General features: G+C 36.7%; 4 protein-coding genes across 13 annotated transcripts in view; 1 reads left to right on the top strand and 3 right to left on the bottom strand.

Annotated features, from left to right (window-relative positions):
• The window catches only part of WASHC3 (WASH complex subunit 3), a 16,211-nt gene extending 7,902 nt beyond the window's left edge, over nt 1–8,309 (bottom strand). The window contains exons 1-5 of one of the 6 annotated variants that reach the window (XM_055808079.1): nt 8,123–8,301; nt 6,403–6,501; nt 4,045–4,110; nt 2,527–2,655; nt 917–1,024 (exon numbers count right to left, since the gene is read on the bottom strand). In XM_055808079.1, the coding sequence (XP_055664054.1) occupies nt 917–1,024; nt 2,527–2,655; nt 4,045–4,110; nt 6,403–6,501; nt 8,123–8,173 (453 nt within the window). In that variant the 5' untranslated portion in view covers nt 8,174–8,301. Of the gene's footprint in view, nt 1–916; nt 1,028–2,526; nt 2,656–4,044; nt 4,111–6,402; nt 6,502–8,122 lie in introns of all 6 variants that reach the window. The other 5 variants (XM_055808078.1, XM_055808082.1, XM_055808081.1 and 2 more) reach the window with 5 other exon arrangements.
• A 3,890-nt stretch (nt 8,310–12,199) lies between these two features.
• Nucleotides 12,200–37,032, bottom strand: NUP37 (nucleoporin 37). 2 transcript variants are annotated; one of them, XM_055807510.1, is made up of 10 exons: nt 36,928–37,032; nt 35,347–35,566; nt 33,014–33,138; nt 31,964–32,036; nt 25,915–26,009; nt 16,357–16,447; nt 14,411–14,592; nt 13,827–13,877; nt 13,353–13,446; nt 12,200–12,539 (listed from the first exon to the last, which is right to left on the bottom strand). In XM_055807510.1, the coding sequence occupies exons 2-10, from the start codon at nt 35,500–35,502 to the stop codon at nt 12,426–12,428; spliced, it is 981 nt and encodes a 326-aa protein (XP_055663485.1). In that variant the 5' UTR covers nt 35,503–35,566; nt 36,928–37,032; the 3' UTR covers nt 12,200–12,425. The 2 variants fall into 2 exon arrangements, with proteins under 2 accessions (XP_055663485.1, XP_013153222.1); XM_013297768.3 differs by lacking the exons at nt 35,347–35,566; nt 36,928–37,032 and adding an exon at nt 33,637–33,899.
• A 3-nt stretch (nt 37,033–37,035) lies between these two features.
• PARPBP (PARP1 binding protein) lies at nt 37,036–98,635 on the top strand. 4 transcript variants are annotated; one of them, XM_055807507.1, is made up of 11 exons: nt 37,036–37,142; nt 38,795–38,947; nt 48,651–48,881; nt 50,603–50,713; nt 52,091–52,261; nt 56,343–56,497; nt 71,686–71,869; nt 77,150–77,328; nt 81,696–81,777; nt 92,917–93,067; nt 93,722–98,635. In XM_055807507.1, exons 2-11 carry the CDS (start codon nt 38,798–38,800, stop codon nt 94,051–94,053), a joined length of 1,746 nt encoding a protein of 581 aa, XP_055663482.1. In that variant the 5' UTR covers nt 37,036–37,142; nt 38,795–38,797; the 3' UTR covers nt 94,054–98,635. The 4 variants fall into 4 exon arrangements, with proteins under 4 accessions (XP_055663482.1, XP_055663481.1, XP_055663483.1 ...); XM_055807506.1 differs by having other exon boundaries at nt 93,719–98,635; XM_055807508.1 differs by lacking the exon at nt 93,722–98,635 and adding an exon at nt 93,600–93,710.
• On the bottom strand, nt 94,652–95,647 carry PMCH (pro-melanin concentrating hormone). Its single transcript, XM_027784032.2, has 2 exons — nt 95,408–95,647; nt 94,652–94,879 (listed from the first exon to the last, which is right to left on the bottom strand). The coding sequence occupies exons 1-2, from the start codon at nt 95,645–95,647 to the stop codon at nt 94,652–94,654; spliced, it is 468 nt and encodes a 155-aa protein (XP_027639833.2).
• Nucleotides 98,636–130,263: the final 31,628 nt, after the last annotated feature.

The following is a 130,263-nucleotide window of genomic DNA, read 5'->3' as shown; positions in this document are numbered from 1 at the left end:
ATAAGCTACCCATAAAGTGACAATTTGTGATTCAAATGAAAAATAAGGTCTGGAGTGTCATCCAAAGTACCAAGCACACCAATTGTAATAATTTGTTTGAAGAGGGAATAAAACTATGAAGTTAGTTTTAACATAGGCAACATTTTACTCATACTATGACATAGTCACATTTTCCAGAATTATAATATTTATTTTAGAGGAAAATTTCCACTGACAGCTTGAAAATAAAGCCAGGTTTTTTCTGTTTCCAATCTCATTTTTAATTTTGTGGACATGAAAAAAAGAGCTCTTAAAAAATGTCACCGAGTCTCCCATTCACCTTTTCACTCCTTCATTAGTTTTCACACATGTAAATATTGAGATTACATTCATTTATTTCCTACTTATCTGTAGAACAGCCCACATATAAAGAGGTAAGCAAAACCTGCATCATGAATAACAGGAAACTGATGTGGAACCAAGTAGTGAAGCAATTCTTGTATCTCTATTTTGAACCCTACAGAAATACCAAATACTCATGCTCTTGAGTACATGGGCAAAGCTGTATTTTGTACCCTACAGCAAAATCAAACTGTAATCATGTCTGTGTGTAGGGAATGATACCAATTCTACCAGAATAACTACACTTTCAGTGGCAACTTCTGTCTGCATTTACACATCTTCACACCTTCAGTTCAGAAGTATATTGGCAAAATTTTGTAGAAAGACCTTGCCTGAAGCTGGCTGAGGGAATGTATTACATCAATTCATTTATTAGAGATGTGCTAGAAATATTATGATCTTATCCTAGCTTAAAGATTATTGTTGCAATAGATGTCTTCAGACATCTAATGTTCACTTACATTCACTTTGATGTGTGTGACATTCCACCTAAAAATAACTAAGTACATAAAGAATGATAAGACAACTGACTTACCACTTGTACCATTTTGAGATATCTGGCATATTGAGGATCCTTGGCCACAGTTCTGACATTTTCTGTTACTACCTCTGTTTTCTGTAACCCTTCTTCATGTATATTGTTCTTCTGTGTACAAAGAGAACACTTTAATGGTTAGGTATGCAGAAGCACGGAGACTTCAAACCATAAAATCTGTAATTTAAGGGTAAAGTGCAACTCTTCTTCATCTAGATTATTCTCACTCGTAGTATTAAATATTTCCAAGATGAATGAATACACAAAACTCAGCTCTTACTATCTGCAGTTACAAGTGTGACTTTCTACTTTTAGTCACAATTTTAAGCAAAATACATGAGAAAAACCCACCTATAATAGCACTCTGAAGTTTGTTGTATTTAATGAATAAAACAGAACTAAATCTAAATGTTCACTTTATACATATATATATTTTTAAGGATTATTTCTACATATCTCTTCTAGTGGTCTAATGCATTTTTTACTCAAAATATTTACTTGATTCCATAAGAAAGGTTTCGTACAGATCATATAATTTTTAAACTATAGTTTTCAGTATAAAGCATTAATCTCAAGGATATCATAATGAAATCAAAAGAATCCTTGAGAGTAAAGAATTAGAAAAAAAAGAAGAAAATGACAAGAGAATGTTTGCTATTAAACTAACCATCTGAAAGCAGCACTGGAAACCTCATTTCAGGAGTATTTGTTCCTACTTCAGTATCTAAGAGGAGGAACATTTTAAAGAAAACAAAATAACCAGGAGTCATTCTCTAACATGGCTGAAACATGGAATGCTAACTGTCTATTCTGTCTCCCACGCTGCTGGCTGAAGAGTTACAACCTTTAACAGGCTGCTCCACGACAACTTCCACCAAATAAGAGAACAAGCAGAGACTGGACTTGGAGATTCCAAGAAAAGAAACTATTGTAGGAAACTGGGGAAAGAACCCCATGTACAAATGAGCCAGAAAGTCTCCCCTAGTGAAGTGGTGATCACAGGATTTAAATCTGGGTTAAAAAAACAACCAAACACACACATACATAAAAAACCCCCCAATAACCCAACAAAAAATTAATTGCAGGGATAGGATCTTAATATCGATCACTTTATTATAAGCTGGCATTTTCTGTACATAGATGGTAATATACAGAAAATATTCATGTAGCAACCTCTTTAAAATAAAGTATGCTAGAAACTCTGATTTCAGCTGAAAGCTCACATTCTAAAGAAGGCAGAGAAGAGCTGGAGTCATGTGATTCAAACTTACTTTCATTCATGACCTTCCCAGAACCCTCATGTAATTCACATTCATATTTTAGTGTGATTGAAGAAGAGGAAGTAGACATTTACCACTAGATTTGAGTTAGTTCTAATTATTTAAGCCACAAATTCAAGAAAGGAGATACTTTTTTAACAAGTGACTTTTTTGTTTTAAATCACTCGTTAGAACAGTTTCATTAGTGAAAAACGCAGTTTTAGATCTTTACAGTTGATTTCTCTCTTCCAATAGGCTTGCTTCTAACTATTTCAAATAAGACTAGAAAGAGAGACACTGGACACAGAGAGGTATATTCCTTCAATCTGTTAGTTATGCTTCATTACTCACTCCAGACTGAGGTGATACAGCTGTCTGTTGATCCACAGTAGTCTGTGCCATAGGACCATTTGTAACGCTATTCATATTTGCACTGGACACTTCAAATCTGACATCTTCTAGGCCAGGAATAGAGGATAACTAAATGTACAAAACATTATCAAATAAGCAATGAACATTAAGTCTATGTGTACAATAAAATCTGCAGCATGCTGCTTACCACATATTCCCCAGGTAGTTTTCACATTAGTATAATCATAACTTTTTATCACTAGTTTTCATATTTTGATTGGGAGGGGAAAAAAATAATTTTATTCAGGTGGCTTCTACAACAAAAAACCCAAAACACTGCATTGGAGCTTTCGCTGTTAACAGCACTGCAGCGCAGGAAAGGCTTCAACACCTTTCCAGCTGCGCTTTATCAACCCCACAAGAGCCAGGCCATCTTCTCTGCTACTTCCCCTACAGTGAAAGAAATCGTTAACAAGAAAAGCTCTGTTATCTAACAGATGGGTGACTGGTTACAGATTTTGCAATCTTCTACATCTTTCACACATTTTTAAGGAAATGCTGAGAGTGGATATTAAATACGTTACATATCTACTTGAAGGAAATTCTGTTTACCATGATTATGAAGAATTCTATAAAAATGATCAATACTGATTATTCCTAAATACTTTGAAATAAATAAGAGTTAGTAAGCACTGTTTGTACTACTACAGTATTTTCTTCACAAAGATCTTAATGAATGGTTTCAAAATGTCCTATCCCTGCTCCCAGAAAAGACAACCAAAACTGCTTCCATCATTATTTAAAGAAGGACTGGTTAAACCTTTACAGTGGGTGTTTGGGCTTTGGTATTTGTTTCCAGTTTGTTTGTTTGTTTTCTTCTAGCAACTTAAATGATCATATCTGAGTATAGATTATATCCTTTTGTCATTTTAGCTAAAGATACATCAGACACATTGTATTACCTTAGATCCAATTCAGGTCACATTTCAATACCAGAAGATTTACAAAGGCTCTGTCTAGCTACTTATACCAGTTGAGAACCTTATAGTCTGGTAACACAAAGATATTTCGCTTGTACAAAGAGAGTAGCATTTCTTACTAGAGTTTGCATGGCAAATGCAATTTCATACCACAACCCTGCAACATAACTTTAATATTGGAAAACTTCTCTCCATTTTCTTAAAACCAAACATAAAATCAACCATAAAATTGCCATAGAGTTCAGCTGCCCTCTCAAGATCCAAGTGCTCCTTTCCTGTTCAGTATGTTTGAGACCGAACCAACATTTCCACTATGTGCTGTTGGTTCCTTTTTTCCATATCAACTACATGTTTAAATGTTACACAATATAAGTGGCAAGACATGCAAAGAGAGAAATTGCCATGTAAGCATTTTATATTAGCTCCTTCGAATCATTATGAAAACTTATTTGATCAATTTAGACTATGATCAGGAAGCTAGTTCATGTAACTCAGGAGGCTGTCACCGTTAGAAGACAAAGTCTGTACACATACAAACCTTTGCATCCAAAATATTGAGTGTTGTTTCAATTTGTTGGATACGGAGAGAGAGTGCTGATAATTTCTAGAATAGAAAAAAAAATTGAACACATAAACACTCCCCTAGGCACTTGTACATATAAAATGGTTCACATCTAGCTAAAAAAAATCACTTTTGTCTTCTACCTGGTGAAGGCAGAATAGAGTATAAGTGAAATGATAACATTTCAAAATAAATGAAGCAACGATATCCCTTTTTAGTACAGTAGCTACAATGGTTCAAATTTTAAGTAATCTTACTAGGCAGTTAGTTTTCCCAAATAATGAATAACAGAAATGAAGACAGACTATGCACAAAGGAAAGCCAAAGTAAATAGGGTATTACTTTGGGCAACTGGAGAATAATGGTAGACATACTGTACCCTCACAGTTTACAAACCAACTTTCTCCAAAGCTTTTTCCAAATGTGGAAGGTGAAAAGATATGAAGTGTATGTATGTAACTGAGCAAATACAAAGTAAAAAAATCTGATAAAGAATACAGCAGGTGACTGAAAGTCAAAATGCATAGTGAACCAGAACTCACCAACTTTACATGCTCCAGGTGTACCTCGATCAAATTTTAACACTTTTTTTTTTTTAAAAAAAGACAACTTAACTTTTTCTACATTACTCTATAAGAACTGTCACTCTTTTAACTAATCACTACCATACTCCACCAGACCTGTCCAAGTGAAGTTGGCTAGCATGCTGGCTGGCAGATATGTACCACTCTGACAGCTTTCTGGCACACTGGCAAGATTCTGCCTGGCTCTGAAGCAGAACTTTAACACCCCAAGAAAATGGCAGTTCTGCCAATATGCTAGAAAAAGTAAAAAGAGACTGACAGGAATTAGTCTTTTTGGATAGTGCACCAACTTATTTACAGATGGCTTTTTGTTCATGAGGAGTTTGTTCCTATTGAAAAGAACTATGTGCCCTACATGTTGCTGGGGAAAGGGGAGGAAAGATGTACAAGACAGTTACATAACTTTATGGGTGAGTTTGACTAGAGAAAGAAATCTAGAGTTAAGGACAGTGTCAGCCCTAATTTTGAATTTCTTGGCTTCTGTTGATTTACACTGGGACCTTTCACATTAAAAACAATTCTGCACTTTCTAAATACAAAAAAATTTTTCAAGGAATTTAGAAAGCAACCATTTAGTTTCTGGGGTAACAACACATTTAGGTTAACCAGTGATGTTTTATTAAGTAGACTTCACAGAGTTGCTGCATGCTCAAGATGGTTTTAAATATATGTGTTCTGACTTCCACAGTGCCTATATAATAGGTAATATTGCGATCATGTGACAACCACGTTTTGGACAACTGACAACAGCATCACCAGGCAGTTACACCATCCCACATATCAAATTACAGTAAGTTTAAAAATCTAGGAAAAAAAAGTAATTATTTTTTTCCTCTGAAGCTCTATACGTTGATGTGGTAGTCAAATTTTATACTTGTCACGGGTCTGGCTCTAAACTTCACTAACAACAGAATTTCTCAGATTACACGGCTTAGTCTAATTGTATTTGACTGCTGCCCCAGCCCTGCTGGCCAGGGCTGTATAGTAGTCTTTGTTGAATAAACTAGTGAACAGTTACAAAGAAACCACTAATGACAAAAAGGTTAAGCTCAAAGCCGCATTAGAAAACACTCTTCCTACGAGGAAGCACTCTTGTCCTGTTCAGTAGGCAAATCTAGTCCTGTCGGTCTGGTATGTTTCCATTGATGCTGAAGACACCACAAAAAACTTATTAACACTAAATATTTTTATTTTTCTTTTGTTTACAAGACACTAAAATTAACTGCTTCATGTTCCATACTAATCACTTGCCAAAAATGTCTTTTCTTCCACATCAAAATTATTTACATTCAGAGCTTAGTGTAACACCCTTTTAAATTACAGGGGGTAAAATCTGAAAGCAAGTTCTGATGCTATATCCAAAGACACAGATGAGGGGGATACTGACTGTCAAAATGGATGCAGCACCATAGGAATATGGCATCCTTCTTCCAAAACAAGATGATCTCCACAGACAGAGCTGCTCAGAACAAATTCCATGTATCAAAAAGTTCAAAGGCAGTGCCAAATGCAAAAGTTTGAGGAAACAGGATTAGGTGTGGTATAATCAGCAGTTCACTTGGGCATCTTGGGGAAAAAAACCCAACTGTCTTAAGCACTTTCTCAAGAGAAACCTGAACAGAAAGCAGATTAAATTTTCCAGTTTAAGCTACCACTATTACTGCATCAAAAATATTTAAGTGAATGGCTCTTATTTCTAGAATTTTTTTTCCATTGTATAAATTGACATCTGGGAAAATAATAAACATACCTCTTCACAAACAGTAGAAAAGCGGTTGAGAAACTGCACTGTGTGAACCACAAACTGGTTTAGAAATGCTACAGTTCTTTTCTGCTGAATAGCAGGAACCTGCATTAAATAATATAAGAAAATTAGATTATACATAGATGTCAATTGCCACATTTGGATTCAAAGACCTGTTAAAAAAATGTAAAAGTTTTAGAAGAAATTATTTTAGAAATCTGCCTTAAGTGCACTTGCTACAAATGCATATATATATATACAAACCATTTTTTGATATATATACATATACAGTATACAAATCCTTTTTCACTAAAAGTCTACTAACATGACTGTTGAAAAGTTGCAGGATACACAGAAAAGACAAGATCCCCATATATTAAGGTCTGTTATCTTATTTAAGAAAACATTTTCAGATGAAATTAACAACATTCCTGAAATTAAGTGCTAACATTTTTAAAAAACAGAGGAAATCAGAATTTTTCCTTCTGAAGCTTAAGAAGGAAAAGCAGACTTATCCAGACAAATAGTTACAACCAACATTAAAATAAAAAAAAACGGAGAGTAGTGAAATTGCTGTCTCAATTTTTAGTGGCCACCTATACTACTTATTTGCAAGTCCAGACTACCCTAAAATTACACTTTAGTGTCACTCCGCCAAGTGAGATCTGATGCACACAAACTTCTCAGACTAAAAGGTAGAATGATACATTTGTCAAAAAAAAAAGGCTGGTGCTCATAATGTAACAGTCAGTTGGCATTTTTATTTACACCATTACACAAGACTGGAATCAGGAACATTCACACAAATGTTTACGTATAAAATTACAGCACCTCAGGGTTAATCACCTTGGACAATTGTTTGTCTTAAACTTCACATAGGAAATCACTGTATTGAATTGCAGTTGGTTACAGTGAAGGATTTACAAGCAAAACCACTTGCAGCCAAGCTTCAGCTGCCCTGAACAACAGTGTGTGATTACGGTGAGTCTCTGGTCTTCACCTCTTTGGTCTTTCATCTGTCAGCGCAGTCATTTGCTACACTTCACCAGTCTTAAGATGTCCTTATTCTTTGTGTGACTTTGTTGCTACTATCTCAAGTTTTCAGCCTGTGCCCCTGTATGGCAAGGTTTGCTGAAGCTCAATACCGTAGTTCTGAACCTGTCAAACGGTGCTTAAGACCTCAGAAATTTATGGGGTAGCACAAAAGATGGAACGGCCACCGTGGCAGCTGGAAGCAAACCGTCTTTATGCTCTATAGTCGAGAAACAAAGCTAAAAAAGTGTTTCTGCATCACTGAAAGCCATGAACAAGCAGCTTCGCACGGCATTTGCCTCACAGTTTTAAGAGTGAAACGGCTTAGCCGTTACCTGTAAGGCCAGCGGAAGAGGCGCAGCGAAGCGCCCTTGGAGCAGCCCGCGGCGCCCTGGGGCACGGCTGGCGGCGAGGCCCCGCGGCGGGACCTGCGCGGCTGCTGCGGAGGCAGCGGGTGCTGGCGGCACCGCCTCGGCAGCCCCGGCGCGACACCCGCAGCTCGCCCTGCCGCCCTCCCGCCCGCAGCGGCGCGCCCCGGCCGGCCCCGGGCGCCCGGCCGTGCTCAGGGGTGGCCCCGCTGGGCAGCGGAGCGTGGCGGGGGCGGCCTGGGCTCGCCCAGCACCAGGGCCAGCGCAGCCGCGGCCGGGCCAGGCAACGGGACAGCTCCGGGCCCGCAGGCGAGCGCCGCCCGTACCTTGGTGAGGTCAATGCCGGAGCCCACAATGGGCAGCCCGTCCTCGTCCATCCCCGCGGCGCCGCCGGCCGCAGCGCAGCCCCGCGCCCGGCAGCACGCAGCCGGGCCGCGGCGCCTCCCGCCGCACTCCGGAAGCGCCGCCGCGCCGCTCGCGGCCTCTCCGCCTCGGCCCGGAAGCAAAACCCCGCCGCGAGCGGCAGCGGGGCCGTGCCCGGGGCTTGCGCGCGCGCAGCCGCCTCTCCCGCGCGGTGCAGCATGGGAGGCGCAATCCGGGGGAGGGCGGGCGTTCGCCCCCTCGCCGCCGCCACCCCTGCCTGCGGCCGGGCAGCGTGCGGGCCGGGTGATCCCGGAGGAGAAACGCACGGGCTTTGCCAGGGATTGCGTGGTTTGTTCTGCAAAGCGTCCGTGCCGCTGAGGGGGCCCGCATTGACTCGCGCCGGTATGGGCACCAGCACGGCTTCAGGACAAGGCCTTGGTCGTGCAGGTTGTGAAGATAAAGAGTCTTCCCCCACAGTCAAGCATCCAAGAAATAGTGAGAAATGACAGTGAAGACACGGTTTCTGTGCCCACATGCATGCTTGGAGTGGTGAAGGGCCACACTTGGAATATATGTAAAAATAACAAGCACTGAATGACCCTGGATCTTCTGAAAAATACAAAAGCATCATTGAAATCACGTTACAAAACATTCCTGTACCTTAATGCTTACACAACAGGAAAAAAGGGGGTATGGTAAACTTAGCTGTGGGCTACCTGTAACGGTTTTGTTTTGTTCAGCAGTACCTATCACTGCTTTCACTTGATTCTCAAGCATAGGGCGTAAGTAGGACTATTCCGTTTCAGCCAAGGAACCTCCGATGTACCATGCTCCAGAGCGACGGGGGCATTTCTCACACCTCCAAAGGAAGGGCAGGGGGTTCACCTACAGAGTTCAGTAGGTTTAATCTGGTTTATAGGAATTGGGCAAATTTTTGTTGGGCAGAGGAGCTCTCTGTTTAAATTATCTAAGTGAGTCATCTTCCCATCTTTATTACCTCAAAAAAAACCACCAAACCTTCAAAAAACTCCCAAGTTCTATTCAAGAAAAATTAATCCCATTTACCGTAACATTTCCATAATACAAGTTTTCTAGGCAATGCCACAGAAACTTTTGTTTCTGTGTATGTAAATGCTTAGTCAAGTTTTATCTGAATCTCTTGGTCTGTAAAGCTGGGAAAGAAATCTCAGAATATGCTCTTTGGTGAACTTTCTGGTACTTCCTGCTTTTAATTTGGCCAAAAACATTGCATAGAAAAGTGCAACACAGCACTTCTTCTCCCAGCTGGAATTAGGAAATGCAAGGTATGAAAAGTGAGAAACAGAGAGTAGAGGAAAATGATCCAATTTTTTCCAAAACCTCTTAAAAAAATGTTTCAATTAAACTGGTTTGTTACACTGGAACTATTAATGACTGAACCCCACCATGGGAGGATTTATAAAAAAATAATTGAGTGGTAATATGCAGATTTACAGTGTGTGATTTGAAAATGTATTTTGTACCAGCATCCGCACTGGATGATAAATGTCAAATTAAGGAATAAAAATGGTACAGTACATAAACTGCTGGCCATTTATATACTATGTATGTGTACACATATATACACAGGCATTTAAAGACACAGTCATATAGCTCCACCTTTTAGTGAAGGAAAGATTAAAGACCGTTTAAGAGTTACTGAAACGCAGTTCAGCTGAACATAGTATTTTGAAGACGTTCACCTTAGAGATGCTGAGGCTAACTTGGAGTGCCAAAGCTGTGTGTACAGAACACTGATCAAAGCTTTGTCTTCATCATTAGTAAATATTTTGTCTTGTGATTAGCACACACTAAAAAGTTTAGCATGGGTTTTAAAGTACTGAAACTGATCTGCTACATAGATTTTTATATTGCACAAAATCAGAACCTCTAGTCAATTGCAAAACAAAATTACACAGGGTGAAAAAAACTGGCAAGCGCTACTGCAACTTACCATGTTCATATGCACTTTGTATGCTTAATATACTGTCTTACAGGTCCCAAGAAATCATATTCTGTCAGAATCAGCACAGAACTCAAGTAGCTATACAACTGAGAAGCAAGTTAAACAGAAACAAAAAGCTGATCCAAAAAAATTTCCAGACATGGTGTCACCTGATCCTCCACAGGGGCAACAGTTGTTTTTATTAAGGTGGTCCAATGAACAGCTGAAACAGCCAGAGTGTGGATTAACATTTTTTTTGTTTTCCCATGAAGTCTTCTAAATCCACGCTTGCAAAGGGTATTTTGGTAAAGTTTTGTATATGAAACTGATATTGCCTTGATGATTTTCCCCTCTGAATTAATCCCAACTGAGTTTTTTTAAAAAAGTCTATAAATCTAGGTGTGTCAGAATGTACAAATTTAGCAAACAGAAGGTTCAGAGAATTATCATCAACCTTTGACAGTTAAATAGACTAAGAAATACAAATGTCAGGTGTTATGTAGGTTCATTTGAAAAAATAAATGAAATGATAAATGCTTTGCAGTTCTCTGAAAATGGCTCTTCAAGTTTCAGTTTTCCACGCACTGCTAAGACAGCATCAAAGCCTTAACTCATAATTTTGTTCTGTACAGAAGAACATAGGGAACATACTAAAAACATTAGCTGCTTTTTATTTTTTTTTCTACATACCCATTTTATACCAGAAATAAGTAATACGAAGAGCCTTGAACTTAACATGATCATTCCAATCCTATGTAAATTGTTTTTAAGGACTACTTAAAACTTATTAAAAGCATAAAAGAAGAAGCATAAAAAAAGAAGCATCCTGGCTTCTGAATTAACTACAGAACAAAAGAATTTCTGCCTTCTGCCCCCTTGAGTTTTAAGCAATTCTAAATAAAAAATGTCTCAGTCAGATGCACCTGCACATACCTAACACACGCTGCCTTTGTCAATATGGGTACCGAGTATGATATTCTGCATAACTAGGTGCTATGTAAAGCTTTGCTCTGAATGCACAGGAAAACAACCAAACAACAATCTGTTTCAGTTTCACTATACACCCAGAACTACAGCAGCATCCTAGTCCAATCCTTCCTTTCAGACCCACAGAGAATTTTAGCTACGTCTATGAGCCAATTAAATCTCCCATTCAGCCAGTGCTCTCTGGTCAGACTATGGATACAAGACACACGAAGTGCTGTGTATCTTGAAACATCCTCCAGTCTGCTTTTTTTTACAGTTTAAGCCAACACCAGTCAAGACTGGAACATATGAGGAACTTTATATTCATCTTTTAAGTAAATTTTGGTGGCAGTTGGAAGCAAAATTTCTCAAGGGTAAGAAACGATAAGAAATAACGAGAAATAACATATGGTCTTACTTTTTAAAAGGTGACTATAATCTCACTTTTTGCTGTCCTAATTCTGAATTGTTTTTATGTGTCCAGCATAAATAGGGACAAATAAAAAATATTTAAAAATCTAACTAATGCTAATAGGGATGGCTAGATGGCTACAATGCTGTAAGGAGGTGTTATGCTAGCTAAACATCTTGGTATCACTTCAGTTGCAAAACCATGCAAAAAGGATACCGAAGACAGAAGTTGCCTCTGTCCTCTTCCTCTTTTACTTCATTTCTGAGTCTTGTATGGGAGGGACAAGCAAAATACACTTCTAGAAAGCAGAATGTGTTTGATTTTCCTGTAAAAAGTCTGTAAACAGCCACATGTTCTTTGGCATATTTGAAGTAAATCCCTTGGTCATCTTAAGAGAAATACTTCTTAAAATTATCATTCTGATAATACCATTAGCTTCCTACCACTGTTAGTGGTAACTAGCTTATTCAGCAAACAGATTCACAGACAACATTTTATGACAGTACAATATTGCATTTGTTTCTTATAGCGATAGTCAGGAAAGTTAATACAGACACAGGTGTTCCTTCTGTAGGTACTCTGGACAATTTCAAAGTATTTGAGCCGTGTTAACTGCACAACATTGCCAGGCTGAGATTGATAGACACAAAATCTCTTAAAAAAAAATTAAAAAATTAATTTCACACCAAATACCATGTTAAAAAAAGTATTTTATTTTAAGTAACCAAGTATCAGATGCATAGCTGATTTTACAAAAGTTCTTGTATTTGCAAGCTAAAAATCAAACACAAATGTTTCATATTTTACTTGTTCCTTTCTTACGTTCTCCAAGTGAATAAATACCAGTACAAAGAGTAAATTCCTTCGTTTTACCACAAAAGAGACGTTGTGTTGTAAAATTTCATATTGAAGGCAAATGCTTATTTTACATTTCAGTTACCCAGAAGAAAATTTTATGATCTCCTCCAACTGCACATAATGGAAGAGTTCTATGCCATGTCAAACCAGATCCTACAGCTGCAGTGCCAGTAAGAATGGGCTTTGAAAAAAAAAAATAGAAAGAGAGAGGGAGGGAGAAATATCAATACCATTTACCATATAGATTATTTTTATACCAGATATACCAAGTTGCACAAATAAAACACCACAGATTTAGTACTCCTTAACAAATACAGTTAAAATACAACAGAAATCCAATTGAAAAATCTTGATTATCTGCTTAGTTCCAGTAGCTACTTACTGCATTTAAGTAAGATACAGCAAAATATTCCGTAACAAATAGTTTTAACTATTTTCATTAACATTATTATTATTTTAAAGGCATATTTTCAAACTTAGAAACCTTTTTTAATGAAATTACTTCCTGTTATTTAAGTGTACTCACAACTTGTATGTTTGGAGGTAGTATTTTTACTGTAAGCATTACAAATGTATACTAACTCCAGCAAAACAAAAATATTTTGTATGCTTTGTATTCATATATTTTCATTAATGATTTAAAATATAATTAGTTCAAACCTGTAAAATACACAACCAGCTGCTTCTAGTCTCTTTAGAACTAGAAATACTGAAAAATTTATTAAATAATGGGTTAATGTGTTATTCTTCTCCTTAGCACCAGTAAGACAAAGTAAAATAAAACAAAGATGAAGCAGCTTTTAAAATAGCAGGTTAAGTGTGGTGTGGTTTTTTTTTTTTTTCTTAGCAGGGATAACACAAAATAAAATAGGTATACCAAGCAGCATTTCTGGACAGTTTGGGCTAGCTTTTAATTGTAGCTTTTAAGTATCTATGAGCCTGATTTGAAGGGAACAAATGCAATTCCAGCCAAAAGCCAATCTCGAAAACTTACCTGGGGATGTCCTAAATGATGAACAAGCAGTTGACTAGTTGTCTTTCCTGGATATCCAGTGGTTGCAAACAGATTTTCATTTACTCGGGACCACCTATTAATAAAATTAATGTACTTTTCAAATATCGCTATCAGACTATCAGAAGTGCACAGAAAGTGGAGTTCTGTCCCTTGCGGTTAACTGTGTGAAGCTGTCAAATATTCCACCAACACCAGAGAAATTCAGAGAAATGGCTTGTAAATGATTCACCACCCACAGCCCCATATGCCCATCATTGTAAAACAGAAAAAAATCATGAGAATTTTAGACATATATACTAAATTTAGCTCATTCACAAATTTTGCAAAGTTTATAGACCAGGTCCCCTTAAAAATTACTTAAGTGAGACACAAGCAGTTCCCTAAACTCACAACTCCTTGTGTATACTTAGGTTTATATAGACAAAATCCACAGAATAGAAACAACGCTAATACCTGAATAATCTGGCTCGATCAAGATGGACAGGTCTTTTATCCTGTGGATAACTAAAACAGACATTCAGGGTAAAAAAACTGTTCTGCAAACAGTGACAGCTCATACTGTAAGTACCAAAAGCATGTATCTATTAAACAGTGAAGAAAATCTACTCTCTGTGAAGAAGCTGAGGGAAGACCTGAGCATTCCTGCAGCTTACATCTCAATTTGGGGTAGGAAAACTCAAGTAGTTTTCCAGTTTATTACGGTTCAGTTACGGTTCAGTAATTATCTATTTATGACTTAGAATGAAATTTTAACTAACACATAAACATTACAGTGAGTGGTAAACAGTAGTGAGATGCTGTCTCAAATGGGCAAAAAGACAATGTTATTTTTACCAGATAAATATCGATAAAGATGAAACAAACAATACCAAGGAATGATCTGCACTGATATTGTAATTCCTGATGAATGTTCATTTATTTACTGAACAGGTGATATAAATATATAGTGCATTTGAGTGCTATAATAGCAAAGTAGCTACATCTCTTCATGGCTGCCTAAGAATAGAATAAAGAAACATATTCATGTATGAAAATACCTGGAGCAAGTGATATCCCAGATTAGCCAATCACTTCCAGCAACTGCTCCAATTTTAAGAGTATTTTTTAAACACCAGTCTGCTGACATCAGCGGCGTCTGTTCACACTCTAGGGAGAGGATGGCTTGCTGTGTAATTAGATCATAGAATCGGATTGTTCCATTCTTCTCTGCTACCATCAGCTGTTAAGAGAAATTAATATAACGTTGTAAACTCAGCGTGTAATGAATCTTAGTATGTTTTCTACTCTATAGCAAACCTAGCAGAGTTTCAAGCAAATATTAGTAATATTAAAATAGGTATCATTTTCACTTTGTTTCAGAAAGCATTCTTCTGAACACTCTTCCACCAATAAATAAAAAGCACTTTAATCTGTATTACTGTCACATTGTTTTAACGATTACATTATCTATATATCTTGTTAGAAATCTATGCATATAATTTTGGTGCTTAGAAGCACCAGTTCTTAACCACCAATGCACTGTGCTTTTAGAATTGTAAAGCAAAAAGTTATTCTTTTAAAATTAAAGAGTCCTTGTTCCGAGTACAAGGAACTGACGGATATAGTGCTGTATAAGGAAATAACAGTATTAATCAGCGTAACTGTAGAATTTGAATTCACACTTAATGGTTTTATGTAACATCACAAATTTTGCAACAGATTTTATCTAAACTGTTTTCATTATAGTAATATTTTCAAGCAGTTTATTATGTATTGTAGAAAGAGCTTCCTGATTAAATGATGAAAGAGGTTTTCTCCATGAGGAAATTATGTGCTCAGACAGTCATGAACAACAATTAAGGAAGGGAAAGAACCATTAAAAACAATACTCCAAGTTTGTTTGGAAAAAGAGAGCTGTCAGCAAAACATGCTCTTCTGCAAACTAAAGGACATGGTACAGTAAGCATTTTGAACTGCAGTAAGCTTTTCAGCAACCATCAAGTCTGTCAAGTTTTACAAGATTTTTGAAGGCGGTTTCTCTTTAAAAAAAATTAAAAATCCTGTGCTTACTCTTTCATAAGGGTCCAAGAAAAGACAAGCTAATGTGTAAGATCAGTGTAATACCGCAATTTTTGGGCATATCTAGTACTTTTGTTGTGCTACTGGGCAACTTTGCTAGCAAACAGTAGCAAGCACATTCGTGATACCACTTGAATCAACAGTTTTCCTAGTTTTCTTAGTAAGGACTGGATATTGATATTGGTGGAAAGTATGATGAAATTACTGATATTTCTTCCCTATCGCTATGTAAATATTTTGATACCTTATTTGACTGCTTTTCTATTTTAAGTGTGTGTTTTTGTGGTAATCTGAAAAACTATCTGTAGCTACTTAAGGCAGTTATTGAGTAACATAACAGGAATAATAAATCCAAGACTACAAGGACTAGACGATTAAAGAAGCTGAACATTTTGGTACACATCAGATGGTTAGTCCTCCCCAGTGCAATAAACAGGTAGGTATAAAATCACAGTTTATTGATTTATTTTTATTTTTCAGCACGTATTTCATATGTTCCAAGCAAAAAAAAAATAAAAAAAAATCTCTTGCTAACTTCAAACGGGTACTTTTCAAAACTTGGCATGCTTTATAAGAATCTATGTTGTTGGTGAACAGTGTTACCATAACTGAGAAAAAATTCAACTTTTCTACAATAGCAGTAAGTTAACATGCAATTGGCAGAACAGTTATCAACAACAGTTGATATATGTGATCAAATGTGATCAAGAAGGAATAATTCTGATGAGAGCAGTGAGGAACTGAGGGTAAAATGACAAGAATGGGAATGAGAATTCACATTATCAGATCCAACCAATATCCAGTTACAATGGATACTAGCTCCCCAAGCTTTAATCTTAGTACAGCACTGAAGATTCATAGTTTAGGTAAGACCACCCTCCTGTTATTTGAAAGGTGATGAGGGTGAAGAGCTGAAACACACAACCTTAAAAGCCTCCTCAGGATGCCAGCAAACACTCATTCCAGGAGAACGTAAAACAAAATGGGCCTTCTCATTTCCTTCCAAATCCCAAACCCTAAAGCAAAAAAAAACAAACAAAAAAGGCAAAGTATTAATCAATTTATTGCCATCTGACTGCAAATACATAAACTTTCAGGGCCTCAATACATTCACAAAGGAAGCGACCACGTGAAATAGTGTTTGTGCTTTATCACTTCAAGAAGTCAGTAAAAGCGGTCAGTGCTGAAGTAAAGGTATTTTAACATTGATGAACTAGGCACAGCCTCTGTTTAAAAGGGGAATATAAAGTAATTTGACAAGTTTAGTTGTCTAGACATGAAATCTAGAGGAGATGTTCCACTTTATTCTTAAGTCACAGCCTTTGTACTATACCATGAGTAACAGTGACACAATACAAAGCAGAAAGGTCAGTGTTGGTCTAGCTGATACAAGCAACCTACAGTACCAAGTAACTTAAATCATCCATATTACCACATAAAGGATAAGACCATTATCCACTGTTACAATACCACTAAAGTATTTTGCTTGTCTAATACACGAATTTCCAATTTTTCCTGGTAAGACAAGATTGTGTAATGGAAATACAAGAAACTACAAATGAAGCTAAGGCAAACAAAAGGATCTACAGCAGAGGTTAACACTAGCCCAACAAAGGATCCTGGCAAGCTTTCAACCAATAAATCATATGTGCCAGTTTAATCTTTTCCTTTAACATCACCTACAGTACATATCAAGCAGTTTAAATTTAATAATAAAAAAATCAACAATATTTGGGTCAGTATGGATTGACAGGGAAGTGTATGCTGAAACACTCTTAAGTTAGATGTTGAGTAACTAGGTTAGATGAGTGAGTTTTCTTTGGATGCATTCAGTCTGAGTGGTAGTGAGCCATGAAGCTACTTTGCTTATAAAATGCAACAAAACCAAAACCGAGACTCACAGCCACTGCTCAACTGCCTCTTTTCCCACAAAATCAGCGGCTCAGTTGTAGGACAAAGACATCACAGTTGTGAACATTAGTCTGAACCACAATGCTGCATACTATTTATATGCATTTGAGCAATGAAACATACACATATATCCTTCCTTGCTGACATCCAAAACCTTAGAAAAAGCCAATTTTTTTGAAGTAGTGTTCTGCCCAGTCTTTTGAGTTAGATGAGTAGTTATGTACTATTATTGTTTATTCTAGAGGATTTTTGCTGACTTCCTCCAGACTTTTTTGGTTTATATCTCACCAGGGTGCTTAGAGCCTTGTATTTAAGAGATTTCAAAAAAACTCTTAAATAATACATCATAAGTCTAGACAAAATATATGGGAATAAAGTAAATATATTTAATGAACAATGCTGTTTTCTTATGCCAAACCACAATAGATCAAATATTTGCTCTCCCTGCAGAAAACACAGGGTCTCTAATATTGAAGAATCAGTGTCCTTATTAAAAAAAGTCAAAACAAAAACCTGAAAATTGTTTAAAAAATGAAATATCTACTTGATTAGGTAATTTAGAAACATACAATACTTTCTTCTACTGCCAAAAATGTTGCCTTGTAGATTTGTCCAAGTCAAATCAACACTTTCCGTGTGTATTTACTGTGCAGAGAGAAAATTATGATACAACAGAAGATGGTGAATCATTTTGACCAAAGGAGCATGCCATCATATTTCCTTCCCTGAAGTGAGCAAGGTTATTAGGTGTTGAGACAGAAATTTATGCTTTCTACCTCCCTAACTTTGTTATTTATAAAATGCAAAACTTGTAACTCTTACTTTGTAAGAATGGTAACATTGTTAGTAACAAACAGTACAGGAGGGGGAAAAAAAGGATAAATGCCATTATTATTATTTTTGGGTTTCTTTACTGATAACAAAAATGGTATCATTCAGGGTGGAGGGGTGCAGGGTTGGGAAGGACCCCAAAACAAAACCCCAAACAAACCATGCAATACATATCAGAATAGATACTTGTCTGATGCATCAAGTCCATTGCTGGTATGGAAGTTTACAATTACATATGTGTTCAATTAACTTTTTAAAATATTTCTTTGTCTCTAACCCAAGTAAAAAATGTGCAAAGACCAAAAATTTAGCCAAACTGAATTGCAGTTACTCAATTACTCAGTAATCATAAGCAAATCAGCTACAGATGCTAAAAAACCCTCTAGTTTTGTCCACATTCCTATCATGTAAATCAATCCAAAAAGAATGAGCATTTTGTCTCCCATTCAAAGCCCTTGAAACTTTACTAATATTACAATGATTTTATATCAAACTAGTGTCTATGCTTCTCCAAACATCCTGATTTTTTGTAACCTTGCAATATGTCACCCTCTTAATTCTCCTCCTCCTCCCACCAACCATTGTATAGACTTGTTATTTGGCCTTGTCGTATTTTTTTTTATATTAAAAAAAGTTTCAACATAAATTTAATGGAGAAAAGTCTGAATAACCACAGTTGAAATGAGGGCCAAAGTTTGAATAATGGAAAGCCTCAAAAATACTATGTGATCTGCTCAGTAAATTCATTATTTTTAAAGTAACTAAGGAGAAATTACATACTGCAGTGCTCATAAAATTTAAACTAACAGGAAATACAGATAGTTGCAAATGTCCTTAAAGAAAATTCCTGAGGTATTAGTATGTTTCTCTTGTCACTCATATCCTATGATTAAACAAATAAATAACAACTGCAGTTCTCTCAAAGCATTAAGATATTCAAACTACATTGGAACAACTATATTGTATGTCATATGCATAAATATGGATAATGACATGCTGCATATGTGCAGTAATTTTATCACACAATGGACTTTCATTAAAATTGGCAAAGTATTCATTAGAACATCTGAAAACCTGTCTTGTGGCAATGGAGATTATCCTTATTTTAGATTCTAACTTTCTGATTAATTTGAACTAGAGAGCAAAACCAAATCCTAACGGAATAAAAATAATCATTTGCAATAGTAAAAGAACAAAACTATATTTCAACCTTCAGGCATTTCTCAAATCCCCAGAAGATTTAAGTAAAAAAGGGAATTCTTGCACCATAGGATTGCCAGCAATTTTAGTGAGTGGGGTGGGTGCTAGAACAAAACCTTGTCATCCAATACCATTCCCAACCACAAGGCATGATCAACTATACTTGTACCATTACTCACAGATTACTGTCTGACCTACTCTTAAAAATGCCCAACATGTTTTTTAAATAGTAATATCTAACTTAAAATACCCCTTGCTGATGTTTCTTGATACCTCCATCAGAGATACTGCACATGAGAGGAAAATCCTATGACCTCTGAAAAGCTTCGAGGACTATGGAGAAAGGAGAGATTCCTTTTACAGAGCTCACACAACAAAGGTACAGCAAAGCTGTTCCTCATTGAGCACAAGGAGTGAGAAAAGGAAGATCTCAGAAAAAGAAAATGAAAGTGCAGAGATTAGTTAACACCGTGGACAATATACCCAACACTGGCCTTGTCTCAGGTCTTCTGCAAACTCCATATGGAGGTGGTTATCAAAGATTGGAAAAGGATTTAAGGCAGGACATGAAAGAACAGAAGGCTGAAGCAGAACTGCAGAAATCCCCTCTAGCTGTTCAGAAGAAGAGAAAGGTGTAATATTAAAGACAATTTCCAGTGATTTATTTTATTTTACTGAGAAAATAAAAGACTAACTTTTAATAAATCAGTTAATGCACTGTCAAACTAACACTTCATTGCTGCAAAATCTGTAGCAGAATCAGGTATCAGAACTCCCTATTCAGCACACTGTGCAAAACAAGCCACAAAAGTGGCTGCATGGGGAGAAAGGGGAAATCCATCTGTGCCGCCTAGCACTAGGTCACCACACACAGCCATCTTAAATTATCTCCTGACTCAGCATACAGGTTCCTAAATTTGTGCCTGTAGAGCATTTCCTTCACTTACTTCTGATCCATGAAATAAAAGCATTTTCATAGAGTAAATGTGTAAATGCTCTTTCAGAAAGTTGACCATGTTCACCACTTTCTTTTGGTGGTCAATGGAAATGTCAATGTTATTAAAAAATTAGTAATTAGAATCTTTCCAATTTTGGCATTAAAATCCATGTTACCTCTGGCTTCTTGTAATATCTATTTGGGTATGCAAGCATTGATCTATTTTTCATGCGTAACTGAGGGATGTAATTCTGATTAACCCCTGCAACATTGCTAGAAGTGGGAGAAGCAGGGGAACTGCACATATATTATCTCAAGTGTCTCAACTGACTGTTCTTTGCCAATACGCATTTCAGAACATGCACACTCAGAAATAAGTCCAAGAAATATACATTACTACTACTACTGAAATACCTTTAAAAGTTATCTAAAATAAAGCTAGAGACTAAGCAGCATTTACAAAAACATGACGCAACAGTTGTATCCTTTCAACTGAAGAAAAATTAGCTGTTAGCGTTACCAGCTAATTGTTTCCAATGTAAATGCAAAGCTAAATGCTCCTATGGTATGACCGAGAGACTCAAAACTGCAATTTTGCCAATAACTTCCTAAAATACAAAGGTAAATGCTAAACAAATATAATGCAATGATTTCTATTTAAAACAATTTACAGGCTAGACTACATTCTAGGACTGTGTGACCCTTAACATAAGTCATAATGCATCACACAGGAATTACCTACCACTTTATCCATATATTCTGAAAATTTCCTAACTAAAGGCTTATTCATTCACACTTAAGACAGACCGAAACACATTCTGCACATCTGATTCAGAAAGTGAGGTTTTTAAAATTTTTTTTTTTTTTTCAGCTGACTGGATACCATTAACAGGAGACCGGTTATACTTGCATAGTGATTGTGAAGTATAACATAAGTTATTGGTTAATACTTTCATCATGGCTGTAAAGGACAACAGAAATTGTGTAAGATTACATTTGGGAGACATACAGGGACGTATACAAAAAGTGTGCAAAGTCAAAGACTAGACTCTTAAAAATAATCCAAGACTTTCCTATATTTTCATCAATTATAATGCATAGCTTGATAATTGTAATCATCCCACCTCAAAAAGGATAAATATTTCAGAATGGCATGTCTTATATGAAGAAACACTAGGGAATTTATCACACAGATGAAGACAGAACAACATGAAATATGATAACTTTTAAAAAATTTTTGGCAAAAATCCGTAACTGAGTGCACTAGGAATGGGAAGATGGAAATAAAACATAGTTTTGGAGGCAGGAGTGAGAATGACAGCTTTTCAATATAGGCAAAGACTGAAATATTTATTGAATTAACAAGGTAAGACTCAAGGGCAACAGGTGCTGGCAACACATTAAAGAACAGAAGACATAAAAAACCAAACAGGAGTTCCCATTGGCTTTCACTTCACATTGTCTGGAGAAAGACCTACACAAAATAACACACAAAATAAGACACAGGAGTAACCATGTAAACCAATACACCACAGACTAAAAAACCCTAAAAACAGATGAAACACTACAATAAGTTTTGAGACTCTAGTTAATTTAGTTTCCAGTGATACCAAACCATTCCCCCAGATCTCTGTCCAGGGAGAAAAACTAACCTTCTGATGGACTGGCATTTGTGGTATGTGGAACAGAGAAGGCTGAACTTGACAGTGGCTGATAAATTCACGTAAGTCCTTTTCTATGAAGCAGCATAAGCCACAGCTTAAGTAACTGTACAGAACTCAGAAAGGAATCAAAGAGCAAGCACATTCACAGATGAAGTGGAAGATAAGTCAGCTGTACATTCTTTTCTATTACACACACAGAAAGAGAGGAAAATTATATAGTTTAAGGGGTAATAAAAAAAATAGAGAGGGAGACAGAGGGATGGATGAGTCCTTTTCAGCTTTTTAAAATACAGGGCTATCCAGCACTTGATGAACAAAAGAAATTGCCATGCTCCCATTATTAAGGGCCTGACACTGTCAGTAATCTTGCAGTTCAGCATGAGGATGGAGTATGTGGTGGTTATCAGCCAGACTGAATTAACCTTTTAACAGTCAGAGGTTAATTTTTAGCATGCATATGAGACTAGTGGGTTTTACTAGGATGGTATTTTGCATGAAATAATTCAAGAAACATCAGGTATTGTTAAGCTTGTGCTGTTTTCCAAACACGTCCTATGCTGTTTTTGCAGAGCCTTCATTAAAGTACCAAAACCAAATGATTTGTATATCTGAATCCCTGCAGTCTCCTGTACTGTTTCTAAATCATAACGAAAAAGCCAGCAATAATTTTTAAGAGTGGTTCACAGGGAGTAGCACACACAGTTCTCATTAGCAAAGTGGGATACATATGTTGCTACGCTTAAGACAAATGTTCAAAGTGTATAATGCATTATAATTTTAAGGAATTAAATGAAATAGTCCTTAAACCTATCATAAAAGATTTTTTCTTATTCATTAACCCAACCTTACGATACCAAGAAATGGACAAGCAAATTACTTTAATTACACATAAATATTATATAGAATTTTGAAACCAAGATATGAAAGGCAGATCATGAAGAAAAAACAACTAGATTTGAAGGAAAACAATTAGATTAAATCCAAGAGGCAATTCACTTCTCTGCCATGACAAAGTTTGGCTTTCAGCAGAAACATACAGATATCTTAATTTGATTTTTTTATGTATACACAAAAAACTTTCATTTTTACCTCAATTGTATTCAGTATGTTAACACATAAGACATAAATAAAACTGATTCAAATTTTTGTTTAATATAACAAGTTATTTTCTCTGCCAGTCTTTTAGCATTTTCTTTAGAATTTTGCAAACTTTAAAAATATTTTTTCTATTTTTTAAAGAAAAATAATTATGAAAAGTGTAAAAAAGTGAAACAAAGCAAAATTTGAAAATTACAATAGCCTGCCCAAAATATAAATTAACTATATGATTATGAACAGCTTCATCCATCTTGGAACGTAGCCATCCTTGGAACAAAATGATGGAAGTCATGTATGATATTTAGGATCCAGAATTTGAATTTTTCAATCAACTTTGCAGATGTAATTTTTAGCTACAAGAATTTTATCTCTAATATATACAGTTGTGAGTAACTGCAACATGGTAGGTTTTAAGAGTCTTCCAAAGGTATCTTCTTTCAGAAAAGCAATTCTTTTTAAGTTTGTCATATTAGTTTTGAGATTCTCAGTGCAGCGAAACGCAAGATTATTGAAGTGTACAGCATATTTACATACCAACACCTCTTCAGCTGTCTATGAATGCACATAATACTTTTATTCACAATTACATAACATAGCTACTGCAATTATTTTTATGCAAGAGTATTTTTAATTCAGTTCTACATCAAGCTGGGAAAAAGTCGTATGTTGTCAGACCAGCAAGGCCAACAAAGACTACATACAAGAAACAACAAGGATTTCTGAATGACACAGCAGCAATTTAAAGGTAAGAAGAACACTGAATATAACCCGTATCTGACTTAAACTGTCTTCCAACCAAAATGACTGAGTCCAGCTCTGAGATGTCACTATTGCAGCAGCTTGTGGCAAGATTGTTTAGTACATGAAAACTGAAAATTCAAGTTCTTTAAAGATCTCTGCTAAATTTAAAACTGAGTGAAAACCAGGGAAGATCAAAACATGTTTGTATATATTCTGGACATAATGAGACATCGTATTAAGACTTGAAAGTGGAACTCTAACAGAACAATACCCAAACATTCAAAACTTCATATTCTTATACTAATTGTTCTAGAGCTTTATTCCAAAGGTATTAACAGATGATGTATTCTGAGAACAATTTCAGGACAGAAATCTACAGACAGAATAATTATTCCTCTTCTTACATTACTGCTGAAGCAAATTACACATTAAGTAAGGAATGATTTTGGTAAGTCCCAAGGAATGCATTTTCCATTGGTTTTGAAAGTGTAACCTTTAAATTCAATAAAAAAGTCTTCATGCTCCGCATGCATGAATGGAAAAAATAAGAACTCAAGTAGCCGAAAAAAAAAATCCTACTATTTCCCATGGCTTTTAACCAAAGCCTTTATGGTTTACTGCATAAAATGTCTTTCAGAGTTATGAAGTTGAAATCTTGAGAGTATACATTAATTATATACTTCCCATTTCCCCTTATTTTAGTGTCAATGAGACTACTGGTTTTAAAAGTTCTCTTTCATCCCAGGAACACTGAGCATTTCATAAAATAAAAAAAGGCCACACATTCAAACAGCTCTTTGCTGAATAAACCCAGTATTAGTTTAGATTTGATGAAGAAATCAAGGATAGGAAATAAATCAGAACAAGTTACGAATAATACTGTTCATTCCTAATGATTTTGTTGGGAATATGCACAGGGCGTCTATGGAAAATCTGCCTACTTGTCACATTAGTTATTTCTAAGTTCCCTAGGGGTGTTAAAATCACAAGCCTTTTAAATTTTCTATTTATGTAGGACAGAGTAGCTCAACTAAAGCTACTAAACTGTGATTTATGCCAGTTGATGATCTGCCTTTTACAAAATCTCATACACAGTGTAATCATTCTAAGAGCTATTCTCTTCTCTCCTATCAGGTAGAAGAAGGCTTAAGTAAAAAATAACTTTTTTCCCCTCTGAGTACTACCTGGTCATTTATATAGGAATTGATATGGTGGTAACTTCAAAGAGCAAATACATAATTCATATAATCAGAGAAAAAACTAAAACTGATCCTTTAACTGAGACAGGTTTTCAATTATCACAGCTATTACAAAGAAAAGTCAAAGATGATACTTTCTCAAGTCTCTTGCTGCTACTGCAACAACTTGCAAAGCCTGCATAGCCGCCCTCCTGATCCCTCCAACTGTAAGCTATACTGAAGGGATAAGAGTAACAGCTTTACACATTCATGTGCATTACTAGAAGAGAAGGATGGGGGTAAAAACTCCTGTACTACAAAACCTTAACCAGCATTTTTCAAATTATTTAACCATTTTTCTCTTTTACTTCCAGTTACAAATAATTTCATAAATAGGTTTGAAGCAGCTATAATCATGGCATTATGAGCTGCCAGTACCACTGTATTAGTATGGTACTGTCCTTATGCTATGTAATCCCACCTCCTAGTAAGGCTAGTAAATTTGGGAAAGCAGACAAATTCACACACACTGGTTTTAAAGTTGAGTCATCTGATGACAGAATGGATAGGGGACTGTACAGTTCAGTGCTGAGCTATGCATGTCTCTTCTCTTCTGTTCTCGTGTCTCTTATCCCTGTCCCAGCAGGAGAAATTATATACAGTGTGTCATTCCAAGACTGAACAGTTTCCTTCACATTGTATCTAGTTAGTTCAAAATATTGCTTTGAAAAAAACCGAACTCGCAAGTCACAACAAAAAGCCAGTCCACAACCTAGTTAACAAGACTAGTCCATCTGTCGTCTTGTTAGTGGGCTATGAAGGCCCACTAAAAATAAAAAATTCTTATTTATTTAAGCAAGCACATAAAGCATACACTCACAGAAAAAGTACTATTTCAATAATGTTTTGAACAAAATGCATACCTGCAGGTGTGGTCGTCACTTACACTTGCAACTTCCTGACCTTCTTTGGGAGCAAACACCAGATCATTAATGTAATCTGAGTGGCCATCAAATGTCTGTCAACCAGAAAAAAGAAATACTTTTACCTTAGAGCTGACTGATCCATCAGTCCACAATGTATTTAACAGAACCACTAAAGAAAAGATGTATGAGTGTTAAGATAAAGCTGTCATTTCACATGGAAGGTAAAAAAAGTATTTATCAGTAACGAGTTCTTTAAAATATCTTGCTTGACAGATCAGTGAGTTGCACTGGAGTTTTTTATCCTCCTTTTGACCACTGAATTTTGAAGTTAGAACATAACAAATGTCAGAAAGAAAAAGAATGACCAGGGAGCGAATGTATGCATGATCTAGGTATCTTAAAGAACTCTGATTACTGGTAAGTACCTCTCATCTCTGAATACTAGTTTTCGCTAGGGGTTCCTGCAACCAGCAAGAGTTCCTGAAGGAGCAGTAAACCAGCCACTTGTCCAGTATGTGTCCTTTTCCAAGCAGTCAGCACACAAATTGCCTAAGAGGATATGTCCACTAAAGGCGGCAGATGAAAAGGCTACCTTTAGAAAACACAGTTAAAAATTTAATTGTAAGAAGATGAAACAGAAGACAGCACAGGCTGAAGACTAAGAAATCCAAAAATGAAGAACAACTGTACAAGCAAAAGCAAGCAAGCCATACAACACCTTAGCAATTAAGCACAGTATCTATGAAGCATTTGAGAAGAACAGACACGATGCCTTGTGTTTATATGCTGTTGTGCTGAAAAGGAAAGAAGATCAGGTATAATGCATATTTCTCTTCTTGTGAACTAATAGATAATCCATTCTCAAACAATAGGATAAAAGCACTTGCCATGTGAATGCACACATGAACTGTCACTCAAAAGTAAACATTTACTGTTGTATCAAAGCATGACCTTGTACCTGTGTAACTGTTCTTGCCCGAAGTTTCTTAATCATGACATTCTTATTTCAAAGTGCTAACAATAATTTATCTGTAACAAAAACCAACTTCGCAGCATAGATTTCCTGAATAAAAATCTTAGTTTTTGTAAAAATTAAAAGTTAGATAACTTTTACATGTTTCAAAGGCTTTTCAGTTATCTTGGCCATAGTATCAAGGCACCTTCCCCCCCCCCCCCCCCCTTTATATTCAGTGCTTTGCATTTACCTACAGGTATCACTGATATTTTGATGCTTACAGTATCCTCAAAAATCTAAGTTAAAGAACTTATACACATTTAGCATTAAGCAAGCATGCAAAACTCATCTCATTTAGGGTCCAGTCAAAGTTTAAAGTACATTCAAATTCATTCACATGGGGGCTAGATATGAATAAATCATCTCTGGTCTCATTAGAAAATCTGTAGCTAGTTAAGGTATCAGTTTGCTCCATCTGAGGATTTACATGTATTTTCCCTCACTAACTGCATCTATGGTCTTTCTGACAGAGATCTCAAAATTTTATGTCAGGCAAAGTCCATGGGTAGATGTTATATCTCTTACTGTTCCATCCTCCTCAGTCCCACCAATTAAGTTTCAAGGTATAGCTTCTCTTGTTTTGCTCAGCAAGGTATCATAAAATGAAAATATTCTCTGGTTAATAGCATGACATGGAGAGATTGCAGTGGAAAACAAGGGCAAATGAAAACAAGCAGTTCTACAGTTTTCTGAAAAGAAAACACACTATCTGTTCTCTAAGTGTAGCTATTCTGAAGAACAAATGCAGAATTGATAAAACCCAAAAAACAAACCTCTCTCAAGCATGCACAATAACTAAATCCCCCTCTCTTAAAATTCGATGAATGCCTCATCAATTCAATACAGAAACATTTTCAGCAGCCAACTGAATGTTTTCCAATAGCTTCTAATTTTATTAAAACCTAGTGGATTATACTAGAACTAATACATCCTAAGATGATGCTAAACTATTTAGACAGAAATGCCAAGTCTTTTGAAAATTTTCAGCATTCCAAATTCAAATATCCTGCCTCATTTTACTTGTGCAGTTCTGATGAAATATGCTTTTTATTAAACAAAATTTGATGCAGGAGAAGGAAGCCACAATTCATTTCCAAATGAAAACCTCAAAAGAAGAAAAAGGTTTCATGAAGATCCATCAGTCATATTTTACCTTTTGTTTGTTGTTCTGGGCTTGATCCAACCCATAAATTTTGGATTAGTCGTGTTGACAAAGTAATGGAAAACTCAGTATGCTTCAAGTTCCTTGTTGATAATTACATCAAGACAGTTTTTCCACTGGGAAAACAGAGTAAGATTACTCCGTCTATCCCTCCAAAAGCAACACATACTAATTGTTTACTATAAAAGACAAAATGTTCAGAGATTACATTTTGACTGTAATCACATACTTCCTTCAGCTTTGCACATTTTGTACCTCTCCTGAAAATCCCACATGTAAAGTATGCACCGTACAACGGATCAAAGTCTTGAATGTGTTCATCATGAGTTCAGCCTCAGGTTTATGAAATAGCTTTTCTGAGGTATTATCAATTGACCATTACTAAGAAACCATTATATCAAACTTTTTTGAAAGCCAGCTCAGCATAGCTAACCAAGTATTTGTGAACATCAGAGATACTCCAAATACTTTCAATCAGAGTAAGGCGTTACATTTTTCTTGACAAGAAGTAGATAGTACAATGATAATCCAGGTATAAGAAATCAAGATAATTATCTGGAGAAATTATTTCCACACATTTTGTCAAAAAAACCCAGAAGGTAGTCTGAAGGACATAAACACACTAATCCACATTCTTCCTTTTCACTAGTGAGTTCCTCACTATTAGGTAATTTTTATTTCCTGTTTCCTGATTATTTTTGACATTAGACCAAGCCTGACCCAGTAACAATATGGATTTTTACTTTTTCCTCAGTCTCAGTACATCCTTACTGAAGTTCTTACACTGTTAATTCCAGTGATGGAGCTGGCACAAACAACACTAATATCTTTACTTTTAAATTGAAGCCAACATTTCTTATTTGTATTGTGTAAGTACCAAATGATCTTTAGTCCTCTATAGTGTCAAAAATGAAGAAGCAACCCATGGTATCTTCAGCTGACAAAACTCAAATTCTATGATCCTTCTGTCTACATTGAACACTGGAATAGTTTATACAAGAGATGAATAATTAAGATATTCTAATTGCTTGTTTCCTTCTGGGGCAAAATAAATTCTGTACTTACAGGACTTAGATCTGTGGCTGTTCAGCCTAAATACCACATTCTGATGTCCAACACTAAATACCACATTCTAATGTCTAATGCTCTGTAGTCTCTGTACTCACTACCTGTCATAAAAAATTATTCTGACGCGTTATGCCATGAACACACTTTTGCAGTAGAAGTTTATAACTGCAAGTCAGAGCATTTTGAGTAGAAAGAAGTCCTAAGGGTAGATGAATCAGTTCTCCAATGAACCTTCTTGTATGAAAAATAATTGCTATCTTAATGGAAATGTAAATGTGGCATTTCAAATGTATTTCCAGGCATCCAGTCAGAGCTACTGTGTAATAAAATTCCCCTAAATTAGAACTGCATGTTTAAAATGTCATTTGTGTTGGTCTGATAACCAGAAAAATACCTTGTCAGAACTGGGGAAACAATAACTTATCACAGAAATCCTACTCTGAAAAAAGAGCACTCACCAGACTGTACTACTGAGTTGCCCCCTTTGCTGCTCTGCTTGTAATACACACCATGCACTGATAATAAGCTAGAAGAGAATCATCTCATTTGGTATAGTCAAAATTATTATTTCAGAAGTGTGCTGTTTGTATATCTCAATCTAATTCAGTAATAAAAGGCTTACTAGAATTCTGCATTGGAATAAACTTGCTTATTTGAACTTGTGTGTTAAAAGTTTAAGCTCATGAATTATCAAAGATGAGCTTGTGTGAAGTTAGAATATACTGATTATTTCTCTGGAAGCAATTAGTTCCTAACAAGCAAACTGGCAGATCCATTGGTAATTCCTAGTGTTATGTCTGGGCTGTATCCCACATCAGTGTGGAGAGTCTGAAAGCTGGTGTAGACATGAAGTCTGCTCTGGAGAGTATAGAAGCTTTTTTTTTTTAGCCTTTTGCTAAGTACCAGATGATGTAGAAACAGGAGGAGTTATGAAAGTTATGCACTATGACAGCTGTCACGTTCAGCTTTTGGCAAAAAATTGTTGAACAATAATTAACCCCCAATAAAAATAATTAACAGCTTTCCTATTTATTAACTATGTGGGAGAAAACACTCATCCATGGCTTGAACCAGTGTCCACTGAAGTCAAGAGACTTCTCATAGATTTTAGCAGATTGTTGATCAGGTCCCTTGTTAATCCAAAATAAAAAAAAAAATATATCAGAATTTAGATGCTGAATTTAGCTGAATAAAGCCTGTAGTACCAGGTTCACCCATATGTTTGATTATTTCCACTTATTAACCATCAATTATCTACAGTTATTAACAATTTCATCCATTTTCTTGCTTCTGCATGCTTATGAACAGTTCTATAAATTTCTCAAATTGCAAGAGACATAAAATAAGTAACTTTACATTCTGTCAAAAGATTTAATTAATAACTTAAATTAAAGCTGCTGTTGTCTGCAATATCATAAAACTGGCAGATATTATATCAATAGATAACTTTAATAAGGAATGACAGAAATCAACTCACAAGCAATCAGCGTTAAAAACTTATATAAATATTTTGATAGAAGTGCCACCCAAGTTGATTATAACTATGTCAGCTATCCCCCTGCCTGGGTGACAAAGCTGTGCAAGATGACCAAAGGTGAAGGAAGGGAATTAACAGTATGTGCACATATCAAGTAACATAAAAAGTAGTTTCTTTAAAGAAAAGCCATTCTGTTTTTCATTATTATCCATCTTTACTTCTTATGCTATGCTTTATTCACTCCATTATCAGTACAGCCACATGTGACATCTGCAATTCACTTACTTCCTGTGTGACAAATATTATTGTCTTACTAATACAAATTACCAAACCACAAGTGAAAATCTATTATTTTCTCCTTGAAAATAGTACACTATAATACTCCATACACAGCTGCCACCAAAAGAGGCATTATCATATTCAAAAGCACTAAAAGAAGGAACCCTTTTCCACAATTTTTTAGTCTAACTAGCCTTGCTTACATTTTTGGTTGAGATCTCAACAAAACAAATTCAAACTGGTTAGCACAAACATCTAATTAACGTTAGAACTTGGACTGGGCCATTGTTTCAAAGGCAGAATTTTGAAAATTATGTACACATCAGAGTGAGATAGGAGTTGATGTCTTGCAAAAACAGAAATCTCCAGAAAACCAATCTTCAGTTTATGAAGTGAAGACAATATTTAGACCTCGTTTAAGAACACTACCATCTACATTGAAAGAAGGGGAAACAAAATTGTATTTGAAGTAGACATTTCCTGTGTTTCAATCTTAGACATAAAAAAGTGACAGCCTATGGGCATGTCTAGTGTACCTGTCTGCAGTTATGTATCAAATTCAGTATTCTTTCTTTAAATTTTCTACAGTTTGAAAGAGTTGAATTGCAACTTCCAGTTCCCCATGACAGAGAAATTACTAAACTTTCTTTTCTTATAGAGCAATCCAATCACCTATACCACTTAAAATCTTACAGGTCTGTACATAAAGGAACCTTATCCAACATGGTACTCGAAATTCACCTGTAGGACACTGTTTATGAGTATATTAGAAGATCAGTAAGCCTCTACTTGCTTTTCTTCAATTTGGTTAAATTGTTACACAAATATTTTAAAATCAAAAGATCAGGTAGCTGATAAGTACAGCTATTCCCACTTCAAGGCAAAAAGGTATACAATACAATGATTTGCTCTAGAAATAATGGATATAGGATCTGTCACAGTTCAGTGCTGTACCTCAAACAATAAATTAAGCAAAACTGGGCAGAAGGGCACTTAAAGATTAAAGACTAAAGAACTTTTTAAAAATCAGCTTAGCTGCCCTTACCTTAAATTCATTCTTATCCTGCAGGTCTGACGTAAATAGCCTTAACTTCTTATCAGAAGCCGCAGTACAAAACCTACACCCAACAGACAAAAAAAAGCCCTTCAGTCAATTAACACTGCAATAGTTGACTTTTTATCAGTTTCCCTTCAGTTTAAATCTGTAAAGTGACATGCAAATGAAAATTCCAATTTAAAAAAAACCAACCCAAAACACAAAAGCTTCTATTTTAACTTTTCTGCTTTGGCAACAAGCAGGGTTATAATTGGAACTTACTTATAAAATAGTGTGTATTAAGTGCCAGGAATACTTTTCCATGGAAAGAAATGCAAAACATTTTCAAAGCTAAATCTGAATCCACTATCAATTACCTGAAATACCTCTTACAACTGCCATTGAAACTTGCCTTGGAAGAAGTTAAGTGGCAGAGCACAAAAAAGAACACTCATCATCAGTCTTTTAAAATACCGAAACAAATTCATAAACCAATTTCTAATGTATTTTTTAAAAAAAGACTGTAAAAAAATGCAGCAGTAAGCAACCATAATTGTGAATAGGCTCAGAAGCTACTGAGAACATTTTAATTCCTAAGTGCATATTTAATAGTTAACTATTTTTCTAGATTTACACCTCAACAGGTCTCACAAATAGCATCTGACCTACTCCTAAACACAGCCCATACTATGCAGACCATTACAAATAACTTTATAAAGCAGGCCGCTACAATAGTCTCATCCTTAGTAAAGTTCCTAAAATAATTCCTTCTTCACAGCTGTACAAAGAACTGACTACATTTTAGGTCCATTAAAATAATGAAAAAGGGGAAAAAATTATTTCCTGCTAGTTCACTGGGGGGAGGGGCAAGAGACACAAGAAGTAGAACAAAACAAAACAAAAAAGCACGACTAAGAATGAAAATGTTCTACTTAGATTTGTCAGTGATTTCTAAAGAGTCAGATTTTATCCATAAGTTTTAAGCTTAGTCCAACATTAAGGAATTAGGGAGAACAAGTAAGAGGCAAGGATTCATTGTACTCATTTACTACAAAATACCTTATCTGGGGAGGTAAAGCGTCAAGTCTAGTTTCTGGACTCCATGCTATGGCATCAACTCGGATTCCATGATGAAACATTCTTAGTGTCTTATATTGCATGCCTTCCACTTCTGCATCCTCCTCCTATAGAAATATTGTAGTTAGCTAATCCAGAACAATGTTTTGATGACTTCTAACAATTCAGACTGATACGAAATTGGAAGGCTTTCAAAATTACATGTATCTGTAGATTGTTAACACCCTCATAGTGAAAACTAGGAACATAAAGAAAGTATCAACTTGAATATAAGTACTTAAAAATACATGAAATGATTGCAGTCTCAAGTCAGAGGCCAAATGCAGAGCACAAAAATCGGAACTGAGCTACAAATATACTGAACCCATTCTTTGTACAAGTAGTATCTTCACAGATACAATTAAATCTACTTACTAAAGCATGGTAAGCATACACTGCAATGAAAAGAAGTAACAGAAACAAAAGCAAGCACATCATTTAAGCTATTTTCTCTCTGAACTGTTTTTGGACTATAGAAAAATGCCAGCACTTCATGAACAACATCCTTCAAACAGCATGAGCTAGAAAGGTACCTTTTGTCATCTAACATGACCAGAATTACTAACCTGTCTATTCTTCCCACTGGTGAGCACACTGGATGGTGGGAAATATGAAACAAGGAGTTGGGGTTGTTGATTCAGTCAATCAGTTGACCTCTAAAAAACTTTAAATTAAAAACATCTAATGGAGCACCTCAAAGAATAGTTCTACAAAATTTTCTCTATGTCAGGATTCTGCTTCAGGGTAAAGAATGTCCCTGCGTGCCCTCTGAGTAATGTAAAGACTAAGAAGAAGCTAGCTGAGGAAGCATGAAATTACCCAGAGTTTTTCAATACTTCCTGAAGCAAGGAGCAAGAATAGCATTTTCTTCCCCTACTCCAAAATACTCAATGACTCCATATGTGGAAGGGAAGGGAGGATATGAAAATTATAGAAAATATACCTTGTACCAGTGGTTGTCAAAATTTTGATTAGTTTCTTTTCACCAGAAACAAGACAGAGGGAAATACAGATGACAGTAGGTTTTTGTGGTTAGAACCAGTTGTTTTTCAGAAAATTTCCAACAGTAAGGCTTTAGAGAATAATAATAAAAAGAGCAGTTATGCTGTTATTTGTATTAGATAAAGTAAAAAAGACAACCCACTGTATAATAGGGAAGCAAGATGAAGAAAAAAGTTTAAAAATAGATTCCAAAGAACAGTTGTCTTCTATTGATTTTCAAGCACCTAGGCAAAAAATATCCCTAATTAAAAAAATCTTACACATTATAAAAATATACAGTACAGTGTTTTACATTTTCATTCAATGACTAAATTTCAAGGTAAGAAAACATGTTTTACTGTTTCCAACAGTCTGTGAGAGATCCAATAAAAACAATTGGGAAAGCAAAAAACAACAACAAAAAAAGGAGTTAAATTAGGTAATTATTTCTACAGAAGTATCTATAAAATTAACACAGACACCTTAATTGTAAAGCTGCAAGTAGTTATAGCCTTTGCTGTTTCACAAACTAGCTGAAAGCTTTAGAAACTAATTTAATCTAAATAGCAAATGTACATAGAACAAAATATAACTGCAAAAAAAGGAGCCAATTATCCTGTGATGATAAAGAACAACATAGAGCAAATATTAAGTCACATATTTCCAAAGTCATGTGCTTATAGTTCTCAGATAGCAGTCACCAACATTAGTAAGAGGTACTAAAATGGGATTACTCTTTCAGTGGAATAGTCCTGTTTTCTTCGCATCTATTAAGGGAGTGTAGGGACAGGACGAGTAACAATGGTTTTAAACTGAAAGTGGGTAGATTTAGATTAAATATTAGGAAGAAATGCTTTACTGTGCGGGTGGCGAGACACTAGACCAGGTTTCCTAGAGAAGCTGTAGATGCCCCATCCCTAGAAGTGCTCAAGGCCAGGTTGGATGGGGCTTGGAGCAACCTGGTCTAGTGGAAGGTGCCCCAGACCACGGCAAGGGGGTTGGAACTAGGTGATCTGTGAGGTCCCTTCCAACCCAACCCACTCTATGATTCTATTACTCTGTTCAAAGCAGGACAGTAATTTATACCAATGTGTATTTTATATGTTTATGTGTATATATATATTCTTGAAGAAAAATATCTGAGCACTGTTAACGTAATAAACAGGTAAAACCTTCCCTTGATTACATGGGGAGGGGAGGAAACAGGAAAGTGACCAAGGCCTTTGTGCAGTAAGGGTGCTGGCAAAGTAAGTTTTAGGAAGCAACTAATAAAATGAACAATAACACAAACTAACCTGAAATCTACATGTCCCAACAACTACGTAGTTATTACCACCATATGCAATGAGGGAACATGCATCTCCACTATCAAATGGATTGAATTTTACCACGTGCACATAATCTTCACAATCCACAGTGTAAGCAGTGTTTCTAGTAGAATCTTGCTTCATTTTCAGTGGACTAGGTTAAGGTGTCATGGAAGTGATGTCTTCTCCAGGCTGAAAATCTACATTCCTAAATGGAAAATTTTAAAACCCACGCATTACTCATTTGCACAAAGAAAAAATGTGGAAGGCATTTGTGGCACAATAAATCAAAATTTCTTCTAACATGTTTAAGAACACAAAAGCTGCACATATGGTCATTATTTGTAAATGTAGCATGTATAAATCAAAAGATTAACTAACATAACTAATATACATTCAAAACTGCCTCTTCAGACTTCCAGCAATAACTGCAAATTTTGTGCTGCTGTTGAAAACGCCTAGACAAGCAATTAAGCAACTGTACACACCAGAAAAGTCACATACAGAATTTTTAAGTTTTCAGCCAAATGACAAGAAATGATAAATTACCACCTTCAGCTTCTCTTGCATACCTCTTTAAAGACTATGTATCTAACTAAAAGCAGAGTGAATCAAGGCTGCAAAACTGTAAATGAGAATACTGTCACGCATAACATTTAAACATGGTTTCATGACATAAGCCATTCCAACTGTGGACAGAGCACCTACACCTCTGTGTACCAGAGAACTCATACTTTACTGTTCAACAATTTTTAAGAAAATCAGGTTCCTGTGCTAGAACCAAGAGGATGAGAAACCCAACTAATTTCAGAATCACTCCTTGTAGTCCCACCAGTTTAAGCCTTTTTGGGAAATCAGACCTCTAATTACACACCACATGGAAAAAACAGCCTTAAATCTCAGACCTTTGACAGATTTTGCCGCGTTAACGACATGAAGGTCTCAGCATCCAAGACTGAATATTTTGCTTGGGAGCCACCCAGGTTTGACACGGGCATCACTGAGATGCAATGACACTCTCCATAGTTGCAATGTTTGTTTATTAAGTAATACAACAAACCACCACATTAATACTTTAGCCATATAACTTGTATATAGCTATGCTTTTAAGACCAAATACAAATTTTAACTCTACCCGTATTTTTCTTTTTGTTGAAGTCTTCCCCTGAACACAGGCCACCAGACTACCTTTTAAGTGAAAATATCAAAAAAGCCATTAGATTCATTCCTTTAGGAAACACAGTTCGGGACACCGAGCCGTGGGCGTGCGGGTTACCTACGCACCCGCATCTCCCCCGCCTTTCTCCCCGCTTTAATCTACTGCTCTCTCCTTTGTCCCTCAGGACCTATAGCTGCTACTCCCGAGCGAGGCTACCGGAGGCTGTGCCGGTCCCACAGCGCAGCCGGTCCTCAAGCAAGGCCGAGAGCCCGGGCCCACACCCACCCACCCACGCACCCACTCAGCAGGCAGGCCAGCCCGGCTCCCGGGCCTGGTAGGGTGAAGCACCGGCTTCCCCCCGGCCCTGGCGCAGAGCTCCCTACCCCCGCCTCACACGGGGACACACACACCTCTGCAGCCCCAGACACCAGCGGCGCTGCCACCGCCTCTCCCGCCAACAGCGCAGCACCTCCCGGCCCAGGAGCGGCAACCTTGTGCTTCCGGGGCAGCGGCTCCCCCGCTCCCATTGGGCGGCGGCGGCGGGTTTAAATCCAAACCGCCGGGGAGGGCAGCCGTGCCTCCGGGCTGCCGCGCTGCGGGCGCCGCTGTCCTCCTGGTCGCGCAGGTAATGTCGCTAGAGAAGCAGGAAGTGCGCCGGGCTGTGCGGGGGGTGTGAAGGCCGCGGCGGGCCTCCCGCGGAGGCGAGGGTGCTGCGGCCCCGCGGTGGGCCTGAGGCGGGGGACCGGCCCGGGCCGGCCCGGCCCCTGAGGAGGCCCCAGCTGGGAGTTGTCAGCGGGGGAACCGGGACGGGGGGAGGGCAGTGGCGCTAGTGGTAATGTCGGTCCTTAAGGTTTAGGGATTGGGGCTTGTTTCTCAGGCTTTGGGCTTGTTCGGGCTGTTTGGCTGGGCGCTGGCTCCGAGTGACAGGTCTCAGAGGGGGGAGGGAGAGGTTTTTTGTCAGCCTTACACTGACTTGCACCTGCCCACCTGCTTCATCATCTATGGCCCTCATATTTTGTTCATGTTAATGTAAAATAATAAAGTCGATTGGCCCCTCCAAACATTTTGGAGAGTTTAAGTAATTGTGGTTGCTGCTGCGGTCCTGCTTGTTACCTGATGTCTCCTGTTTTCCTGCCCCTCTCCCACACTTAATTTTTTTCCTGATTATACCAATAAAAAAAACCCCCAAAAACCAAAAATAAAAGCTGTGGACTGTGCCATAGCTTGGTGAAATGAAGGAAGAGGTTGGTTCTGTGTTCTGAAAGTGAGTGGTATGGGTGTTGCTCCTCTACTGTCACATAGGGAACTGTTTCAGGAAAGAACAAGTACAAGAAGGTGAAAAAGATGAAAGCATGAAGAGGTCAAACTCAAAACTGGTACTGAAAGTCATTGCTAAAGGAAATAGGGGAGATAATGACTTATGGAATGGAGAAAAAGACTACATGGGTAATAAAAGCATTTAGAGATATGTTTGGTAGTAAGTCTTAGAAATGTTAAATGTGTTTCCAGGTTTAAAACTTTTGGATAGACACCAGCCTGGATGTATAGAGAATGTAGGTAGTATAGAAGGTGCTCTCTGGGGCATTCAGACTGGCTGCTTTCAGCAGCAAAACGCTATCATGTTTATGATAATGGTTATTTTTTTATGTTGGTATAATGTACAAGGCAAGTAAGGAGTCTTCATGAAGACCTGCCAGTCATAAGCACTTTTAAACCCTTATCTTCATGCCTGCTGTGTTGTAGCAAGTGTCACCAGACTTTTGGTTTAGTGGGAAGAGTTTATTGTAGGAATGTTGCGACGGAGGGAAGACACAGTCACTCAATATGAGTGATCAGCAGACTTCATTTATTGTACCTTACAGTCACCTTTTATGCCTTCTTATAATTAGCTCATACATATTACAAAAGTTAAGCTCATTATTGGTTAGTTGCCTAAATACCAAGCCCACCCCTAGTTTCTCTTCTGTAGTTTTCTGTTCCCACCTGCAACATTCTTTTCCCACCAAAATCTTCCTGTTATTGTGTAACAAGGACAGCCAAAGACAGTGTATTTTGCTTTACTTCAGATAAGCTGAGAGCGATGTGCATTTTTGTCCAGCCAGCTGGACTATGTCTATGTGACCCTTTTCAGCTAGCCAGTTATCCACATAGGAACTTGATTTGCAAGAAGATGCAACAGGATTTGCACAGCTCTTTGGAAGCTGAAGACATGCATAGACCTCTTGCATAGCTATAGTAATTTTTATTTCTCTTAATTATTTCTATCTTCTATTATAGACAATGATTGCTTTCCAGCAAAAAATTTTAAACTGGATCAAGTGTTTCAGAAGACAATGGGTTTTATTTTCAAACTCTGAAAGGACTACTGTATGTGGAGCAGACTACATGCTGATGGCGTTACAGCTGTCGATGGCTGAAGTCAATAAACAGGTTAGCATTCATTCAGTAACTTCTTGGGACTTGGTACATCTTGAACTTTGTTTAATTCCTGGACTTCTTGCTTAGGCACCTACCTGAAATGGCTGTTTTGGTTACTTCGTTGTTGATTTAACTGAGGGTCAGATGCAGCAAGGCACTAAAATTAGTATAATTAAGCATACTGTTGAATAAGGGCTTAGAAAAAGAACAACAAGACAAATGGGAGGATGGAAGTTTTCTAAGTGTATATCTGAGTTTAAAACTTTTAATATTAAATACTAGTGTATTTTTTTCCTGATCATGTAACCTCTTTTTATTTCCATCATATGTTTCTTCTATGCTGTAGATGAGGGTGGGAGAACTATGGCATTTGGGATGCACCTTTTTTCTGAGTGCTCCAAAACCGCTTCGGAATGACATGACAGTATGCATACATAACTGATTTGGTATAAGCTGCATGAGTTGTGCTTGTAGAAGTCTGTTCTTGGTTGCTGTTTTTCCTGAGGCTCATCAGATGAAGACCTATACATACAAGTTGGAGCATGCTCCCAGTACCACTAGGAAATACATGGCCGCCTTTGCATGTGTACAAGAAGTATCTGTCAAAAGACAAACAGGAGATGTAACTTTTAAGAGCCTCCGTAAGAAGTACTGTGGCTTGTCACAGCTGGAAGGTTGGGCATTAGCAATCATATGAAACATACCGAAAACTGATGCAACATACAGTCAGGCCTTTGCATGTGTCTCATCTAATGAGAACAATTGCAATAGTCACTTTAATAATCTAAAGGTATCTTTTTAGGTCAATAATCTTAATTACTGATGAAAACAAATTACTGTTGTTGGAAGACTTACCCAAATGTTGCATATTAAATTAAACATGTAGTACAAATCTTTAGTTTAAAAAAAAAAACCCAACCAAACACAACACAAACAACAAAAACAACCCCTCAAACCAACAAAGAACCCCAAACAAACAGAAAACCTGCTTCACTTTGTGCACTTCTAGGTGCAGTGTATTCTTTAAAAAAATTACCACTTGTACTGGAAGAAGCTTAAGTCTTGGAAGAAATATTTCTAGAACACTCTTTAACCTAACTAAATTAATCACCAGAAAATGTTTTGTAGTCTAAAATGTGCAGAATGGGGGTATCTGTTGTCTGAACATTAAATATAACACTGGTCAATTCATCCCCACTAAAAAAAATAAAATGTTACAGCAGAAATATTAGAATCCCAAGATTCTACATTTGTACTTCATAGAATGTAATATATTCCAGCCAGGATTCCAGTGTCTTCACAGTACCTGTGTAGGTAAAACTAGAAAATTATTGCACATCAAAAGAAACTCTAAAATAAGTGATAAAAGACAATAGTGTAAAACTACCTGTGGAGGCAATCACTGTTTGTCGTGTTTGGTGTGACTCTCCATTGAGAATCACAAACATTTTTCCAAAGCTAACTCGGGGGACTAGAACTTGTTATTCTGCTGGATGTCAAAAATTGCAGACATGGTAAAGATGATATTTTTATGGTTCATTGTTATTTCCTTCCTAACAGCTTATAAAAAGCTCTTTCCTTCCCCTAGAAGTAACTAGTTCATTCTGCTTTCTCCTTTTTTCTTCTCTAGCAAGCAGTCCTCCCCTCTATAAGTATCTTTTCTCTCAGATATGATCAAACAAAAATTCAAACAATTAAAATTTGAAATATACTGCTTTTACTTCAAATCTGAAGGACCAAGTGCTCAAAACCTAATTTGCTTTTTCTGATTATACTAGTTGGTCTGATAAGACAAATTAACAGTATGTATAAACTTTGTCTGCCATATGTGGATTAAAACTTTTCCAACATTTGCATGTGCTGCCTCTGAAATCCAGTTTCTTCAGTTGGATGTCCATTTTGATGTTTATAGTGTTAAATATGGCTGTTTTATTTGGTTCAGTGCTGAAATATCAAACTAAGATGCAGAGTATTATTGTTGTAGGGCATGTGTTTTGCTGATTGACTGGATACCAAGCAAAAATGAATTCCAAATCAAATATAAGAATAAACACAGTTTATTATATTACAATATAATAAAGGAAAATAGTATGCAATATGATAAAAGGAAACAGTACTAGTTATTATGCCCAATATGATGAAAGAGCAATAGGAGCGAAACATCAAATCCTTACTACAAAAGGATCTTTAATAAGAAAAGGATACATCACCAGTTACCACCTTAATATCATCCAAGCCCACACTTCGGCTGGGAAGCCCAGTTGCAGCTGGCACCAGGAGTCTCATGGTAACTGGGAAAATTCCTACACTGTGTGTCCATCTGTAGGTGAGGCTTCTGTCCCAGTCCTGGAGCTTGCCCACCTTTATACTCGGTGAAAAACAAAAATAGTTTACACACCTATGTATGTAAACTTTTAAGTTTAGGCTAAGTGCAGGCGTGCAGTATTTTGTGATTTGTAAGGTTCACACGTGCCAGGGATGTTGGCCCAATGCCTGAATGTGGTGATGTTACCATTGTGACACAGCTGCACACAATACTTGTTGTCTCGATGGTTCTGCTCATCTCTTGCTTGTTCGTGGGGCTCAGGGCAAACACCACCTGCTCCTTAAAGATATCCTTGAGCTCACTGTCCAAGTTAAATGATTCCTAACTAAAGACAAAGTCTTTTTCATAAGCAGTAATCAATTTAATAAATTTTCACCATGTTATGTCCCTTGTTAGATCTCTCATTTAAGTACAATAATTTCATATTGTTAACATAACACCCATGGAATAGAAGTCTATTATGATGAAGTAAGTTACTGCATGAAAAATAACTGTGCTAACATGCTATTGACTCACTGGGTTGAAAAAAACCCTAAGCTACCACAAACAACAAAAACCTATTCTCTTTCTTTAGGAACCTGGACAGTTGTGATGGTATTGGTGTTTTAATGTTATCTGTATCAGCAGTAAAAATGAAAAATAACAAAGCTTTTTTTGAGAAATCCAGAAAAGTTTCAAAGTCTTCTAACTTACTAGTCTTAAATTTCACCAAAAATAAGGGTAGCAAGCAGTGTGATAAACATTGATCAAATAGCGGGGATAAAAGGAAAAAAAATCATATGCTTTGAATTCCTCTGAAAATACTTTGTGTTGTAGCTATTAGGACAAATACTTACTTGTCATTTTCAGACCATGGCTGTTTTAGCTACTATTGGGGGAAAATGAGACATCATATAAAACTTCTTTTTTTTCTCGAGTCTGTCCATTTAGATTCTTAGACTTGTCTTAAATATTTTGTAAATTTCTATTCTAGCACTGGGACTGTGAGACTGGAGGAAAAAGTGCTTCGTTGTTGTTTTTAGAAATACATTTTCCCTTCAGAAATTTGTTTTTGTCTCTTTCTGATTCTGCATGAAATCCAGCTTTGTGTGTGGTTAGTTCTACCCTGTGCTTCCATGACTACATTTTGTACACTATCTGAAAAAATATGTTCTGTTGAGGTTCTTGCATTTCTTGAATTGTTTTCCCAAATAATCTTGTTTCTATGTTGACAAATAAAGAAAAATGCAAAGTTGCTTTACAGCCTTACTCCCTTAAATAGTTTTATCTGTCTTCCTTTTGGTAATGAGACTCCTACCAACTTTGTAGCAATTTTATACGATGTTGCTTGTAACATATGTAAGGATGCTACCAAGAGGCATTGTCTTGGCTGTTCTTCAGTATAATTAATTTTTCACAGAATGGTTGATGTTGTAGGGGACCTCTGGAGGTTACCTTGTCCAACCTGTCTCCTCAAGCAGGGCCACATAATGCCAGTTGTCCAGGACCATGTGCAGATGGCTTTTGAGTATTTCCAAGAATGGAGACTCCACAACCTCCCTGAGCAGACTGTGCCAGTACTTAATCACCCTCACAGTAGAAGAGTGCTTCCTAATGTTCAGCGGGAACCTCCTGTGTTTCGTTCTGTTTGTACCCAGTGTCTCTGGGCTTGCCACTGAGCACCTTAAAAAAGAGCCTGGCTCCATCCTCTTTGTACCCTCTCTCTAGATATTTATATACATTGATTACATCCTCCCTGGGCATTCTCTTTTCCAGCCTAAATGACCCCAACTTTCTTAGCCTTTCCTCATACGTGAGATGCTCCCGTCCCTTAATCTTTGTGGGTGATTCTCTGGACTTTGTCCTCTCTCCAGTATGTCAGTATGTCTCCCTTGTACTGAGGAGCCCAGAACTGGACACAGTATTCAGATGTGGTCTCACTAGTGCTGAGTAGTCTTCTCTACAAGGGACAGGCTCTTTTTTTGAGGAAAAAAAACCCAACCAAACATTGACATTTTATAGAAGAAAGGTTGAAGTAATGCATATTTAATTGCATTTTTTTAAAAGCAAATGATGCCCTGAGACTGTTCTGCTGTCTTTCCCTATACCCTGTGTAACCAAAGCATTAGTAGTTACTGTTTCTAGTGTTTTTGGGTTGCTTAACAGCTGGAGTAGTTTTAACTGTGTTAAACTGTTGCTACTTAAATCTTGAGGCACCCTCTTTAGTTTTTTGATAAGGCTTCCTCTTCTCCCCGCCTCCCTTTCTTCTCTATAGTATTACATGCTTCTGTTTTGAGGGGTGGAAGGGGAAGCAAGAATGTGGTGTAGGGCTCTTTTGTTTTGTTTTTTTAACCAAGAGTGTGCTACATTTTCTGTCTTGTTTTTATTACTGCTATAGTTGATAGTGTTAACTTTAGAAAGTAGGAGTTTGTTGCTTGGATGAGTACAGTTCTTACTTTGTCTGTTTCAGGATCTTATTGTTGCAACTACTAACTCTTCTACTCACCCTACTGTAGCTCTCCAGACCTCCTTAAACTGAGCATACTTCTACTCTCTTTGATCCTGGTACTTTTCCCCTTGACACCCCACAGTGTTGCTTGCCCCTGCCCCCCCAAAAAAAGGTGTTCAGTCCCAAACAATTATCCATGCAAGGTATACTGGCATTTCTCCAAGCTTGGGATATTGGCCTGTATCTTCACTGGCTTTGCTTCTGGCAGATTGCAATATAATAAATATTAGATGCATATGTCTATTCACTTGCACATGTATGAACCACCTTCTAAATCTGTGCATGGCACTATCGGCGTTCACTGGAGTGGGAAACTTACTAAAAATGCTGCTTTAAAATACTTTAGTGTGCTTTATATACCACGGTTTGGGAACTTATGTCTTGTGTGAAAGTGTACAGAAGCAAGCAAGACTCAGTAGGACCAGAAGTGACAAGACTGCAGAATCACACAGCTTGAGGGCAATACCAGACAACAATACTGCATTTGAGGAGTATGCCTGAAAATAATAGAACTAGAGACAACACTTCTGTGGAGGTTAAGCATGGCAGTCTTGAACACACATATTCCAAAAATGGGCAGAGACCATTTGTTTGAGAAGGGCAGGAAAGAATGTGATATTGCTGACACACACGTGACTTCATGTTTTTTAAAACAATTTTCTGTCAAAATGGAAGCTGCTTGGCTGTGTAGTTAGCCCTAGAAAGCTTGCAATACTTACAAAATACTAAAATATGTTGTCTGTAGGCATTAAATGTTGCTGCTGGATTTCAGACTTTCTAAGGCAAGAGTCCAAGGAAACTGAGAATACTGCACTAACAAGAAGTGAAAGTGCTTCATAATACTTCATTGTTTCTATGCCTATGAAACACAATACTTACAACATCATGGAATGAAAGTATGGAACTTTTTTAACTTCCTTAAGGTATTAGCTAGTTGGTACATGCTTACTGAAACACCAATATTTTTTAAAATTAATTTTAAAACCAGAGATTCTTGACAAATTGACTCTATAATTAATGGAATACACTGTCATAGTGAGCACTTGATCATGAAGGTTAATATCTGGAGTGCGGTTTTATTTGGATTTAAAATATTTTTGCAGCACTAGTATAAATTTTGTGAATTTCTGCAGGTCCTTGGTCTGATGAGGAAAGGTTTTGATTTATTAGATATCATATTGAAGTTGTACTTTAACTTGGTAGTTCTGGAGAATTTTGTTTCAAAACAAAGTGAGAAAACTTTTTAATCTTCTTTTTTATTCAACCTACAGCTGTTTTGGTATGTTTAAATTGGATTATAATATGATTACATGTTTAATTTTTTGAGGTCTGAAATGGAAAATAAGTGCTTTTCAGAAAACATGTATGCCATTTTAATATTGTGGTAATCTGTGGGATAGCAGGCAAGTTCATAGTGCTGAATTATTGTAGCCCATGCACAAACTAGAAGGCAAAAAAGTGCTCTAAAAATAATATCTGTGAGTACTCTTTCATTTTCACTCCTAGTTCTCTGCTTAGGCAATATTGAAGGAGTTGACTTTCAGGACTTTGGAATTGTATATTTAACCAGGTCTATTGGGAAAGTTGTGCTAAGTATGCTAGAACCCTAAGGAGGGATCTTTTGGGCTGGAACAACTTAAATTATTACAATTGCTGCTGACCTGTTTGCGTATTTAGTTTTGTATTCAGTTGCTAATGGTGTTAGTAAGTAATCACTTTTATGCAGATTAAAGTCGCTTAATGTTAAAACATGAAATAAAACCTTTGGGCTAGATGGGAGTTATCTGCCATTATTGATGTAGCAAAGCAAAGCTTGTCACTCAGTCGCAGGACATTTATGTCATGTTACATGACTGTATAATACAGCTCTTTTTTTTTTTTTTTTTTTTTTTTTTTTTTTTCTGTCATATGCTTTAGGTACCAGTAGCATGAACTCAGTTTCCTTAGTGAAAACTGGAAAATTTGCTACAGATGCAAAATTACTTGTTGCATGTGTTCTGAGGTCTAACTCAAATAGAAGGACCTTAGCTGAAAAAGTAAGGGTACGAAGTAGGGACTAGTCTGTAGATCAGAGCTGAGTGTGGACAAAAATAGTAGTTGTGAAATGATGCCAAAACAGCAGAGTAACTGCTCAGAGACGGATTTTGTCTTTAAGCAGCAAAGGTATTTATTTCGTGCCAAATTGGGGAGCTAGCCAATTCACATTGGACAAACTAGCTCCAAAGTTTTCAGTGAAAAGTTAGGTATTTTAAAAAGTTTGTGAGAGGTTACAACATCTTTACATACATATTCATTTGATTTTGACACGTAATCATTCTATTCATAAGTGGGATCTAGGTAGACTAAGCCTTTCAACTTCCTTTGTTCAACAATTTCCTGACTCATGGTCTCCTTATCTCTTTCAGGTGCCCACCTTATCTTTTCTAATTATTCAGAGCACGTTCCTTTATCATCAGTGGTACATTCCTTTAATTTTGTTAGTGGAACCTTTCCTTATTCAGAGTACTTTTCAGAGTACATTCTTTACTCAACACAAACAGAGCATCACCCAGAGCATTGTACCAAGCTCATTCTGACTAATCTTTTTAAGACCTTGCTCTGTTTCAGAGGAGAGGTAAGAGCAAGTAGTAAGGAAACTGCAAGATTACAGGAGAAAGAGGAAGTGGTGGTGGGCAAGTTGACACTTGGAGGTTTTAGAGTATGGTAGTATGGAAAGGACTGCAATAAACATGGCTATGAGAAAACAGATTGTGGTGGATGTTGAGTAAGACATCAAGATTTGGGAGCAAGGCGAAAATAGGCACAGGATATAATGAGGTATGGGTGTGTAAGGGAGATCAGCATCTCTTAGGCCGAATTTTGGCAAGGCAGAGAACAGTACAGTAGTGCAAGTCCAGGGGCAGTGGTCAAGAGATAAAAAAACAGGTTAACAATTGAATAAAGGACCAGATTCTGAATTGCAGAGGCCAGGAATATGTATGTAATCCTGCATCCCAGACACTGTGTTTTGTCTCTGCAGTCTTTAGCTCAATCTAATCAGTAGCAGAATTCTATGTTAGCATGTATTTTCACTTATATAAGTTGCATCTTAATGGAATTCTTCCTGTGCATAGCTTGGTTTACACAGATTGAAACTGATTTTTCTGGCTTCTTCAGTGTTGCAGTCTTTGACCACTGACAATACACTCATCTCCTTTGTTGGCAGCCACAAGAGACAGGCTCAGGTTTCTTGCAGTTCCTTGTTACACCTGTGCTGAACTGGAAGACTTAAAACCTCTGATGCTCAGTGAGCTGATTCCCTCCACCCCTTCCTCGCAAGCGTGAATCACTTGCTTTAAAAAATAACAATACTTTGCTATAGGGCTATGTATTGTACCTAATTATTTCTTGCTCAAGAGTTCAGCAGTAACTGCTCTCTCCTCTAGTTTTACTGATACAACTGGATGGTTAGCTGCCTTGCATTCAGTAACATCACTTGATCTGTGACTCAAGTAACAAGGCTTTGTTGCTTACTTGGCTTGTTTTTTAAATTCCTCTGAATTTGAATTCCACTGTCTGTTCGTATCTGTGGTGATGCTTTCACCTTTTTGTTTGCCATTCGTGCCCTGCTGCCATACTTATAAACTTCAGCCATGCCAGTTTTGTTAAAACCTATGGTTCTTTAGTTACTTCTCCCTCATAAATGAGATGCCATGTAGCATTATGGACTGCATACATTCTCTTTTTCTTAGTCTCTTCTGTTCTCCCATGTAGAGATAACTTTTAAAGAAAAGCTTATTCTTTTTTTACCCTTTAGTTTAGAACTGCACAAGAAAACTGCAAGCTTATTGCTTCACTCTTCTAACTAGTTAGGCATGATTACTTAATAAACCTCTGCCTAAAAGTGTAGCAATAGCAGATGCCCCCACTGTAAATCTTTTGAAAAAAATTATGAACTAGTATGTAAATTAAACCTTTAGTCATTAGTTTTATACATTTTCTGCTTCTGTCCACCAAAGGTCAACAGAGCATTCCTCTCAAGAGTTGGAAAGAAAAGAGGGACTTTAACTGTGTTACAAGCCTCTTAAGTTTGTGATAAATTTTAATTTTCTTTTTTTTTGCCTAGAATAGGAAAAGGTTCTCCAGTTGCAAAGAAAATGCTTAGGTTTTTTTGCTACCCATGTATTTGTTGTCATGTACCCCCTTTATCTGCTCTTTTAATTTAACTCTTTGTTAATCTCTAATTCTTGATAAATTTCTGATAAACTGTAAAACTTTTTTTTTTTCCATTTTGGAGGTTGGGGAGAAGGCAGAGGGGTACATGGAATGTAATCTAATAATTTTGACAGGGAGAGTGGGCCAGAAGCTGGGTATAAGATTCTGGCCTATACTGTACAGTTAACATTAGTCAAGGTCCTAGTAATGGGTAGGTGTGCATTGTTTTAATGTATTTGTTAGTAACACTATCAATGTTATGATAAAGTATAACTATACTAACAAAGGAAAAGCAGGTTTGGTTTTTTTTTTTTGACATAGCATGTATTTTCCCAGATGACTGCTTGAAGCAAGGTAATAGAGCTATATCTACTGCCTTTGGGATGTAAATGCCTGCCACACTGAAAACTATTTCTGCAAATAACTTTATGTAAGCCGCAGTCCTGTAAAAAAGTCAATGTTTTTTCTTATGAGTGAAGTTCAAGGTACATACCTGGTATCAGGAACAAATACTGCATGTAACAATACTCAACTGTAAAGGCAAAGCACTGGAAGAACTTCAAGTAAGACTTTGTTTATAATAAATATTTAGGTTGTAAGAGGTTTATTTTTTGAAATGCATCTTTTTTAAAAGTTAGTTTTAAACCTATGCTGAATACTTTTTTATTTATAACCAATACTATTTTTGCATTTTTCTGTTTTATTAGCACCATGGAGATTTCACAGTATCACTTAGTGACGTGTTGGAAACTTGGAAGTATTTTTTACATGACAAACTGGGATTATCATACAAAAACATGAAAGAACCTGAAAATTATGCTGACGTAAAAAAAGCCTATCATGCCTTCTTAGAAAGAAGCAATATGTTAGATCTAATAGACATATGTCAGAAATGCTGTGGTCTTGGACTTGTATCTGAAGATGAAAGCATAGCCCCTGTAAGTATTTTGTTTGCTTGATCTCTTATATTGTTCTGACATAATTTTGATTCCAGTTACGGATTTATGACACTTCTAAATATAAGCAGGAGCTCCGAATTATTCACAAGTTACTTTGCTCTTCTATTGGGGAAGCAATGACTTTAAATTACTAAATCTTTTAAAGAGATCTTAAATTTACTCAAAATTATTTCTTTCTGTTTTCCTGCTAAATGGGTGGGTCCCACAGCTCTTCTATAAGTATATCACACTTTGCCAGAAATGGAACTGAAAAATGAACTGTAGAGATTTGGTAAGACTGGAACAAAGCTTAGTGATTAACATGTGTCATGGAGTTTTGGTTGTATGTTGATATGCAGTCAAAATATTTTTGATGATCATCACCTTAAAAATACCACTCACTTAACAGCAGAAACTACCCTATACTACATATAGTTCCATTTTAGATTTTTCCAGAAACCAGAAAAGATTCCACTTCAGCCAGTCTGCAGTACTATTGCAGTTTATTGCATCTTCAGATGTTCTTATGACACTGCATGTGAGGCTATACTCTAGAGAAGTTTTTGTGTGTATTCCACTCTTACTCTAATAAAAGTATGAAAAATGAATTTGATTAATCTCTGTTATTGAATAAAAATATATGTAAGTAGCAATTAAGACAAGTTTGAAAAACAAACATTCCGCATGATTTTATTTGATCCTGTGCTTCTAGAGCATAGAAAAGTCAAAGGACAGAGGATATTGATACTGAAAAAGTTAATGAATGTTGGATTTAGATGCATATACTTCTAGTTTGTAATGAGAATTAGAGAGTAGTTGTCTGCTTTTACTGCCTGCTCTCAGCATTGCAGACTTAAATTATGTTTATTTAATCTTCTTCATTTGATATATGTTTAATTAGATGGCAATTTTAATATGAGGGAAGATATGCCAGTTACTGAACATTAATTGGACTGAGGTATATTATGAATGTACCATGAGTTATTAGTTACAGCATGATTAAAACTGTTTACCTTCCAGGCCTAGTAAGAATAGCTTTCTCCATGAAAAAGTGGTCAAATATCACTAACAGGTTGCCCAGAGAACATATGGAATCTCGTCTTTGGAGATATTAAAAACTTAGCTCACTCAACATGTCACTGAGCAACCTGGTCAAACTGGTCCTGCTTCAAGCATGGGTTTGTACTAGGTGATCCCTATAGGTCCCTTTTAACCTAAATTATTGTATGATTCTGTGACAAGTATGCTTGTAACCAGCTTGTCTACTTCCTTAAAGGTTCAGAGAACCTACATGCAAAACACTCATGTGATTATTAAACACAAAAAAAGATTACAAGGAGAACTGAAGCACAGGAGAAAGGCATGGAAACTGCGATTTTGGGGTTTCTTTTCTTCCTGTTTTCATAGGGAAGGTAGAGAACTCTGGTAGGTTAAAGAGCTCTCCCTGAACATGGTAGAACATATTAGAAGTTCTCCAAAACATAAGCAGCCACTTTTAGTTTGAGTGTATTAGGTAATTGTTTGAGATACCTTTTCTAAGATAGTTTGACCCTTACACCTCATTTCTCTGCTAAAGACTGTAAACCAAAAGTAGGTCATGAGGTCTGTGTTAACTCAAAACAGTAGTAAACTGGCAGTGACGTAGTTTCACCTGGTTGTAATACTACTTTTGCTTTCTAGTCATCTTCATATTTAAGTTTATTCTGATCTTTTTACTACAGGCTCAACTGTTGGAATTTATTTCTGGCATACAGAATGCACAAGAAAATAATGTTTCTGTTCCTTCTACTCCTCCCACACCGGTCAACAGACAGGGCCAGGAGAATGTGAAGGTAAAAATTATTTCTATCTCTTTTGTAATGTTCCATATATATTGAAGACAGTCCTTCTGTGAAGCAGGCATTTGCTGTAGACTTAATCTGCCTTGAATCACCAGGGAATAAATTTTTCTACAAGTACACCATCAATAAAACATTGTCTTGACTAAGAGTTAAATGATTTGCCCAATGCTACAAAGTAAAGTTGTAGGTGAAGTAAACTTCTTTGATTTCACTTTGTTAGCTCATTCTCCCTTACAGAAGAAATCTGAATACCCACTGCAGTGTTAGCTGTAGCAAAGGAAACAAAGTTTGTCTGTCATAGTAGAGGACTTGAGAACTTTCTGGAATACTGGATTTTTTCCTTTTACCCTTTCAACCCTTAAAACAAGAATCTCAGAATACTCTATAACAACGCTTAAAATGCTGGCACTTTAGTTAATTTCCAAACTTGCTTTTCTCATAAGTGGCAATTTCAATTCAATATGTGGGTACAATTCAAAATATTTCTGAACAAGAAAATATTTTCTGAACTGAGGTTCTCCCCTAGATAGTACTTCTTCTACCACTAACATAATGGCTTTCTTGCTGCTCTGACTTGTGTAGTAAAAATACTCCTTCCTTTTTTTTCCTTCTCTTGTCTATCTTTTCACTGTCACACATATATGTTTGGTTTGTTTACTGCCTAGATTTTTGTTGTATACATCCTGTTGAATAAGGAGGAAATTCCATAGAAAAAATAGGTCTTCTCATTATCTTTCCTTTTGTTCATGGCCTTTTCTTCATCTTTTCTTTGCTTGTGACAAAACTGTAAATTCTTCAGTTCTGGGACCGTTGTTCTTACAGGGTCCAGAACAGTGCTGCAATATAAGCATACAATGTTATGTTTTGGTTATGTGGGTGGATCTAGGCCACAATTTATGTCCAAACTCAATCAGTGGAGTTTCTGTGATTGACATCCCCTGGGAGCCAAGGCAAAAATTACTGAATCTTCTGCAGAGCTGGCAAGTTGTTTAAAATATTAGCCTATTTGAGGTTAATGACAAATCCTTATGTGGTTTAATGGTGCTAGTATTTTACCTTGGGATAGAAAAGGAATATCTGAAGAGGTGTCCAAATGGAAATTGATAGCCAATTTTAATAGCTAGAGATCCAACCCTCAAATATTTTGTGAATATTCAAGCACACTATATGTAACTTTAACATAGTAATCATACCTGCTTTTGTCAATGCTTCCAGAATCCCCATACATGAAGTAACATTTTGAAATTATGCAAGGTGAAATTCTTACTCTTTCCAAAAATCATGTCAGTACATACCTAAATATATTTAAAAAACCCCACCATAATTCAGCAGCAGGATGACCAATTTGTGTGATGCTTTCTTATACAGGTGACAGGCCTAGCAAAGAAGTGTGTTTGTTCATATTTAAGCTTGCTGGTGAATTCTAAGGATGATCTGGCATTGGCTCGTATTTTAAATGTTCCTGACAGAGGACTTGGTAGAGATGCCTTCACTAACCTAAAACATGCCTCACAGAAGAGCGAAATGTCTATTTTCTTGGTAAGTGTATGTCCTGGTTTTGTCTGGGATAGAGTTATTTTTTTTTTCCCAGTAGCTGGCACAGTTCTGTGTTTTGGATTTACTATGAGAATAATGTTGATAACACACTGATGTTTTAGTTATTGCTGAATAGTGCTTACTTTTAAGTCAAGGACTTCTCGGTTTCCCATGCTCTGCCAGTGAGGAGGTGCACAAGAAGCTGGGGGGAGCAGAATCCAGCTGACCCAAACTAGCCACAGAGATATTCCATACCACAGGATGTCATGCTCAATATATAAACTGGGGGGAGTTGGCTGGGAGGGGCTGATAGCTGCTCAGGGACTGGCTGGGCATCCGTCAGTGGGTGGTGAGCAGTTGTATTGTGCAGCAATTATTTTTCTTGAGTTTTATTCTTATATCTCCCTCTTTCCTTTTTATTACTATAATAATAATATTTTACTTCATTTCAATTATTAAACTTGTCTTATCTTATCTCAACCCATGGGTTTTACCTTTTTCTGATTCACCTCCCCACCCCACCAGGGTGGGAGGATTGAATGAGCTGCTTCATGATACTTAGTTGCTGGCTGGGGTTGAACCATAACAGTGTATCGAATGAAACTTGCTGTAGACCAGGGGCAATGTAATAGATCTATAAACACAAAATGTTGCTTTAATCTCATGTGCAAGGCTGACGTTTGCAAGCCAAGTCAAATACCACCGTAAATGTGATTCCTAGGTTAAAAAGAGACAACAGAGAATCTGTGTGAAGAAACGGGTGCTGGCTTGGTCATGAGATCTAATGATGCACAGAGGAACAACTGTGTGCATGAGTACCTCTAGAGCTCTAAAACATGATATCATAAAAACAGGCATCAAGACTGTTCATACCAAACAGTGACTGAAATCCTGAAAAAGTTCAGCTTTCTTAAAAAAAATATATGGGGGTTTTATTATTGCTTTTAAAATTTTGAAGTCCTGGTAGACAGTGTGAAGTGAGGTCATGAATATTCATATCAAAGAAAAAAGGCAAAGGAAGGAAAAGATGGCATTAGACCAAATATCTCTGAAATCAGTCCTGGTGAGTTGACCCTGGCTGGACACCAGATGCCCACCAAAGCCATGCTATCACTCCCCTCCTCAGCTGGACAGGGGAAAGAAAATATAAAGAAAAGCTCATGTGTTGAAATGGGGACAGAGAGAGATCATCCACCAATTACTGTCACAGGCAAAAAAGACTCAACTTCGGGGGGGGGGGGGGGAAATAATTTAATTTATTACCAATCAAATCAGAGTAGGATAATGAGAAATAAAACCAAATCTTAAAACACCTTCCCTTCCACCATACCCTTCTTCCCCAGCTTAACTTCACTTCCAGTTTTCTCTACCTCCTCCTTGCAAAGTGGCACAGGGGGATGGAGAACAATGGTTGCAGTCTGTTCATCACATGTTCATTTTGCTGCTCCTTCCTCCTTGGGGGGAGAACTCCTCACACTCTTACCTGGCTCCAGCATAGAGTCCCTTCCACAGGAGGCAGTCTTCCCTGAACCTCTCCAGTGTGAGTCCTTCCCACAGGCTGCAGTTCTCCACAAACTGCTCCGGCGTGGGGCCCTTCCATGAGGTACAGTCCTCCAGGAACAGACTGCTCCACTGTGGGCTTTTCTCTCTACAGGGCCACAGGTTCTGCCAGAAGCCTGCTCCAGTGTGGGCTTCCCATGGGGTCACAGCCTCTTTCAGGCATCTGTCTGCTCTGGTGTGGGGTCTTCCACAGGCTGCAGGTGGATATCGGTTTCACTGTTAACCTCTGTGGGGCTGCAGGGGCACAGCTGCCTCACCGTGGCCTTCACTAAGGGCTGCAGGGGAATCTTTGCTCTGGTGCCTGGAGCATCTCTTGCCCTCCTCCTTCACTGACCCTGGTGTCTGCAGAGTTGTTCCTCTCATGTATTCTCACTCTCCTCTCCAGCTGCAGTTGTGCAGCTTTTTTGGGCTTTTTTGCCTTTCTTAAAAATGTTATCACAGAGGTGCTAACCAGTGTTGCTGATGGACTTGGCCTTGGCCAGAAGTGGGTCCATTTTGGAACCAATTGGCATTGGCTCTGCCAGATGTAAGAGGCTGCTAGAAGGTTCCCCTAGAAGCCACCCCTGTAGCCCCCCTGCTAGCAAAACCTCACCATGCAAACCCAATATAGCAATGAGGCTGAGTTAAACAAACATCACAAAGCAGTATTAACAATAAGAAAGCCAAGCCATTAACAATGCATTACAATCTGATTAAGTTTTAAAGTGGTGTAAGTATTTTTGTTAAATAGTAAACCAGCATTTTTCTGTGCATTTGTTAAACTTGAGATGTCTAGAATCTGAAGGATTTCTGTCTACAAATTGCTCTGAGAGCAACCTGGTGACAAAACCCTGCCTTGACATGCTCACTAAAAAAGAGGCCAAGGTTTAAAAGGGCGGTATTGCAGTTTTTTCAGCTTTCACTCAGAATTCGGGGAGGGTAATACTTTCCAGTCATTTGCAGCTTGATCAGCCTTGAAATACTCTTCAAAATGTCATTGATATGGGAGAGTCCTGCTCATTTTATTCTGAAAGGCACAGAGCTGGAAAAAACACCCTCAAGACAGTGGTATACTCTTCCCTCAATGCCCTTGTATGGGAATATAAGAAGCTTACAGCATTAATGTGCAGTGCTCACAGAGGTTAAAGAATCTGGTTTGGTATGTGAGGTGCATTTATGCTTACAGTAGTTATAATCAACACAGAGCCATCTCAAAAATACTTGGGATAAGATAAGTAAGAATTCTTTCTCCAAAGAACCACTATAGTCCCTCATATTCTAAATAATCAAATTTTGCATGCACAGTGGCCTCAGTCCAGACAACAGCAGACCAAGGAAAAGCAGTATGGGTATGTAAAAGTCACTGAAGAAGCTGCATTCTCAGATTTTTATGGTTGAATAAATGTGGAAAATTTATGAAATCTCAGTTCCAGGATTAATTATTTTAGCTCCTAATGTTCTGTTAACATTGTGTAAAAAAAAAAAAAAAAAAAAAAAAAAAAAAGTATGTGTTTGGACTGGATTTATTACTTCTTCCTCAGAGTTGCCAGAGGGAAAACTTCTCTACCATGTAAAGAAGTCTTCTTTTCTGGCATCTGTGTTTTGTAGAAATCTTGCAAAGCTAGTATATTTCCCATTGGGAAGGCAGGGTCCTATGAACTGTACTTCATCCACAGGTAATCTTTAACAAAAAGGCAGGGATACTGACAGGTATACATTCTTTGCTAGAGTAATCCCATTGTACTCTTTCCAGTCCTACAAGCTTTATGATTAGCTGTAAAGTCTGAAATTAAAACTTCTATGTAGAATTAATATTACTGAATCTGTGTTAAGCATATTGGATTGTTATCTTTCACCATTCTGAAGAACTACTAAGCTTTTTATTCTGACTGTTGCCTTAAAGTTTGAGGGGTTGTCATTTAAGGTTTTGGTACTGCTTTGGGACATCTCTTGTTTTCAGTGTCTTTATAGCATTTAAAAACATATGGAGACTTTCCAAATTGGGTACCTGTGATGATAGAAGCCTTAACTGTTGTATTTTTTCAGAAGCTTTGAATATACGTTATTTTCATTTGCATCTCTGAAAACAGATACACTACTGATGTCAACTTTTACATACTTATGTTAAAATTGTTCTTGGGTCACAGACAGTCCTCTGACTCCAAGACTAGTTTTTGAGGTCAGTACAAGCATTTAAACAGCAGCAACAATGAAAAAATTATATAAACTGTATAAAATGTTATGTTAACATTTTTTTAAGCTGTTAAAAGGCCAATCTAGATATCAGATTAGCCGGGTCATTTTTGCTTTGACTTGTATGGTTTTTTTATACTGCTGCACTATTAAAGTATTGATCTTGCAAATATTTATCATAAGATCTACAAAGCTTGCCATTAAGACTTATTCTTGATTGATTCCAGTTAAATTATTTCTGCTATCAACCAGCTGTTACACACTTTGAAAATCTGTAGGACAGGTTCACTTCAACATGCGTACATTTCATGTATGTCTACAGTTTCATATCTCTGAATATTTCTCCTAATAGATGGCAACATCTTTTATCCGAACCGTAGAACTTGGAGGAAGAGGCTGTAAATCTTCATTATTTGATCCTTTAAGAGTCCATGTAAAGGGGCTTTCAAATCTTGTTAATTTTATTGACAAGCTGCAAGACATTGTTGGTGAAATCTTAAATCCAAGGTAATCCCCAATGTTATATTATTGTCTTGCTGAGCACCTGCTTTTGGTTATTTTTTTTCTTGTGCATGTGTCTGGAGGAAAAGGAACAAAAGAAAATCTGATGATTTAATACTTCAGAGTAAATGTTTACACCTTAAGCCTTATTACCCCAGCTGTTATTCAAATATTTATATTTTGTAAGCTTAGAAATTTTTGAGGTTATTCTTTCTATTAAATTTCTATCAAATCAATGTATGTATGGCTATTTGGTTAGTTCCCTACTTGTAAATGAACTTCCAAAGATTTCAGTCCTGTGAGTCTGGTAAGTACATAAACTGATACGTGCTTTACTTTGTGCTCATTGAATACTTCCTTTTTGTCATTTTGTTGGATCTACCCTTATATAAAGGAGTTTTTATTGCTGCTGACAAATGGCAACTTTGGTTATTTAGCCTTTCTTTTCTCTTCTCAACTACATAAGCGAAGCATAAGAATTATTTCTAAGTAAGGGTCTAGGGAAGTCACTGATTTTGAATGTTTTTGAAGACCTGAGATTAGTTTTTGGGCAAGCTTATAAACATGAAATTAGAGAGAAGTGTAAATGTAACACAGGAATTTGAATTGGTAAGTGCTGGCATTAGTACAGAGAGAAGAGCAATTTTCTTAAGCATTATAGAAGTTAGTAATTTTTTTCATTTATAATCAGTAATTTTTCTATACAAAACTGTAGCAAATCAGCTGTAATAGTTCTGTCCTTGATACTAAAGAGCCTTTTTTTAGTTTGAATTGAGTCTAATCGACACAGTTCAAAACAAAATGTTGTAAGCAAACCATAAGCATTATGTAAATTACCATTCAGATTACATTGAAGCTAGAAGTGGGAAGTATTTCTGAAGTTGTTTTGCAGTTTTTGTTTTACTTTTTAATTTTGCTTCTTTGTTCTTTCATTTCAACATCCTGGATGCCAGACACTTGCTGTCTGTGGTGGCAATTAAAAAAAAGTTTTGACTCTGCATCTAATGTATGCTTTTTAAAATTTAAATCATATATGACACTGTACATTGATAAAAATGAGAGATAAAAAAGATTTATGTGCATGACCTTACCACTTAGGGTGCAAATCCTGCTTTGTCAGGTATATACAGTTCATTAAAGTATAACGTAAAATGATACATCTTGTTAATTACCCTTCTGTTCAAGGCACGTGAGAAAAATCAGAGTGGGATAGTTGCTGGAACTTAGTAGTTTCTGCTTGGGAGAATTCCCTGGAGCTTGGAAATTCTTTTCAGCATTCAGCTGTTTATTCTGTTGCTTTCTGTGCTGTATCTGCTGTCCCATTTATTCTGGGATACAAATCTTGTTAATGTCAGATTCTGGCATGCTCATCAGACTGCATGTGTACATGTAGGTGTCATTGGTTGTATCATTGACCAACAATGGAAGCTAGCTGTACTGTGGTGTTTATAGGATCTTTTGTATTCTGTATGGGCTTTATAACCTCACGATGTAAAATACTACTATTGTTTTTCTGTATGTATCTATATAGTAGCTCAGTGCTTACAGAAATAGAGTAAGCAGTTGGCGGTCTGAAAGAGTCTTCATTAGTATGCTGAAGTTCTGAAATATTTTAGGACTAGTAAAAAGCTTATGATCAAAACATTAGTAAACAAAAATGTATTTTTCTTAAGTGTCTGGTAAGCCATATGCGTGAGGACTATCTATATGCCCTGCCTGTGATGTGACAGTTGTTACGAATTACAGAAGATGCAGTTTTACAGAAGAAACTTCTGTAGTTCTGTTACTACTGCACTCTAGAGACCAGAGGGGGAAAAAAGCAACAATGCAGCAAAAGATTTGGTTGCTTGGTCTTTAGAAGCCTGCTGGGAAATCTAAGAGCAAACTGGACAACCTGTCTGTGGTATTGCTGGTTCTCTGATGTAGAGATTTGCCAAGCTGCAAAAAACAGGTCTCAGTATTTGCTATGCCACAAGAAAAATGCAGTGGTTTTAGTTGTTTACTTAATGATTAGAAGTCTGTTATTTCAGTTAAATCTTGTTACAGTGGAGATCTTATGAAACTTGAACTTGCATAAAATGCAAAGTAGCCAAATAATTGCTGTGTCATTCCGAAATACATGTTGAAAAGAAGCTTTCTTCATCAACTGAAGTCAAGTTCCTTTGCTTTGGAAACCTAGAAACTGAATCAAAGATGTCGGACAGTGATGGGACACACTTAAGAATTTTTGAACATGGCAATACGGTGCAGCCAAGTATCTGCTAGTCTATGGAGAACAGCAAAAATGTGGTTTTCTTCCTCAAGTCATTTGGCTAACTAAGTGAACAGTAGATGAGAGGAGGGAAGGGAAAGCTATCAAATAGAGTGGCAATCTAATGAAATGATAATGATTTGATTCAGATATGGCACAAAGTGTGAGCAGACCTGATAGCAGGAGAAATTGAAAGATACAATGAACTTTGGTAGTTTCAAGGTGTATTCACTGAGCAGATCTAACATTCTTACAAATCTCTGGGTTTTGAAATAGATAAGCTTGTCTTTCCTCATTCTGCAGTTTTTTGATTAGAAGAAATCACTAATCTTTCAAGAATCAGTATCATGAACATTCCTTGCAGTCTGGGGATGCCATAAGACTTGTAACCCTAAAACTATTTACAGATTCTGTACATATAAGACTTGAACAACGTTTATGCAGTAAATAGAGAGCCTGGATGTTCTATTTGTGCCTGTTTCTTGACAAGAAACATATCAATGTTGTATTTGCCAGTGAAGTGGATGATTATTACACACCTGAGGATCTGGAAACTCTTTTCTGTTGGTATAAATTAAAAATGTCAGTACTAATCCATCATCCTGGAAATCCTTCTCTTTTAGGCCAGTCAATGCTTCTGGCATCTGGAAAGAACTTATTTCTGGAACATCTGTTTTCAAGTTTGTAAAACATGTGTGACTTAAAATTGAATGATGAAAAGGGATTTGTCTTATTGGTTACTGCACTTGTTGGTTCATATAGGGGGTGTGTGTGTGTTTATATATACATACATATACTTTAAAAGGCCCCCCCGATTTTGTAGCAAAGTTGGTATATATGGACAGTAAATACTGTTCTTGAGTTGGGCCCTGACTTTGCTGTAAGCACTGAGCACTAGGTGACACTATTGTACAGCTCACATTAGTAGCTGTTTAAGTCTAAAGTTAGCTGTATTGTCTCATTCAACACATTTGAGTGACTGTGATGCTTTGGAGTGGGTCTTCATTTCAGGTCTGTGCGCAGTCTTCTGTAGTCAATTGTAGAAGCTATACAGCTTGACTTGATTATCTGTGTGGAAAATGCTCTTTCTTACGTGTTGGCTTTGTGAAACTGTGGTTACATCTGGATATGCAATAGCATTTTGGGAGAGAAAGCATATGAGACTATCTAGTCCTGTGATGAATGTTTGAGTTAATTGGGTAGCATTCACACAGCATTGGAGTTTCGTGTTCTGAAGTTGCTGGAAGGTGTGCAAATGTGTGTAAGACATTGGCTGTATGACTCCTTAAACTTAGGATCACAGAGTAATTCAGGTTGGAACATCAGGAAGATTTTAGTTCAACATCCTGCTCAAAGGAAGTTCAGTTTTGGGGTCAGTCTAGGTTAGCTGGGGCTTTATACAGTCAAGCTTTGTGCAGTCTCCATCCTTGGAGGTTTTCAGTCTCCCTCTTGACAACCTGTTCCACTGCTTGAGTGTCCTTGTGTGTTTTTTTTTTCCCTCCCTTATATCCAGTTAGCACCTCTTTTGTTTCAATTTATGCTTCATGTCTCTTTTCCTTCCACTAACTGCCAACATGAACAGCCTGGCTCAATCTCATTGGTTTTCTTCTTCTAGGTATTAGAAAACTGTTACTAGATCCCCCTGAAGCCTTCTCTTCTCCAGACTGGACAAGCTGTTCCCTTTTGCTTCTCACAGGGCCTGTCTCCCTGACCATCCTGGCAGCCCTTTGTTGTACTTGCTCCGTTTTATCAGTGTCTTTCCTGGACTGGGGGGCGGGGGGAGCAAAACTGGATGCAGTATTCTAAATTTGGTCCAAGTGCTGATTAGAGAGGGATAATCACGTTCCTCAGACTACTGGCTACGCTGCTGTTGGTGCAGCCAAGGGTACTGTTGACCTTTGCTGCCAAGGGACAGTCCTCGTTCATGGTTAGCTTGCTGAACATGCACCAAGACTCTTGGGTTTTTTTACATAGAGCTGCTTCCCAGCCTGTATCATTGCAAGGGGTTATCCCTTTCCAAGACTTTGCATGTCCTGTTGAATTTCATGTGGTTGCTGTCAGCCTATTCCTCCCATCTGTTTAGGTATCTCTGCATGGCAGCTCTGCCCTCAAACATATTGACCATTCCATACCATGACCAATTCGGTATCATCTGCAAACTTGATGGGCATGTATTTTTATCACTGAGTCACTGGCAAAGATATTTAAAAGAAAAAACCCAATTTCCAGGATTGGCCCCTATGGTAGTCCATTTGTTACTGGCCTCTAGATACAGTGCAACACATCTAATACCTTCTGAGCCTGATCATCCAACCAGTTTTTAACTCATCTAGTTGTCCACCCATCCAGATTGTAACATCCAAACTTGTACATTGAGGGTATTTTCTGACAGTGTTGAAAGCCTTACTACAGTCAAGGTAAATGGCACCCACCATTCTCTCCTGATCTGCAAAGCCAGTCATCCAGTCATTTTAGTGTAGGTAACAAACAAATCAATTAGGCATAATTTACAAATATATAATAAATCCGTGTTTACAGTTACCAGCCAGCACCTAATCCTTCACATGCCCAGAAATGTTTTCTTAGAAGACTTTTCACATTATTTTCTCAAGGAAAAAACTGTCTTTTTGGCCTTTTTTTGCAAACGTTTGCTTTTCTCCATTTGTCAGGGACCTTCCTGATCACAATGACTTGCCCTCCCACCCCCAGCTGGCAGTTCTCTGAAAACTGTCTCTAATCAGAGGCCTGGGAGACCATGTTGGTGAAGGCTGAGCCAAAGGCAGCATCAAGTACCTCAGTTTTATGTCTGTCCAGTGTTGCAAATTCTCCTGCCTTTAGCAAAGGTCCCTCCTTTTCAGCCTTTTGTTCAGCATATTAGTACACAAGCAGCAGATGAAGCTACTTTAACATTCCTTGTAAGTCTCAAGTCCAGCTGAGTTTTGGCTTTCCTGACAACATCCCTAAATGCCCAGGCAACGTTTCTAGATATTTCTTTGTAACCTGTCCCTTCTTTACCATCCCGTGTAAAGCCTTTTTTGCATTGAAACTCTGTTGTCAGTTCACTGTCTAGCCAAGCTGGTCTGATATTTCTACATGTTTTCCTGAGTATTGTGATGGACTGTTCTTGTGCTTTTAATATGCTGACATTAATAACATGTCAGCTTTCTTAACCTCTTTGTCATTTAGAACTTTCTCACATGGGTTTCCGTGGACCAGTTCACTGAATAAACTGAAATCTGCTCTCCTAAAAAACCAGTCTGTACTCCTTGCTTCCCTCAGATCTTGAACTCCACTACTTCATGATTGCTACAGCCAAGGTTGCCATTGATTATTTTTTTATTATTATTATTATTTTTTCCCCTCTGTGTCCCTGACCAATTCTTCCTTGTTAGTGAATAGCAGACTCAGCTGTGTGTAACTCCATATATCACTCATCCAGTATCCCTGATGCTCTCCAGAAATCTTGACTGCTTGCATCCCATTGTGATGTTCTTCCGACAGATGTTGGGGTGTCCTTTAAGTGTCCTGTAAAAACCAGGGTCTGTAATACAAAACCTGCTGAGAGTTGCTTTAAGTATGCTTTGCCCATTTCCTCATGTCTGTTGGGTTGCCTATAACAAATCCTTACCCTGGTTCACCAGCTCTCAACGACCCTCTTGTCTGTCCAATAGAATCATAGAATGGGTTGGGTTGGAAAGGACCTTAAAGATCACCTAGTTCCAACCCTCCTGCCATGGGCTGGGACACCTTCCACTAGATCAAGTTGCTTGGAGCCCCATCCAGCCTGGCCTTGAGCACCTGCAGGGATGGGGCATCCCCAGCTTCTCTGGGCAACCTGGTTTTGTGCCTCACCACCCTCACAGTAAAGAAGAGCTCCTCCATACGTCTGAGCTGCTCCTACATGTAGAGGACACTTCCCACTTGTCTTTCCTGAAGAGCCAATATTATATTCATCCTTTGTAGCACTCCAGCTGTCAGGCTGTCCCACCATGTCTTGGTTATTCCAATGAAGTTGTAGTTGTGTAATCATGAGTAGCTTATATTCCTTCTAACCTTTTTTATTGTGTTTTAATGGGTAAATCTCTTTAGACTGTTTTAGAGTGTATGCAATGTACTGTTCTTCAGTAAAATACTGAGAACTTAGCCACTAACCTTAGTTTCTCAACTCTTAGCATCATTGAAATGAAGACTATTTTGATGTTTAAATATTTACAGTGTAAGTTACTGATTCTATAGAATGATCCAAATTAAGACTGTATTACCATTGCACCATGTTAACAAACATTGTGTTTGTGACTTAACTAAAAATGTTTCTGTGTTTGGAGAAATAGAAAAATACCAAAAAATCTTATGTAAGTAAATAATTATTTTATAAGAAAAAAAAAAATTAGGTTTAAACCAGACTCTTAAATTTTCCTTGAAAGTACTTGCCACTTCAGACTAATGTGCTTTAACATAACTTTATAATAGAAATACTGATATGCTTTAATCTGATTTTTTCATTTAAACTTAATGTCAAAAATGTTTTAAAATATGTTGAGAAGTAAATAATTTTACAAATAAACTTAATTGTGATTTGAAATGGATTTACAAGAAAACAAAAAATTCTGGTGGAAAAAGGTGATCTTTTGAGGTTAAGTCCAACTTCAGACATCACAGTTGAAGTGTGGTATCTTAAGTGCCCCACTTGTAAAATAAAGCATTCAATTAAAAAAGTGCTTTTTGTAATTTACTGTCCTTTTCCTTCCTAGTTTAGGCTGGTGCTGGAGAATACACTGACCATTACGTCCTAGATATGGGAAGTCAGATATAGACCCTTAATTAAAAAGAAGACACGAAGGCTATGGCACTCTAGTATTAGTGCTGGATTGAAAAATCTTACCCTTAAGCCATCATACAGACACCAAACTACCAGTTCATCTGTTTCCACAGCCTACCTTTAATCCATATTCGAGAAGCAGTCTGGCAGCTCCCTGCCCATAATTTCTATCCTGATAACTTCCATTAAATTGCAGGAAAGTAATAATGTGTGGAGGGAACTACTAAGCTGGATATGTTACGGTAGAACAATTGAACTGTAGCATGGAATGCACATGGCTGCTCATCAGGAATCTTGTTCTGAGAAGAATACTTCTTTAGTTTTATAGTATCTTTGTCACTGGACTTGAGGAACATTGCTTGGTAGGGAGAATATCCAAAATTAATCCTGGTGAGAGCAGACACTGACAGAACACCAACTTTGTTTGCAGTAAGTTCTTGGGAAGGCACTAGATCTTCTAGATGGTGGTACTTCCTGAGGAAGAGTCACCCTGTTTTTTTTCCACTACAGTAAAAGAAATTTTTGGCAGTACAGCAAAAGTGGCAGCGGCAAGATGGAAAAATACTTAGCAACAGGATTATTTTTTGCTGTATTTTATTACAAATCTAATAAACTGCAAAACTCCAAAGGGCCTAAAGTAGGGTCTTCAGCTAATACTTAATTGTTTATAGTTTGAAAAACTAGAGTAATAATGCATGCATCCATTGTTTGAGGTAGAATTTTTGCTTATTAGGAGTGTTTTAATATCACTTTTTTCTTTTACAGATATATTTAAAATCTAGATAAGTTCACTGATAACAATTTATGAAATTAATGTGAAGTAATCTTTTTAAATTTATGCATATAACAAAAAAAAGGGTTTGCTTTAAAGGCACAGTTATTGCTCTGTTAAGAGCATGTGTATTTTATATTGTTTCTTAGATAAAATTTGTCCCGCTCTTCTAACCAGGTAGATGAGGCTGTAGTTGTCATCTTGCTGCTTTGTGTTTGAGAGTAGAATTAGACTGCTATTCTCTTCATATAGTTCTAAATTAAAAAGTTGGCTGACTGTTCAGGTTTTACTAAGTTCTAAAACAGCTTTGTAAATCCATAACAAAGAAAAAGGCTGTGCTACTCTTGCAACCCATAATCACTAGGCGTTTGTAATCTGGTTTAAGGCATTTTTTCCTGCTACGTAAGTTAGATATGTTTGTCATCTATTTTTTAACCTCTGTTGGAGAAGTTGAAATGAATGAATAAAAATGTTGACCTTACTATAATAGAATTTTCATATATTGTTTTCTGTTCTTGGAATAGGCTTCAGGAGTCTGTTCTGCTTTTTATCAGGTTTTGAATATTGTCCATATCCTCAACATTTTTTCTTCTGTATGCTACTCTATAGTCTTTTCCACAAAAGATCTATTTCCAGAAAATAAATAAAAGTGCTTCTGCATCACATTAATTTTGCACACTGAGGCCCCAGTTCTGTAAGAAGAGCTCTTGCCATTGTGATTTAGTTTTTAGGTTAGCAGAGAAGCTTGTATTTGTGGTAATTTTATTAGGAACAGAACAGACAAGTTTGATAAGGAAAATGAGTTGGAAATGTGATAGGACTGGGACACAGGTGATGTAAGGCAAAAGGGTTCAAGTGGGCACAAGATTAAGAATATTTTTAGTATAAGTAACCAGTGACAGAAGATATGGTTTATACAATGCCTAGTTAACAAGTAGAGTTTTACATTGTACTGTGGTTTTTTAAACTCCCTTTAGAAGCACTGGTGCAAATAAGGCATTTCTAGCATATGATTCATTTTACCTTAGACATCTGTTTTTCTCTGGTTACAAGACACCTGAACTGTCTGCTCCTCTTAGCACTGGTTCGTGCTGAAGATGGTAAGCTATTCATTCTGTCAGTTGACGTAAAATGTTTAGAAGCTTGTTAATTTAAAAAAAGTTAACTGAATGTTGTCTGTAAAACTAAGCACTTAGAGGCTGCTAGTGAAGTCTTAGTTCAGTCACCCGAAATGCATGCATTAGCAGTCTTTAATTGTGTGATCAAATACTTTCCCCTCATCCACCCACCCAGCAGTCCTAGCTTTTGTGGCTAGGAAATAAGAGTGCAAGTTGAGGCTGTGTAATGGAAGACAGTAGTCTTTGTTGGACCCTTCCAAGCTGCTGAAGCAAATGAAAAGTCATGCAGGCCATCAAAGGAGGGAAAGGGTGCTTGGTTCTATGTCTCTTCTGCTATGGACTTACCATGGAATACTGGACAGACACACTGATGGTCACATTTGATCTTTGCCAAGTCCACTCAGCTGAAGATCGACACTGTACTGTTGGATCCAGGCTTTTGTGTCTTAACATTCCCAGCTGGATGGGCAGTGGAAGGTGGATGCTTCTGAACGGTTGGGTTTTTTTAGCATTTATAATTGCTCTGATAGATTTTCTCTGGTTATTTCTATCATAGCTGAAGGTAGCAGTAGGTTTTCTAGTTGAGGTTTCTTTCAGTTCATACCTTTTGAACAAAGAAACATTGTTGCACATGACGCTGAACAGAAAATCATATTATTAGAGTCTAAAAAAATTGCTATTTTACAACCTCTTATAGTGGTAGTTGACAGATGTTTACTACTAACTGGATTTGATGAGTCGTCCTTTGATACGATTTAAAAGACCATGGATGTGAGATTAAAGCACTTTGTCCTAGAATGTTCCATGTCAGCAGGTTATGGTCTGAATAAAACATCAGAGGAACCTTGTTAGCAGGCACCCTGAGTGGAAAGGGACAAGGTCTCTCCAGTTCTCAATTGCCTTAGACAAATAGCATTGCTTTGTTTAATATATCAAGTTCATTCTTGAATTCAGTTAGATTTCTTGCTCCTCTTTCAGATTTAAGAACTAAAATTCTTCACCTTTGCTGCTGTAAAAATTATCTGAAGATGGATAACTTTGCCCATTTAATTCCATATTCAAAACAAACTTTGCTGCCTTTCTAGCTGTTAGGAACTGCAAAGTGGGTAACAGTGTTCAACCTTACTGTGTTCGTATAAACATTTATTTTCTAGTACCATGCCAGATATTTTGAAGTTCATTTAAGTTCAACTGATTTTCTACGTAATATAAACCTATAAAAGAGTAATATCACAGCAATCTGGCATAGACTCTCCATTTTGTATAAATAAAAAAGCCAAACAAAACACAAAGCAAAACAAAAAAACCCCAAACCCCAAAACCCAACCAAACAAAAAAACTCCCTACAAACAAACCCCCCAAATCCCAAGTTGCATTTTTACCACATTTTCCTTTTATCTTCGTGCTTTTAGTTAATCTTTTTAAATCTCACTAACAATAAAGTATACTACTAGTGGTTCTGAAGTTGCTCAGGTAACTTATCTGATTGCTTTAGATAGAACTACTATATTTATTGTTAATTTATAGTTTCATCTTCTTGATGGTTGTTTCTCAAGTTGTTTTTTGCCAGCGAGTTGTGTTTTCTGCGAAAAGAATGAGATCCTTTTTACCACAGAAAGGACTCTCTAAATTTAGACCAAGTCCTAGCTATCTCCATTTCTGCTCTAGATTGCCTATATAAAGAGATGAATAGAATGCTTCTCCTACTGAGACTTTCTTGACGGTACTTTCTGAAACTGCTAGACATGGTTAGTTAGGGCTTTCTGTAGTAAGCTTTGAAATATTCATGAAATAGCACAAATGAGACAAATTCAACATTTTATAAATATATTCAAGATTAAGAAAAGAAACCTTACAATGTAACTTATTTTGTTATATCCTGATGTAAGATGGCATAAGCTGTGGCACAGTGTTTCAGTACTAATCCACACACATTAGATCAACATTTTATGTCTTGGCTTGTTTATATAAATTCTAGTTGAAGTATGAATAAACTTTTCCTTTTCTTTGCTCCAGTTAGTACTGTGTATATCTGATGGGGGACTGGAACTCTTCCCTGGAAAAGGAGGAATATGGGGAAAAAAAGAGATTAAATGAACTTTACTTCTACTAGCAAATATCCTTAGTTGGCATTGAGCAGTAGAGGCAAAAAAAAAACAACCTAGAAAATGTTTTTATCACAGTTGTTTCTTGGTGGTTTTTTTCCCCTCTGTGAAAAGCTACAAGGTAATAGGCATATACAGAGCACAGCATTTAAATTAAGGGCATAATCATCTTAATTAACTGATGCCCGGTGCTATATGTATGGTAATACTTTTTCTTCCGGTATACATACGTGTATATGTATGTAAAATGTGTGGAATGATGTAGATAAGCTCAGGATATCTCTAGACAGAAAGGACTAAACAAAGACAAGTTCAGTCAGTCCCTTCACCAGCTTGTTTGTCTTGGAGTTCTAGGTTGAGCACAGTATTTATAGAATAGATACTATACATTTAACACAATGCTTTTCCCATTTGAGGGTATTATTTTGGAAAGTGTCAATTTGGGGCTGAAGGAAATAAAGCAGTTTAGCAAGAAGCATCAGGAGACTTGGCTACAGTTCCTATATGCATCTCTGAGACAGAACTTTTCTTCAACAGTGATCTGTTCTTACCTCTTGACAACTTGCACTGGATGATTCCCCCAGCCCCTGAACTTTTCATTCTCTTGTGGTTAGATTGAATTGTGGTTTTTGTGGTTTCTGGAGCAGAGGTACACCAGCATCTCTTTTTTTTTTTTTTTTTTTTTTTTTTTTTTAACTATCCTTTCTAAGATCTGGATGGTTCTTGACCTGTGTGCAGAGAGACTTCACATGGTGACTTTTCTTTTGTCTAAGTGCATACGTTGTGCTTAGATTTCTGCAAAGCAGTTTTTCTGTTTAACCAAGACTGCAAATTTAATGTAAATTGAATAAACTTTTACAGATTAATGTTAAAGCTGAGAATTCTGTGGAAATGTTTGGTTTTGACCTGGAAAAAAGCCAAAAAAAAAAAAGTTTCAAGTTAACTTCACATTTTCTAAGTTATTTACAGGAGTCTTGTTCAGCCAGGATAAGCCAAAACAGCAAGGTCTCTGGCCCAGTTCCCTCCATGTATTTTAACAGGAAGCAATATAAACCATCTAGTTTTCCTCTGACTAAATTCCTGTTCTTACCTCTGCCCTTTTATTTTATATGAATGTAGACATACAGTTTCATTTGATTGAAGTTCTCCCAACCAGAATTCTAAAATTAATCTTCAGAATTTGATGTGTACAAAATAGTAACTTTCTTTCAATTTGCAAGATATGCTTTTAGGGTAAGTAGGCAGGAGAATGGAGGAAGCCAGTAAGCATGGAGGAAGTTGAAAAATTTGTCATCATTTCACTCTTGGATATGCCACCTGGAGTAATAAAACCATTGCCATTGCCTTGAGTTTTTGGCAGACCTGTGATTTTCAGCATCATTGATGTATCTAAAAATTTTACTGTAGGCGCCAATAGCAGCTCAGGAGTTCAGGGTGTGTGAATAAATATGGAGTCATTTTGTACAGCCCATGTACAATAGTTAAAACAATTGGTTTCTGAGCTAGGTAGACTGATGTTAGGTTATTCTCTACATTCTGCCTTTCTGCTTTGATTCGGACTATAAACCGAACTCTCAGGGGGAAAAAAAGGTAAAACTTCAGTAATTCTGCTTTTAAAGGCAAGATTTAACAGGCTACCCTTTTTCAGGGTTGGCCATCCTATCCAATTATTAGATGTTGCAGGAAAATGGCTAGTGTTTCTTAAAGTCTGGAGAAAGAAACTGTAGGTTAATTGGAAAGGGAAGATGGATTATTGCAATAGGAAATCAGATGGTGCCTGGAAGGCTGGGGTTTGGGTTTTTTTGCTTGTTTTAATTTTTTGAGTCACTGCTGTCACCGCAGAGAATCTCTATTAAAGATATGAAATGTGATTGTACAACTTCAGAAGAAAGGTCCACAAGTACAGGATCTTGTCTCCAACACTGGCAATAAATACATGCCTTGTATGAACAGAGAAAGTCTTTATGATACTTCTCCTGAGTGCTGTCTCAATCTCTAATCTTAGTTCAGAGTGTGTCCTAAACACAGAGTTCTACCTATTTGTCCTGGGAATTGTTTTGTTTGTGTTTTTTTTTAAGAACAGGTCCTTTGTACCTCTTGTTATGATTTTTTTTCCATTATTATTGTGTGTGTTATTAGCTGGTATTCAAAGGTGAAAATTACTCTGTACATAAGAAAGTAAAAGGGGAGGGAATTAATAAAAAACCAAAAAACAACAACAAACAATTATAAATTAGAGCTAAAAATAAATTACAGATTATCTCACTCTGAAATCGTTGAGGAAGATAAGCAGAGAGAGAATGAAATTGAAGACAGTGTGTCACAGGGAAATAATGAAGTTCTTAGACATATGATGTTGAAGAGAAGATAAATGGTTGCTTGGTGAGGTGAGGGGAATCTTGATTATAATCAACTTTGTTGGCCTGGGTGATGGGTTCATGTTCTCAGAAGACTGAAGAATTGATAAAGCATGCAACTTCAAAAAGCTTTTTGCGAAGAGATGCATTATGATGTAGGAAAGCTGAGTGGTTCTTGTAGTGCTTTTTTGCTGTTGTTGTTTGTTTGTTTGTTGTTTGCCCAACCTCAAGCAATGGCAAAACATTAAGTGAAAGACTATATGTTCTGTGTAGATACTGGACAAAATTATTAAGCTCTTAACTCAAGGGGTTTATTCTGTCTTTCAATAAATCTTTAAAGTAGCCAAGACACATTTGCTGTCTCAATATAGTTTTTTATAATCTCTGAGATAAGATCTGTGATCCCCTAGCTAATTTACTTAAGCTGGTTCATAGTCATAGTTCATAGTAGTGGTGGATAACTAGTGATTCTTACCTTTGTACCTCCATATGGCTTTTGCACCTACTCACCACACAACTCCCGCAAAATAAGCAATTCACTCCTAACACTTGGATTTTCCATTATTGTCATGGGACTATGCTCACTGTCGTTACAAGGTTTGAGTTCTTTTATTATATTTGAGCAGCATTGTTCAGGGCAGCATTTTCAACCCAAGCGGAAAGATGCACTTATAAATGGCCAGTGGAATTCTTGGAATTTTAACTGCTTCTTCTCATTCACTAGGTCTGGGTAAATCAAGGTGTGCTGTCACAAGAGCTTTGGTCCCTGTAACCAATTTTTGGACACAGAATTGTGGGTTTTTTTGTGCTTCTTCAAGAATTTTTTTTTTTTTTTTTTTTTTTTTACATACTCAGGGTAATGCATTCTACCTGGCAGCCTGTTATATTACCATTTTTATAGAATATGTGGATCTTGCAAGTCTGAGGGAGCAAGACATGGTGTAGTTCTCTCAGTACTGCCTATTGGAACAACATCTGTACAACTGTAACTGCTAATCACTCAAGAGTCTTTTGAAGAGACCTGGTAGTTCTAATCCAAAAGTGATCCCCAAAGTAGTCTGTCATACATGCAATGTGGTTCAAGGTACAGGACAAAAAATGAAATTAACAGTCTAAACATAGTTTAGGTGCACTCACAAATGTCACCTTATCCTTTTATAAGAGTTAAAATAAAGTTCTTCTATCAATTAGATTCAATTATTTATACTTTTGATGTCAAACTGCACGGACATTTCATGATTAAACTAAGTTCTTTTCTGTAAGCATTTTTTTCTAGATGATGAAAAAAGATTAATAGTGTGTGCCTTTATGGCAGTGATGTTCATCTAGTCTAATTACTATCTATTTAAATAAAATTGAAGGCAGATTGATAGTCTGAAGTACAAAAAACTCAAAAATCTAATGGGCTGTTAAATTGGAATGCGTGTTCCAATGAAACATTTTTTTTTTACACGTAAACAACTTATGAGCAAAACAGTAGCGGTAGGTTTAAAGAAAGTAGTTTTCTCTGAACTTTTATGAAGTCAGTTTTATGTTGCAGCTCAGACTATCACTAAATGCTGAATTCATTACCTTTCCTTATAATATTTTTCTTTTTTTTTCCCCAAACTATTATGTTGAATAATACTTCTATGCTGCTGTTTGATTTAAAAGATCAAAGCTGTTCTTTGAAGAGTTTTGATTAGCTGTGAAGACTGGCTATGTTCAACACTAATAGGTATACTAGAGTGCTGCCAAGGTTAATGTGGAGATGACCCCGTGCCTATTTTCAGAATTGCAGGGGAGCGAATTCTGTCAACAGTGAAGATGCATTTGATAAAAGACCGAAGCAATGGGGATCCTTTCTGTCAGGCAATAGAGGAAGTTGTAGAAGATTTGGATTTGAAGATTAAAAATATTATTGATTCACAACATGAAGTCTTGACTGCCAGCACTACTGGAGTCAGTCCAGCACGGGTAATGGGACTTCTTTTGTTCTTTTTACTATTGAGCTTTAACAAGAAAGCAAATGCCTTTTGTCTGGTTTGTTTCTTTTTTTTTACTTTTTAAAGGACTTTACATAGTGTATTATCTTTTCCTAACAGTACAGTGCAGTGTCATTTCCTTTACACTGTGGTTTTAAACTTGTTGAGAGACTTATATTTGAGGATTACAGTGTGGATTTCAAAAAGCTGATTTACTTAAATGTCTTACCTCAAAACTGTAAATAGAATACTTTGCAAAATGTAATTTGTTCATGTAGTAGATACTTAAAACTGTCAGGTTTGCCAGTAATTTCAAGGCAGTAGAGCTGTAACAAATTTCCAAACAAAAAAGCCTCATCGAAGGTGGAATTAAGATTGGAGAACATGTGTCAGTAATTTTGATTAAAATACACAGGTTTTAATTAGCTCATCATATTTCTCAGGGTAAGGCATTCAAAATAAGGTTAAATATGAAACAATTCCAAAATATGGTGAAATGTGGAGTGGGAGAGGAATAAAAATAACCCCCCCAATAATCAATGTGTAGGTTTTTCTCTTTTAGTATTTCAAGACATTAATGAAACTATTAATGGTTTTAATTTCATGGAAAGTATCAGCATATTTGAAGTTCTTTAAGTCAGGTGTGGAGAGTGAAATACAGGTTTTGAAAACATAAATCTGCTTTATTTTATTTTACGTTGTTGATATATAAAAAATATCTAATGTCATGTATTTTTGTCTAGGAAACTTTTAAAACCTTACAGGCACTTTGAATGTGTGTATGTTGTTAGACTAGTTTGTTTTGTGAAATTGCTGGAATTACCCCGTGGTAACATAAGGCTTTTAACAAATTTTTAATTAGACTTCCAATGTGCTTTTTCTTGTCTATGAGAGAGAGCTAAAACCAGACATATCCTAGTGGCTAGTTAAACCGATTTAAACGTGTGTTTCCACTGAGCAGCTGGAGTATCTATTTCATCCTTATTTTCCTGTTACCCCTGAATCTTTCATCATTGTATTTCCCTGTTTCCATTTCATATCATTCTGTTTCTTTCTCTTCCCTATCTGAAAAACTGATCACAGATATCAGTTCTGTCTTTAGCTACTTGTATTACTGATAAGATTTTTAAAAAATTAGATCATTATAAGCTAGGTTAATAAACTATTTTTTTAAAACTTCATTCTTCAGAGGAATTCACCAAAAAATTGCTTTTCCAAAATGGTTCATGTTTCTTATTAGACTGTGAATTGAAGAACAATGACTCTATAGGACTGTTTACCAGTATCCTTGTTGAGGCAGAAGATAGTAAAGGTGGTTTTATCCTGGTATTGTTAAGAAATGTGGTGAAATACTTAATGCCACTGATAGCAGTGTGAAGTTATTTTTCTCAAAATGGGCACCTGAAAGCAGCTTATGAACGTAATTATATTACTGTGAGGCTGTGGTTCTATGTTGAAGTTTTTGCCAATTCTTGAGTTTAAGTTAATTGATTGTTGGAACATCCCATCTGCTCCTGAATGGTCAGATTCTACCACAGCTTTTCTCGGTGAGTAAACTTGAGTACATAGCAGAGGATGATAGATTTGAAGCTAATTCTTTTCAATGTACTCACTACAGTATATCCATACTCACTACCATATGGATATAACTGAGAGCCATCAGACATGACTGTGGTCTGGATGTGACTAAGGTGCCACTTGGCTTGACAAATCTAGTGCAGTATTGGGTTTATGTGGCTGTGTTTTGGTAGTAGGGAGGGCTGCAGGGGTGGCTTCTGTGAAAAGACACCAGAAGCTGCCCCCATATTGGACAAAGCCAATTCCAGCTGGCTCCGGGGTGGGTCTGTTGCTGGCCAAAGCTGAGGCAATCAGCAATGGTCATAGTGCCTCTGCGATAACATTTAAGAAAGGGTAAAAAGTGCTGCGCAACAGAAGCAGGGAGAGAGGAGTGAGAACATGTGAGAGAAGCAACTCTACAGACACCAAACTCAGTGAAGAAGGAGGGCAAGGAGGTGCTCCAGGCACCAGAGCAGAGATTTCCCCTGCAGCCTGTACTGAAGACCGTGGTGTGATGCAGGTTGTCCCTCTGCAGCCTATGGAGATACACAGTAGAGCAGATATCCACCCTGCAGCCTGTGGAAGACCCCATGCTGGAGCAGGTGTGCCCTGAAGGAAACTGTGACCCCATGGAGAGCCCGCACTGGAGCAGGTTCCTGGCAGAAACAGTAGCCCATGGAGAGGAACTCACACAGAAGCATATTTTCTGGCAGGACTTTATGGGCAACCCATGCTGGAGCAGTCTGTTCCTGAAGGACTGTACACGGTGGAGAGGACCGATGCTGCAGCAGTTCTTGAAGAACTACAGCCTGTGGGAAGGACCTGCACTGGAGAAGTTTGTGAAGGCCTGTATCCCATTGGAGGTACCACATGCAGGAGCAGAGGAAGAGTGTGAGGAAGAAGCAGCAGCAGAGACAAAGTGTTAGAAATTGGCCACAACCCTCATTCCTCATTCTGCATCCCCCCTGTGCCACTTGGGGGAAGGTGGTAGAAGAGCAGGGCGTGAAGTTGAGTATGGGAAGAAGGTAGGGGTTGTATTCTGATTAACTGGAAATGAATTACATTAATTTCCTTAAGTCAAGTCTGTTTTGCCCATGTTGGTAATTGATAATGAACTCCCTGTCCTTATCTCAACCCCATGAGCTTTTCATCGTATTTTCTCTCACTGTCCTGTTGAAGAGGGTGAGTGATAGAGCAGCCTGGTGGGCACCTGGTGGCTAGGCAAGGTCAACACACAATGGTCCTTTGTGGTGCCCAATGTGGTGCCTGAGGAACTGGAGATAAGGACATTAATTGGGAGAGGTAACGGACAAAATATGGACTAAACATCACTAGAGTACAGGGTAAGTTTGGGGAAATTTTGTTTTTGTAATTGTGGTGAAGGGACAAGGGGTGGAGTGTGTGTAAATTGTCTGCCTTTGTTGGTGTTGTGTTGATTTGTTGATGATGCTTATTTGATTTTGGTGTAGGGAATTTTTTTTTTGTTAATGTAAATGAAGTTTGTGGAGAGTGTGATGAATGCATATTGTAATGATAATTCTTAAATGTGTGATTCACAGAGACACGGGATGGAAAAGGGAGCTTAGGCAAATGTTGAGACTATTATCAAATTACATATTTTAGTAGAGCTTAGTGTAGAAGAACATTTTTTTACTAACCGTATAGAGGGGTAGGTACCATTACTAATGAAAAAAAAAAAACAAAAAAAAACAAAAAAGCCCATAAGTTTTCCAAATTAGTTTGAGCTGTATAAAAAATGTAAAGCATCTGTATTGTTCCATTAAGATCTCAGGACAGCAAAGATTCATGTTCTATGCTGAGTTTCACATAAAGCTTGTTTTTTTATTTTGTTTTCTTTTTTACTTTATATAGAACCCCCCAAACCCTGATGCTATAATTTTTCAGAAAAGACAGTCTATATTCAGAATAAGTTCTGGCTTTGACAGGATGTTATGTTTTTTCATACGTAAGAGATTGCATCATTTCTTTGAGTGCAGATTTAAAATATGATCTTAACTATAGAGCTGAAAATTATGCCTTCACTATCTCCTGGGAAGGCCGCTTCCTCATGAAATGTACCTGAAAAGAGTTATTTTGTTAGAAAAATCCTTTTTTTTTTTTTTTTTTTTTTTTTCCCCTGCTGGCAGTGACAGTTTTCTTCCATCATTGTTTGTTTTTCAAGAATCTAGAGATCCAGGAAAAGTTATTGCTTTTAAGCACTACCTTGTGTTGAATGAAGCCTGCAAAGTGACTAATGGGAATTATGATTAATTTCTTCCCGAGAAAATTACTACTGTAAATGGGATCTGGTGTTTCTGGACCTAACAAGAATACTCTGGAGTAGCTAATGGTCACTATCCTTGAAAGACTGATGAACTATTTTCTTGAAAAAATAATTTGAATTATGATTTTAAACTTACTAACAAACAAGATTTTTATGGCAAGGATTCTTGTCTTGCCTAAAGTTCTTATTGTGCCTTGGACAATAAGTTTTTAGTCCATGGTTGGTACACCAGGTCACTTCTTGTAGTACATGAGATTTCTGAAGGTCATCTTTTGGCAGTTAGGAGCTTGTTATATTCTAAAGATTATTTTTTTTCCTTTTTGCATAATTAGTCAAGATGATGCCAAATTTGTACTTCTCTCATTAAGACAGATTTACTGTGACACACATGACATTTTATAAAAATCTATTATGAGGTGATGTAATGACTGAAGAGGTTCAGAATAAATTTTGAGGAAATTAAATGGTACTGAAATAGGCCAATTCTGTAAAGCCAAGTAACAACCATTTCTGTAATTGCTATTTCTAGCTATTGATTATAACTTATAGTAACTGACTGACATGTGTTGCTATGGTTTCTTGAAAGCTACATACACTAATTGATGTAATCAAATAGAGAGAGAAATAGAATTTGATCTTTTCAAGACTGTGTTTAGAAGCAGTTAACTGATTAGATAAATGCAGTTCATTGCTTGTCCTGTCCTGAACAAAGTCAGGCTACTCAGTGTTTCTGTGTATTGGTGAGTAAGAAAGCCTACAGTTTTTAAAATCTACTAGTGTGTATTAAGCACTAAATTTCTCTGTGGAACTCCTAGTACTTTTAAAGAAAAATACAGCAAACTTGCAATTCTTGCAGTCCCATAGTGGCTATGGAATTCTACATCTGTACTGTTGACTGTAGCATTGAGCACTTCCAGATGTGGATTATTATTTTCTTTAAGGAATTCTTTATTCTTTTGAAAATTGTGAGGAATTCATCCTGTTCCAAACAACGGGAGATTGTGTTAAGTACCTCTGTTGTCAAATCTTGATGGAAACCTCACTTTTAACCAACTGCTTTACCAGATTCAGTTAATCAGAGGAGTTGGACTTCACCAGAATGTGTTTGTGTACCACATAGCACTCAAACTGGTTGTGAGAAAATGTATGTTAATTTCTGCTACATGGCTTCATCACAGATTTGTATATTTATCTGTGTGACTTGCTCATCAGTGTATACCTCCAGTTGGCAGTGATCTAAACTCTTCTCATTTCTTGGGATGAGGAAGAAACTTACCCATGGGCAGGTTCCCCATAAATGCTTACTGCGGAAGGGAAGGAGGGGCTTCTTAACACCTTGTGCTGATATGGGTTGCTTTTGGAAGCAAGCTGTTGGTCTTGCTCATTGACCTTTTCCTGTTGTATATTCCTTTTAATTTTATTTACTTTCAGCCAAAATTGCATTCCATAAATCATGGCACTGTGTATTGTGGCAGACACACTGTAAAGGTCTTACTCGTTCTTCTGGATGAAGAAGCAGTCAGTCCTCCTACCCAGAACACAGCAGAACTATTATATGATGATGAAAGATTAAATTTGTTCGGAACCACCTCTGTTTTGACACTCTTCAGGTGAGTACTAGAAGGTTTTTTTGTGTTTGTGTTATGTTTGTTTATTTTTAAAGGTCTTATACTGAGTGGCTAAAAAGGCATTGATACTACTTACACAAAGCAAATGACCAAAGTGCAGTCTGTTGTGAGGTTAGATGTAAAGGGAAGGCATTCTTAGAATAGTCTCAAGTTCTCAGAAGTATTCTACCTCCTCATTTGCATTTTCTGTATCTTCAGAAAATATCTTCCATTTTTGTAATATGGACTTTTTGAGCTAGTACGCTTCTGGGCTGCACAAAAACCATGAAAGAAGATCATTTGCAACAAACTGTACAAATACCTGTTGAGTTTGAAGTCCTAAGTTCAAATGCTGTCTGTTCAGTAGCTAATTAGATTACAATTCAACTTGAAGATGCCTCCTTTGTCTAGCTATGACACAAGAAATGTTTGTATTATATCATGTTTCCTTCCTACACAGTAATTATTTTGCAGATTCAGTTTTAAATAGTAAAATAGTTTTACATATCATCATCCACCAATCAGGATAGTACTCCACAAAGGATGCTGAAACAAATTCACATGCATAAAGATTTCAGTAGGGTCTGTAGCTGGTAGCATACATTGACTGTAATGGTGAAAGTTGCTTTTGAGGAAGAATAAAAGAGGGAGAGGAGAGGAAAGAGAAAACTCTCTTGGTGGCCAGCTGGGAGGTAAAGCAGCCAGGCTTCCCAGACAAGCATCTTCTGTAGTACAGCAGTCGGTTCCCCAATAGTGCTTTTCCCAGAGCAACTGTATCGTCATCATAAGGACCTGATCAAATCCCATATTGGTTGTCACTGCTGGTGATGCCTTTAGTGGTGGTTGGAGCATCTATCTGTTCATCAGGGCAGGGGCTGTGTGGCCAGTTGCTTATTAAACTCTGTGTATGCACATTTTTGGGTTCCCTAACATAAAAGAAGAGCTACAATGAAAAGGGTAGGAAAAGTGGGGAAGCAGAGGATGTTTCTTCTGCTGGTTGCAGTTGTTTCCCATGAAAGCTCACTATAACAACACTAACAGAGTGTGCAGGTGCAAGGCTGTGAAGGTAACAGGAAGGAAAAAGTGATAAGTCCTAAATTAGAAGATGGAGGATCCTAAAAGTCAAAGAATTTAAGGGTTCTATTAGATTTACTGTTTGAGCTCTTTTATTGAAACCAAAGGAAGAAGCACATTCTAATAAAAAATTAAAAAAAAAATTAGTTTCACTAATAAGAATTCTAAATAAACCTGTAATAATTTTGAATACCAAAGACAGCTTGTAACAAAATATTGTGGAATATTTCTTTCATCTCTCAAATATCTGCGAATAGCTGTAGCTATAAATTTCTACTTCATTATGTAACAATCTTAAAATAACCCTGATTTCAGTCTCTTATTTTTCCATTTTCCATTACTTCAGATTCAGAAAAAGTGATCCACATTGCTTTTTAAATTGTTTCATTAATTTAATAAACCTCACCGTGGCTGTATTTTTATCAGTATGAAAAAGGAGCTTAATCAGATCTAGGTTAATGCTCTATGTGAATGGAATCAAGGCCCATCTGAATTCTTCTGAATTAAACATTGCTGCTATTCAGAGATAGCAATCTTGATTATTTTTTTTTTAAAGGTAGCTCTTCAATTTAAAATGGATTTTAAAGCACTTATTTCTGAATAACAGTGCCCAGTAAGTGCTTTGGTTTCACTTACTCATTTGATTTGTCAACTGAATTAATTTTCTGGAGTTTTCTCCAAAAGGAGAAACATTTGTTTGACTTAAAATCTTCTCAGTGTAGGTGTAAGCAGGTACTGCTCTCTGGGAATTAATATTGTGGTCAAGACAATTCTTGTGTTTTCCTTAGTAATTATTAGTGGTCAATTTGTTTTAGATTTCATTCTTCTGTATTTTTTTAAATATTATCTGCATGCTTCCATTTAAAAAAAAATATTAAGAAGTAATTCATTCATTGGTTTATGATCCTAAATAATTATTTTAGGAATAAAAAAAATCACAAAAACTGAAATAAAACTTGCAAATAACACCTGTTCTCAATTTTTATCAAATCTTTGTGTTCTGCATTTCTCTAGCAGCTTTACTGTAAGGCTGCAATTGCTTTATGAATGCTGAACACCTTAATACTACACAGGATAGTAGCTAAGGTGTCACTATGATTTACGTCAATGTAAGGCACCTCTATGGTACAGCACATTTTTGTTAATGCTTATGTCTCAGATATTTGATCTAGAGTGTTTGCTGCAGTCTTTTTGCCAAGCTGCTGTTAAGAGTAAATCTGGAACAATTTACAGGATGAATGGCAGTACCTTTGGCAGGAAACATCTCTACAGTTTTCAGATTCTTTTTCCTAATCTGATTCTGTGTATCAGATTGATGGTCATCCCATATGGTAGTTATTGTTTTATGTTTTCTGACAACCTGTTAGTCATTGGTTTTAGGTTTTACTTCTAGAGTTTTCATTATTGAAGAAATATGTTTAAAGCTCGTGAATAGTTTTGTAGGTGCTCTGGTCAGTTTGAGAGAGCACTGTTAATTTTCAGGTGAAGGCTGAGGTTAAGTGAGAGCACCTCTTTTTTTTCAAACTTCAGCATTTCAGGAATTTTTCTTGCTTTGTTTTCTTTTAATAAATTTCTAGATCAGTAGGGTAGATTTATTTTTCTGCAGTGAAATCCTGCAAAAAAGCTATTGCTAAGAAGCAGCTATTGTGGGGTGTAATTTTTTTTGGCTTTCTTTAATTAGAAGTATTTTAATTGTAATTTATGAAATGCATGTGTTTGGGAACTGAAAATGTAAGCACTGACAATACATCCTCAGTGTTTCAGAACATCATAACCAAGCTGAAGTTTTTCTTATTTAATCTGTCCTTTAATATATTAATCAGATGTTTTCCTTCTGTAAGCACCTCATTTTTCAGTCTTCTGGAAAATACTCTTTTTAGATTTGCATTATAGAAGTTCAAATAAAATTATGTTGCTATTTTTTTTGTATTTTGAAGCTGCTTGCTTACAAGGCAGAAGTGTGCTATTTTTCCCATAATATTTTTAAATTTTTAAGCAAACATAAAAAATGTAGTGATGATATTGAAATCCAAGTAAGGTAATTCTGATATAATTAATGGTATTACTTATGTTTTAGAGTTAAACTCTGCATGACCATGGATAAGTATTTTCATAACTTTCTACAATAAAGGTTCTCTTTCTGGATTTGCAGGTTCAACAGTTATTTGAGGTTTGGGGCAACTTTTTTTTTGCTGCTGTTTTTATATCATTCCCATCATCTTCCTATCCTAGTAATGTTAAAGTCAGTCATTACTACTTGCTCATTCTTTTCTTGGTTCTTAAAATTTCCTTCTGTTTAAGGAATAGCGGTGTTGATCTGGTGTACAAAACAAAGAATCTTTTGAAAACACATTTCTGTGGGCACTGAAAAGAATACCTATCCATGCACTGGAGAAGCAGTGATCATTTAATCAGTTGCTTAGCCTGAGGAATCATTAGTTGTTGGAAAAGTGGAATGCTGAGAATTTTGTCGTTGCAGGTTGCAAAGAGGACTCATGAATGAGATCAGCATAGATGGGAGCATGCTGAAGCTATGTATTTTGGCAATTTAAATGGTAAAAACATTGCAAGGTCCTGCAGAAATTTTGCATCACAGAGAAACAGAAATAAATAAAATAAAGAATAAGCTAAATAAAATAAATGTTGTTTATGGAATTATTGAATAGAATGAGCTAAACAAATCAAATAAAAATGAGTTATTTTTGAAAAAAAACTGCCCTCATGCACACTGGCCTGCTATGAGCATAAACAGAGAAGTAATATTTACAGATGCACAGATTAGTTCTTATTTCAAGATCAAAAAATCCCCTCTTATAAGTATCAATAATTTTTTTGCATTATATGCATTAAAGAGATTCGTTAATGTATGTAACTATTCACATACTGCAATATAGGAGGGCGGAAGCATTTTCTTTGTGTGAGTATTTCTATTGAAAAGTCTGTAAATATGAGGAAAACTATTCTGGATGTCAACCAGATGCTATTCAGAGGGGTGTAAGTAGAATGGTGACTTGGTAACTCATCACCACCATTACGAATAATAATACTATAGCTGCAGAATTACAATGGTGTAAACATACTGCAAAATGATACCAGAAATTGGAACTGTATGTTTGTTTTCATTATGCTGTCTTCAGTTGTCACAGTACACGTGGTTAGAAAGGGAGAAAACAAAGTAAGGCTTGGAGAGCTAAGATACTTGCCTTCCTGCTTCTGAGGAACTTAATATGGTAACTATTTTTCTTAACTAATTTATTTTACATATTCTAAATACTTCTTATCTCTTTTTAATATAGATCTCCAGCACAGTCCAGTGGATCTTCTCCAAAACCTCTTAGACAACGTATTCAGAAATCTATGGATGAAAAAAAAAAAAAGGTACCGTGTACAAATTGCTATGCAACTATAGATACACTGAAATAATGTTAAAATAAAAAAAAAAAAATGGTGTTCAAATTCTCAAATACTTGGCTGAAATGTGTCCTATAGCTAAAGAAATGTGATTTGATTTACTTGTGGTGATTAGCTGAACTCAAACAGGGTTCTAATATGAATGGAAATATCTAAAACTCCAGAAGAGAAAGGCTTTAAACTTAAAAGTACTTCTAATGAAGATATTTTAATGGGTATATGCTGAGTTAGTATATATCTCTTCATTTAACCATCTGTGTATTTCAATAGGTTTATTGAAATAAATCTGAAGCTATGTGAAAACAGAACTAGAACTGAACACAGGCACTTGATTTCAGTTCTGATAATATAGGCATTCTAAAAGTGTAATAATGACTTTTTCATTGCATTTTTGGGGGGGAGGGATGCTTTTTATTTATAAAATTCTGAGAACATTTTCATAACATTGCTTTGTAAATAATAAAATAAAGATGCTAATGTTTGCTATTTTGTAGGTGAAATGGAACATTACAGGAGTATGTTGGTATTGTGAGTGGCAATATTAAAAAGAACAACTTCAATGTGACTGAAAATTGCAGTCTTCCAGGGTACTGCATTTTATGTAGTCTTTTTTCCTCAAAATTGTCAAACTTGAATGTTGGGACTATGGAAAGTGGCAAAGCTTGTATTTTCCACAGCATTTCAACAGAGCACTAAATTAAAGTAGTGATTTAATATTTTTTACAAACAGTCCTGACAACAGACAGAAACATAAATGTAATTGGTATATAAGGAACAAAACAGAGGTGTTTTAAGCCATCAGAATTGGTTCTAGAACAGCCACTGGACTTGATGGGAATTTTAATGTTACATGTTTGATAAGTAGGTGGTCATGAAAAGGAAGTAAAATGAAAAGCACTGTCAGTATTTCCAGCATGTTTTAAATATTCTCCAACTTTGTTCCATGTGCTTTTTTTGGAATGGGAGTGGGGTGGGTGATGGGTATTTTGTATACATGCACTAATTATTTAGCTTAAAACTCATAGGCAAATAATGAAAGATTTAAGCTGATAAAGGATCTTCATATTAATTTTACAATAAGCAGCATATTTAAATTATAGCTTCTCATAGCAAAAATGTGATATGCTGTTTGCATAATACATTGACACAGTTTCCTTATCTAAATGAAGGTTTTGTAATTGGATTCATGAACAGATGTGTTCAGTATCAAAATAGAAAAAACTATTATCTAAAAGCAATTACCTGTCACATTTGAGACCTTTACTGGAAACTTACAAGATTTTTGACAGAAACTACCAAAAATATGAGTCTTGAGACTGATTCATATTATGAAACTATTTTAACTTTTTTGGGAAGTACTTTTTTGCTAATCAAAAATACTAGAATAGCTACCATCATTTCTGTGCAAAGAGTAGTTCTTTCAGAGGTCTCAGAGTAATTGAATGAGTTCTACTTCAGGAGCAGGAATTGCATGCAAAAGTGACATTCCTGTGCTGCTTTTTAGTGCTTGGCTCTAATAAGGGTCCTGTGACCCCTGTGATTCTTGTTAACACAATAAAGAATCTGACTTTTTCAATAGGACTCTTGTCCTAGCCTTGCTTCACCATGATTGGTGAAATAGAATGTTCCTGTAGCAAAACAGAATGGTTTTACCCAATAGTGATGGTTTTACCCAATAGTTTTTGAGATCTTTCAGGTAACTTCTAGAACTGATTGTGGTGCTCTCCTGGTGCCTCCTAATATAATTGAGGATGACTATATTGAAATATGTATAGCATGACATCGGTGCTGGGGGAGGTTATGGAGCAGATCATCCTGAGCACCATCACAGGGCACTTGCAGGACAGCCGGGGGATCAGGCCAGGACAACATGGATTTATGAAAGGCAGGTCCTTCTTGACCAACCTGATCTCCTTCTATGACAAGATAACCCCTCCAGTGGATGAGGGAAAGGCTGTGGATGTTGTCTGCCTGGACCTTAGTAAAGCCTTTGACAAGTCTTCCACAGTATTCTGCTGAAGAAACCACCTGCTCATGTCTGGGATGAGTGTATTCTGTGGTGGGTTAAAAGCTGGCTGGATGGCTGAGCTCAAAGAGCGGTGGTGAATGGGGTTACATCCAGCTGGTGGCTGGTCACAAATGGTCTTCCCCAGGGCTTAGTATTGGGGCCAGCCCAGTTTAACATCTTTACTGATGATCAGGACAAGGAGATTGAGTGCACCCTCAGTAAGTTTGCATATGACACCAAGCTGGAGGAAGTGTTGATCTGCTGGAGGGCAGGAAGGCTCTGCAGAGGGATCAGGACAGGCAGGACGGATGATGGGCTGAGGCCAGCTGTATGAGGTTCAGCAAGGCTCAGTGCTGGGTCCTGCACTTGGGTCACACCAGCCCCACACAGCGCTACAGGCTGGGGGCAGAGCGGCTGGAAAGCTGCCTGGCTGAAAAGGATCTGGGGGTGCTGGTTAAGAGCCAGCTGAGCATGAGCCAGCAGGGTGCCCAGGTGGCCAAGAAGACCAGCAGCATCCTGGCTTGTATCCAAAACAGTGTAGCCAGCAGGACAAGGGAAGTGATGTCCCCCTGTACTCGGCACCAGTGAGGCTGCATCTCGAACACTATGTTCAGTTTTGGGCCACTCACTACAAGAGGGACACTGAGGTGCTGGAGCATGTCCAGAGGAGTCCAATGCAGCTGGTGAAGGGTCTGGAGCCCAAGTGTTATGAGGAGCAGCTGAGGGAACTGGGGTTGTTTAGTTTGGAGAGGAAGACACTCAGGGGGAACCATAATTGCTCTCTACAACGGCCTGAAAGGAGGTTGTAGGCAGGTGGGGGTAGGTTTCTTCTCCCAGATAACAAGGAAAGACAAGAGGAAACAGCCTCAAGTTACACCAGGGGAGGCTTAGATTGGATGTTAGGAAAAATTTCTTCACTGAAAGGGTGGTCAAGCATTGGAACAGGCTGCCCAGGGAGGTAGTGGAATCACCATCCCTGGAGGTGTTCAGAAAACACATAGGTATGGTTCTTAGGGACATGGTTTAGTGATTGACTTGGCAGTCCTGGGTTAACAGTTGGACTTGATAACCTCAAAGGTATTTTCCAATCTAAATGATTCTATGATAAATGATCTTTTTTCTTAGGAAAATCAAAATTCAAAGAGAACAATCAAAAGGTCTAAAGGCTGTGGTTTACACTATTAAACTTTCTTTGGCATTTTAGAAGACTGTAAACCTTTGTTAGGATGTTATCTTTTGTAGTTTAGATCTGTGATGGTGGACTCTGTTCCCCTACTTGAGCAATGTGGATGGTAACATGACTGACTGTCTGCTTGGGGCTATGCAGCTCATATCTTAGAGCAACATTCAAGCTGCTAAACTGCCTCTAGCAGTCACAATCAGTCATCCTCACTGGCTTTCTTCCAGTGTATCCTGTTGTACCAGAGACAGAACTGCAGCCAAATATCTCAAGATGTTTTTACATTTAAAAAAGTGAATATAAAAATCATGTGGTTCGGAGTGTAAATGTTCCTCAGTTATGTATCAGCATGGAGTTCTCTTACTCAAGATAAGATATCGGAGTGTTTCACATTATGTTTGCATTTCTATTTTCTGTGTGTCAGCCAAACATTGCCACCTAAACTACACTATATTCCTGTGAAGTCTGGAATTATTCTTCTGGTATTCCTGTGTTCACTTTAGTTGTCTTCTCCTTCCAGTCAACTAAAATTGCTGTTGCCAAACAATTAATGACTTTTGTAACTAAAACTCAGATAGTTCTCTGCCATTAATCTTTAACCTCCATCCTCTCACTTAAGATTCTGCTTGCTTTCTTGCAATCTTCGTCTTTCATTTTGTCTTTTTCTGGTTTTCTTTCTACCTTTCTAACAATTTCTACAGAGTTTCTTTTGCGTGTTTCTACTTCTTCCTTTCTTCCTTTTTCTATGAAGACTTTATAGAGCTCTGTCTTTACTTTTCTCTTCTGGTACCTTCTTTGTGGATGAATACATCTACAAACAGAAGTTCAGCTATTGTCTTTGTGAACAGTTCACAGATCTACATCTGACCTAAGTGTCCCTTGTGTTGATACTGACATCTTTTGTTACTTGTATGCCATCCTGTTGTTGATCTTGAGATGGTATGTTTATCTTTCCTGGTATACTTAACATTGAGGATGGTATCCTACCTGTTACTTTTTCACTCCAGAACACTTCTGGAATATGTTCTTCTCTATCAGTATCTCCACTCAACTATAACTTATTAAATGTTCATTTTGCTTTTTCATGTGCTCCCATGTATTTTTCTTGGACTTCGTAGTTGCAGCTTTAGCTTGTCTTTCTCCACTGAGATTGCTGTACAAAAAGTTGTTATTAAAGGGATTAGACACTAGATGCCATTCTTCTGTTTGCATCTCAATCTGTTCCTTTAAGTTGTAGTACATATAAGCTACTTATTTTAACCTATCTCAACCCACTAGTTATTTCTGATTTTCTGCTTTGAGTATCTATCCTTGCTTACATTGTCTGCAATAGCAATATTCATTGTTCATTTGTTAATTTTCAGGCCAGCTTTTTCAGCTGTCTGTTTTATACTGTTTCTTACAGCTGCAGGGATTTCCAACAGGTATCTGCAGAACTCATTATCCTCCTTTAAAACCTTTTTCAATACCTTTAAATCAACCTCTCTCCAAAACTTAGCTGTGCGTTGTGTTGAGATGGATGCCCGTTACAATGACTAACTTAAATTCCTTTCTCTGTGAATCCATATATTTTCTTGTCTTGAATTGTAATGCCTCTTGGTAGAAATAAATTTTGTTCTGTCTTTATTGTGCAGCACGTAGCACAATGAATTCCTTGTCCATGACCACAGATCTCAAGTACTGTAGTAATATCACCTTCTTAACACTGAATATCAGTCTCCATTATTATTTGAAATGTGTACAGATTGCTTGTAAAATTCACAGTTGTAAATTTTGTTATGCATAATGCACTAATTTTAACTGACTCGGAAGAGATAACATACATTTATTTTTTTGAATAAGACAATAGCAATATGATGTTTCTTCTCAATGTCAGTGATTCTTCTGAGAAGTTTCTTATGCAGTATGTGTGATGTTAGCATTAGTTCCATAAAATTGTCCTAAGGACCTTTTTACCATGCTGCCTCTGGTAGGTGGTTCTATAGATAGTGTGTAGTACAAATTAACGATCTCTCATTAGAACTCGTCCCATAAAAGTCTCCTTTTCCATATTTGAGAGGGGAAGAAAACCACAGTAGTGATGGTTGGTTTGGTTGTATGCTGAGTCCCATCAAATAAAGAAATTTAGGAAACTCTGTAAAGCGAAAGGAGAAACACTTCTCTAAACTTAAAGAGAAAAAAATTAATTATGCCCTTTCCTTCCTTAAGAGGAACTGTTCTCAACTTCTGCAGAATTATGTGGAGGAGTAAAGATTGATAATAGTAGACCTAGGGCATAACATCATGCATATGCGTTTAGTGTCTAAAAATACGGAGAGTGGATAAAGTAAACTGGAATTGGTGTTTAAAAATAAAATAAATCTGTGGGTATTTCCATTGTGCCAAAACAAATTCTTGGCAGCAATGAAAGACAAAGAAATATTTTTGTCTTTCAATCCTCATTAAATACTGGAAGAGATGCAGAAAGATCACCTAACTGTAATGGCATTTGTTAGGAGGCAAAGCTGTAGCTCTGATCCCTTGAGGAGAAAGAAGTCTGGGGAACTAGCATGTTGCATTTTTTTGATTCCCTCCAGCAGAACCAGGTAAGAGTAAGAATCTCAATCTTCCTTCAGAAGACGATTTAGAGTTTCAAGTTTGTTGTGTTTAAGTGGAGTGTTTTCTGGTGAATGGTGTTTTGTGGAAGGATTCTGTAATGCAGAAAGGACTATAGAGCATCTGTTGAATTATGTCTCTTATTGTCAGTTGTTCTTATCACTCTTTTCTGCTTTATAAAAAATATATAGAAATTTTAATGGGACAGGAGAGGGGTATTTTATCTAAAAAATGTTCATCCAACCTCATGTCTACTTCTTTGCATCAGACTCATGTATCTGAAATAGGTATCCTACCGTATTGTTTGACTATTTCTGTTGATTTCAAAGGGGTTGTGCAACTCCTGCTTATTGGTGCTTTGTTTAGGTTAAAGAGCAACTTAAGACAACAAAACTGTTGCAGAATAAGATTTTCATTTGTCCTCTGTACCATAAAAAAATAATTAGATTTTCAAGCTATAGGTAAAATACTTTTCTGAACTGATGGGATCGGGTGAAACAGAACTCCAGGCGTTAAGAAGGAATAAAAGGTATTAGGCTGTCAGAATGCAGTGTATGAGGGTGACAGTTCTTTTTTCGTAAACTCAGGATTGTTTTGGCCTTTTAATACATTGTTTTAGAAATCCTGCTGCATTGTTAACACATTTACTCTGAAACAGCTGCAAGGACTTTGGCACTTTTTTTCTTAATGTAACTGGAGACAGCTTTTCGTATATGAGGCACCATTTCCCTCCAATTCGGAGTGAAACGGTAGTTTTAGTTTTAAAAAGAATTTGTGTCTTAAGAACTCTAACAAATCCTGGCATGCTTGAAGTTCATTGTAATTTTGCTGTGTATAGAAATCCTTCCAAGGAAAAAGCTCCACAAAGGAAAACATCAGTCTGCCTTTCTCATGTGACTTGTTTGTGCCTATATAAAATGACTTAATATCTAGCTTCATGCACTGCTGTTACTTTTTATTGCTTAGTTCTCTAAATGCTGTTATTTGAGAGAATTGTTTTGCCTATTTGTGATTCCAGTACAAATAAACTGTGACTTGGAAAACTATTAACAGGAAGTTATGAAGAGTTTTCTTTATGCCCACTGTAATTGTGAACAGAAAATTCATAGTAATAGAGAAAACAATCTTCCTCAGATAGTAGTCTCATCTATTGTAGCAAGAAATATTTATTTCTAAGTGGATTATAACTGTGGAGAATACTAAGCTGACTAGTAGCTTTGATGTGTATGGAGTTTGCTAAAAATTAGTATCTTGAGGACAGAGGGGGAGGGGGAAAAGGTTATGTTCAGCACAGAATTGGAAGAAAGACTTTATTATAGTGTCAGTTGATAAACTGCACTTGTGTAGAAAATACCATTTTTGTTTTTACAAGTCCCCTAAACTACTTTCCTAGGACCCACAGCTGTGAGTTTTGAGTATTTTTGAAACCCAGTAATGAGGTGATTTGAGGCTAAATGTTCTCACAAAAGTTGTAGATTAATTTGGGATAGCAAAAGACTGCTACGATATCATGCTACAAAAAACTGAGAGTTTCAGTACAGTAAAAGCTCGCCATTACCTGAGCTATTCAGGACATTTTTCATGTTTGAGTAACATAATGCCTTGGTTTGGCAATGATACTTACCATTTATTGTTTTGTTACTCTTCCCTTTGCATCCCTTCCCTTTTTCAACTTTGTCTTTCAACTTACCTTTAATATATTTTTCTTTAAGGACAAGGGTAAGGGTGGAGAAAATACATTTTCTCTTTTCATCTCTTTTACTCTTCCAAATTGTACTCTAATTGCTTGGCTAGAAAATAAAAACATGTGTTTGTTGTTACTGATGTAGGTTTTCAAATTCTATTATGCCATTCCAGTGTACAAAACCCAAATCTGAACATTCTTAGTGACTAAATATTGGCAGTACTGTCTGTATGTAGCTGCTCGAAGGAGATCTGGAATAGATTATCAACTAACTTTTAGAAATAAATAGAGCATGCACCATTAATACTTCATATAAAAATGGATGTTTTACATTAGCATCTCAAACAACTGAAAAACTTCTCTAGATGTAGAAGTCAAGGTGGGAGAATGTCCTGCTTTATCTACTCATTAGGGCTACTAATTGACCTACATGTTCTGAAACGCTGTCTTAAATTCTATCATACTGTCTTCCAGCTGAGCAGTGATAACAACAAACCCCTTTTTCTGAAACACAGCAGAACTTCTTTCTTTGTATAGGAATAACAGCAGCATCCCGCTTGCTTGTGAATAGGAGAGGGGATATTAAGTCTGAATTCATTGTACGCCATTTGTGTGCAACTACTTGGTTAGCAAATTGAGCTCCCAACATCTTTTTGCTCTCCCAGAGCTGGGTCCCCTCAAAGCAGTGGATTTCAGGAAATTTAATATAAAAAACCTCTAATTTCTGAAAGCTATTTCAAGCTGTTGATAGGCTTTATTATGTGTACTCCAATCAAGCTTTAAGTTCCTCCTTTTTTTTTCTTTTTTTTTTCTTTAAAAACATTCCAGTGAAACTCTACTTTTTAATTCAGCGCTAGACTTGTGCTCTTTTGTGTTCTGCCTTCAGCCTCCTAAAATTACTTACTGCTATTTCACTCAGTGTCATTCACTTGTGTTTACTGGCAAATATACATTCCTAGACTAGCTGGGAAGTTTGACTGCTTCAACAAATTCAGTCTTGCACTCGTGATTTATATGTACCCTCTAGATTAGTACTAACATCATCTGAAACAGTCATATTTGGTAGAGCTTTGTATACTGTTTGCAAATGGCTAACTGGTGTGTGGTGCAGTAGAGTGAAGTTTTGAGGCATATTTCAAGCTTCAGTGAAGTTGAAACAGGCAGATGGGTTTGTGCTGCAAGTTTTCTGTATTTAAGCTAGATTTCTGTCCTTTTGACTTCACATATTCAAATCCCCACAAACTGAATTATTGAAGTGTTGAATGGGGGTGGTAAAAAGAAACCGCCAGACATAACTGGATTTATTGGTTATAGAATGGTAACTGTCAGGCTTTCTTGCTCAAGTTTGATGGCTGTTGTGCTGTGTTGATCATCAGCTCAGCACAAATAGTAAGTTATTTGCCTCTTGCAATAGGAATATGTGATAGAACCCTGTGCACATTATTGTGTAATTTTTTATGTCTGTCACTTGCTGAACAGTAATTAAGAATTGAGGGAATTTTAAAGGATTAAGGTGAAGTGTTTCAGAAACAGCAAATAAAGGAATATTTTTTTTTTAATATTACAGTAACATTAAAGAAAATGTAAGCCCATATAGTCTGAATATTGTAATTATATAATAGGATGTTGATTAGGTTTAAATTGGATTAGAGTTGCATTTTTAATTACTTAAATTTTTTTTAAGCTTATTCTGTATATGGCTTCTCTAGCCTTCAAAACATTTTCTGAAAAGAGTATAAAGTTAATGACATACACTTAATGACTCATTGAGCTAAGGCACAAACTTAAAGCACACAAAACCTTGTAAATATCTATGTATATAGTCTTACCTTACAGGAAATGTTTTAAGTACAGAGTAGATTAACACTTGGAAAAGATTAGAATTGCTGAGTCAGGCTGGCTAGTTCCTCCTGATGAATCCACCTTTCTTTCTCAGGCTGTTTGGGAGGGATGGACAACTGGATCTTTTTAACTCTAGAAGGGAATACTGAGGTTTAAGGTAATACTATATATGTACAGATATATTAAGTCAGAAGGAACTACATTTCTGTAAATAAATGGGTTACTTTTTTTCCGAAAAGACTAGGTGTGTTCACCTAGTCAACTGCAGTATCAGGAAGAAGAAGAGACACTTAGCTTGCATGTCAATGATAAAAAGTTAGTCTGTTATCTTATTATGAACAAACCCAGTATTTGATGAAAGTGGTGTAAATTGTGACTGGGTTTTGTGGATGAAGGCCCCTGGGAAAGGAAGTTTCTGGGAACATATTATTTTCTTTCATTCTGTCTAAATCTGAGGTTTTGAGTTAGAAGAAAAACATATCTATAAGGGTCAAACCTGAACTGCAAAATTTAAACATGCTTGTGTTAAGAGGAAAAATAGACTTGCATAATACAAAATTTTTAATCAGCAGAAAAGTGGCTGTAACCTCATACTTGACAAATCATTCCTTTTATCTATCTATATATACACTAATATTTTTTTGTGACGTTTCTTGCTTTAGCTTTTTCCTGATATTTGTATGTAGCACCTGTTCAGCTCAAATATGACTTAATCTGTGATGTTATAATAGAATTATTAGCTAAAAAAAGTAATATATTGTAATTATCTCTTCTGTGCTGTACCTTTCAACAGATTTTGTATAATCCAGTGGGAATGAGAGTAGAATATATTTTGCAGAGTCTATAGCATTTGTGATAAACTGGTCAGAAATTACAAAGCTTGACCCTGAAATTCCAAGCTGTTGTGAAGCTGTAATTTAAGTGTAAACTGAGGAAGTTTGACCTGTAAACATGGATTCATTAAATATGGATATATTTAATATATTGAAATATTTTTTCTGTCATTGAGCCCAATATTTTGATTTACCTGTGCTGAGACTAGGTTCCCTGCTTCCAAGACTAGAAGGTGGACATGAGCATGCACAACCAGATACAACAGTGCTTTTTACTATTGTAGGTTTCTGGCAGCTTACACTGTATGGGTATGTTTTGACAAATGTGGAATTAGGCATTGGCATTCAAAGACGGAATGGCTTTATTTTGTGAGTAAATGGGAAATCTGAAATTTGCCAAAGAAAGATCTGAAATAATACTTTATATTCCAATTTTAGGTATAAGTATATTGAAGCTTAGTTTATATTCCTTATCATTACTTTTCAGTGTTGCTGTTATGCTTACCTCCATATAAATTGGTTAAGTGGTGAGACTTGTCATATACTTGGCATTTATGAACTGACAAATCAAAGGTGATGACCCGTAGAAGTATGATAATTGACCGTAGCAGCTAGGACAACTACTCAAAGTGGCGGAGTCTAGAATCTGCAGTCTACTGAAAGAGGGGGCTAAATTTGACAGAAAATCTTAGCTTGAAGCTTTAAAAGTTAATGTGTAACTTTCTGAAAGAGGTGAAAAAAATTGTTTTAGGACTTTTATAAATATTCTTGAAAGGCTTTACACTTTGTAAATAAGTACTTCATAAATATTTTTTACATGAGTGTACTCATTTTTCTGGTATTTATGTGGTCTAAAAAGTTTTCAAGGAAGAAGAATGGGGAAACTTATTATTTCACTAATCTTGCAGGTGTTGTCTTTTACTTTTGTAAACAATTAAAGCTAATACCAGATTGTTATTTGCAGATGAAACCATCTTCAATCAAATCTCAGTTTGCATGTACATATAAAAATGAGTTGAGTGAAACAAAGGATCAGCATTTCCTCAGCAGTAGCCGAATTCCAACCTGCATGCATCCTGCACCAAAGCAACATTTAAAAGCTGGATATCTCACAGGTAAGCTGTAGTAGGATTGAATAAGTAAATGTGATAGTTAATATATCAAGTGTTATCAAACCAGGCTTTAGTAAAACTCAAGTACAAATGAGTTTTCAAGAAAAAAAAAAAAGACATCTCATTGCTGTCTGTAAGCTATGATCAGTTAACTGTCTTAGCATCAAAACTGTAATGTTAATGCTTTGGAAATATAAATCTGTTTCAAAAAAATATGCATTGATGCTGTCTTGGTTAAAAAATTGATACATTTTACATATATTATGAAAAAGTTTCTTCTTACTTTACAAAAGAAAGCTAAATTATATCTTTTGCCATTAAAAAGGGAAAACATTTTTTACTCCACCCTAAACCATATCATATATATAACTTATAAGCTCTTTAATCATATTTTCCAATACCTTAATATTATAAATCCAAATCCCTAAGTTAGTTGCTATTACATGTTTTTGAGCAATGTCATTTTAAATTGTCAATACACTTAGGAACACTTAGCATATGTAACTGCAATGACCAGCATAGTTTTGTTTTACAGATAAAGCACTAGTTTTGATTTAAAAAAACACACAGGCAGTCCGCTGATAGAAAAAGAATGAATAATCCCAGGTAACTTTTTATTTCTTCACATATGTTTTTGATATTCTTACATGACAGAAGGTATGAATTCCTGTCTTGATGTACCAGTGCTTGGAACTATTTCTGAAAATGTTCACCAGACTAGAAGTTACACAGAAATGGGAAAGCTGAGTTGTCAGCCAAGAAGTGAGAACTCCAAGAATGAACAGATGGATTTGAATAATGACAAAGTAATCTGCGATAAGGAAAGCGAACTGTCTTTGCAAAAAATTGCTAAAAGACCTAAGACTTCAAACAATCCTCAGAAGGAATTAGACAGCAAAACTGGTGGAAAAAGAAAACACAGCAAAACTGCGAGCAAGAATAAGTTGATTGCTGGTCAGGCAAAATTAACTCACTTTTTTCGACTATAAGGTTTTGTTCGACATATATGGTATGTTGGCTGGTTCAGATTTGCAAGAAAAGGGTGAAATTAATGAACTGCTTCCTTTCATACTAAAATACATGGAAGGAGCTTGTGTGTAATATTAGACAATTAATTACAAGCCTAGATTATGCGGAAGTCTTTTATTTTTTGATAACAATACATTGTTAGTAGTTACAGCTATGTTCTTTTTTGATAATGAATTACTTCTCCTTCTACAATGCTATGGGAAAGCATTTTTGGATGCATATGTATAGCCACACTGAAACACAGTAACTTCAAGTTACATTAAACTCATAATAAAATGTTTGGTCTTCAAAGAAGGTGGTGTAGGTCAGAAGTTTTCAGACTTGCCAACAAGGTCGATAGACTCTTCCCAGCATACACCTGAGCACTACAGAGAAAAAAAAATATCTGGAAGTTTAAAATATCAAAGATCTAGAATTCTTTATGGCCTCTGGAAATACTAATTGAACAAGCTTAACAAATACTTCCTCTCCCGTGCACTGAACACAATAGACATGAAGTTTCTAAATGAATCTTTATCAAATTCCCGTATAGGCATACTTTATGAGAATGAAATATTTTCATTTTACACAAAAATTATCTTTACCATCAAAATCTCTTCTTCCTATAGGGAATTTAGGCAAATTTTCTTCATCTGCAGTCTCTCTTTGCTGTATTGATTCAATGTTTCGAATTTCAGTGTCAGCTGGGAAAGCCATGGCTCCCTTCAGTGCAAGATAAGGTAGTTGCTTTCTACTTAAGTTGATTGACATAACATGATTTAAGAAATCATGTCTGGAGCCTGTGTCCTATTTTAAGGGAAAACAAGAGTAGCAGTAAATAAAGTCAGTTGTGGTCACTTTTTGTACTTGACTTTTTATACTTTATACTTAGCAGTGCAAGTGATTTATATTTCAAGATGATTTAAAATCATATCTAATAAGAATGTTTAAAAGTAGTTAATTGCTTTACATCTTTGGCTGCAATGGTTTTATGGTAAGGAATGAGAGAAAATAATGAGTCTTGTATTTGGTGAAGTTAAAAACCTGTTGATGCATATAGGGACATGCTGAATCAAATATAAATACAGGGTTTTTCCTCCTCAAGTTTTGGGTACACATAATTCTGTAAAAAATCAGATTTCTTTTATTCAACTGTCCAACACATTTAAAATGTTGGAATTATATTCTTACAGTTGAAAATTTATTCTTGACTATAGTATGCTATTTTTTATATATTCACCAGGTTGTTGCTTTAAATCCTTGTACGTTTTCTAAAGGGCTATAAAGAGAATATTTGTTTTACGATTAAGCCAAAACATAAAACTGAAAACTCACCAAAAACTTCACGTTTCTGTCATCTTCTTCATCCAAAACACTACTGTCTTCAGTCTTATAACGCTTTAGCAAAGGTATAGCTCCTCTGTTCCCAGTTGTATCTCCATTTCGCAAAGTTTTTCCTAATGTGGTTAGCAACATATCTTCATCTACCTTCTGCAGAGATTTTGAAACTGAGAGTAGAAAACCTTGAGAAAAAAGACAAAGAGAGAGAATTAACATGTAGGATGAGATACACATTCTTAGTTACTCAATACTTGCATAGAAGTTAAGCAGTTTTCAAATTTTAAGAAGTCTTTTCCAGTTGTAAATTAAGATGTTCTCTATCTATGCCCACTTTATATATTTTATGGATTGAATGGAAACTACTTCAATGGCTGATGAGTTCAGTCTTTTTAAAATGACTCATATTAAGGAGTAACCTTTTCTATAATCCCTCTAATCCCATCTGTTGCTTAGAACTGCTTAAATGTGGGTTTTTTTTCAGCATGGATGATTTGTTTCTTTGTATGTTTTTAGAACAGCACAGATTAATTCCTCTTGATGGGTCACTATAACAGAGTGCACAGAAAAAAGTGATGTCCATTTGTGTTGTTTTTAAAGCCTTACCTCCAGTTAAGGCAATTTAAGAAAAGGAACTAATCTACATAAGTAAGCAGGACTGTTGTAGAGGTGTAATCTGTCATAGTTTTTGATCAAAAGTGATTCACAAAAGAGTTGAAAAGCTTGACATTTAACAATAGCTTACACTGCTTTACTGGGTTAGAGCTGAAATCATTAATTTGTATTTCTATGTCCATTATGTCAGGTTACATTATTCAGAGCTTATGTCTAGAAATCTTTATTAATGCCCAAGTAATTATATTTATCTGCATCTTCTTTCTGAAAATGGAGCTTTTCCAGCTACAAATGTAATGTAGTCAGATATGCTTGCTAAGAATGTAGAAGGAAAAGTAAACTTCAGTTTTTCATTTTAAAAGTCTTTGAAGTCTACCTATTACTCTGTGGAAGGAAATGTAGGAGTTTCAGCATATATATATATATATATAATTTCTTTAATTTATTTTACCTTATGTGGAAAGCAAATGGGACCAGCTCTAATTTAGCTAATTTCAATGTCAGTGATACAAACCACCTATTCAGTGGCTGTGTGCCTCTTAGTTGGTACCCATCTCTTCAATACATGTTTGTTTTACTCTAGTGGAGAAAGCCAAACATCCTGCTAGACAAGGCAAACCACTAGGAAACTGAGCAAGAAACTGACTATGCGGAAGGAGTACCAGTTCCCCCTTGTCTTCTTCCCTCACTCTCTATTTTGCTGTTCTGGCTTTTTGTCTGTATTGACATATGCTAGGAACAAAATGTAAAATTTTATTAGCAAAAGTGATTTCTTATAGTGGTTCTCTTTTTTTTTTTTTTTTCTTTTATTGATTTTCTGACGGTCTTCACTAGTACCTACCACTAATGTGGTGTGAAGGAGAAATTAAGATCAATATTTAATTGCCTGGACAAGCCTACAACACATCAGTGGTAGTCACATATAGCAAGTATACAATTTGTCTTTATACCCATTGAACAAATTCCAAGGAAGAAATATGACTGCTGCTAGAGAGGTGTTGCATAGTCCTAGGGAAGTATGGAAAGAATAAACGATTCCTGCTGAAAGCAGGCAAGGATACCCCTCTAATCCACAGACTGAGGACATTGTGTAGAAGGGCTGACCGGTGTTATTGGAACTGTGGTATTTTTAATCACTGCTCGCTGCTAAACTTCCTGGAAAAGCGGACTGCCTTGCCAAAGTAACTTCTTGGTAAGAAGTTTCATGGGAAAACACATCCTGCTGGACTAAGCAGATTTTGACTGAGACATTTTGGGTATACCCACTTTTCCTCAAATGAGGAAAGTGCTTTTAATCCTTTCCAGGCAGAGTGTCTCTGACAAATAGAACTACTACTTCTCATTCTTTTCATTTCCTTGCTGTAGAGCCTGCGCTTGCCTCTGGGCAATTGAAATGGTTTCTTTTCTTTGACTTTTAATTGCCTGGCTACAGAGGAGACAAATTTGAAAGTCAATTGTATACAGTTTTATATTTCTGATCCAACCGCCCTTTGCTGATTTGTATTCTTCCCTCACATTCAATATTTGTACAGTTTTGTTCAATTTGATAAAGCAAAAGCCATCTCTGTTCTCTAATGGTACTTTTCATTTAGCTCAGCCTAGGAGAACAAGAGGAGTGCTTTGGAGCTGCCATTGGCAACAAACCTTTCTTTTTATATGCTGGCATATGAGTTAAGAGTTGGGAAACATCCACCCCAGTCGTTGTGTATGTGGCAAGAGTTTCTGCTTATCTGAAGCTGTAATACCCACAGGTATGCAGCATAGATCACACATGACTTGCTTTCAAACACTTCTCTTTCATTTAATACAAAACACAGGTAAAATAAGAACAATTGACATGCATTAATTGAAAAGTCCATCTACAGTGTCTAATCAGTTGTCTACTGTGTCTATAAGCTGATGTCTATGGAAGAATACAATATCAGGGCAAACTTAGGGTACGCCATTCGGTATCCTCTAGCACTTTTCGAACTGGTTGTTCATTTTTAAGGATCGTTGAAGATCTGAGGTGGTTCTAATGATAACTAGTAGAACCTCCTAATTAGACCGCTAAAAAATCAATAGCATATGTCTGTAAATTCGGTGACTTTCTGACTGTTCAGAGCAGTAGATAACATTTGTACACCTGCAGATTTGCAATGCACTGTGTACACCTCTTCATAATGCCTTTGTAAGTCCTAACACTGCCTGCATTTTTTCCTTGTCATCTTGAAACTTGCCGTTTTAGTGAAAATGTAAAAAGTTTTAATATACCAGCTTCTACGTTTTTATCATTGTTTATAAAACTTTTTTATTTTTATAATAACCTAATGCTGCATATAGAGTAATAACAATTATTTTGATAAGGTCATCTTGCTTTTACATTGCATTTTGTTACAAGGAAATATAAACTCTTAACATCTGAAATTTGATGTGATATATGTAAGTAAATAAAATCTAAGTGATAATGTGTCTGGAATTTGCCTCATGCCCATTTTCAATACTTCTAGAATGGGTTATAAAACAATTGTAATAGTTTTATTTGGTCTTGTATCTACTGTAATTGCCATGTTTAAGTGTTTGAGCCCAATGCCTAGTAATGACTGAACAATAAATAAAACAGGTGTATCTCATATCTTACATAAAGCCTTTTTTTTTTTAACTGTTATCAGAATTTAAAAACTTTGCAAGGCAACCGAGCATTTGAGCAACCTTAAGAAATCATTTTAGTGAATCTTAAAATAGCAGAAAGGTACCTGGTCAATGTTAATTTGCCCAATAGCATATACTTCTGATTTTAAAAGTTGGTGTGGGGTTTTTTTTCTTTTGATGTTTTTTCAGGGTTTGCTTTTGTTTGGGTTTTGGGCTTTTTTTTTTTTTTTTTAATTTTGGATCTTGTAAATTTAGTATAAACAGCTTATTTCAGTCCTTTTTGAGTGCAGTTAGAAAGTATTTGTCAATTGAACCAAGAGCCACACATACTGACACTTTGGAAGACTCATTTAAAACCAAATCCAAAATCTTCATGAAATCCTTCATTTGTGTGATCCTCTAGTAGCAGAAAAGGAAATGCAGACTGTCTTATTCCTACGGAATGCAGAAGCATGGAATTATGTGCATGAGACTTATTTCTGGGGCACTTAAAACATTTCGGTAGTTTTAAGTAACAACATAGCATTTCCTTACCTTGATAAATAACCGAATATATTAGATTTATATTTTTTGTGGTAGAAAAAATAAATTTCTGGCATTTATTTTAAGAGACACATTTTGGCAACAGAGTTAGAAGTATACATTGTGCATTGTGTTGAGACTTAGGTGAGTATGTTTTAATTTTTCAGCCATAGATTTATTTTTCTCCTGATACTTTTTCTGGTGATCTTGGACAGATTAAAAAGAATAGACCTGTGGTGTTAATGGATTTGTGCATTTTGTTTAGCACTGATACAAATGCAGGTTAAAACAAAAAAGATCCAGAAAAGATTTATTTGTTTAAAAACTGCAGATCCCTCTTAAGCCTTGAGGAGGAATCCTGGTTTTCTGTATTGGTTTTGGGCTAGACAGTTATTCTGCTTCAAACTGGAGCGTGAATGGAATCTAGCAAGCACATTTGACAAGAAGCTGGCTACAGCTGGTCAGCAGGAATTAATGAGGTTATAAGTTGTATCTGAAATCCCAGTCCCCTCTTGGGTATTAGGTGTATCACTTACATTACATGTACATTACATGTACATTTTGGACCCAGAGTCCGGAACTTTCTCATGGAGGTGAACACTCTCTTTCAGTGACGTTAGTGCCTCATTATATAGGCTGTCTATCTTCAATACCTAACATAAATGTTTTAGTTGCAAACCCCTCCCACCCCTGATCTAGCAAGCAATATTAAAGTGGAGATTCCCTGTGCTATTAATGGAAAGAACCTCTGATCAGCAGTTCACAGGACGTAACATAGGTAATTAACACACTTCATTACTGACTGCAGGAAATTAAGACTCTTGCCTAGCACTGATTTCTTGTTCCTCCCTGCTGACTTGGTAGTCACCTCACCTAGAATCAACAAGGTGATTTAGTGTGAAGTAGGCACTATGCTGCTTATAACGCAGAACAGCTCTGGACTTGTGCAGGAGTACAGCTCTGAATATTTGGAGAACTCAGTCGTCTTCTGTTTATGTGGCAGGAGACTGTACAAGGAAAGTGTGGGGATGGATCCCTGCAATCTTAGGTGACAGTTACTGAGTTTCTGCCCAAGATCCAGTATACCCATTTCAGTCCTCTGTTGAATTATAGTCAATGTATTTATAGAATGAAGCGTTGCATTTGCTTGCATTATAAATAAATTCCACAGTTGGGAAAATGTTAAAATATTTTCTGCTGTTTGTTATTTTGAAAGGAATTTCAGAATTTCATGTGGAGGAACTGCATAGAGACATTTTTCTTAAAGAATTATCGAGCAGAAGAACTGAACGTTGCATATACAGTTCCTTTTAGCAAATGATAATGATAGGTGTATTGGTCATTGTGTCTGTCCTTTCTTAGGATTCGTCCTACTGAACAAAACGGTTTGCTCTTGTGGGAATTGCCAATAGACTACGCTTTAAATGAATTGAACTGTTCTTTTCACTGTTTAAAAACAAGTAAAAAAACCCTGAAACCAATCCCCTCTCCCAATAACTAAGTTTCTTATTCCAAGAGACTTTGTGGAACAGTCCATATGTAACTCTTGAGGGATTCCCAATTAATCAGTAAAGTGGAAAGAGGAAGGAAGATTCCTCAAGCAATATTAGCTTCTTACTGAATAAATAAGCAGTGGTGATGGTGAACATGTTGTATAAAAGCTTGCCTACTAGGCAAAAATTGAATAGCAGAATTATAAATATTGATATATTGATTACAGCAGAGTCAAATAAATTTTTATCTGCTGTTGGATTCAAGATAAATCTGTAAGCAGAGAAGCTTATTAGTATCAGAACCCAAGGAATAGCTTTGGACTTCAGAGTATAGATTAAATCCTTATGTAATTTTTTTTAAGCTTTATTAACCTCAGTCTGTCTTTAGAAGGCTTTGCTGTATCTGCCAGAATGCCTGACCTTTTTGAATATCTTTATTTTGTTTCCCTTCAGTCAATGGTACGTCATCAAAAAAAACTATATTCTTGTGCTGGTTTGACCCTAGCTGGACACCAGGTGCCCACCAAAGCCACTCTATCACTCCCCTCCTCTGCTTGACAGGGAAGAGAAAATATAAGGAAAGGCTTATGGATCAGGGTAAGGACAGGGAGATCATTCACCAGCTACTGACTCGGGCAAAACAGAATTGACTTTGGGGAAGATTTAATTTATTACCACTCAAATCAGAGTAGGATAATGAGAAATAAAACCAAATCTTAAAACACCTTCCCTCCCACTCCTCCCTCCTTCCTGGGCTTAACTTTACTCCCAGTTTTTTCTGCCTCCTCCCCACCGGCAGGACAGGGTGATGGGGAATGGTGGTGGCAGTCAGTTCATCACACCTTGTTTCTGCTGCTCCACTCTCCTTGGGGGGAGAATTCCTCGCACATTTTCCCTGCTCCAGCATGAGGTCCCTCCCACACAGGGGAGTCTTCTATGAACTTCTCCAGCGTGAGTTCTTCCCACAGGCTGCAGCTCTCCACACACTGCTCCAGCGTAGGTCCCCCATGGGGTCACAAGTCCTGCCAGCAAACCTGCTCCAGCCTGGGCTCCTTTCTCCATGGGGACACAGGTCCTGCCAGGACCCTGCTCCAGTGTGGGCTTCCCACGGGGTCACAGCCTCCTTTGGGCATCCACCTGCTCTGGTGTGGGGTCCTCCATGGGCTGCAGGTGGGTATCTGCTCCACTGTTAACCTCCATGGGCTGCAGGGGCACAGCCTGCCTCACCATGGTCTTCTCCAGCACCTGGAGCACCGCCTCCTGCTCCTTATTCACTGACCCTGGTGTCTGCAGAGTTGTTCCTCTCATGCTCTCACTCTTATCTTCTGACCGCTGCTGCTGTTGCTGCTGTTGCACAGCAACTTTTCCCCCTTCTTAAATATGTTAGCCCAGAGGCACTGCCACTGATGGGCTTGGCCTTGGCCAGCGGTGGGTCTGTCTTGGAGCCAGCTGGCACTGGCTCCATCAGACATAGGGGAAGCTTCTGGCATCTCACAGAAGCCACCCCTGTAGGCACCCCCAGTACCAAAACCTTGCCATGCAAACTCAATACAATTTTTTATGTCTATTTTGCACTTACATTTTTATTCTGTAAAAAGAGTTTGAATTAGTCTGTTTTGATGTAAGAATCTGCATTTCTGAGAGAAGTCCCTAGTACGCAAAATTGTTGTGGGGGAGCCACAGTCAGTTTTGCTGAAACCAACTAACAGCAGGAACTTCCTGTTATTATAACTTACTGTTATTATAAGAGTAATAAAGAGGCTAAGAAAGACCAGGCTCATTTTCTTTACAGGCAGGTGAGAGGATTTCAGCCAATTAAAAAAATACAGGAAAAAGCAGGCAGTGCAATTGCAATTTTGAACTTCATCTGAGTACGTGATATCTGGGAAAGGCCATGAACCTGGCTGTCCAGTGCAAGTCTACTAGGATTCCGTGATTTCTATTCTTCACCATTACTGTTCATGTGGTTTTGATGGTGCTGATGTGAGTCATTTGTTCTGCATAACTAACACTGAGGCAGGAGAATTTCTCTAGAAGTATTGCCTTTTGAAAGTGCTGGACCAATGCTACCAGAGCTGTTAGCGGATCAAGCCCTCTGAGGGGCCGTGAATACTGGTGCTGATAGACAGTGATCGTAAGACTGATCAGGGCTTGCTTTTGAGACGAGCAGCAGTTCTATTTGCAACTTTATATGAAAGAAGTCTGGGTAAGGTAAAGGATGTTATTACCAATGTTGTCACAGGTCTTACCCATAAATTCTACAGAAGGTGTATTTGGGTTCCAAGCATGCCAGTACAGATTCTTTTAGTGAGCTGGATCTTCTGAGTCTGTCTGCATGAGGAGACTTGACATACTGCTCACCTGGGGCTGTAAGATGAATGAAACCAACTCTACCACAATTCCTTTCCACAGACCAGCTGTACATAAACTGAGACTCAGTAAAAATCCAAACAGCTGGTTGGTTGTTACCTGATTATTTTTTTAAACCAATAATGTTTATTTTTATTTAGTTGGGTTTTAGCTTTCATTCCCTTTTAAAAAGAATTGCATTTTCATCGGAACTGTTTCTACTAATGTTTTGTTCTTATGACAGAGTACAACCCTCAAGTTTTAAGATGTGGTTTCTTGTGAAGGAATAACATTGCATTATGAGTCCACAAATTATTTTTACACTGCTTTGCATGTGAAGTATGTCCTTTAGATATGCTATTTTGTAGGTAATTCTTGAAACAAGCACAAAAGTCAGAGTTGTTTGCAAGCACCTGTGATGCCTGAAGAGAACACAGAAATACTCTATTATACTTTTCATGTGGTAAGCTGAGTCATGTACTAAGGCATGGGTCTGGGTTTCTCCTCCTGGGTCCTAGCATGGGGAATCAGATACCTTACTGATCACTGATACTTACTGTGAAGTGGAATTCAAAACCTACAAAGGACTCACCTGGTATTCCCTCTTTTGTTTGCCATACCAGACCTTGATACTGACTATTCTACTATTTACTCTAGCAACACTGTCTACACTAGCAACCTAGTCTAGTGGAAGGTGTCCCTGCCCATGGCAGGGGGGTTGGAACTCGATAAACTTTAAAGTCCCTTCCAACCCAGACCATTCTACAATTCTACTCCTGCCATTCAAACAGTATTATCACTGTGGTGTACAGAACCTTACAATATTTCTGATCTCTTAATTAAAGCAGTAGGTCACAGCAATGCCTGTAATTGTTAATCAAGATCTAGGAGTGACATTATGATTTAGTGACTATTGTATCCTTGCAACATTTTTTCTTGACTATTATCTATGCTAGCAATCTAGCCAAATTGTACCTACTGCTGTTATATTAATTACAGTCAGGTCTTAATCATCTCAAGCATGTGAAGTTTGTATATGTTTGAAACATCTGACTCACAGGCTCTGAGGAAGAGGAGTTGCAGGCTGCTAATCATACAGTTTCTATACTAAATTACCTATGTCTATAGATGAGACTGTGTTACCATTAATAGTCAAAAGTACAGCCAGATACTTATAAAAGTTTTCAAGAGTTACTGCACAGAATGGCAGTCACACTGGCGATTCCAGTGGAAGCTACACAGGAGAAATCATGTAAGTTTCTAGACATATTATGTACCTCTATGCCAGCCTGCCTCATAATTCCCTTAAATCAGGGCCTGTTGGAGTCAGCCAAATTACTCCGGCAGACACCTGCTGCTTTGGTCTTGACAATCCCTATGGGTGAATTGTTGTTTATCCAGTGCTGTCAGCAAGCTTCTAACAAGTCTATAAACACTGGTGCTGGGATTGTTAACTGGGGCAGCAATCCACTGGACAGATGAGCATCAAGGTCTACAAAGATCAATGCCACAAGATAAAGAATTACACAAAACTTCAGTTATTTAGAAACAAAACCAACCTGCTTTTAAATTATCTCAGTCTAGTTATGAACTAATGCTGGTTGTTTTAATCAGGGATGTCTTTTAACTACGATAGCACTGTTAGTGGAATATCAATAATTATTTGCAATGATACAGAATTGTGAAACATTTTCCTTAGCCAGAGCTCTATTTTGTAATATTCAGTTAATTTCCCACCAAAAAATCAAAATGGTTAGCCTAGTATATCCCTATGTTTAATATTTGTTTGGCATACCTCATATTTTGAATATTAAGGGTCATTTTGCCTGAAGGAAAGCAACATCAGCTGTCTTCTTTGGAAAATGTACTGCTGCAATGAATTTGCCAAGCATTATGACTTTAACTTGGTCATTCATTTAGATGTCAAGTTTCAGACAAAAGTGCTGTTTGCAGATGCAGTTACTCTATCTGATCATTTGGGGGAGGATGCTGTCTGCATTCATAGTGGTATCCACATTGATTCACAGTCAAAGAATAATGACTTGCTGACGTTATGTCTGATTCTCTGAGATGTTATCAGCATGCATCCCATAACATACTCTGTTTTCGGTTTTGCTGGCCCTGCCCGCTATAGACATTGAGTTGTAGGTGATTTTTAAGGAAACAAGGGTTCCTTGCCCTTTATGCTATACATGTGGGTATGAGGCAGCTGAGCATACATTGTGTTTATATGTGAGATCTTAATTTATTTTCTTTTTAATGGAAGTTGTTCTTATACACAAAGAATGGAACCGATATAGTTTACAGCTTCAGCTGGATGAGTCATTGCTGTTTTGCATGGATTGTGATTTTATTTGGATATATAGTGGTTTGCCAGATTTTGTTCCTCACCATCTACTGTACCCTTGTTTACTGTTTCACACTTCAAACCAGCTTGTCCTTCAAAATAATGGGCTTATTGAAAAATAAATAAATAAAATCCCCACGATTTTCTTAATTAGTATTATGTAGGGATAGTCAAAATTGAAATCTCATCTATGTTTTTGACAGATGTGTTTCTTGACCAAAACGGGAGGTAGAAATTGCATTTACCCATTGCTTACCCAAGCGTAATTCAAAATTTTTGGAAACTTGACTTACTGATCATTTCACAGATTTATTGCTTAAAAAATTCTGTTTAATGAAATTTTAGCCGTTAGCTATTTTTCTGAACTACTGAAATTGGATTCAGTTGAACTAATCTAGAGTTTCTAAGATGTGGCTAATATGCAGTCATCATCAAGAAATGGCTAACACTACCTGCTGATTCAGAGATGCCATCTGTAATTACAATCATTAATTTTAAAGAAACATGCTGGACAATTCCTGTAAAGGAACAATCAGGTTTTAAGATCAGTTTTTATCATAAAATCTATAAACTCCTGCCTGCTGGATGGGCAACACAAGCAGTCCAGGAAACATATGGAGTGCACTGATTATGACTTCTTGACACAGATTGATAGAAAAGCCAATGTGGGAAAGCACTCTGATGGACATGGTATCAGTAATTAGGCACTGGGTGTAAAGACTGGCGTGGCCTTGGCTGCAGTGACCATGAAATGGTGCAGTTCAGGATCCTGAGAGAAGAGGACAGGGCAAATAGGATCACAGCTTTGAATTCGAGAAGAACAAACTTTGCTCATTTTAGGGTTTAGCTTGGGACAAAACCATGGGTTGAAATCCTGGAGAGAAGGTGTGTCCAGGGTTGCTGAGTCACCTCCTCTAAACTCAAGTTTTGTTTATCTGAAAGTTAAGGGAAGGTGGCAGGAGGCCTGCATTGATCAACAAGAAGCTCCTAATGAGACTCAACCAATTATCATAAAGGATGTGGAAGTAGGGACCTGGGAGACTATAGAGACACACTGAGTGTGTGGGGACTGGCTTAGAAAAACCAAAGACCAGATGGGGTTGAATCTGGTGAGGAGTGTGAAGGGCAAAAGTGACTGCAGGTTTCTCAGCAGAAAAAGGAAGAATCTGGAAAATGTGAGTCTGCTGCTGAATGGGGCAGGGGACTGGGCACCAAAGGACATAAAAATGCTAGGATGCTCAGTGCTGGTTTTGCCTCAGTCTTTACTGATAGGTTTTGCCTTCAAGAATCCCACATCCCCAAGTCCAGAGGGAGCATCTGGAGTAACAAGGACTTTCCTTTGGTGGAGGAGGATCAGGTTAGGGGGCATTTAAAGAAACTGGACATGCATAAAGGGGATGTTCCTGCTTTGAGCAGTGGGTTGGACTAGAAGATCATGATATCCATTCCAGCTTCAACTATTCAGTGATTTAAAATTCTGGATCCACTTTTACATTGGTGGAATCTCATGTTTGCTAAATTTAAATTTTCCTGACCATTTGTATAACACTACCTTACCTTTCTTTCAACTTATATCTCCAGCTTCAGCAGATGTATATTTAACCTGCATGGGCTACCTGATTTATTAGTTTATCTATCAAAGAATCTGGAATATTAAACAAAAATGGTTTCTTCAGGGATAAAAGTGAGTGGGAAAAGGTTTAATAACAATGTGATCTGTATATGATCAGAGTGAACTAGTTTTCTTTCTGATCTTTTGTAGTGAAAATTATTCTTATTAGTTTACTTAATGGAAATACGTCTGGGTTTAGCATTTAGGTAAGTATTTTTAACCTGAAGTGATGATCTTGTTTTCTGTCTTGCAAGTCTGAAATATGTCTTGCAATATCACTGCTTTTTGCAAGAACAGTTTTAATGATTAATGACTTTTCTCAGCATCTGTATTTGTGACTTCTACTTCATACACATTTACAATGACTTTTAATTTTAAAATGTAATTACAGTAACACTTCTTAAATTACTGCCATAGAAAATTCCAGAAAATGTAATACAGGACCTTTGAATAAGGGAACATTATATTTATTGGTGGCAAATTATGGAAAGCCATATATATAGCCATACATTCATTGGTAGAAAGTGGCGGTGATCAATTTTTTTCTTCATATTTAATGAGTGCGCAACAAGTGCATATTTATTACATTCCATACGGTTGTTAAGCATGAATAGAAACGGAAGTTGGAGAAAATATAGAGAAGTCGACCCATGTGGTATGGTTCCACAATTATTGACAGTTTTTTACAAGGAATATGACCTACTTGAGTTCTGAATCTGACTTAATTTTTGATATATGCATAGTATGTAATATTTTCTCTACACTGAACATATAAGCTATCAAAATCATGGATTAATATGTGAAGAACTGTGTGGTAAGATATGAAGATGTCCAGGGTAGATGCCAAGCTGGTTCATTTGCCTTCTTGTCCCATATGGAAGTCAAAAGATAAAAAAAAGTGTTTCTTCCCATTATTATGATATTTTTATGGTAAACTGGTGAAGCATACTTACATACATTTGGCACTCCACTTGCACTATCATTTCTGATTGCATAATCTCTTGAATATTTTTGTAGATGAAGTCAAAGATAATCTTAAAAAACAACAGTGTTTGGATGTTAGAGAACTGTACCAATTGCAGTCATCTGGATTTTTTTCTGCTGTTGAATTTTCTTTCATAAACAGGCAAACATTTCTAGAATGGTAAGGAAATTGTTTATCATCAGCATATGAAAATGGGTACAAAAGCTAAACAGTTACATATGACATTGATTATATTGAATAAGATCGTCCCTGCAGTATTCGCCACATGATGATTTTGCAAAATCATGCTTCCGATGACGTACTTAATTGCAGTCCTTCAAATAATTTTTCATTAGAAATAGGCAAGCTCTACATTTTGCTAGGTATTGTCATTAACTTTACATATTTTTTGAGAGCTGGAGGGCTTAATGGAAAATTGGTTTTAATTATGACAAGAAGTTTATATAATATTTCCTTCCCATTTTAAACACTGACGTGTTACTTCTTGTAATCATTTAGAGATGAAGCTTGTCAAACCAGCAAGCATTTTATCAACCAAAAGAGATCACTAAAGTTAAACTTATAATTAATATACCTGTTTTAGGAAACAGCAGAATTTGGCCATCAGATAATGAACTAGAACAGTGAAAACGTGGTGAAATAGAAAGCAGGTTGTTTTTATATCAAAAGTTATTGTTAATTATAGTTTAAATGTAAAGATAAGAAATTTATATTGATGATGTATTCCACTATTTATTTTGAAAAGTATGATCTGTGTTGAACTAAGGCTCTGAATGAAAATGCAGTGTTTTGTTACTTGTATGTATATGCCTACACTTACAATAGTTTGAAAACATAGTGGGTCTCTGTCACACAGAAACATCACGTGTGGGAGGTTGCGGTCTTATGCTCTCACAAATGTTAAATCCATGAGATATATAGTAATGTCATTTAATACATTCTGTATATACTACCTTCTACAGAACAATTGTTTTAAGAATGAAAAACTCTGAATGCAATTTATTGCATTTGTTTGTTAAAACCAGCCAGAATATTTACTTACTATTAGTCCGAAAGAGATTGTAGGTAGAGTACAATGAATATAAATGTAAAACAATTCTGGTATTAACCAGCAATAGCTTTTCATTAACATAAAGCTCTATGTGTAAATGTATGCATACACAAAAACATAGTCAAGTTAGTTCTTTTGAGTATAACATTGAGTATTCTGAGACTGGGAAATGGGTCTTGTTGAGATCTTTGCATTACTTGACATTTCTAGCTCAGCCAGACTATGAAATATCTGATCTTACATATTAAAATATCACAAGATTAAAAAAACCCATGTCGTTGGCATGTGACTGAAACGAACTCAGCCTAGAGTAGGAGTATTTGGTATTTGGGGGGCAAATTCCCATGGAGAAGTGTAAATGTTTCTCTGTCAAGATTTATAATACTAATAACAGTAGTTACTAGTATTAATTATTAGTTTATTGGAATCTTCAAACGCTAGGCATGTTAGTCTTGGCAAAGGGTGGCAAAAGACAGGTAATGCAGTCAAAGGTCAGTAATAAATTTTGTGGTATTACATGACGTTTATGTGTCTAGCAATACTGGCTATTGGAGACAGGTGGCTACATTTGTTAAAGAGTGAGAGATCAGATATGTATATAAATACTAATTCTGTGAGCAGCCTAATATGTTTGCTGCTCTGGGCAGAACACATGTCCTTGGAGGCTTCCAAACAGAAAGCCTAGATATTGCCAGCTGATGAAGATAGAAGCACCAAGTCAAGGGACTGTAAGACTTGTCTGTGATTTAGAGATGTTTGTAGGTCTTGCTGATGAGGATAGGTTATGTTGTGAACTAAATGTAACTTTGTCCCTTTCAAGCTGATTATGTGCTGTGTCCTCTTTGGAGAAGAGTGCTTAGGTGTTTTGCTTGTTTGAGTAAGAGTGGTTCCTTTCATTATAGCTGAATTTTTATGTTTGTTTGTGGCTGTAAGTCCTTTCTTGATGTGACCACTGATGCTGAATAAACAGAGGCTCCCTTTACTTATAGATAGTACCTTTTACCTGCATGTCTAACATAATTTTTGCTGTTGAAAAGAGGACCGTGACTCCTCTTTTCTTCACCTTCACAAAAAGTATCATCCTTCCTAATTTTCCTGTAATCTTCATGTAATCTATAAACATAGATTGTTTTTAAATTGTGTGTTCTTTCCTAAGAATCATGGTTAGTCTGTAAATTAAAAGCAAGACTGTTTACTAGTTCCAGTATCAATGGAACTGTATCTTGATACTCTGCAGAATGGGCCTTTTGAATCGACATTGAGTTGAAAATGCAAGATAACTCTGGAAGTTCAAGGACAATGGCTCTGTGCTTTTGGGAATAGGTGAGATATCAATTCTTTTTTTGACAGATAAGTCTCAGTTTAATCAGAGGTTTATATAGACACCTATGGTAAATTATGACCTTTCTGTTCCTTTTAAGTTTTCAAATTAGGAAGTAGTCTTAATCGGTAAATTATGAATCAACTGTAGTGCCTAAAATAAAAAAAAGTACATGCAGAAATATTTTTTTTTCTCTGTTTTGCTATATAAAGCTTGAGTCAGCATGAAGTATGCTATATACAGTTTATATTATGATGCTTGATAGTCACAAAACTAATGAGAGAGCATCCCTCTTCAGTCTTTGGAGTCCCTTGTGAGCTATCCAAAAGGCTATACTAAGAGCAAGAAACTGCAACTGCACAGCAATTGCCTAATAATCATGCTTAAGTATGACTAACTATCTATTCAGCCATTGAAAAAAGTATCCTGTTAACAAAAGAAATACCTGCATAAGTGATTAGGTTCATGCACACATGTCTGAGACTGTAACTGGAGCCCATTATTTGATCTTTTATATAAGCAAAAATCTTTGGAGTGAAGAGAACAGAAGCTATATTTTTAAATTGTAACAGTAAGTTGTAAAAACCAGAACTCTACTTTTGATGTCCATTTGCATAGGTAGGTACGTGAGAATTTTTATATTTGATTTTGCATACATTTTTCTGGCATACAACATGTTACAAACCATTCATTAACTTCTGCAGCTTAATCTTTATATCTATTATCATTCCTTTATTAGTGTAATATGCTCTGCTGTTTTTGTATCGTTTATACCCAGAATTGGTTGTAGCGCCAAGATAATTTTAAAAGGATTAATTAAGATAAAAAGGGATTTGGGAGGATAATTTTGATGAAAATTTAGGAAATTATAGAACATATTTTATTCTTTGTTAATTAATTTGTTTACCACATGACGTTTGCTGTCCTTGAAAATATTCTGAGTTTGCAACACCATGGAGAATTTGGCCTTCTAAAATTATAAGGCAATGAGTAGTAATCCAACTGTAGGAGTTTAAGCTATAAATGGAAAAGTTTAAAAGAACTGGAGCAGTAGTTAGCTAATAAGACATGTTTTGAGCTAAATCCTTTAAGTTCATCCTTTTAATCATCACTTTCCTGATCTCTGTGGTGATTTGGTATCTGGGCAAGGTAAATAACATAATTAGATTTTGTGTAATTTATTCATGGGGTTCATTTCTCACTTCCAGAAGTGAAATGTGTTAGTTAGGCACTTAGTAAGAGAGTCAAAATAGGGTCTGAAGGATTCACAGATACACAATTACTACATTTTAACTGGAATGCTTGTTATGTGTGACCTTTCACGTAAAATACGTACATATATAGCCATAAAAATAGTTTTTGTTAGGGATTTATTCTGTGGAAGCACATTTGTGCTCAGTGCTTCTGAAAGTGAGAGACAACTGGTAGCAGGAATGCTATTTGTGGAAAGGGTGACAAAGAATTGCTGCAAATGAGATGGTAAATAATCACTTCTACCTCATCTTATTTAGAGAATAAAAAGAAAAGTGGATTTATATCAACAAAGCACTTAACCCTATTGCTAACTTATGCATTTCAACAGTAGAGCCAGTGATTAACTTGGGTAATGTATTTTGCAGCACTGGTCCTGTGTTGCTGCCTGTGTTACAATGATTAACCTGTTCTATTGCCATCAAAGTTCCTAAAATGGCTTTTAATGTCATTGTATATCTGTTCATCAAATCCGGTTGCATAATCAGGGCAGGTAATATACTGCAATAGGATTGACAGTGGCATTGTAACAGCTCTTTCCTAGTTCCAGTTTAGTGATTCTGTGTGTAATGGGGGAAATTTAGTACGATGATGGTGAATATTAGTTTTTTTCACTGGCATTTAATTTTACCCTCAAATAAAAAATCTACATTAGTGTAGTCCAACTGTAATACAACCCTACACTGATTTGACAAAACCTCTGTTCTTCAGCAGAACACTGGGGAACAAGTACCTCTGACATACACCATCATATTCAGTTCTTAGCTTTATATCTAGCTGGCTTCAGAAACTGGTAGGAATTAAGAGCATTTGCACTGCATGTTTTACATATGCCTCACTAGATGTAGGTAATTTATTTACCTGTAGATTATTCACTGAGAAATGTACTTGTGGCTTAACATTGTATCTGAATAGAAGCAGAATTTATTGCCTGACCTTGTCTGATCTGCAAATACAGGGAAAAATTCACAAGATTATCGTGATGCTATTCACCGTCTACCCATGGCCCAATGGTCAGGCAATTTGTATACTATTTGTTTTCAATGGAACATCTTTTAGTTTTCACTGAGGGAAAATAGTACAGCTGATCATGGCTAAGTGCATTGTATATTATAGTGAGATGAACAAAGAAATCCCAGCAAACTTGGGGCTGATTGAGCACAGAAAGCATGTTCCACAAGAAATTCAATGATCTGTAACCTAAAAAAGAATGACAAAATTTCTGACACATACCTGATGTTTTTTAACCTGACTCCTTAAGGAAATGAGACTTGGGCAGTCACAGAGTGTGTAGATTTTGTAAGTGTGTTGTCATCTTCTACCTCCCTGCCAATTTCAACCAAATTTGTCTGGAGAGTGTAGGAGAAGTAGAGATCTTGCAAATAAAGAGTTTTCATGAAAGTTATTAATATTAATGATTAATAACAACTAATCAACTTCCATTAACTTTCATTTTGGTTTCATTAAAATGGCTAGAAGAAGAGAGACCCATTAAGTTTCCCAACTGAAAGACAGCCTTCTGTCTGAGTTCATGCTTTCTTAGACTCTAGGGAATGAATGGATGAGAGTTCCAGCTACAGGAAAAGCTTCAACTGGAACTCATAGTAATGACACAAATTTGAAGCAAACTAAGCTTCCTTAGTTCCAATGCTCATGGAAGTGTTTGTTTAGATTGAAACTTAAGTACTAGTTGATGTAGCACCATTAAGAAAAATGAGCATGAGGTGAAAATTTAATCCCAGCTCTCCCAGTGATTTATTCTATGACACCAGACAGTTGCTTTTCCTGATACACCCCACAGCCCCCACTTTTTTTTTTCTCCTCCGTTTAAGTATCCTGCACCCCAGAAGACTGTTAGCCTTCTTTTGCAGCAAGGGCACATTGCTGGCTCATGTTCAACTTGGTGTCTACCAGGAACCAAAGTTCATTTGCTGCCAAGCTGCTTTCCAGACAGTTGGCTCCTAGCATGGTCTGTATTACTCCCCAGGTGCAGGACCTTGCACATTATGTTGTTGAACTCCCTTAGGTTCCAGTCAGCCTTTCTCCAGCCTGTTGAAGTCCCTTTGGATGGCAGTACAATCCTGGTAGATCAGTTACTCCTCCCTATTTTGTATCATGAGCAAACTTGCTGAGGATGTACTCTGCCCCATCATCCAGCTATTAATGAAGTTGTTGAACAGGATTTCACCTAGTACTGAACCTGGCTTACACCCTGGGGTGTGTGGATAGTTACTAGCCTTTAACTGGACTTTGTAATGCTGATCACCACCCTCTGGACCCAGCTATTCATCCAGTTTTCAATCCATCTTACTGTGTGGTCATCCAACCCATATTTCATCAGCTTCTCTACAAGGATCTTATGGGAGACAGTGATGAAACCCTTACTAAGGTCTAGGTTGAAAATATCCACTCTTCTTCCCTCCTCTACCAAGTCAGTCGTTTCATCAATGTTACCAGGTTGGTCAAGCACCTCCTTCCCTTTTGTGAATCCATGCTGAATACTCCTGATGACCTGTCCTTCATGTCCCTGGAAGTGGTTCCAGTTCCATCACTTTCCCAGAGACAGAGAGGTAAGATTGACCAGCCTGTAGCTCCCTGGGTCCTACTTCCTGCCCTTTTTGAAGACAAGTATGCCATTTGATTTCTTACAGTCATCAGCCACCTCTCTCAATTGCCATGTCAATTCAAAAAATACTGAATGGCCTCAAAATGCTGTCAGCAAGCTCCCTCAGCACTACCGTACCTCCCGTGATGGCCCATAGGCTTATATATGTCTCCCTTGCATAAGCATTCCCTAACCTCATCCTCTTCCAGTGAGGATAATTTTTTCTTTCTCTAGACTTTTCCCCTGGTCTCCATGGCCTGGGATTCTGGAAGGCTTATCATGCTAGTAAAGACTTCGAGGAAAGAAGGCAGTCAGTATCTTTGCCTTTTCCATGTCCTGTGGCACCAGAGCCCCTGCCCCATTCAGCAGTGGGCCTGTGTTTTCCTAAGTCCTTTTATTACTTCTCTACTTACAAAAGCCCTTCTTGTTGCCTTTGGCATCCCTTGACAAATTCAGTTCCAAGTGGGCTTTGGCTTTCCTAAATTCATGTCTGCAAGCTCAGACAGTCTCTCTATTCCTTCCAGATTTCTTGTCCTTGCTTCTACCTTCTGTGTTATTTCCTTTTTATGTTTGAGTTTTGCCAGAAATTCCTTGTCCATCCATGCAGGCATCCTGGCATTTTTACCTGACTTCCTACTCATTGGGATAGACTACTTAGGAGCTTGGAGGAGGTGATGTTTGAATATTAACCAGCTTTCTTGGGCCGCCTCTTCTCTCCATGGTCTTATCCCATGGAAGTCTTCCAAGCAAATCCTTGAAGAAGCCGAAGTGTGCTTTCCTGAAGTCTAGGGTTGTGATCTTGGTTTTTGCCCTCCTTACAGGATGCTGCACCACCACCATTTCACAGTCAGTGAAGCCAAGGCTGCCTTTGATCTTCACATCCACAACAAGCCCTTCTGTGAGTTGGGGTCCAGAAGAGCATCTCTCCTCTTTGGCTTCTCTGTCACTTGGGTCAGGAGGTTATCATCTGCTCTTCAGGGAACTCCTGGGTTACATACGCCCTGCTGTGTTGTTTCTCCAGCAGATGTTGGGGTGGTTCAAGTCCCCTGTAAGAACCAGGGCCTGTAAGTATGAGGCTACTTCTGCCTATCTGCAGAAGGCCTCATCTGCTTGTTCTTCCTCATCAGGTAGCTTATAGTAGACACCCAATATGATGTCACCTGTACTGGTCTGATCTTTAATACTTATTCATAAACCCTCAGTTGGCTGCGTGCATTCCAGCTGTCTGTCCCATAAAAGGCAACACTACTGCCTCTGCCTGGCTTTTCCTTCCTAAAGAGCCTGTTTCCCTCTATTGCAACACTCCAGATATATGATCCATTGTACAATGTCTCCATGTTCATAACAAGATCATAGCCCTGAAACTGCACACAGATCTCTTAATTCCTCATGTTTCTTCCCCATTCGGTGGGCATTAGTGTGCAGTCTGTTTTGCCAGAAAGGGTTTGAAGGTTTTTCCATAGGATTGCCTTGTGGGCACTTCTGGCTTACATACAAATACTTGAGGTGATCCTGCTTAAGCTATTTTGTGTTCACTTTCATTCACACCACCCCAGGCCCTTTGTTCATCAACGGGGTCCATCCGTCAGTCCCTTGCATGGCTGCTGGTAACTCCCTCCCTGTCAAGATCTAAGAGCCTGAACCTCTTCTTAAAATGGGTCTTTGGTTTCTGTATTGCTGAGGTGCTTTTGAAAATCTTACTGAAGAAAATTTATAAGCTCGCTTATTTAAAAAAAAAAAAAACAACCTTAATTTTACTTTGTCATTTGATGATGTACACAGACAGTTAGACAGATATATTAGTCATTGATTTGCATTCAAGAGTAATTCATGTCGTATTTATTGAATTCATATGTCTATATCTGGAAGACTGGAGAGAGGAAAGCTTGGCAGATGAAATAATTATGCTTTCAGTGACAATTTCTGAATTGTTTGCAAATGTTTAAAGCCACAGGAGTGCATACATGTCCTAGGTGATAGACCATGATTTACTGATTTATACGCCAGACACATCTGTAAATAAACTTGAGTAAGGATCTTACATGTTGCCTATGTCCTTGTTTGAAGATTTAAATTAAAGAAACCCCATTCTGACTTACTTATATAAATTTATTAAGTTTCTGATCATTCGTTTCAATCTCTTTGTTGGCTAGCTAGTCAGGAAAAAAACCCTAGTATTAAAATCTTTACGTTCCTATACTGGAAAAAACTAAATCACCTATTAACCTTTGTTAGAATATGTGGGTTGGGTTTCTGTAGTTCAGTGTCTAATATAAAGCCTTTATTTAACTGCATTAATTACATAGTTTATTGTCATAATATAGCATGCAAAATGGCAATTGAACTTCCTTTGCTCTAAGCAGTGAACTTGAAACCTCAAAATCGTTCACCAAAATAAACATGGAGGTTATGAACTCCCATAATTCTTACACATTGTATAATTAATTGTTATCCTGTTATTTTGATTTAATATCATGCATAGGCTCAATATACCTGAAAGTTTGAACTTTAAAATTAAAATACTGTTTTTGTTGTTGGTCATAATAAGGCAAATATTATAAAACAGTACAGTCATAAAAATTATAGAAAACATATTTAAAAAGGGAAAGCATTTTTTGTGTTCTGTTGATAACTGCTCAAATACATAAAAGGTGTGTTAACTCTGTGAAGTAGTGTACCATATGCGAGAATACAATTTTTTTCCAAATATTACATCATATCTATTCAGTATAACAATAGCTTTAGGCATGAACTAAGACTTTGATTGCCATTATTTTAAACTTATGTGAAGAGATGTTTATGGTACTCTTGGAAACACTGCATTGAATTGCACTTTTTTCCTAGATTTATATTGAACTAAAAGAAGTCATTAGCAATTTGCATTTTGAGCATTGTTGGTACAATGTGGTGGTGTGAGTCACCAAAAGCTTAGTGACATAAAGAATTACAGCCTGAAGGAAAAAAAATACTGTTTGCCCGGAGTACTGCATCTGATTTAGTATATTATGATCAGAGATTTTAATTGCCTTTTTATATGTTGTTTTTCAAAATACGGATTTAGTGCTGATAAAAGGTACTAACTTGAAGTTTTCAAACAATTCCTCTGTGTCCTTGAACAGGCACAGCACAGACAGCAGCAATTTGTGTCTGTGAACAGATATAGCATAGGCAGCAGTATCGTGATTTTCCCCACATGGTGCATGCCTTGAATGTGCCCTTACAGCAATGATGGCAAGCTTCTGGGTTGCATCTCAAAACTGTCACGTGTTCCCATTGTCAATAGAACACAGTGGTGCCTTTAGTGCTGCTGTGCTGGAGTTTGCTTGTCCATTTTCTGTTGCTCTAATGAGCTACTAACTATGTGAAATGGACTGGTATGATGATGATGGCAATATTAGCAGGGGACCAAAAAAAAGTTAGTCATCATTTAGCCCTTTATCTTAGTTATTTTTAAAGGCAAGATAGCACTTTTAGGAGACTGGGCATATATCCATTTCCAACTTACTGTTTGCTTAGGCAGCCTTAACTGGGAATACAAGTATAACCTCCAACATTTTCTGATACACATGCCTCTTTCTTCAGAATTCACTACGTATATAGTTTTCCGTGGAGGAATATTTGAAAGGAAGAAAGTAAGCACCAGTTTGGAACACAAGAAGTGGAAGAGACTGTGATTTCATTTATAGGGAGCAAATAATAATTTTAGGGTCTATCCCATGGAAATGTATTTTCTGTTAATTGACTAAATTACAGTATTTTGGCCAAATATAGATAAAACAAATTCCTTTGGCAGAGTAATAGGCTTTGATTATCCTACACTAAAACTGACACAACTGTTTCAAGCAATGGAAGTTTTATCTAGACAGGGAATTTTCAGTATGAATAGATGTGAACTTTTTAGCAGCAGATAGTTTGGGATCTTTTATCTAGATAAAATTACATCTAGAGTTTTCTTTACTGATAGCTATTACATACAAACATTTTTCTTATTCACTTCTTGTGGAAAACTGGGAGGAAAGCCCCCACGCCAATTTTAACCTTTCAGTTGTTTCTGCTCCAAGCTGCATGAACTCCTATGCTACCCAGTGTTCATAACATTATCCTGGTAAGTTCTTTTTTCCTCAAGATTTCTTGTATTTGCAGCCACATGGAGCATGAATAAGAGGGAATAGTGTCAAGTTTTTTAGCACAGGCTCACCAGACTGCACAGTAACGGGAAAGGCTGCCGCTATAAACCTCTGCTGCTGGGCGGCCTCGCCTACTAAAGCTGACACTTAAAGTTCAGCATTAACTTTGTAGATTCAGTGGTGTTAACATAATTCAATCTAAAGATTTGTTGATGCTTTTATATTTTATAATCATGATACACAGTGATACTGCTTATAGTGTTACTTCATATTTTACAACAATTCTTGACTGTTTCATGACTAATATTTCATAAACATAGGCAATTTCATATGCGTTTGATGGGGGAAGAATGTTCATTGGATAATTTTATTTCTTTTTTTTTTTGCCAGATGAATGTGACAGGAGGACACACAGAAACTCCTAACATTCAGATATAGAATGGTAGCAGTAGCTGTGGTTTAAAACCTGATCTTAAATTCTTTGGAAGAAGAATACTGCAGTGCTGGGAAAGTATGTAGCCTTTAAAAGATAGAACTTGTAAAGTTTAAACTGAACATGTTGGAACAGAATAAGATACTGGTTCCTACTTGGTATTTTAGCAATAGTATCATGATGACTCATCAATATGGTAGACTACACAGGAAAACAAGAAAACCAAATTGCTCTATGAAAACTTCCCCATTTATGTTTATAGTTCAGACTATAGCCCTTCTTTCTGTGGGAGCATTAAGATCTCATTCTTCTACTCATTATTATGACATAAAACTTGCAGAAACGTACTGTCTTTGACATGTCTACACCTTACCAAATTTCTTGAAACATGCAGCCCGTTCAAAGTTGTTAGAGATAGATACACTGCTACATGTATTATGATCATGCAAGATTTATTTCTCTATGAAAGCAGTATAAAAATATTTTAATGAGGAAAACTTAGTCTTTTATAGCATTTATTCCTTTTTTTATAGATTATCACTAACTAAATTCCATGCTAATGTTATTGATTCTTTTGTGTATCCTTCTACCAAAGACTGTTAGAAAAGTTCTTAATTAGATTCTATTAAAGAATTTTTTAAATGCAATTCAAGATGTTAAGATGCTTTTTACTAAGTGGGATTTTTTTCTTATATGTAAGCAATATACCAAAGAGCAACTTCTTTTTCTGTCAAGGCAAACTGTAGTAGAGCATAAAGCTTGGTAAAAGCCTGTGCCACACCACAGGTATTTCCACAGTTTTTCTTACAGGATTCTTTGGTCTGAGAGCGAATTCATAGGACCAGCTGATCTAGCTGCCTGAAGGAGACAAGAAGATAGCTTTGTATACTTGTGCAAGGTCCCAACACCCAGCAAAACTATTCTTAGTATAAACACTTAAAAGAATTTATTCAATTCTAACATCTCTTACATCATGTTCATGTGCTGGCTTGCTTTACAATTATTTTTTAATTGATTAAAACACTAAAACCAAACAATACTGCAACACCCCTCAAAATCCAATCTTTACTAAATGAGCCTGGATCAGTGTACATTGGGTAGGCCAGAACTGTTTAAATATAAATTTAGACTGGATCTAAACTGGACTCCAAATCTCTTTTAAAAGTGCTTAGTTATAGTCCAAAAATATATCCTTGGAACTTGCCTAAACTCATACCACTTGGATGCATAAATACTTGCTTCTACTGAAGTTACTATGTTTTTTTAACTATATTGCTTTTACAAAAAAAAAGGATATTAAATTCCCTGTATCTGCTTGCTGCTATTTACTAGTGAATCTGGATGATGGTCAGAAATCTAGACAGCTACAAGAAGTCTAAGCAGGAAAAAAAGGGTACTTAAACTACAGCTGATACTTTCTGGATAATACCAGCTGCCTAGATGGAAAATGTGCACCAGGTCGTTTTTGAAAATTCTATGTAAGACTTATGACTGTGACTCTACTTGATTTGGAGGGAACTAATTTTCTTCATGGAATGTTTTTTTGCTTCTTATAATTTACGTTTTATTTTTATGATGACAGCATTTTGGTAGCATAGAAAATGAGCATTTTATTTTTTTAATTTGGTAATTAGACATAAGAGATTTCCCCCTCCCCAAGTTTTTGTGAAATCTTAATTTGTTTCTATGCATTACCAAAGAGCTAGTCAGAAGAGCATTTGCACTGTGTATGACTATTTTGTAATCGGTAGAATAACCGATTCATTGTCTTGGACTATTGTGGATTCCAGTGTGATGCAAAACCACTGAAAAAGATTATAGGGAAAGGTCATAGAATCATCATCACTACTGATCTCTAAGTCAGTCATGGCTATACTCATTGGTACCTTTTATTTTTGCTTGTCTTTAATGAAATAAATGTGTAATCCCAGCATTGTCTTACATTTTGAATTGTTTTGTGCCAGAAACATTGCTGTCTCTTGTCTGTATGAATGCATAGTTATTACAATTAATAAGTAATATATTTAGTCATATTTTGTGCCAAAAATAATTAAAATAAGTCTTGTTAGAATGTAGATCCAACTAGTAGATCTAGTTTCTTGCATTATTTCATCATTCTTACTCATTATATCTTCCTTTCTTTAATCTGATAATACATATATTAGAGGTCTATCTCGCTTGTCTGCCCATAATAAACTTTGCTAAGCAACTTTCCTGATCACAAAAAGTGTAAGAATTGACTAAGGCAGTAAACAATTCCAGACATGGTAAGAGTGAATTATATGTATATATGAAAAGAGAAAACACTGTTTGATTGAAATCTTGACTTTTTATTAAAATGTAGTGAGAAACTTGCAGTTGAAGAAAATATTTTAAAGCATTTTAAAATTAAAACAGACCATCATATGGGAAAAGTTACCTTTAGCGGTTTTTCTTCTAGAGTTACAGTGTAGAACTTTGACAGGATCCTAGGTAGTTCTTTTCTTTATTGCTGCTGAGAGTCACCTGGCTTCTGCTGCATCATCTGTTTTTGGCTGGCAGCATAGAGACTTGGGTCCCCAAGTGGAGGGCAGGCTCTGCACTCATATTACATATGAGAAAATGCCATGGAAAAGCTAATTAAATAACATAAAGTGGGTATAGGGTATAAAAATCAGGGTTCATTCTTTAATCAGCTATTTTACTTCTAGAATTTAGGAAGCAGCCCACCTGTGAAGAGGAAAGTCAGCAAGATGGAGCTTCTGCTTTGAAATCCTTCAGCTTGTGGTATTTGTAGATACCAAGATGTTTTCCTGAGTGAAGCAAAATTACTTAAGGTCACTGAAATTTTATTGCATCTCTTATACCGTCAGCAGATGGAAAAGAGTTTGTCAGTAAAAGAGGAACATAAGGTCAAGTGAGTATCTAGTGCAATATGATGCCCAGTGTAGTTCTTACAACTAAGAGGTGGAAGGAAGTTATAAGACCGTAAATCAAGGTTCAGCTTCTCCTTGCATCTGTCAACATTTGTATAAAGTTTGACAGCACCTTTGCCCTTGGTGACAGTGAAAAGATACCTGCAGACCCACCAAAACTGATCTTCTTTTGGGAGGCTTATATAATATCAGCCATTCAAAAGCAAGCATAAACTGCACAGAGAGGTGATGACAGCGTTCGATAGCACCCTCGTTGCCTCTCATTTCAGCCCAAAGGGTCTCTGACATCTTTACCTGTTCTTAGAGTCAGTGAATTGAGTATTAAGGGACTGAAATTGCCCCAGCAGTGTGATGGTTCAGGGAGAACAAAGTTGAAGGCTCCTTTTTTTAATTTGGTAATTAACTACTAACAAGAATTGCATCTTGGATTTTAATAAGCTTTAAAGACTGTTTTCAGGTTTCTCAGTAATCTCAGACCTGCTTTTTTTGACAGAAATTGTTGCCCTTTCCTTTTTAGCTGCTTGACTCTCCTTAAGAACATTAGATTCAGCCATGATATGGTTCAGTCATGCAGCTCATCCCATCAGTTTTGAGTAATTTCAACTGGGATACTTGTACATTCAGAAATGAAAAATTCTGATTAGAGTTTATATTAGTTATAAGAGCCTAAGTGACAGGGAGATAAATTCTTTACATTCCTTTTGCTGACGTGATTTTGTTCTTGGTGATGTGGGTTTGTGTTCAGTATTCATTTATTTCCACTCTTTACTCTCCTTTACTGTTATTAAATGCATTTCTCTCTAGTTCAGCCAATAGTCCTTGACTATTCAAGCACAGTTGATCCAAGCCGTGTAATGCTCTCTCACCGAGGAACTCTTCTCACTTCTTTTCTATAAACTATTTACCTACCCAGTGATTTGCTTACGAAACTTCGTTTTTCTTCGTACAGAATATGAATTCTATGTTTGGAAACATTTCATCATTCCCAGTTTATAAGTTATAGACTTCTTTAGAGAACTTCATATAAAGCAGAGGTGGTAATAACTGTCTGCACATTCATCTTCATTGTACAAATGTGATGAATTTTGAGAGACTCTACAAAGGAGTTTAGTTCAGTATAACTCATCTTTTTTAAAAAAAATATTAAGTGTTACTATCAATGTCAGCATTTCCATATGCATAAAATTTGGCAATGGGATTCAATTACTTATTTCTCCTAAGATGGCTGAACATCCTATATTTCCTCCAAGATTAGTGTGAGTTCATTCTGCACCATGTCAAATTATGTTTCTAATCTAGCCCAACAAACGCTGTAAGAATACTTCTTTCTTTAGTGGAAAAATGAAATCTTGACCTGATTTTTGACTGGTATTTATTTTGGTTTTACCTGATTTTTTTGTTCCTTTTTTTTTATGTTGAAATTTTCTGTGCAGCTGGAAATCTCCAGATTTCAATCAAATATACTTGCATGTTTTAAGAAAAATGGGTAGTTCTTTTAGAAGTGAGGAAGTAAGCTTTATTTAAAAGTGAGATCTGTAGCTGCCAGTGGAAGTCAGTCTCAAGCAGCAGAAGTTAAGGAAAATGAAATAACTTTAGTAAATTAACTTAAATTTAAGAAATCTGTACTTGGATGTTGTCTGATTGCAATTCCTATTTCCTACTAGCTAACTGAAAGCTTTATATAATTTCCACTAACACAGGAGTCTCAGCTCATATTGTTTGGCCCTTAGCTGGATTTCTTCTAATTTCTTTTCAGTTTTAGTCAGAAACCCCATTGGCATTTTACGAGATTTGCAATCTGTAGCAGTCATATTATACAGAACAAGAGGAAGAGTCTGTGCTTGGTCTTCTGTTTAACAGGAAGGCTGTCTTCAACAGAAGTGCTCCAGTGCTATTGCTTTTGCAACATATCATTACAATCAGTATCGTTTGTTCCATGCTTTTTCAGCATCTGTGAAGCAGCAGCTGGTTACTGCTTTCTTCATCATCAAAGAGCTTTCAAGGACATTGGACTAGAAACTTCTAGGAGAATTTTATTAATTTGCAAACACAGGAATATGAGTATTTCAATGTTGGTTTCAAATGTAGGTCAAATAAGATGTTAAAAAATATTGGGGAATGCTCATCCACCATGGCAATGTGTGTATTGGTTAAATTTGAAAAATCTTATTGGAAGCAATGAAATTTTCTTCTAATAATTTTGTTGATTCTCCATTATTTTGATAAATTTAATTTTCTTCTTTATGATTTATTTTTATCTTGCTAGGGGTACCAGAAATAAAATTAGTCCCTCTAAATCTTCATGTCGACATAAAATGTCTGCATTTAATACACTTCACTCCTGGCATTTACACAGCTCTAACACAAATCTTCTTCAAACAGAAATCTGGGCACATTCTAAGCACTTCTGCATTCTAATCCTTCTGCAACATTTAATATATACCAGCCTATTTAATATTTGCCAGCCTACATTTTACTTACGTGAAGTTTGGCAATAAAAGCAAAAAGATGTGGACATTTTGGTTTAGAAGGCATCATGTTATTGGTATGTTCTTTGCTTATCTGTTCTTACGTGTAAGTGGGATTCCATTTTTGTGGTAAAGCTATCAAGAAATGTATCATAAAGAGGCAGTTGCTGTCTTAGTTAATCAGCAACTTCATGTTAATAATTAGACATAAACTTAGGGAAGAGAAGATCCGAAATTATCAAAACTTAAATGTTTTAAATAGGTAGGCAATGGTGGTAAAGATACTATGAGACATAAGAATATTAGATCATCTCAGGGCTCTGTCATATTCTTCATTTACTTAAGGCCAACCTATTGCAGATGTTGTTAACAATAGCTAAAATCTGATACAAGCAAATATACAGCAAAATTGCTTTGATAATTTAAGATGACATCCGTGTGCTGTTACACCTAGAAATGTAAATTCTTGCTTTCAAAGTTCTTTTAGGATGGGTGAGACTTGAGGATTTTGGAAAGACATCAAACTTTGCTGTTTGGATTTTTCCACCTATCTGCATATCGTTAAAGTATTTGCAATTCCATTGCACTTCCTTTGGTAAATATAAATTCAAGGATTTATGTTAATTAGCAACTATAATTTTCTCCAGAGAACCTCATGTATTTTATTCTGTTGTTATGAAATCGTAGAATCATTGAGGTGGGAAGGGACCAGCCTCCCTCCTCAAAGCAGGGTCAACTACAACATGTTGTTCAGGACTGTGTTTTGAGTATTTTGAGTTCAGTTGGGTTTGAGTATCTCTAAGCCAGGGAGACTTCACAACCTCTCTGGGCAATCTTTTCCAGTGTTTGACTGCTACCAAAAATAGTCTGGCTCTGTCTGTACTGCCTTGCATCTGATATTTGTGCACATTCATAAGATGTCCCCTGAACTTTTCTTCTCATGGCTTAACAGCCCCAGCACTCTCACTTTCTCCTCTTATGTCAGAGATTAGAAATTATTTTGGATAGGTGCGGAAACCATCTTTTATGCCTTTGTAATACAATTATAAAGTTTATTCCAACTCTTATTGACGTATTTCTGTTATTCCTAATAATTTTATTATAGTTATGCCACTGCTGATCCTAACAGCATCATATTCTTACCCCCTCCGCACTTATAAAAATCTCCTGTGTCCTCTGCATATCTCTTTAGTCTGTACAGTGAAAGGATATGTCTAATCATCAAATATTTCTTGTTACAGTAAATGTCTGCAGTTGTACTACATTTAAGGTGTAGTGATTGGAACTAAAATTGTGGAATACTAAAGTGCATTTATTTAGAAGGTCTACTCTGCTTTTGATTTCTGCCACTAGGAGGTGAAAGTGGTCCTTTCACATAATCAGCATTACCAAAAACTTGTCTTGCTCAGTGCCTTTCCTGTCTCTCCACCATCTCTTTTTTGGTTTGTTTTTTTGTATTTTTTTTTTTTTTGTAGGCTAGGAATGTATTGTCTTTGATTTGTCTTTTATAATGCTTCCTTAGTATTTGTGGCTCACCCTCTTCACAGAATTATTTCCTCTTGTTAGATAATCTGTTCTTCCCTCCCTCAAAAGGGACTAAAAGCATTTCCTCCCTTTGCTTTTTCCAGTGTTTCTGCCTGACTTAAAAAAAAAAACAAACCAAAACAAAACAAACAAAAAAAACCCCAAAATAAAATAAAAAAAATCTCCAAGCTAGCTTTTGCAAACTGTCAGCCTGGTCACTGTAACTCTGAATCCCCTTAAAGCCAAATACTTTAAGGCCACTTGAATTCAGGGAATTCAGATTGCCCGGTAATTGCCAAAAGCTAGGGTTATTCAACAGATGTTGTAAGGACACCACCTCTGGTTCTTGGCCCTTTACATTTGTCACTGTTGGTTAATATTTATGAAATTATCCTTTTAAGTGCTTTAAAATTCCAGCAAAACCACTGTCAGAAGCTATCTATGTTTTCCCCTAATTTCTTTTTTTCAGTAACACTGCCATATTTCTAACTAACTTTCCTTCTTCAAAATTTCTGTCCCCTGAATTATTTGTAACTTCTTAGGATAAATATTCCCCAATTGTATTAAATGCTGCAAGTTTGCACTCATATACACTCCTCTATGCACTCTTTCAACAGATAAAGATCAGTGAGGGACAAGAAATGTGACTGCAAATGAGAAAGACCAGGCAAAAGGCATTTTGTGGGTCTTGCATGTAGTAGCAAGTGCTAAACATTAAGTTTTTTACTCTAATTCAGGTGTTTACTTGGAGATGTCTCATTCTGGTCAAGCATTTTAGAATCTTATTCGCAGAAATGTGTGAGAGCTTTTCAGTCTCTTGCTTGCAAATCTTTACACCCACAAATAAAACCATGAAAAATCAATAGCAGAACACTTTTTTTTAATTGAAGTATGCCTTAAAAAAAATCATTCTTTTATGCAAATTACAGAATATAAAAATAAATAATAAACCACATGACTATGAAATAGATCAAGGTGTTGTTGTTTCCTAAGTACTCTGGATTAGGGATAATGCATCCTGACTTTTTTTCCTCATTGATTAGAAAATTAAGATGTAGGAATTCCATCTCTTTTTTTACTGTTGGTATATTCCCCTACATTCTGATAATAACTGAAATGAGGTCAGTTAAAAACATCTCTGCCATAGATTGTCAGGGAAGACAGCAAGGATAAAATAATGTAGGCATAAAATAATGTAAAGGAACTGTCTTTTTCTTATTCTTGATTTAAGTGTAAAATATTTACTAGATTATTAGAATTTATCCTCTTTCTTCCTCTAATTTTTTTTTGCAGCAATACACTTTTCCTTTTGCTGAAGTGAAGGAAGTATATACCTGAAGAACACCAAAACAATTATTTTTTTGCAAAATCTTTGTAATTTCATAGTGTTTCTCTACCCCAGTGGTGGACTTCCCTATTCTTACTTTTTTTAATTAATAGTTTTATAAGAATGATGAACAGTTTTTTAATTAAGCAAATTTAGCTACGCAGATAGAGGCTTTTTCCTAATTTACTGGTTCCTGCCATGTGCTGTTCTTCTTCATGTTACCTTTTAGCACTTTCATTTATCAGCTACAGCTCTATTTGGAAACCCACTGAAGTTAATGGTTAAGTTCATTGCCCACCCGGCCCTTATCTTTTCCCCTTGCTTTTGTGTTTATGAGCTTTGTTATTGTCGGTAATGTTATGATAATGTTACCCGTATAACATTTTTTAGTAATTACATACTTCAGGTCTGTCTTGGATCTGTCACATTGAGCCAAAATCTATGATTTTTAATCACTAAAGTTCTTGACTATAGTGGGAGTTTTGCCCAGTTTAAGACCTGCAGCATTTGGCCTGTAGTTTTTCCTGTACTAAAAGAACTAGATCATGTTTTCATGAAATAAATAGAGTATTCTTTTCTATTGGTTTTCCTTTCCAGGATCTCATTTCCTCTAAGACATCTGGCATGTAAAATTGGCTGACAGGAATTTGCCTGGTGCATGAGCCTTGGAATGTTAGCACTCTCAAGCTCAGTGCCATATCATGAGTGTGTTTTTCATAATGTCAGGGAGGATGAGTTTCCAGTTTATCCTTGTGCACAGGCTCCGGATTTTTCTTTTAACAGTGCCTTGACCAGTTGTTACATGTAGGAGCTGAACCTCTAGCTGATAACATACAGAAAGCCATAACCTGTTCAAGTAACCAGTCTCAAAACATGACATCAAAACTGAAAGGCTTGATTTCCTCTCTGAATTGAATGACACGTATACATTCAGAATGATTGTAGATTATTTTTTGCCAACTTCTGTTTTTACTTATCCATTGCAAGGTTGATGGACTGTAAAAATATTTGCTTTGCAGAATGGTCATGCTTTATGGCTTTCTAGTAAAAAAATAAAAAAAGAAAGAACAACCAACAACAAAACTCTGCTCAACCTGAAAATCGTTCTTTAGTTTCATTAACATGGAAAGAGAGGTTTCCCTTGAGCATACTAGATTTTGGATGGGGCTTTCACACAGGCTTACAGCTGAACTATGTTTAGTTTTCTAATATAAGGAATGTATAATTGAAATATTCCGAGCTGTTGTCACCTACTGCACATAGCATATATAAGTGGTATTATTGCGTTAGTCAGATTTGCATCACATTTGTGCTGTCATACATTCAGCTATACTGAAGTCAGGGAGCTGCAGCTTCTCCCAAAACCCTCTAAAAGTTCTGTGTCTGTCACATCAGACAGTCAGGTGAGTGTCATATTCACTGAAGCTCAGGGAACTGAATGCATTGAGGCTAAAATTGCTGCAACAGGTTAAAGAAGTAAAGCTGCAGAGCAAACAAGAGTGGGGTGGGGTAGCAGAGAAGGTGCAAAATGAGAAGGCAGGGCTGAAAACAAGCAAGGACAAAAAGTATTTGTTAAAATTAGTGAGGAAAGGAACTAAACGTGCACTGCTTAAGCTGTCTCAGAGATACTCTAGGCAGTTATCCCTGGTATACTATCCCTATGCATCGGTTTGTCAGGCTGTTTTTCTTGTTCATAGCAGCCTGATACTTTCTAACATGTAGGCTCCCACTCCACTGGCATATTTGACTTTCCTTTCCTGTTTGGTTCTCCTTAATTCTGGATTATGCAAAAATTTGGCTTTTGTTTGCTTCGCATCTGTGGGATTCCAAGGGGAGAAATGAGTTTGGTTTTTTTCATCAACAGCAAATATAACAGTGAAGTACCCTACCAGCTGTGAATATCTTCACACTGACACTGTAATAAGTGTGTTTAAACTTTTAGGATTTCCATTGCTATGGAGGTAGAGAGCTTGCCTTGATTTCTGTGTTATTGAAAGATACCAAGGCATCAAAATTATGCATTTTTTAAAAAAGTCTTATTTTAGAGAGCAGAATATTTTGCATGCTGAGCATAGCCTTGACTGTCTGCTGAGAATTTTCACCAGAGACAGAACCTAAAATAATATAGCCCTAGAAAGGATACTGAATGGATCTGAAATCTGTGCCTGTTTCAAATTTCAGCTACTGGTTTTGCACAAAGAAAACAGTTGTCAGATATAAAATAAGGCTTATTATGTTACACACATATATGTACACACACACAGAGTTTAGAGGAATGCTGTGTGTGTAATGAATTTCCAAATTTACAGTAAAAACATATTTCAACATCTCCTATGCAGAATTAAAAAGAAATATGCAGGATATAAATTTTGTATTTATTTAACTATGCATATCTGTACCATTCTGCTAAATGTTTAATATTTGTTTTGCCACTGTATATGTTCAATAATATCACTTGCCTGCCAGGCAGTGCAGTTAATGGAATGCAACAATCTTTTAATGTGTTTTATTTACTCTGCCATCTCTTTCCAAGACCAAAAAAAACCCAACCCTAAGTCTTTCATATTTCACTGTATGTCATGTTTCCTAGACCTCTGGTTATTTTTGCATCCCCTTGGGTATTTCTGTTCAACACTATCTATGGAATTTGATGCAAACCCCAAGTACAATATTCCAGTGGAAGCCTCAACAAGTCTGAAATTGCTATATTTTCTTTCTATCTTCCACTCCTCCTCCCCTAGTTTGGAAGATGTACTTTACCACAAATTAGCTCCATTAGAAATGTTTTAAAAAGTTAAGTAAATTTTGTGTGTTAAAGATCAGGAGCATTTCTTCCTGTATCATTAAATCTATGTGTAAAGTATTAAAGAACCTTTTTTTTGTTGCTTTTTTTTTCCCCTTTCATGCAGTCTTTTTTTATTAGGGTGGAAGAAATTCATCAGCACAGGAATTGTAATTTTGGATCCATAGCATCATGTGTGTGATAAGGCATTCTCAGTTGCAGTATGAGAATGCTTGTCACAATTTTTCAGTCCTAGATTTTGTGCTAATAGAAAGGTGAATCAATATTTAAAACATTAAGTATCTACTAAGTTCATCCTATTTATGGTAGGAAAAAATTATGATACTTTCAGAGGAAGTTTTCCTTCACTGCTTAAAGGGAAGGCCTGCTAATTAAAATTTACAATGGCTACATGTAGGTGTGATGAATGAGTGCAAATGCACAGTGGTGGAGAAAGATGGAAACTTGGAAATTCCTCTCTCTATTTTCTCTCCA

This window comes from Falco peregrinus, chromosome 6 (genome assembly GCF_023634155.1).
Source record: "Falco peregrinus isolate bFalPer1 chromosome 6, bFalPer1.pri, whole genome shotgun sequence".
Taxonomy (NCBI): domain Eukaryota; kingdom Metazoa; phylum Chordata; class Aves; order Falconiformes; family Falconidae; genus Falco; species Falco peregrinus.
The sequence above is the reverse complement of the archived record's forward strand: the minus strand, read 5'-3'. Positions and strand labels throughout refer to the sequence as shown.

Bases quoted from the DNA above. Each gene is read 5' to 3' on its own strand.
- PARPBP (XM_055807506.1), top strand. From the start codon at position 38,798: ATGATTGCTTTCCAGCAAAAAATTTTAAACTGGATCAAGTGTTTCAGA. The intron at 56,498-71,685 runs GTAATCCCCAAT...GCCTATTTTCAG, and splicing joins GGTGAAATCTTAAATCCAAG to AATTGCAGGGGAGCGAATTC. The intron at 81,778-92,916 runs GTACCGTGTACA...TGTTATTTGCAG, and splicing joins TGGATGAAAAAAAAAAAAAG to ATGAAACCATCTTCAATCAA.
- PMCH (XM_027784032.2), bottom strand. From the start codon at position 95,647: ATGTGTATCTCATCCTACATGTTAATTCTCTCTCTTTGTCTTTTTTCT. The intron at 94,880-95,407 runs GTGAGTTTTCAG...CCCTTAAAATAG, and splicing joins ACAGAAACGTGAAGTTTTTG to GACACAGGCTCCAGACATGA.
- NUP37 (XM_055807510.1), bottom strand. From the start codon at position 35,502: ATGAAGCAAGATTCTACTAGAAACACTGCTTACACTGTGGATTGTGAA. The intron at 16,448-25,914 runs GTATGCATTTTG...TTTTTGCTTTAG, and splicing joins AGTGACGACCACACCTGCAG to GGTTTGGGATTTGGAAGGAA. The intron at 14,593-16,356 runs GTTGTGTGTTTC...TTCTCTTAACAG, and splicing joins ATCCTGAGGAGGCTTTTAAG to CTGATGGTAGCAGAGAAGAA.